At 40.0% G+C, this 110,676-nt stretch overlaps 2 protein-coding genes across 10 annotated transcripts; one reads left to right on the top strand and one right to left on the bottom strand.

Annotated features, from left to right (window-relative positions):
- Positions 1–3,579: 3,579 nt before the first annotated feature.
- ZFYVE21 (zinc finger FYVE-type containing 21) lies at positions 3,580–20,795 on the top strand. Its single transcript, XM_042460750.1, has 8 exons — positions 3,580–3,618; positions 6,495–6,659; positions 8,307–8,475; positions 10,027–10,102; positions 11,758–11,849; positions 14,422–14,475; positions 18,960–19,102; positions 20,050–20,795. The coding sequence occupies exons 1-8, from the start codon at positions 3,580–3,582 to the stop codon at positions 20,083–20,085; spliced, it is 774 nt and encodes a 257-aa protein (XP_042316684.1). The 3' UTR covers positions 20,086–20,795.
- Positions 20,796–22,186: 1,391 nt separating this feature from the next.
- Positions 22,187–80,345, bottom strand: PPP1R13B (protein phosphatase 1 regulatory subunit 13B). 9 transcript variants are annotated; one of them, XM_042445650.1, is made up of 16 exons: positions 80,292–80,345; positions 56,824–56,925; positions 53,741–53,915; positions 51,939–52,135; positions 49,585–49,749; positions 48,746–48,926; positions 47,829–47,981; positions 42,019–42,117; positions 39,031–39,197; positions 37,938–38,439; positions 31,330–32,117; positions 30,163–30,300; positions 29,946–30,079; positions 29,637–29,803; positions 27,212–27,411; positions 22,187–23,520 (listed from the first exon to the last, which is right to left on the bottom strand). In XM_042445650.1, exons 2-16 carry the CDS (start codon positions 56,878–56,880, stop codon positions 23,479–23,481), a joined length of 3,165 nt encoding a protein of 1,054 aa, XP_042301584.1. In that variant the 5' UTR covers positions 56,881–56,925; positions 80,292–80,345; the 3' UTR covers positions 22,187–23,478. The 9 variants fall into 9 exon arrangements, with proteins under 9 accessions (XP_042301584.1, XP_042301580.1, XP_042301579.1 ...); XM_042445646.1 differs by lacking the exon at positions 80,292–80,345 and adding an exon at positions 69,341–69,850 and having other exon boundaries at positions 49,609–49,749; XM_042445645.1 differs by lacking the exon at positions 80,292–80,345 and adding an exon at positions 69,341–69,849.
- Between the last annotated feature and the right edge of the window lie 30,331 nt (positions 80,346–110,676).

Raw genomic sequence — 110,676 nt, forward strand, 5'->3', positions numbered from 1 at the left:
GCATGTACCACTGTCAAGCAGGTGTCCTTCATCCTATATCTGTGCATTGCATTTTTACTGACCAAGTCAGTGCAGTATCCTACATTTCCCTCTGTTAAGATTAATTTTCTTGGTTTAAAGACCTCAAAAAAAGGAGACGCCACAGCTCATACTGGAACAACAACAACAAATGTTTGAATTCAAACAGTTCAACGTTAACAGCTTGGCAGTTGTTCATGGTTAGTGCCAGTCGCTTCTTTTAAAGCACGTTATTTTATAGAGCAAGAAATTACATTCAGAAATGGATCCCTCAATTAACGTAAGATCATTCAAAACAACTTGCTTTAAAAGAGCACTTTAAAGAACAATTATTATTAAAGCGAGTGGCCCTGACATCTGGACTGCATTTTACTGGTTCATTTTCTTTCTTCTTCTAATTCTTTTTTTTTATCAAACACAAATACTGTAACACAACAAACACAAATATGGTTTATAATTTGTAATCTTCTGATTTAGTGCTATATGGATGTAGTCCTACACTTTAATGCAAGTAACTGGTTTAAACAACAAAATCAAAAACATTTTGGAGGTGATTTAAACCTACTTTTTTCCAGCCCAACCAGAGATGAAGGTGGGGGGAAGGTAGTCAGATTTAAGAGATGGAGCGGTGTATTCCAGTTCTAGTTTGAAGTATACACCATATATTGGTAAAATGGAGAGGTATAGCCTATATAACGGCCTCTGTTTCCTTATGGTTCAGTTCCCCTGTATTTTAATCTATATATACAGCTGTGTAATGTGAAAGGGAGAAGACACTGTTACAGTCCTAATAGTATTATTGCAATCCCTCTGTAGACTGATGGCCCTCCACATTTGTGGCTTTGACTTTTGCGAATTTGATTATTTACCCTTTTGATTAATATGTTCTCTCTAGGAATCTCTAGGTCCTCCAGGGCAACTCTGTCAGAAGTTAACCATTGATTTGTGCTGGAAAACCTAGAGGTTTCTAGAGAAAACACTTCTCTAGGCATTTGTAGGCATGATTTCAACCTACAATCTCTAATCTGAAAAGAGAAATTATATACCAGAACACACATATGGGTATGAATGTAATATAGTTATTTAAGGACATGAATAGAATGAGCAAGTATCAGGAGAGATTGCATCATTTGTCCCTGTGTCCAGACCCAAGACATATCCAGGGTCACCTGGAATATGTATATATACAGAAATGCCACACTGTCTGGTCCCTTTATCTATATGGTCCTGTAATTTGGAGAGTGGTTATAACTCCAGAGATTTCTCTCAAAGAGGATGTATAGCTTTGACAAGATCTATAAGGACATCATAGTTTTCAAGTGTTGTCCTGTTTTTTTAAATATTATATTTTAAGTGTACGGTATTTATATTTGTTTTCAGCCCCTGAAGAAGGCCTAATGTGGCCGAAACGCATGAGGCTTTTTAAACACTGAATAAAACAGCTAGAGCACTGGGAGCTTGTCTCCTCTCTGTTTGCTGCATGATTCTATGATCAACTTCTGGCAGATGTTGACTGTAGAGATGCACAGGAAGACCTAGAGATTCCTAGAGAGGTGTTCTTTTAGATTAAAAGGAATAGTGGCTTTTTTTTTTTATTTGTGGTTTTCCCACATTCACAGGGGTCCTTCACCCATAACTCCAGCAAATGTGGAGGGACCACTGCAATAGACTTTGTTCCCTACAGTTGAAATGTGTAGAACCAGCCCCAGCTCTGATGTTAACACACTCCCTTTTTTGTTCTCTAGTCTCATCTGTGTATCTTCCTTCTTTACAGTAACTTGATGTCTCCCATTTCCTGGTATGACTCTAGTCTCATTTGATGGTTGTTCATCAAAGATCTCTTTTTTCAGATTAGAGCTTTGCCTTAAAATGAGAATAATAGTGGTACAGCACCATCAGTGTTTATGGTTTAGGTATTCCGAAAACAGGTAAGGCAATAAATCCCTACCCCAAGGAGCTTCTAGTTAAAAAAGTTCATAGCCATAGGAAAAAGAAAGATGCAGTAAAAGAGGAAAGATGCATTTATTCATTGGAGTTATATACAGATATGCTTCATGTCAGTAGGGGATGAAGACTAGTGGTTAAGGCAGCATTTCTCAACCTTTAAACCCCTGAAATAATTTTAAGACCATGGGGAAACCGTGCATAAAATTTATTATATGTACAGCTTTAAGGAAGTGTTTGGGTTTTGGTTTTTTTCAGTCATGATCTCTCATGGAACCTGTAGGGATTTCCTGGAGAACTCCAGAGTTTCAGGGAACGCTGGTTGAGAAACCCAGTATCAAGTGAAGGATTTAACAAAAGAGAGAAGCTTTGAGAGATACAATAATAGTTTTTAAACAAAGGAGAAGAAGCCGCTCTTGCATGTTCTGGGTGGGTGCTTTGCAGTGATGTAGACATGAGTGGATTGACTCAGATGTACTGTAAGTCAGTTCAGTGACTTGAATTGGACTTGACTCAGCAATAAATGACACACTGACTCAACTCAAGTCAAGACTTGTATAGCCATAGTGACTGACTTGATGGTGTCATACACTTCTAGCAGTAGGCAAGATCCATTCTAAAAATATGGGGCGCATTTCTTGAAGGGGAATGTTAGGCACCAAGCTTGAGGTGAAAGCATCCTTGTAAAGTTTTAGGAAAGCTTTACAAGGCTTCTCTGATTTGTAGTGGGAACAACTGCCTGGCAGACCCCAAGCCCCACCTCAATCCCATTGCCTAACGTGTCTGTTGTTCCCCTCCAAGAAACATGCATCACCTCTTCTTTTTTTCCCCCTGTTAAAGTTGTCTCCCAGACTTGAAACTCAGCTCGAAAGTACAGTCAACCCTCTATCAACTGATTTTTTAATCCATGGATTCAAGTGTCCACAGCTTGGAAATATTTTTAAAATACATAAATTCCAAAAAGCAAACCTTGATTTTGCCATTTTATTTAATGGGACTTGAGTATCCATGGATTTTGGTATCCACAGGTGGTCCTGGAACCAAACCCCAGAGGATACCAAGGGCCAACTGTATCTTGCAAGGACTTGAGACTGAACTAGAGACTAGAAGCTTGACTTAAGACTTGGACTAAAAGATTTCAGTACATCACTGGTGCTTGGGGTATAGCTGATAGCAAGGGAAAATAGGTGGAATTGTTATGTCTGTTTCATTTGTGTTTAAATTTTTGTTATCAGGTGTTTGTTCAGAGTTTGTGAGCTGCCTTGGGTCCCACACCAGGAGCAAGACAGCATATAAATGGAATAAATAAAATAAGTATTTGCCCTGGAGCCACTTTAGGTTGTTTTGCAGCTCTTGCTATCTCCAGTTTTTGGCCAGAAAAGGGGGAGTTGTCTCTCTTGGAAGAAGTCCAGAAGCAGCAGCTAACCTTTTAAAGAGATTGCATTGCCTTCCTGCACTGTTTAATATGTTTTATGGTTTTCCAAGACCAGAAGTGGACATCCAGCCAGTGGACTTCAAGCAGTTCATTTTGGAAGGGAGCTCTTTTTGTTGCTCTTGGGGAGTCCAAGGGGTGGTAAACTGGCTACCAGAACTGATGTAGTTGTCAGAACTAAGAGAATGAATTATTTTGGCATTTGCTGTGAGAAAGCCGAGAAGGTATGAGGGCAGAGCACATGAAAGGGGGAATCGTACCAAGATGAGTGAATGCATCTTCTATCAGCGGAAGGCAGATCCTGGATCTAAACTAGTGTGTTCAGCTGTAAAGAAATGCTTCTGTTTCTGATATTTCCATCATACAGTTAGGTTTGAACCATGCATAAGATTTTTGTTATGCAACTGGGAATTGTTGATGAAATGTCTGTGACACTGAAGCCTGTACCTAACTAGCAGCGAGTGCTCTCTGTTGTTTTTCTGTTGAGCATCATGCTGGAAAAGCCATTTGGCTGATGTCAAATCAGATGAGTGTAAGGATTCTATTCATTGTTGTTCTGTGAAATTTCTTCACAAAATTTTCATAGCAGTTTGACTGCAGAAGTAAAAGAACAAGAAATTATTTGTGGAAATAAACCCGCCCCCCTATTTACCATTTAAGATTCCCCCCCCAATTGTTGGTCGCTGAACTTCCTTCACTATTTGAGGCAACCATAAGGAGCTTTCATTTTGCATTGCCTGTCTTGTAAACAGTTCTGCGGATCTCTAAAGAACATTCAACTGAGCTAAGACTCAAAAGGGACATATACAAAAAATGAGGGGGAGGGGGAATGGAGGAAGAGAATTCAAACAAATATCCAGCTCATGTAGGGAGAAAGTTAGAAAAGCTAAAGCTCAGAACAAGCTCAGACTTGCTAGAGAGGTTAAAAACAATAAAAAGGGCTTTTGTGGGGTATGCCTGTAGCAAAAAGAAAAAGAAGAAAATGGTAGGGCTGCTGCATGGAGAAGATGGTGAAATGCTAACAGGGAACAGAGAAGATACAGAACTACTCAACACCTTCTTTGCCTTGGTCTTCTCTGGAAAAGAGCAGATGATCCAGTGGGGGAAATGCAACACAGAATAGGTAAAGAGGTAGTACAGGAATACCTGGCTTCTCTAAATGAATCCAAGTCTCTAGGGTCAGATGAACTACATCCAAGGGTGTTAAAATAACTGGCAAAAATAATCTCAGAGCTACTGGCAATAATGTTGTGAACCGCTTTGATCTGGAGGAAAAGTGGCATACAAATAAAAATTATTATTATTATTGTTATTATTATTATTATTATTATTATTATTATTATTATTATTATTAATCTTGGAGAATTCCTGGAGAACAGAAGCCCCAGCAGACTGGAGGAGTATACAGTTGTCCCTCCATATTCGCTAGGGTTAGGGGAACAAGACCCCTGTGAATATGGAAAAACCGCAAATAATAAAACACGTTTTCCCTGAGAGGACACCTCTCTAGGAATCTAGGTCCTCCAGTGCAACTCTGTGGCCAATGTCCAACATACACTGACCATAGAATGGCACTGGAGTAGCTACAAATGGTCTTTCAGTGCAACTTTTAGTTAAAGTTGACCACAGAGTTGCACTGGAGGACCTAGACAGTCCTAGAGAGAACATATTAATGAAATCTGTGAATAATCAAATCCACAAATATCAAAGCTGCAAATATGGAGGGATGACTAAATGCTTTCCCCACCTTCAAAAAAAGGGGGGGAAAGAGGACCTAAATAATTGCCACAAAGTCAGCCTGACATCAATACCAGGAAAGATTAATCATTAGACAGACAGTCTATAAACACTTAGAAAAAATTGCTGTGATTATTAAAAGTCAGCATGGGTTACCCAAAAAAATCAAATCATGCTAGATTAATCTTACCTCTCTTTTTTGTATGGATTCACATGCTTGATAGAGGAAGGGAATGTTTATTGATTTCAGTAAGGCCTTTGACAAAGTCCCCTATAATATCCTTGTAAATAAGCTAATAAAATGTGGATTAGACATTGCGACAGTTAGGTGGATTTGTAATTGGTTAACTGACTGAACCCAAAGAATACTCAATAGTGGCTCCACTTCAATGGCTAGTGGGCAGCCACAGGGTTCTGTCCTGGGTCCATTTCTACTCAGTATCTTTATCAAAGATTTAGATGGTGAAATAGCAGTCACACTTATCAGATTTCCAGATGACACCATATTAGGAGGGATAGCTAATACCCCAGAGAAAAGATCAGAATTCAAAATGACCTTAACAGATTATAAAGCTGGGCCAAAACCCAACAAAATGAATGTCAGCAGGGAGAAATGTAGGTCATTAAAAATGCAATACACAGATATAGAATGGAGGAAACCTGTTTTGACAGCAGTACATGTGAAAGGGATCTAGGAGTCTTAGTGGACCACAGACTGAATATGAGTCAGCTATGTAATACAGCAGCCAAGAAAGCCAATGCAACTCTAGGATTCATCAATAGGAGTATATTGTTTAAACTGAGGGAAGTAATAGTACCACTCTTATTTTGCTTTGGTCAAACTGTGGTGTCCAGTTCTCAGCACCACAGTTCAAAAAGGATGTTGAGAAACTGCAGCATGTCCAGAGGCAGGTGACCAAAATGGTGAAGGGTCTGAAAACCATGCCCTATGAGGAGAGACTTAGGGAGCTGGTTATGTTTAGTCTGGAGAAGAGAAGGTTAAGAGGTGACATGATAGCCCTGTTCAAATATTTGAAGGGATGTCATATTGAGGATGGAGCAAACTTGTTTTCTATTTTCTGCCTGGGAAGTCATGAATAAAGAGCGCTTGTTTAACTAAATTTAAACAATGCCAGGTCTAACTTCACTATGTTTGGGGTTTACAGAAGAGGTCATAGGAATGAAAGATTAGCTGGCAATACACTGTATGGGTTATCTTTGAAGCCATTTTCTCCTGCAAATTCCTTAGCAGAAGGTTTCACTGTAGATGGTTTTCTACAGAGAAGAACATCTCTGTAAAAGAAGAAATGACAGACTGAGAGGAAACATGTATAAATATGCAAAGAAATGTGTATGAATGTAGAAAAAAAAATATCAGAAGAGAGAAATCTGTTCTGTAACTTGCAATGCATTCTTTCCATCTCTAGCCCAGAGTACTATATCAGATCTTCACATCTTTTATGTTCCTGTCTTCCAGTGTCCCCGATGCATGCAGTGCAGTACAAAATTTGACTTCATAACCAGAAAGGTAAGAGGTTGGATACAACATGTACACTGACCTATTAATCTTTGTTCAAAATATCTTTAGCAAAGTCACAAGTGTGGTAGTAAATTTTAATGAACTCCAGAGAGTTAATGATGCAGGTCTCTCTTAACACTGAATATACAGTGGGCCTGCCCTATTGGTAAGCTAGCAATCCAAGGATTTGACCGCCCGCAAATTGTCATGGCCCATGTTATTCAGTGGTGGCGTGGGTGCACGTATGTTGCCACCCATTGAATAATATGGAGCTTCAGCATCCGTGTTTTTTCCCATCTGCAGAACCAAACACCCATGGATGGAAAGGCTCCAATGTTTGTCTCCTTTGCTGTAAGAAAAGTTTCACTGAAAACTGTAAACACTCTGGAAGCAATCAGTGGTTCCTTTCTTCATGCATTCATGAAGAGTTGCTTGCATTCAGAGCCATAGACAATACCACAAGTGAGCATCATTAGTAGGATGGTATCTCTCATTTCTGTTTATCTTGGAATGGGCAATTTTGGCTAATTCATGGACTTCGTTGTTATTGTTGCCTGCCTTCAAGTCATTTCTGCCTCATGGCAACCCTATCACAGGGGTTTCTTGGGAAGATTTGTTCAGAGGAGGTTTGCCATTGCTTTCCCCTAAGCCTGAGAGTGTGTGACATGCCTAAAGTCACACAGTGTGTTTCCATAGCTGAGTGGGGATTCGAACCCTGATCTCCCCTCGTCCTAGCCCAACACTCAAACCACTCCACCATGTTGGCTCTTGGACTTTAAACAGCTTATCTTTCTGGGTAGGCAAACTTGTAAGGCATAATTGTGGCTTTGACATCTCTCTGTGAATGCTTTGCGCCCTCATCCCTAGTAATCTTAAAAGTTCCTCAGGTGCGTGCAATATCATTATCCTATAGTTTATGAATCTAGCCGATCTGTCTAGAAACTGTTATCTATCACAGATTGTGTTGATTCCTTGGTTTATAAGGTATGTCCCTCACTTGAAAATGTTTAGTTTAAAAGCATTGAATTTCTGGCAGGGGAGGTGACCCAGCAGGCTGTTTGTAATTCTACGTTGCTATGAGTCTGTGAAACAGAAATAGGACTCTTTGGGGCTGAATGGAGAGTAATTTGCTGTTTCATTCTCTTTTGAATGAAAGGAAAAGAAAAAGAGTTGAGAGGTTCTGTGCTGGCCCTGGAGATTCTTAAGTGTGTTAAGAAGCTGGTCAAATTGCTGGTCTTTACACATCTTTTCAAAACCCAGACAAAACTTGAATGTTATAAAATACCAGATTTCACTGTTTTGGAATTCTATTATGATTTATCGGGACAAGAAAGAGGGAGGGCAATTTTACTGTGTTAAAGTAGTTGGCTTCATTAGACTTTTATGGGAAGTAGAGTACTGTACAGGGAATAATGCATTATAACTGAAAAGCCATATGGGAATATTGCATAGATTATAATTCTTTTTATCCTAGGTTTTCAGACAACCAGTCAGGGGCTTAACTAGGGATCTCAAGGTTCTCTCCTCCACATGTATACTCATACTATGTTTAACTATTCATGTATTTCAGTTCTGTTCAGTGGCACTTGTCATATGCCAGAATTTTTAATGCAAAGTTCCAGCTCTACTAAATATTTTTCCTGCTTTTTCTATTAGCACCACTGCAGAAGATGTGGAAAGTGCTTTTGTGACAAATGCTGCAGCAAGAAAGTGCCTCTGCCTCGTATGTGCTTTGTTGATCCTGTGCGCCAGTGCGCTGAATGTGCTCTGGTTTCTCAAAAAGAAACAGAGTTCTATGACAAACAGCTCAAAGTACTTATGAATGGTAAGTATTGACCAAGGGATGCTTATTAATTAGGTTTTCACTGTGTCTCACTGATATGTGGAAGGATAATTTGACTTTAGAGTTTTATATTTAATCTGACATTGGAAACAACAGTGTGATTTGCTAGCCTCAGAAAGACTGCCAAACCTCATGAGGCTTATATACCGTAAGCCCCTATTAAAAATGGCCACCAAATCCTCTCTCCAGAGAGACTTATACAGTACATCCCTACTAAAGATGGTCATTGCAGTCACTTTTCAGGCTCCCACACCTTGCTGCTGAATGCTGCTCGGGCTGAAAAATAAGGGGGGAGGGAGATAAGTTCTGAGTAAGAAGAATATACATATTTCTGTTGATAGACTTGAGGTTGGGATGTGTAGAACCCTAAAGGATGCGACGTTTTAGTATATAATTATGGCAGGAAAATAGAAATTGATATTATATGATAATGATATTGATACTGATCCTCATATTGTACCATCCATAAAAAAAAGTCTTACTCTGGGAGCTAAGCACATAGTGTTACTCGGAATCACTGTTTCCTTTACCTAGTACAGTATTTGTCTGCAAACTTTGATGTATAGCTTTGACCTTTTCTGCCTTTCAGTTACTGTTTGTTTCGTTTTTCACCTCTTCTAGGAGAGGTTTTATAGCATGGCTGTTGCAAGGGGAAATGTAAAGATTTGGTGATGGTGAAGAAAAGAGAAGTAGATCTGTTTGGATTTTGGTGACATTTCTGTGCCTCATCATAGAATCATAGTATTGCAAGGGATCCCAAGGGTCATGTTGTCCAGCCATCTGCAGCTGCAGAAATCCATAGCTAAAGTGCCCTTCAGTCATTGCTTCCACCGCTTTTGAGTATAGTCAGTCCCACTATTAAATAGCTCTTACTATCAGGATATTCCTCCTAAAGTTTATGATTTTTCCCCCATAACTTCAGTCGTCATGAAATCATCATAGTTAATCTGTTATTGGCAATAGCAATAGCATTTACATTTCTATACCACTTAATAGGGAAACTCAGCACTCTCTAAGCAGTTTACAGTCTGTAAGCCAATTGCCCCCAACAAGCTGGGTACTCATTTTACCGACCTATGAAAGGATGGAAGGCTAAGTCAACTTTGGAGCTCTGAGATTGAACTCACAACCTTGTGAATTCGAATTTAACCACTGTGCCACCAGGGCTCCTGGTTATTCAGACATTATTACAAAAAAGTTTTCTTTATTACTCATAGTGATTTTTCTGCTTATTCTTAACTGTCCTCCAAGGACAGGAACTTACATTTTCTTTTCATTGACAAGGCTGAAAGGAGCTAGTATTGGTTCAACTGCAGGGTTCTTTTCTATTAAGAAAACAAAACTGGGATTATCTTAGTAGTCTATGGCATTACTCCCCCCCCCCCCCATTAATCAAAATGAGTCTGAGAAAGCTTAATAAACTATTCCATCTAATAAGAGATTTAGAACCAGATTAACTAGGCAGTCTTAATTATTTATTCTAGGTATTTTAATGCAGTTTTTCCCATTCTTTCCCCTTTTTTGGATATTAAGGTGCTACATTTTATGTAACTCCAGAAACATCAGAAAAGACAGAGATGATGGTCTGTCGACTTTCCAACAACCAGAGGTGAGAACCAGTGGTGTGATGACTGTTGGAAGTGCCTGTCATTGAAATCTAATCTAGAACACTAGAGCCATTGAGGCAATTCTCCAAAGAACAACAATAATTAAAAAAAAAACCTGATGTTGTAGGTGTTTTAAAAAAACTAGTGTTCTAGCTGTTAAGGCTATAGAAATATTGTCCTGCAGAACATCTCAGATGAACTTTATCTTGAATGGGAAATTGCTGGTCTCTTTGTTTACAGTAGAGCTTTGCAGCAAAACACCAAATGTGTTATGCTACCCATGGGTACTGGTTTTTCTGCCTAAAAGATATAGTAGTGATCAAATATAGAATACCATTCATACATTAATTACATTACATGCAGCAGACCTTTTCATATTATTCAAAGAATGTCTAGCAAAACATGGTATCATTGGCCAAAGACATGATTTTTACATTGAAGAAATAGTTGAAATGCCTTTAGATGTGTAGTATGTTTATGGTCTCCTTCCAGATTTAGCCAGTAATGAGTTTTCTGGAACAGAACTAGCGAGACAGAACCAGGCCCTTTTTGAGACTGGACAGATTGCCTCTGGGGTCTGGACAGCAAACAGAAGTTCCTAAGATCCACCATTCCTCCATATAAATGAGTTCCTGCCCATCGCTTTCTTTTGGCACATCATTTTGCTAAGCTAGAACTCTTTGTTTGTAACATTTAGTTTTTTCTATGTAGTTTTTTTTTAAATGAAGGAACATTTAACTATGATTTCCCCCTCCATCAAAAAAAAGTATGTCACTACTAAGGCATGAGCTGAGCTACTGTGTGCGTCTGAGCTCGCTGCCAGCCAAGCTTTATAAGAGAGCATACTACCATTCCCTTGAAAATATCTGTTGAGTCCATCAAAGTGTCCATATGCCCTGTTCCAGCAATTCATGTACATGATGGAATTTACCATGTGAACGTGGGAGTATAAACTTCCCAATACTACAAACCCAAACTTTGGTTTTCCACTTCAGTAACAATTAGACTTATTTTGGGCTGCATCCACACTGCAAAAGTAATCTGATTTGACACCACTTTAACTACCGTGGCTCAATGTTATGGAATTCTGGGATTTGTAGTTTTGTGAGACATTTAGCCTCTCAGAGAGCTCTGGTGCCACAACAAACAGCCATTCCCAGCATTCCATAGCATTGAGCCATGGCAGGTAAAGGGATGTCAAACCAGATAATTTTTGCCGTGCGGATGCAGCCTTGGTCCTTCATAGTTAAAACTAAACTTGTCACCTCATCACCGTATGCACATGTTTTGCATTTCTATGGCTATCCATACAATCTGATTATAAAGATCCTTCCTGGGCACCAGTTCACTCCATGCATCCGAGGAGGTAAACCAGGTTTCCAAAAACTTGTGCTACAATATTTTTCACTCAGTTCACTCAGTCTCAAAGGTTCTGCAAGATCTCTTTTACATACTGATATTCCAGACTAACATGGCTGTGTCTCTGAATTTGACCTAAGTTTAATTAACTTTCTATCACATTTGTCTTTATATATATATATAAAAGTCAAATCAATAATTGTAAAACAAGGGTTTTTTTTTCAAGTGGATCTTAATATTTCAAGACATGCAGACTGTCATATATGAAACAAGCAGTGTTCTTTTCTTTTGTGTGTAGATACCTGTTTCTGGATGGTGAGAGCCATTACGAAATTGAAATTGCACAGATTTCAACGGTTCAGATACTAACAGAGGGATTTACTCCTGGAGGTAAATCTTTCAATTAATTAGTTGCTCTGTGTGTATCGTCTCATAATGTTTTAATGTACAGTGAAGAGTAAGTTGTTTCTTTCTCTAATACTTTGATACTTAAACCTTGGCCAAGCACTTTTAAAGCCACCCAGTGGGTTTTGGGGCTGAGCTGGGAATCGAATCTTGGTCTCCAGAGTTTTAGGCCAACACTCAAACCATTTTGCCATGCTATGCATACTACTTTGATGACAAGAGATGCTACATTTTGTAAGATGCTTTTGTTGTCCTTACCTACCTTCGAGTAGACCCCAACTCATGGAGATCCTGTGGATGATACATCGCCAAGTTGCCCTATCCTCCACTACTGTGCTTAAATGCTGTAGGTTCAGGCCCATGACCTGCCTGATGGAATCCATCCATCTGGTGTGCAGTCTTCCTCTTTCAACTTCCCTCCACCTTTCCTAGCATTATTGTCTTTTCAAGTGTGTTGTGTCTCCTCATAATGTGGCCAAAATACAACAGCTTCAGTTTTATCATCTTGGCTTCCAGGAAGATTTCTGTCTTGATTTGTTCTAGGACTCAATTGTTTGTCTTTCTGTCTGTCCACGTTTCCTCAACACTCTTCTCCAACTTTTATATCAAGCTATATTCAGTTGTTAAAATGTTGTGTGGGTTTATTGAATAAACGTGTTGTCTGCCAGGTGTTGTTTGATACCAGCTTTGGTCAACCTTTCGCATAACTTGATGAGCCCAGGTGGCACAGTGGTTAAATGCCTGTACTGCAGCCACTCACTCAAAACCATAAGGTTGCGAGTTCAATACCAGCAAAAGGGCTGAAGCTCGACTCAGGCTTGCATCCTTCTGAGGTCACTAAAATGAGTACCCAGATTGTTGGGGGCAATTAGCTTACAATTTGTAAACCACTTAGGGAGTGCTTAAATGCACTGATAAGCGGTATAGAAAGGTACTTGCTATTGCTGTAACTTCAGATACTAGTCTGTCTCCCAACATGTCATGCCTACATGAATTTTAGAGGAGGAAACCTGGATCAGGTAAAAGAATATGAAGGATGGTATTTTTCAAATTACAGAGTTGTCATTTGTTACACAGTTGCCATTTGTCATAGATTTTTACTGACAAAAATACAAAGACTGGACTCTTGTTAGTGTCTTACACATAGGTAAATTTCCCTTTTGAAAGTTACTGGACATTTAGCACTTAACTTCACATACAGAGGTTTACACTAAAATCTGATGAAGGATTTCAGCTAAATTATATTTGATCAGACAATTGCTACTTTTAATAAAAGCTCCAGGACTTTGGAAGTAAACATATCTCTTCTTTAACTTCCCCTCTTTTATTTGAGTTTGCTAGAACTTTGGCCAGACTCTATTCTAATAGAGTCAGCTTAGCCCAAGAAAATGTGAAGTGATCACTTGTTTTTGAGTATTAATAAGTACCTCTTTTGTTGCTTGCCGGGTAACCAAAAACAGTCTTTTATACTAGCTCTTGTAGAACTCCAGTTTTGTAAAACAGCCTATTTTGAGCAGTGGCAGCATCTGCAGCAAACACAAACACCTAATTAAAGTTCACTTCACACTTGTCCTATTATTTAGTTTGAGGGCATGGAGAAAAAAAAGGTAAAGGGTTGGCAACAAATGCTTGTTCCCAAGTCCACATTCACACGATAGGGACAAATCAGTTGTTCTGTGTTAAATTTATTTGATCTTGGTCTGCTTTTTGTTTCAAAAAATGTACAAACAGTGGAATTACTTACAAAATGAGACTTTGGTGAAAGTACTGGCTTAATGACACATTGGACATTCTCAATGATGGACTGAACATGTCCAATGGGTTTTAAATAATTAAATAAATATCTGTTGTAGACTATGCCAGAAACCATGGGCTCTTGACTCACAATGTGGATGCCTAGGAGAAACTTGTAGTTGCCACTAGCAGTTGGTAGGGGAATGCTAATGACATGTTTGTTAATGAAAACATTTTAGTGTTAATAAAAGAATGGCACATTTATCTCAAACTTGTGGCCTTCCACCTCACAAAGTATTTCTGTTTTATTCAATCTTGAACTAATCTTGTTATGAATTCTAAATGGATATTGAGCGAGAACATTATTGAAACAGGTTAAATGTCTTCCCAAGCTTTAAATGGTAAGCTGCTCATTATTGACTCTTTCTGAAGATGTTTTTGTAAGCTTTAAGTGTTCCTAGCCAAATGAGGACAATTTCCCTTAACCAGACTGAAAAAATATGTCTAGCTAGGATGTACATAAGATTCGTGTGCAGACTGGCTGAATGTTTAGAATGTTGAAGCTTGATTTCATAAAATGAAATGGAGAATGAAGGATTCAAAGTGTGCAAAGTGTGCTAATGTTTGGGATCAAAGCCACATTCTTCCTGATGTCTCTCATCTTTAGCTTGCTGTATGTTTCTTACACTGACTTAATCCTGTTTGTTACTGAGTTCTACAATACTTGGATGGTTGTGTACTGTATACTGAAAATAGAGCAATTTTCTTACTCATTTCTTTTGATTGATCTTTCTCTCACTGCTTGCCTGTCGCCTTGATGTAGAAAAAGACATTCATACTTACACCAGCCTCTTGGAAAATGAACACATTATGGAAGGTCAGCAATGCAGCTCAGTTCTCTTAAGCATGTTTTCCTCCCTTGTAGCTTCTGCTCAATGCATGTTGCCTCCTGCAGGCTGTAGTATAAATTTGTCTTGTGGGGATGGGAGTTTCTGCTTGGATGATATATTTAAGAGTCCATCATTATCTGTGATATCACCAGGGAAGCACACATCCTATTTTGTACTCCGCTTGAATCTAGTATAAAAAAGACTGGTCCAGCTGGCAACCGAAAGGCTACCTCAAACAAAACTTTGACTGTTTCCTCTTCCCTTGATGGTTTGCTTACCACAAGTCATCGCTGAAAGAGAAAAATTGACTTAAGCTTGATGGAGCAAGCCACAAAAGAGTATCCCCTTTAGAATGGGCCACAAAAGTATTCTGTTTGTGTAACACAGAGACACACTGCTCAGGGTAAGCAATCTGTATCTAAGTTGTATGTGCACTTAGGAGCATGCCAGAAGCCCTGGTGGCACATTGGTTCTATGCCAGTACTGCAGCCACAACGTGTTTGATCCTCAGGAACTCCAAAGTTGACTCAGCCTCCCATCCTTTTGTAAGTTAGTTGTTAAATGAATACCCAGCTTGTTGGGGGCTATTGGCTTACATATCGTAAACCACTTAGAGAAGCAGTATAGAAATGCAAATGCCATTGCTATTGCTTAATTATTCGTATCCACTGCAGAGATTCTTCTTCTGTTAGGTGGGTGGGTTGGTTTGAATTGGAGGTTACCATTTTTCTGATTGCATCTGCTTAAGTGAAGAAGAGGTTCTTCCACTGAGTAATTTCAGAAATGGAGTAATACTGAGACAAGTACAGTGGTACCTCGGGATACGAAATGATCGCGTTACGAAATTTCCGGGATACGAAAAAGTCAGATTGGCAAAAGCTGTTTCGGGTTACGAAATATTTTTCGGGTTACGAAATTCATTTCGGCGCGAAATTCAAATGCTATAGGCTTCCAGCGCCAACGGAAAGCTATTTCGGGTTACGAAATTTTCGCGTTACGAAGAGAATGGCGGAACGAATTAATTTCGTAACCCGAGGTACCACTGTAGTAGTTATGTGAATGCTGCTGAAATATACAGGCCCAAACACCTGAACAGGCAGGCCAAAATAAACCTGCTTTGGGCCACTTTGGAGGTATGATGTTTACATGACACTTGCATCTTAAGAGGCCAGAAGCTGCGCCAGAGCTGTGCTCCAGTCTTTAGGACTGGAGCGTGACTTTGACACAGCTTTCAGACTCTTAGGATGCATGCATCATTTAAACAGCATACCTCCAAAGTGACCTGAAGCAGCTTTATTTTGGCCTGTCTGTTCGCGCCCATACCTTTCATCTCCTTGTGGAAGAAAGGCAGGACATAAATCCTTGAAATAAATAAATAGCTTGATACACCAGGGCAGGCCTTTTCCCTGGATAAATATCCCCTCTCTTAAGCTGGCATTCTGAAGTTACAGTGGTACCCCGGGATACGAAAGCACCGCGTTACGAAATTTCCGGGATACGAAAAAAATCCATAGGAAAAAACTGTTCTGGGATACGAAGGTTTTTTCGGGTTACGAAAAATTTTTTGGTGCTTTTCGGCGCTTTTTCGCACGAAATCGCGGCTTTCTAGCGCTAGCGGCTATGGCTTTTTCGGGTTGCGAAATCTTTCGGGTTACGAACGCCGCGGCGGAACGAATTAATTTCGTAACCCGGGGTACCACTGTATTTTAACTTACTGCGGGAGTCAGGGGGGAAGTGGAGCAGGCTGCTTAGCGGAGCTGCTAGTGTTTGCCACTATCCAGTAAACAACAACTAAACAAGCAACTATGCTTCTGAATGCTAAAAGAAGTTTTGCTGTTTTGTGATCATAAATAACTTTCTAAAGGGATCACTTTTTATACCCACCCAAATTTGGGTTTAGCCATCTAGTTCCTACAGCCTATGGGTTGAAGAATTATCTAAATTGATGCACTGCATTAGAAATGACACATCATAGCAGTTATCTACAAGACTAGTTCTAAGAATTACCCAGTCTCCTTTCCAAATGTAGCACTGTGGACTGTTCAGACTGAAAATCTAGGAAGCCTCCTCCAGCTTGGACAAACCATATGTATTTGTGGATAGTTTTAATGCATCTAGATAATATGTTTTTCCAGTTCTTCTCATTACTGTTGACATGGGACTTGAGGAACATTTTGAACTGGAAAAAACTAGATTTTCTGCTATTGTAAACGAGGGATATGATTTTTAATACTTTGTGATACACTGTCCTTTTTAGAAATGGAAGAATTGTCTACAAACGAACATGTTCCATCACAGGAAAATTCATAAGTCCCATCATTGGTAAACAATCAGGCAGTGGAGCCACCGTCGTCTTTTTCCTCCTATCCTTTTCCCTTTTTGGTTCAGTGTGCTTTTGTACCTGATGCTCACATTCCTTGGCTGTTCTCATCCGGTCAAACTATCTGCATATTTCAATAGTTTGAAAAAAGTTCCAGAGGAATGTATGTAGTTTGATTTCCAGAAACTATATAAGTTAATTCCATAGAAAACATTCCTGTTGATTCTGTTTACATTAAATATCACATAGGTTTAATTTGACCTACCTTTGAGTCTTTTTTTGCTTTTGTTTTGTGGTGATTTTGGTGTACAGTGTAGAACATTTTATAACAGAAAACCTGAACTGTTAGCATCAGTCTCACAAAAAGACTAAAAACATGATGTCCTCCCAATATGAACCATAATTCCCATATGAGTGTGCGCAGTCTGTAAGATCTTTGAGGAGGTCCTTCTTCCAGTCCTGCCATTCCCACAGCCATGTCTGGAAGAGAGGTGAGAGAGGTCTATTTGGTGGCACTCCAAGCTCTGGGCCTCTTTCTCGAGGAAGACTAGGTGTCCTTGTTTTTATGTGGGCCAACAACTTCTTAAATTGCACTATTCACACACTGACTTAAAGGATTGTTAACAAAGTGCTAACTGTCTTCTTTATCTGCTCTTTTTAACGGATGCATTTTAAAGTGTGTTTAATTATAGAGATTAACCACATTTTAAAAAACACTTTGTTCATATGTTTATATTTATATTTGCGATCTGCCATGAGTCTCCCTTCTGGGGGGGGGGGAGATGATAATAAATGCATTACGTCTTCTTGCATAATACAGTATTTATTGCAGAATTAGTGGGCTGAAAGGGAAGAAGGGTAGTGGTGGACTGCAACTGAAAACCTTTGGGCTGAATGAATGAACTCTGAGAAGCCAAGGACCACTTTTCTGCCTCAGGAGGCCACCAAAAAACCCTCCCCACAACTCAAAAACAGACAAGAAAACTGATGTCTGAAAGTCCACTACTTCTTTCACAATTGCCCTTTTGAAAGTCAGCTGACATAATTTCCGCTCTCTGAGGTTTCCAGGAGCTAAGGCCAGTTCAATTCAGTGCTAGATGCAGATTTTTTTTTTTTAAAAAAACCCAGATTATGAAATGTGCATGCTAAACAGGGGTGGCAGATTTAATTTCTGTTCTGTTGTAGGGGGTGGCTTAAACATGAAAAACCAGAAATCTTGGTGGAACATATGATGGTTCATGTTCTATTTCCATCTGTGCCCCTTCTTCCCTTTCCTGCAGACCCCACCTTCTCCTAATGTCTCATGAATGGCCTTCCCTTTTGTTTCTCTGTGATAAAGAACACTGAACTGAAAATCTTGCTACTAAATAGACAAATTTATGAGAGACTAGTACTGTCTAGGTAAGGTTAGTTACACATTGCAATTTACTACTAAATTCTAGACTCCTAAATCATACATCTTCAAAACAAATGTCAGTGTGTAATGTCTCCACTATGTACTGTTCACAATATGCTCTCTATGTGTCAGAAATTCAGGATAGCACATTCTTGTTGTTACAACTAACCCAAGGAAAAGATATATATATATATATAGAGAGAGAGAGAGAGAGAGAGATTTTTATTTATATACCGCTTTTCCAAAGATGTGTGACCTATAGCTTAATCTGGATATTACTTAGCTGTGTTAGGCTTTGCCTATCTCAATGAACTTATCATCCCAACTACATTGTTTGTCTTCTTTTAACATTCATAGCTACATATAGCCCTTGCGGTCTCTTCCAACTCTATGATTCTTTATGACACTGATGGGGGCTAGAAAGTGATTTAGAGACTATCTAGACAAGAAGCATCATAATGTACAGTGTGCTCATGTCATACACAGGCGCATTATACACTGAAAGCAGTGCTGCTTCTTCCGGAGCCATGCACCAGAAGAAACGGTGTGCGTGCCTGTGACACAAGTGCGCTGCTGCACGCCACTGTGAGCACAAGCCCCGTTACTTGTAATGGGGCTCAGGCATACTCGTTTTTTGTTTTACGTGGGGGGTCCGGAACAGATCCACTGCTTAAAACAAGGACACACTGTACTTGCATAATCTATTTCCATAAGAATCTAAAACATTTTCTCCTGATGTTACTTTTCTCCACCAGGAGGCAATACTCGTGCTACTGGCATGCTCCTTCAGTACAAGAAACCAGGGTCAGAGGAACTCAAACAGATTAAATTTACTGCTGGTGAAGATTTTAATTCCAATAAGAAGTTGTCAGCCACCTGGCTCGCAGCAATGCATAAGGTAACCAGAAGAAATGTTAAGCATAGTATTTTATGTATCATGTATCTCTAAGATCCAATGAACTCTAGAACCTGGCTTTACTCAGTAGTTCTCTGAAACCCCAAAACAAGATATATAGCCACTAGCACTGTTCCCCAGCACTAGGCTTTCAGAAATATGGTGTTCTTATCTCAGAGATAGCATGTTGCTTTCATAGACAATTGGCTTTTGATAGCTTTATCATCCCCTAATCTGATCCCCTCCCAGAGTGCCAAGTGCCATTATCTCCTAATGAGTAGCTCATGAACACTTCATGTGGATAGTGACAGCAGTAACAGAAACAGCAGCATCATTGGCTTATTGATGTCTGTCATGGTGCAACCAACTCTTTCAAGAAAAATAAATACAGCCAGCCCTCCCCATTTGTGGCTTTGACTTTTGCAGATTTAACCTCTAGGTCCTCCAGTGCAACTCTATGGTCAATATCCATTGCAAGAAACCATAGAGTTGTTCTGGAGGACCTAGAAATTCCTAGAGAGAACACTTTTCTAGGCATTTGTAGGTCTTCCAGTGTGATGCTGTGATCAACGTCTGGCAGAGGTTGACCATAGAGTTGCACTGAAATTCCTAAAGAAGTGTTCTCTGTTTTTAAAAATTGTGTGTGTGTATTTTTAAATTGCAGCCTTTAGTCTTTCATGGGTGTCCTGCTCCCCTAACCCCAGTGAGTATGGAGGGCCCACTGTACAATAGCAAAATAAACTGAAGGGAAGAAACAGAGCTCTCTCTCTCTCTCTTGTAACTGTCCTAGGATTTATCACTCTCCTCTTTTCTGTAAATAGTTATATCTTAATATGTAACACTGTCTTTAATGTCTTTATCTTTTTAATTAGCAAAGACTTGGCTTTGAAAACTTACCTAAGGATGGCTCCTTGCTTTTAATTATCACTATTCTTTCTCTTTCATTGCAGGCAGCAAAACTCCTTTATGAATCTAGGGACCAATAAACAACTTCTCTGACTTGAGGGGTAAAGATCAGCTCTAAGAATAAGCTTCTTATTCCTTGCTAGTTGACACATGGTAACAAATTTTGGTAATAAGAATTCTTTTCCCATCCACATACCTCCCTCATCTCCTAAATGTGGTCTATCATGTGAGCACTGGCCAATTATAATGTGAGTATTTGACCTATAAGTATTCACTTATTTAGTGTGCAATATGTATACAGTTTATTAATGCTTTAAATAGAGCCTTGCATCTATGACTTTATTTTGTTAAATCTTGTCTGCACTCAATATGTAAGATGAAGTGTGACCTGCACTACGGCTAAATGTATAGCACAACTTTTCTAGTACAGATTATGTATACTGGGTAATTCATTTAAAAAGGAAAAAGACTTTGTTTGATGCTTCAGAGAATAGTTTTTCAGGTGTGTAGATCTCAGGTTTTTTTTCTCCTCATATCCAAATGATATATATGAAATCTGCCTTAGGTATCATTTTATAGAAGCCACTCTTTCTCTGATGGTGAGGGTTTGTATCATGAGATTAAACACTTTTTTTGTAAAGTAATATTTACCAAATACCACAAAATGTTCTGTGTAAAGTTGATCTTTCTGAATGAAGCTTCCAGAAAGACAAGATTTTTGAAGTTTTTATATTCATGCTTTGTGGTAATTCTAGCTTTGGCTAATAAAACCTTATTAAATACTATAGAAGTCTGTGTTAGTGGTGATTGTAGCTAGTTGGAGTAATGAGGAGATTCTGCATTCAGTTTTGTGTCAGGCTGAAGTAGGCAACAATTGCAACAAGTAAGTACAAGAAATTTTCCTAGGGTAGGAGGGTATATATAGGGCAGTGATGGTGAACCTTTTACAGACCGAGTGCCCAAACTGCAACCTAGAACCCGCTTATTTCTTGCAAAGTGCCACGTCCCTCTGGCTTTCTAGTAAGAAACTCTGACAAACTCTGTGCTAGGGCGACAGCATGTGTGCCCACAGAGAGGGCTCTGAGTGCCACCTCTGGCACGTGTGCCATAGGTTTGCCATCACTGATATGGGGCAAAGTGGACTGCTACAGAGAAAGTCAGAGGCTGACGCTGGGGGAAATTTGTGGCTTTCAAAGTTACAAACAATTTCTCATGCAGATGCCACTTGTTCTACTTATGCTGAGCAATTTCCAGGACTTGGCAGGAAAAAAGGAGGCTCCTCTTCAGCCCCAGCCCTATGCATTCCATTTGGAGAGGCCTTGGCTCCTCTTTCCCCATTGCTTTGCCTTTGCTTTGCATTCCTCCACTGCTGCTGTGAACTCGAGGAGCATAGGAGCATGAAATGGAGGATGGGATCCAGGGGCAGAAAGAGGAGGAGGAGGAGAACTGTGGCTGCATCCACACTGGAGAAATAATGAGGTTTGGCAGCACATTAATGCTAGAGCTGGCTCTTTGCTATGGAATTCTGGGAGTTGGAGTTTGTAGTGGGGTCCAGAGTGAAGCTCTGTGGCCACTGTTGAGCTCCCCCCACCATATGCGGTGACCAGTCCAGCTCAGAAGTTTCTGCACCCAGCGTATAAGACGACCCCCGACTTTTGAGAAGGTTTTCCCGGGTTAGAAAGTCGTCTTATATGCCAGAAAATACGGTCTAGACTCTGGAGCCCAAAACACATGGTGTGAAAATGCTTCCCTGGAGACAGTGGTGGTACTGTATAGCCCTTCAGGGTCTTCTGAGAGATGAATACAGCCTCCTAATCTTGCACAGTAGCCCACCTACCCATCACCTAGAACTTTCTTAATCACTGTTGTGGGAAGCTTTCCGACCATTATTCACTTTCATATTAAAAACTCACAAGTGTTCCTGCATACATTTTTGAAAAATATTGCATTATAGAAGCAGCTGCACTATTCTGTAACAGCCTGATACTATTACTAATCTTTAATTGCTACAGATGCACTTGGGTTATGTAGAATGACCATAAGAATTCAACAAGAAAAATGCATAGTGGACAATATTTAACAGGACATACTACATTAGATATATACAATAAATGTCCCTGACTGAACTCTTAGAAAAAACAGTTCTAACATTGGGAAAAGAAGCACCTAGAAACACAACCGTATCTTAGCAGTAGTTTATTGTGCACACTGGATCAGCAGTGTATCGTAGGCTTTTCACTCACATTCATTTAGCAAATATTCTTTTACATTACCCTTTCACTTCTTATCACCACAATATATACAATTAATGCTAAACAGTGGTAAAAGCAAATTACAGCACTGCATCAATGGATATAAATTATGCACAATGTGTACATGAATAATGGCAATTGGCCTACAGTTTACAGGGAGGAAATTATAAAACAAGTATGGCTACAACATAATGGGGAATTCAAAATAGACTTCTGTGTATAAAATCATGTACAATTTCTATTCCAATGAAGTGCTTCTTCTTTTTTTGCTTGAAACTAGATACTGTAGTGGATCAAGTTATTGCATAACTTACCCTGGCACAAGACACAGGGCTGCCCAGAACCACAGACGTTCTCCCAACCCAAACAGCAGATCATCTTTGCCATAAGTCTTTTCTTTCTCTCCTTCACTCTACGTAACCAATTCAGCCTTTTTAATCAGTCCTTCAGTCACCCAACTACTTTCACAGATAAGATTTCAAGGTCCTCAAAGTGGACCCCCTTAGCTTTTTTATAACCTGACTCTTACCCTTCTCAACTATTGCACTTTTCTTCCATATAGACATACAGATCCCTTAAATCTGAATGCAGGTTTCTCCAGAAGATGGAATTCGGGGTGTGTGTATGAAAAAGTGTAATGGAATACAGGGAAGCTAACTGGTGCTGTAAGCAGAATATCAAGAAAAAACATCAAGTGAAGGAACAAGTGCAGTTTTGGGAGGTGTGCAAAACCCATTCATCCTTGATGCTTTTCTTGTCATTATCAGTAACACCTTCCATTCCAGAAAACTGTTGGTACTCCAAAATGTCAACTCGTTCTGAGATCTTCTAAGGATTTACACAGCAAACGCAACACTCAGTTGACAATTTTAATAATAAACATCTTGACATGTCAGGACAGTTACTGTGGACTACAACTGATCAGATATAGCATATCTGCGTTTTGCAAAGGTTTTAACATGTAGCACAAGTTCAGATGGCAGAAAATACTGTAGGCTGTGTTTGAGTACTTCACCCAGAGACCAGGCGAGTTAACATGGAGCAGACCTCACTTATGAATTGCAGATTGAAAATCTCAAACGCTGTCTGTTATATTAAACAAGAGCACCATTTAAAAACAAGTATAGCTTAACGTCTGGTGAAATGTACTTGAAAATGTTTCCAGTGTATATTTTCATCTTCCAGTTACCAGCAAGATACTTTATTGCCAAATGATGGGATTCAGGCAAGAGTTCTTTGCCTAGGTTTTATCCTTGGGTATAACTGTAATAAAATTAAATCATGATTAAACACAGTCTTTATAAATGGTGAAGAAGGGTTCTTACATTTGACAAACTACACTAGGAGATAGGAAGGCTACCCTTGTAAAGAATGATTTTATAATTCTATGTGTATGAGTAGTTCCCTTAATGTCCACTAGTACAGTGCGCCCTTTGTTTACGCGGGGATCCGTTCCGGACTCCCCTGTGTAAAACAAATAATGCCTATGCTTGAGCCCCATTTAAATGAATGGGGCTCATGCACAAGGCAGCAGGTGAAAGCTGCGTGAAGCCTGTATTTCTTCAGGTACTTCTAAAATCAGGAATCTTGCTAATATGGAGCTGCCATTCTACCAAATGATATTTGTCCAGATCAGCGATTCCCAAACTCTGGCCTTCTAGACTTCAGCTCCCAGAATCCCAGATTATTGGCCAAGATGGCTGAGGCTTCTGGGAGATGAAGTCCAAAACATCTGGAGGAGCAGAAATTGGGAATCATTGGTCTAGATGATTTTATCTCTAACAGAAGCAGTACCTAGTGAACTAGCTGTTGTTTCAATCACAATTCCTCCCTCTACTTTTCCGGGGAGTGGAATTCTGATTGGAACCACCATGAAACATTTTCTTCAGAAAGTACAGAGCAGAAAATATTGTGAGGAATGGCCAATATTTGGGGAAATGCTCCAATTATAACCTGCAGGAGATTCACGTGGTACAATTCTGGCTCTGTATTCCATTAGAAGGAGGATGAAGTAATTCAGTGCCTTGCAAAAGTATTTTTTTTCCTTGTGTAAGAACCTGGAACTGAAGTGGGTTGTCTGAGCAGTGTTAACACTTGTTGTACACAAAATACTCAACACAAAATAAACAAAAACAAACTGACACATGTCCATTAATCCCCATTTGCTGTGCCTTGCCTAAATCAGCTAGTTGGACAGAGTCAGCCTGTGTGTGACTGACTGCAGTGCCACGTGATCTCTGATTAAATATTACCCTGTTTTTAGAAGGGCCCAGAGTTTGTTGAGAGAGATTTTCCTAATCAAATATCACAAAGACAGTCAAACCAAATCTGGGATAAAGTTACAAAAAGAATTTAAAAATGCTAAATTATGAACATCTTTCAAAGCGTCATTAAATCCACTGTTAGAGAATGGAAAGAATATGGTTCAACCATAATGCTGCCTAGAGAAGGCTGTCCATCAAAACTCAGTGTCCTGGCAAGGAGGGTATCAGAGAAACAATCAGGAGACCAATGAATTTTGAAGAGGATGGACAGATGCACAGCTCAGATGGACAGGTATCATCCAGATATTCCATAAAGCTGGCCTTCAGAGAAGAATGGAAAGAAGAAAGCTGTTGCTGAAACTACAGTAGTATCAAACCCTGCTTGGTGTCTGCAAAAGGGCTTCTGGGAGACTTAACATGTAGCAAAGGCTTATATGGCCTTATGAAAACGGTGTTCACTGTCCTGAGAAACACCATCTCCATGGCATGATGATGAGAGGAGCATATTGGGAGGATGTTTTTCCTCAGCAGGAACTGGGAAAGTTATGAGGACTGAGGGCGAGAGTGCCAAATACCTGACAATGGTGGAGTAAGACCTATTTCTCTCTGCAAAGGACCTGGGACTGGAGTGGAAATTGAGTTTCCAGCAGGAAATGGGTACAAAAATTGGAATTGGTTACCAATAGAATATTTAAACAGGAGTACAATAATGACGAGTTTGGGAAAATATTTAAAAAATTAAAGGCAAAGGGGATTAATATAATTAGAGGCTTGTATAACAGAACAGAGAAATTGATAGAGGGAAAAGAATTGGTTTCAATGGTTGGAATGCAATACTGAATTCAAGTATAAGGGATAATTAAATTATTAGATGAAATACAGGATGTGCTTCTAGAAAAGTTAATCAGGGGAAAAAATAGAAGGTGAAAAGGAATTAATAGGGAAAATTTATAAGGATCTGCCAATGGCCCAATATAGACTGATAGACTGGTTGGCAATAGAATGGAAGAAAGATTTACTGATAGAGAAAAATATAAAATATGGCTGCAAGAAAATGTTTACAATATACATTTAAAAGAACAACAAATGAAAATTATTGGTAGATAGTATATAACATTGCATCAAATGGCAATTATAGATGGCAAATCCCAATCTAAATGTTGCCAAGGGTGTGGAATGAGTGGCATTTATCAACATGTAGTGAGAATGCTAATTTGTTCAGGAGTTTTGGACATAAGTTAGCTAATAATTTATACAGTGGGCCCTTGATATCTGCTGGGATTTGGTTCCAAGACACACACATACCCAATGGATGCACAAATCCCATTACATACAGTGGCATAGTAAAATGGTTTGCTTTTGGGAAATTTTTAGAAATATATTTTCAAGCTGTCACAAGTTGGAGCGGGTTTAGAGTCGGGCAATGAGGATAATAGGTAGGATGGAGAAGAAAATATATGAGGAAAGATTAAAGGACTGGGCATGATCAGCTAGGTGAAGAGAAGACTGAGGGGTGAGAGGAATGTACTCTATATATAACTCAAGAGTTGTCCCATAGAGGAGGGGATAGGCCTATTCTTTGCTGTCCCAGAGGGTGGGTCCAGGCCTACTTGTTTTAAGTTACAGAAGGGTAGATGTAGTTAAACATTGGAAGAAACCTTCTGGGAATAAGAGTGGTTCAACAACTGCCTGAAGAGATGGTGGGGTTTCCTTCTCTGGACCTCTTCAGAAAGAGGCTGGACAACTACCTGCTAGGGATCTTGCACTGAGCAGGGCATTGGACTGGATGACCCATCAGGCCCCTTCTGGCTATGATCCTAAGTGTCAGTTTATTTTTGTTTACTCGCCTTTTGTGTCATAATAAAAATATTTTGCATTTTCATTTCCAGTGCCTTGTGTGCATGAAGTTTTAACAACGCCAGTTCAATCTATTTCAATTCTCAATAGTAACACGACAAAATGTGAAGAAGCAAAAAAAAAGGGGTACAAGATATTGCATGCTTGAATACACAATCTTTCACATGAAATATCAGCACACCAAGGAAAACCTGACCATTTTCAAAGTGTATAAAATTCCCTTCTGGGTATGGAAAACTGAAATATTTAATACTCTAACCTGCTGTCTGAGGTGAAACAGTTCTACCAGGACTTGGTTGTTAGGTACTCTCACATTGAAAGTACAGGCCTGGTTTGCTCTTTGGTATGTGCCTTCAAGTCAGTTCCGTTATGGTGACCCTATTCTATGATTTTCTTGTTAGCTCCTTCTAAGAGTGAGAGAATGTGACTTGCCCAAGGTCATCATGGTTTCCCAAAGTGCAATGCTCAAGCCACTACAACATAGTGGCTCTCTGATTTGCTCTAAGACCCATTTATTTATCCTTTGATGTTCTCCTTCTTTAGAGGTCTTTAAACAGAGGCTGGATGGCCATCTGTCAATGGGGATGCTTTGATTTAGATTTCCTGCATGGCAGGGAGTTGGACTGGATGGCCCTTGCGGTCTCTTCCAACTCTATGATTCTATGATTCCATGGTATCTGTAGAATTCCGTCATAATGGGTCTGGGTTGGGGGTTTTTCTTCTTGTTTTAAAGTAAATATTCCTTTAATGCTTCCTATCTCAGCAATTCTTAAAAGAGTTTCTGAAAAGCACTATATTAAGCCTTCGGTACATGAAACATCAGTCAAACTTACCCCCAAGAGATTTTTAGGCACATAGCCTTCCCTGTCATTGAGACGGGCCCACCACCAATCTGTCTCATTATCATCTTTGCGCCTCAGAATGGTAATTGCATCGCCTTCATGAAATGACAACTCATCATTGTTTTGAGCTTCGTAATCCCAGAGTGCATACACTACACCTTTGTTCATGACCCCCAGCTTCTCCTGTACACCTGTTATCAATAAGCAAAAAAAGATTATAGAAGATGCAACAATCACTCTACCACCCTGAACATACCCAATCTTTAGTTCTTTGTGGGTTTTGGGGCTTTGTGGCTGTGTTCTAGAAGAATTTATTCCTGACATCTTCAGAGAATGGTGGCATGGAGGTGTGCAGGCTATATATACACTATGTGACGCTTGGTTGAGAGGAAGTGATCTGTATGTTAATCTGTGTGTTGGTCTACTGGTGAATGGAAAGGCCTCAGAGTGGAAGGATATGCAAGGTGGATCTGTGTCTAATGATCCAATGTTTGCTGGGAAACCCCCTGACCCTGGGTGATGTTCAGTTATATATGCTGAGTCTTCATTTTGGTATTGTCAGGGTTTCTTCTTTCCTGTTGAATCATCCATGTGTTTGTGGATTTCAAAGGCTTCCCTATGCATTCTGACCTGATAGTTGTTGGCATGGTCCAGAATTTCAGTGTTTTCAAATAGCATGTTATGCCCAGAGTGGTTTATAACATATTCTGCTACTGCTGATTTTTCTGGCTGGTCCATCCTGCAGTGTCTCTCATGTTCCTAGATTCACATTTGAACACCAAAATCAAGTCACGGCACATTAAATTGAACCTCACCCAGATCCATGGGACTGGTACCGGACAAAAATGTTTTCTCTAGTCATTTTTTAGGTCTTCCAACACAACACTATGGTCATTCATTTCAATAGGGTTCAGTATTATCTGCAGTTTCATGTTTCCATGGTAAGGCCAGGAATGTACGGTATCCCATGGATATGAGGGTCATACTGCATTCTACTGAATATATGTATTATGCATTATGTCCAATTATAAAGCTGCCTTGAGCTCCTTGTCCCACTAGCAGACATGTGAAGTAGGTCAGTTTGAAGTCTGTAGAAATATATCACTTGAGAAAGGAAAATTTTCATCAGCATGCATGCAGCTCTGTAATCCCGATCTGGTTGCCAGTTGCTGTAAAATTGCTTGGGCTACAATTGCACAATAATAATTTGCACGTTTACAGTAACCTGCTATCACTTTCTTTACTAAAGGCAATCATCCCACAAACCCAGGTTTAGCAAGTAAAGTCTCATTCAATACTGGATCAAGATGGCTCTTGATAGTACTAATGAAAAGGAAATGTACAGCTATTCTACTATCCCTTAAGACATTTTTGTGGTAAGCAGGAAAACACAGGAGGATTAGAAAAATAGAAGAAAACATTTGAAGCCTCATCTGTAAAAAACTTCAGAGTTACAAAGGTTTATCATAATCTCTCATACCATCAGAGTGACACATTACACACACGTACAAGAGTTCAATCTAAAAACACACAGCCCATCTGTTCTAGGCCTTACATGCTGAGTGTGATGTTTTTAAGTTGAGGCAACAGACAAAAGAGAATTCATTTCAATCACTTGTTGTCAGAGCTCTTCCAGCGAACAGTTCAGAATGTTACATCAGGCCTTTGTTTTTCCATCCCTTTTATCTGACTTAGGGATTCAATTAAGAAAACCACTGTTTCTGCAGATCTGTATGTTCACCATTAAATTTGGTACCTCAATTCTCTCTAAAACCACAGTTAGGCCAAGATTCCTTTAGTCTACTGGCAAAGCATAAATTTCCACTAATGTACTTACTCTGGAGCTTGGGATGCAAAGGCTTCTTCTTCCCTGAATGTAGAAGGGCAGCCAGAGGCTTTTGAATGCATTCCTGCTCTCCAGCTCAGCCCCACTTGCACACTTGAGGCAAGGGCTTTCGGGGCAGCAGGATGACTCCTGGATACACCCCCATAGAAAATCAATAACTGAAGAGGACATGGCAATATACCCAGAAGGCTCTGGCTACTCCTGGGCAAGCAGGGCATTGGTGCTATTCAAGGAGGTGCTTGAAGGAGTGCTTACTGGAGTTATTCCAGTGTAAACTATCAAGAGGATCCTGGTCTAAATGTTCTAAAGATTAGCTAAATATCCTTTTGACTATTAATAAATACATGGATTATTCTGTTGCTGCATTATCATTTTTTAATCTGTTCTAAACTGCCTTGAGGATTATTCAATTGAACATTTTCAAAAATCAATTAATAATCTAATTTTTTGTTATAATCTAAGCATGAACATACAGATGTAGAGGCTGAACTAGTTATGGAGGACAAATTCAAACTAAAGATCTCAAACATCAAAATTAACACACACATATATAAAAGACCTGTAACCTACCATATAGGAACTGAGAACACTGAATATAACCTTCTTCCATCTCCTCACACTTATCTGCTGCAGTTTCTATGTCACTTATGGTTGAAGCAAAAATTGCTGCTCCAGATTCAACTAGAAGCTTACAAAGGTGAACACTATTACAAGAGGCAGCACAGTGCAAAGGAGTCCTGAAACAAAGCAGACACAGAAGATAAGATGAAACAAAACACATGATCCCATGTGCCAAAATGGAATCACACCAGTTAACTATTCACTGTTATTCTTTGTGCCGCATCCTGGTGTAATAGTGTGATCCAGCTTGTCTCTTACCATCCGTCACTATCTGCTGCATTCACATTGACACCAAAATCCAGTAGGAACTTGACAATATGGTGATGGCCAGCACACACTGCATTATGCAGAGGGGTGATTCCTTCATCATTAGGTTTGCTGGGGTCATCAACCTAAGAGGAAAACAGAGAATGACTGCATGAACTTAAAACATTTTCCACCTTCAAAAAACAGCAAAAGAGTCAAACTAGGCTACCTCATATATGATCCGCTGCACCAAATCAAATTCTCCCTCCAGTGAGGCATCCAGCAACAGGGCTAAGGGATTGAACTTGACCCTCAAGCTATGACCAGTTCTTTCCGAGTTGGGTTTCTTCAAGTTGGTTCTCTTGGTCTGAATAATAAGGTGACAGTTATTTTCAGACTACTAGCACAAGATTCTAAAGTCCATTCTGTCCATAATATTTGTTTTGGAGCTAATTAAAGGGCATTATTTCTACTCAATTTTTGTGGGGAGAAGGGAGATAAGTAATAAGGATTGGAAAACTTTCAAAAATTGACCGTTAGCTTTGGTGCAGATAACACATCCAGAAAATTACCAGCATTATGCACTTTAATAATAGAACTGAAAAGACCAGTCTGTCCTAGTGCTTTACGATACCAGTCTTCACTTTTTTTAGACTCAGGACTTCCAAGGTTTGTCTCACAGATGTCCAGCTCAATTTTTTTTTCTGATTAAAGGATCCTGCTGGCGTGAGTCAGGTACCTTGAGTCACAACTTGTTTGTCAACTGTAACTCATCAGCTGAAGGTTCTAAAGGCCTCAAAAGCAACTTGTGGCCCATTGAGCCAAATGCTGCTAACCAGCAGGTTGATGAACCTACACAACCTGAATAAGGATGTGCTTGGTCAAAACAGATTCATACCAGAATAAATATGAATCTTGCTTTTGTACCTGCCTTAGGTTAACAATTTTACCTTACATTTAAGGAGCATTTTACTTTAACTATGTTTAGGAGAAAATCAGAATACACTGAGAAGTCTGTATCTGGGATGGAAGCTACTATAAGGACTAGTATGCATATGAAGAGGACATATACAGGGTGCATCTATATTGCAGAAATAATGCAATTGACATCACTTTAACTGCCAGGGCTCCATCCTACAGAATCCTAAGATTTGCAGCTTTGTGAGTCAGCAGCATGCTTTAACAGAGAAGGCTAAAGACCTTGTAAAACAACAAATCCCAGGATTCCATAGGATGGAGCTACAGCACTTAGAGTAGTGTCAGACTGTATTATTTCTATAGTGCAGATGCACCCACAGATTGCATGACATGGCACAGACACATTCACACTGGAGCTTTTTCTAACACATCTCCCTGTGCCCCTGGCAACCCAAATTGTTTTTCCACAGTGTCTTACCACAAGAAGTGGAGGAGGAGGTGGAGGAGGAAGATCAGGAGGCAGCTGGATCTCCTCTTCCTCTTCCCCCTCTTCTTCTTCTGGAGAATTGGCCTCAGGTGTTGGACTTGGTGGCCGCTCAATAGAAGGGACAACTGCAGGGTTGTTGTTGTTGTTATCATCCTCAGTTATTTCAGATGTTTGATTTGTAGTTTCTACACTGATCAGCTCTTCAGTTTCAGGAGACGGTAATTCATTATCGTTAGCATCTGATGAAGGCTCATCAGGTAGAGGAGCTGTTGGGGGCACTGAAATTGGCTCCTCAATATTGCCATTGGTGTTTGTGTTCCCATTGTCAACATCTGCCAAGGTGCCTATAAAGTCTTGTGAGTTTCCTGGCTGATAGAAAGGAGCACCTTCTATTCCTCCTGCCAGGGTATTAAAGCGCTGATATAATAGCTTCTGAATGTTTGGACCACTGGGGCCTTCTGGTTCAGTGATAGAACTTCTCTTCTTCAAGGGCCTGGGAGCATTGGCAAGTTTCCTGCGAAGAGCTTCCAGATCAGCGTCGCTTTGGTAGCGAAGGGGCGAGTGGACGATAGGAGTGAGCTTGGTGGGACTGAGAGGACGAGGGATGTTTTCCACATTGCTATTATCACCAGCAGGTGGAGTGTTTTCCAGCTCTTGGTCTTTCTCATTATAATCGCCCAGAGGCGGAGGCTGTGATGTGTTGACAGGAGAAGATCCATGAAGGAAGGGCAATGGAGAAGGAGAAGTTGAACCAGACTGTACAACTGGCTTCCCATAAACTGAGAGGAAAGAGTAGGAGTGAGCAACAGTTTTAAAGGAACAAGGAATAACTTTTCAGTGTTGCTGTTTCTTTAAGTAACAGAAAAATGATAACTGTTGATTTTCTAACATTTCCTAATGTAAAAGAAAACAACAAAAATCTGCTAATTTTTAATAATTAATTTGTTTTATTTATATACCGCTATTCATAGCGGTGAACAGCAAGTAAGCTAATTAGCAAGTAAGCTAATTTGCCCCCAACAGTCTGGGTACTCATCTTAGCGACCTCGGAAGGATGCAAGCCTGAGTCGAGCTTGGGCCCTTTTGCTGGTCTTGAACTCGCAACCTTGTGGTTTTGAGTGAATGGCTGCAGTACAGGCATTTAACCACTGCGCCACCAGGGCTGATAGCTATGTATGAGCTATATCCACACTGTCAAAACACAGACAATTCAAAAGGCATATTCAAAAGGCATACCATGTGTCTTAGAGATCTATCCCAGATTATGGGAATTACAGAGATCCTTAAAAAAGGAAGTCCAGAACCCAAAGGATACAGTATGATGTTACCTTAGGTGTCTGAGAACAGCAGCAGTAAACATGTTCTCCACTTGTCACCACAAAGTACCTCCTTTTGAGATCTGTCTCTGCCTCTGTCCTGTGCAAAGCCCCAGGCCTCTCTGTAGGCATACTTAGGGTACAAAGAAGCCTAGGGACTTGCATGGGACAGAGACAAATCCAGATCTCAAAAGGAGGTATTCTGTGGATGCAAATAGGAAAAGAAAATTTTATTGCTTTTAAAAAAACACTGCTTTCTTTTCGCTCACATCATGGGGATGAGCTTTCTGCCTGCATGTGCCCTTGCTGTATAACACCACAAGCAAACACAAACCTGTGACTTTAACACCATCACTTTCCCCTGCCCCACATAATTTTTGCCATCTCACCCTAATGAAGAAACTAATGGGCTTCAAACCTAAGAGTGATTTTATGTTGTACCTTTAGGTTGGCCTAACAAAGGTATCAATTTGGCATGGCCTAATAAAGGTACACAATGTATACTTTAGAAATATTTTTATGGTCAACATGGCTACCCCTGCATTTGTTTTAATTTGTTTTATATTATATTTTTCACCAGTAAAAAAATACTTAAATTAGTTCCCTGTCTGGGATTCTCTGCCTGTCAGACCCCTGCAAATTACTGTATGAAATACAGGTAAGATAAGCTATAAACAACAACAACAACAACAACAAATTTATTTACAGTACACAGCCAGGACAAGCTATAAACAAAAGGAACAATGTACATGAACTCAAAGATGCCCACCAAAAATACAGCACAACATAACTCCCTTATAATCAAAGGAATACAATCTGTAAGATCGTCTTATAAACAGCTGGTGGAATAAAGTGTATGAGTGGTTTTGAAGTCAACCAAAGTACATTTACTTTGGAAATGTCTGGGTAAAAACCCCAGCACTGTGAACTCATTACTGGTCACTGTCTTGACCTAGTTCTTGCTGCAAACTGCGCCATTTCTGACTACCTGGCACTTGACTTTCCACTATCTGACCATCATTTAATCTCCTTTGCTCTCACTTATACTCCTCCTCCTCGCCATACTATTCAACGTCTTTTTCGTGATCTTCAATCTATCGACTCTAACCATCTTGGTCTGACCCTGGATTCATCTCTCTCTTCCCTAAATCTCGGGGATTCTGCTGATTCAGCTATGTCTTTATTTAACTCAACTCTTTCCTCGACTCTCGACCATTTTGCCCCTGTCTCTGTACGCACTTCTTCCTCTAAGACTAGGCCTCAGCCCTGGCTTACCCCCAACATTAAGTTTCTCCGGTCCTGCTCTAGAGCGGCCGAACGTCTTTGGAGAAAGTCCAAAGAGTGGGCTGATTTTATCCATTTCAAATTTGTTCTTTCTTCCTTCTCATGCGCCCTCTCTATGGCTAAACAGAATTATTACAAATCATTGATCTCTGCCAACGAGAGGAGCCCGCAGCGTTTGTTCTCCACCTTCAACACTTTGCTTAAACCTCCCTCTCCTCCAGTCTCTTCATCTTTCTCTCCTAATGACTTTGCTAACTATTTCATCTCTAAGATTACCACTATTCGCTCTGAGATAGTCCCTCCTGATTCTTCTTCTGCTCTTAATCTTCTATCACCTTCGCCTAACAAATTTTCTGTCTTTCCTCCTGCCTCTTTGGTTGAACTCTCTACACTTCTGAACTCTTCCAAACCTGCTACCTGTCCTCTTGATCCTATTCCTACTCGTCTTCTAATCTCTATAGCTCCCTCCTTTCTGCCCTCGCTCCTCCATATCTTCAATCTCTCTCTCTCTACAGGCTCCTTCCCCTCGGACTTCAAACATGCTCTCATTTCCCCAATTCTGAAAAAACCTTCTCTTGACCCCTCCTCTTTGTCTAGCTATCGTCCGATTTCTCTTCTCCCCTTTCTTTCTAAGGTTTTGGAACGGGTTGTCTATTCGCGCTGTCTTGAGTTTCTTGAAGCCAATTCCATCCTTGATCCCTTTCAGTCTGGTTTCCGCCCAAAGCATTCTACAGAGACAGCTCTCACTAAGATCTCGAATGACCTTTTACAGGCCAAGGCTAATGGCCTTTACTCCGTTCTCATTCTTCTTGATTTGTCTGCAGCCTTTGACACTGTTGATCACTGTCTCCTAATTGACATACTCTCTGACCTTGGGTTCTCAGACTCTGTTCTCGACTGGTTTAGATCTTACTTGTCTGGCAGATCTTTTGCAGTAGTTGCAGGGGGTCTGACTTCTTCTCCTGTTCCCTTATCTGTTGGAGTTCCCCAGGGCTCTGTTCTGGGTCCCCTTCTGTTTTCTCTCTACACACTGTCCTTAGGAAAACTCATTAGCTCTTTTGGCTTTTCCTACCATCTGTATGCCGATGACACCCAGCTGTATCTTTCTGCCCCTGACTTTTCGCCAAGGCTTGAACAGCAAGTCTCATCTTGCCTTACAGCTGTCTCGCAGTGGATGCGCCATCGGCGTTTGAAGCTCAACATGTCCAAGACGGAGCTCCTTGTCTTTCCTCCTAAGCCCAACCTTCAACACCCCTTTTCTGTCTCTGTGGACAACATTTCCATTCAACCAGTCCAGCAAGCCCGCAGTCTTGGCTTTATCTTTGACTCTTCTCTGTCGTGTATCCCTCAGATCCAGACCACAGCCAAGGCTTGTAGATTCTTTTTGTACAATATTGCCAAAATCCGACCATATCTCTCCGCCTCTACTGCCAAGATCCTGGTCCATGCCCTAGTGATCTCACGACTTGATTACTGTAATGTCCTCCTGGCTGGGCTTCCTCTTTCTCACCTCCGTCCTTTAATCTCTGTCCAGCATTCAGCTGCACGCATTATCACTTCCACCCACCGCTCTGACCACATTTCTCCTGTGTTGGCATCCCTTCACTGGCTCCCTCTCCCTTTCCGCATTCAGTATAAGCTCCTGCTGTCGACATTCAAAGCCCTCCATGGACTGGCCCCTCCTTACTTATCAGACCTTCTTTCTCTTCACCTTCCCACCAGGGCCCTCCGTTCTGGTAGTCAAGGGTTCCTGTCTCAGCCCAGGATTTCCTCTGCCCCATCCCGGATTCGCCCCTTTTCACTTGCTGCCCCTCACTCCTGGAACCTTCTTCCTCCACAAGCAAGAGCCATCACTTCTTTAACCAGCTTCAAAACGGAGCTGAAAACCATCCTATTCAGAGAAGCTTTCCCAGGCATCGCATAATTGTCGCTTACTATCTGATGTTCTGTTGTTGGCTGTTTATCGATCCATTTCCTGTATTCCTATGTACTGTATATGTATTATCCTACTTGTGATTATGTATTTTCTCTGGATAATGATTAACCATCCATTATGAAGCCTTGCCCTCCCTCCAGTCCATCTGCCTTGGTCCAGACCTCGGAGGTTGAGAGGAACTGCTGGACCTCTTACCCTTTCCCTCCACCACTCCCTTCTCCTTCTGTGTCATGTCTTTTTAGATTGTAAGCCTGAGGGCAGGGAACCGTCTAACTAAAAAGATTGCATGTACAGCGCTGTGTAAATTTACAGCGCTTCATAAATAAAGGTTAATAATAATAATAATAATAATTACTAGTAAATCCATGTTGGAAATTGGATGTGTTTGAACCATTAGTTCAAAACCAGTAATGGTTCAAACACATCCAAAACCAGTAATGGTTCAAACACATCCAATTTCCAACATGGATTTACTAGTAACGAGTTCACAGTGCTGGGATTTTTACCCAGACATTTCCAAAGTAAATGTACTGTATATACTCAACTATAAGTCGACCTCATGTATAAGTTGAGGGCAGGTTTTGGGACCAAAATTATGGATTTTGCTATGGATGGATAAGTCGAGGGTAAAACTTAGGGGCATATAGCAAAGGATTTAAAAGATGAAGCAAAGTACACTCGTCCCCCGGGTTACGAAATTAATTCGTTCCGCCGCCATTTTCGTAACCCGGAAGTCTTTCGCAAGCCTAATTGCCATAGGCGCTAATGGGGAAAAGCCGCGATTCCGTGCAAAATGGCGCCGAAAAGCACCAAAACTTTTTTCGCAAGCCGGAAAAACCTTCGTAACCCGGAATTATTTTGTATTATTTTTTTTTTTCGTAACCCGGAAATTTCGTAACGCGGCGCATTCGTATCCCGGGGGACGAGTGTAAAACAACATCAGAGAACTTACAAAATTCCAGCAGGCACAACTCTTTGTGCTCACTCTTATGGCTGGATAGATGAGAGAACAGAGGTGGTCAGTGTTTCCAGGCCAGATTGTCACCAAGGGATAGTTCCTTCTTTTAAATAAGAATTAAAATCATAGAATCATTGAGTTGGAAGAGACCACTAGGGCCATCCAGTCCAACCCCCTGCCATGCACAAAATCTCAATCAAAGCATCCCTGACAGATGGCCATCCAGCCTCTGCTTAAAGACCTCCAAGGAAGGAGACTCCACTACACTCCGAGGGAGTATGTTCCACTGTCAAACAGCCTTTACTGTCAGGAAGTTATTCCTAATGTTGAGGTGGAATCTCTTTTCCTGTAGCTTGGATCCATTGTTCCAGGTCCTGTTCTCTGGAGCAGCAGAAAACAAGTTTGTTCCCTCCTCAATGTGACACCCCTTCAAATATTTAAACAGGGCTATCATATCACCTCTTAATCTTCATTTCTCCAGATAACAGTTCTTTACACTGACGCATGGATAAGTCGACTCAGCTTTTTTGGGTCAGTTTTCTGACCTAAGTTTCTAGACTTATACATAAGTATATACAGTACTTTGGTTGATTTCTCTAAAATAGTTGCACAGTGAAACATTTTTTCTCCTTCAGAGGCTAAATAGCTGAGGTGACTCATAATCCTATTCCTCTAATCATTCTACTTCTTCTTCTTTGAAAGTGTTCTACTTTGAAGTAAATAAAATATTCACCAAAGTGTTTCATCACTATCTTAATGCCCCCACATCTTTTTCAGAAACATACTAATAAAACCCCATGTTAACTGCTTCAGACCTCACAACCACTCATAAAAATACTGACCAAAACCATCTGAAAAGTGAGATGGCGCTAACAATCACCCCTCATATTAACCCTCCAAATCTGATGCAATGTTTCAGACTTGCTCTGTACTCAGTTTGCCAATGATTTCTGAATTTGCAGAACGTTCCATTTCTTTTTAAGTATTTGAACTAAGGAAGTTATGACAGTAAAACCTAGTTTCTATCAAACACAAGCAGCTTTGTAATTATCAAGCAGCTTTTAAAACATTTTCAGAAAAGAAAGAAAACATCAAATTATTCTACCTGCTTTAACGGACTTATTTAGAGTATTGTACACAGCTTGTTGGTAGTTCTTTGGTGGTGTCGCTTGCTGAAGATACACTGAATAGATGGAACTGGAGTTCACCGTTTGGGGCCCTTTCCTAGGAGATTGGGGCCTTGAGCTTTTATCTGCAAGAAAAGGCCTGATGGCCACAGTTAAAGGGAGATCAGGTCTGCCATCTCCTCCTGGAAATAATGGAGCACCAGAAGGCTGATATGTGGGACTTGGAGGCACAGATATTCTCTGTTGTATTTGTTGTGAGGAACTAGGCTGATGAATGCTGCTTGCTGGAGGTAATGGCACAGGTCTTTGCCGGTTTGCTGCAGTGGAGCCAGGTCTTGGCAGGCTACCATCCTTTCGTCTTTCCAGAGAATTGGTAGAACTTGTTCCTAAAGGAACAGCGCTTGGATAGGTCCCATAATTTTGAGGCAACTGCTTACTTACTCCAGAGATGGTTGGTGGTACTTTCCCCATATCAAGACCCTGTGAATGAAAAATAAAAAGTATCAGAAAGGTGTCAGGGTGGTTCTTCTAGCCCAGACAGAAAATAAGACCCTGTGCAGATCAGCCTTAAAGGCTGGCTTGCAGGTGGAGTCAGGGCAAGTCCACATGACGCATGCCCTGACTCCACACCGAGGCTGGTGTGATGCCGTGCACTGCTCCACATGGTGCATGGCATCACAGCACTCCTCTGGTGCTGTGTTCGTACGACGTAGCACCAAAGGAGTGTTGTAATGCCGCAGCAGCATGGCTATTGCACCTTTTGTGGCTCCTTTTTGCAGCTCCTTTTTGCGCCTTGCAAAGGCCAGATTGGGGCCACAGTGTGTGGTTGCTGCAGCCCTGATTTGGCAAAAATGGAGGTGGCTGCAGGCCACCCCTTAGGGACAGTCTGCACAGCCCCTAAAATACTCTTTAAAAAACCTCTAAAGGTGACCCAAGACAAGATTTTGGCAAACAAGAAATCAAGAGATACCTTAATCTAATCCTTGAAGCAGTGGAATTTTTGATACGTACAATGCAAAAAAAAACGAGGGGGGGGTTGGGGGGAAGGGGGGAAAGGAGAGAGAAACTTACCATCTTATCAGTGCTTCCTAATGCTGAAGACGACAGTGGCTGACTAGATATAGTCCCTTGCTTCAAAGCAGCATCCATGTTTGATTCCTTCCAGTCTGCATTGGAGATTTGTGGTGGCTTTATCACAGAAGAGCTCTGCTTAAGTGCTGGCCAGGTTCCATCATTAGCTTGAAACAAAGGGAAATGTTTTATTAAACAGTTACTGATTCCCAGGTGTGCAAAGCAAAAACACATGCTGTACAGCATGAGGCAGAATTAATTTTTCAGATTAATTGAATCAAACATAGGATTAAAAATTTCAAAAATCAGACATGTTTGTAATCTGCAATATTTCTTACATGCATATTTTAATATTTACTACTAAGAGGTTGTGGTCCCAATTGGGGGCGGAGATTAACACCTCATTCTTCCACTTCAAAATGATGCACCCTCTCTGCTTGTTTACATTTTTATCCTGCCACAAGGTGGCAAAAATTATGCAGGAATTAAATCACAAGACAAGTCTACAAAGAAACTACTGTACTTGTATATCCTGGGATAGCCCAATATAGAAGGGGATAGGGCACCCAAACGTCTCATAAATGTGTAGAAAAGGGAATTTCAGAAACATAACAAGCTATGCACAGCAGAATTTCATCTACTGCATAATTATTAAGATGGTCAGAACTGTGTCTTCTTTAGAATCTGGAAATCCTATTGGCTGTTACTGCTCTAAACATTTTTATGTTCAATTTAGCAAGACTTCATAATTTTAGGGATATACTTCTGTGAGCTCTAAAAAAAGGTCCATGTATATAAACTAAAGTATTTCATTATTCAAATTTTACACTTTAATTGTGAAGTGCAGAAGGCAGGCTACATTTTGCAGCTCAAGGCCATTAAGGAATGGGATTAAGAATGAAAATTCTCTACTTTTTAATAAATACTGAGATCTCAGAGTGGTGTACAATAAAACCAAGTAGAACAATTTAAAACAATAACAATAATTTTAAAAGACTGAATATATATGGAGGCACAAAGACTCTCTCCTTTCAAAAAACCTGTGCATTTATTGGAATGAGTTAGGGTCCCCCACCCCCATTGTACACAATACATTTTCTTCAAAGATGTTTAAATCATAATTTTAATTAAAATTTTAAATTCAAAACTTAAACAACTTTATTATTACACATTTCATAATACAAAGTTGTACCAGGAAATGTCTACTTTTCATCTTCTACAATCTACAACTTTAAGGTGGTAAAAGCTCAGTGTACAACTACTTAGAAAAAAGTCCCACTGAACAAAGTGGGACTTGCTTCTGAGTAAACGTGTTTAGAAATGGGCTGTCAAAACTCTCACCAATAAATAACTGAGAATACATGGTAACATATATAGACATATTTGGAAACAGATAACTAGACATGCTAATGATGACTTAAAAGACTGGAAATATATATATATATATATATATATATATATATATATATATATATATATATATGGTGAATCTCTTACAAATCAAAAGTTTATCCACTAGAATTATGAAGGAGCCAAATGATTAGAAAATCACTTTGTATCCAGCTCTATCCCTTGGCTTGTTTCTAAATAATTCCTTATATCTGTCCATCTTTCTGTCTGAAATTTATACAAAAATACTCAAGGGACCCCAGTTTTTACATGTGTCTGGCTTGCTTTTATAGGGTTGGTCTTACCATTAGATATGAGTATGTTCATTTCCCAAAGCAGCTGAGTATCATGAAAAGTTACCTAATTCTTACTATTTTAATATATTATTGTACATTTACTTTCATTGTGTACTTTTGCCTCAGCTGCCCAAATAACTGTGCCATCCTTGGGTACTGTGCACCTTGGTTTAGTAGTGGGAGTAAGGAAGGGAAGGATTTGCTGCTCTGTCTTGGGCAACAAAATGGCTCGGACTAATCCAGGCTCTAGAACTAGCATATGTTTTTCAAACATAATGTTTTACGGTGCTCTGGATCTCAACTGAGAGGCACATATCTTGGCTTATTAAACTAAGCTATATATAAACTTTGTACTGTGTGCCTTGTATCACATCACCCTTTTCTACTCCCTTTGTGGTACAGTGCGCCCGTGTTATACACGGGCATGCCTGGCTTACACGGACTCCAGCATATGCTGAAAGTCTGCACCAGAAGAAGCCTCGCGCATCCAGAAGTTGTAATCATGCATGCACTGCATGCACAAGCCCCATTATCTTCAATGGGGCTTGAGCATACACAGAATTCCCTTTACGTGGGGGGGTCCATTGTTAACCATTGTTTCCAGTACCATCTAAACTAGGGAATTATAGCTAAGATCAAAATATACCAGATTCTTAAACCAACTTCAAACTGTGCTTTGAAATTATGGTAATACTGGTCTCTTCCAACTTTATGATTCTGGTAATGACAGTTTCCTGATTCTGGTGTCATAATCATATACAGTTGGGCCTTTGTATCTGTAGAGGGGTCTGTTCCATCCCGGCACATGGATATGAAAAAACGAAGGATCTCAAGTCCCGTTGTCCTAATGGCAACATGGCAGCATGAGCACACCACCATTGGGGACAATGGGGCTTGCTATCCATGGATGCTTAAATCCACAGATGGCAAGCCTGTGGATAGTGAGGCCCCACTGTACACTTAATTATATCTAGTTTCAGGTTATTTTTGTAATTTTACAGAATGTGTATTTGTGTGTACATGTGTGTAGGCACAGTTCTGAAAACAATTATAAATGGTCTTCAAGTTTAATAAAATCTCCCTTAGAAAGACTAATCTTTCAGTAACGTGCACTAAGCCGTAGGATAGGATTATAATGAAATCAGAATACATTACAATTAAAATTAATATTAAACATTCCATGTCAAATTTTAGCTGGATTCTATAGATTCATTGGGTTGAAACATGATTAATTTAGAATAGATTAATTTGTGACTGCTGATTGGTGAAGTAAATAATTCATGCTGATATTTGTGTAACATACAGTTCAGAAACTGTTTTTTGTTTCCTGAATGCCATGAAGAGCTGCGTTCAAGTCCAACATCGAGATCTGATACTGTCCATGACCTTCTTTTACCATCATCTGGGATAGTACAAAGGGATCAGAAAGTCAAGTGAAATTTTCTATTCTTCCCATCTTAGACCCATCTTAACTTTGTGCCTAACTATAAGTACAGTATACTAAAGCTGAATTTGATATACAGTAGATGCCACCAAAAGCACCCCAATCCAGCAAATGCCCCCCAAATTCAGAAATAAATTTCCAAACAAGGATCTGCTGTTCAGGTGGTTCCTTGAACTACCAAAAATTCTCTTTCTGGATGAAAGGGCTGTTCATAAATTCTCAAAATAAATACAAACAAATAATTGATAAGATTTATTTTTGGGGCACTCATCTAAAAGATTCAATTTGAACCTCTAGTTCACAAAGAAGTGCAGAAAAGCTTCATATTACAGTTTCAGTACTGGAAATATATTCAGTTTAGTACCAGGACAATACAATCTACTTCTTTCACAACCCAGTATGTTCAAACAGTTTCTGGCATCACAATCTCAATTTCTGTATATTCAAAACTGACCTCCCTTTTACATTACCCCTTAAGACTCAGCCTTACATTAATTAAATCCCTGCAGATCCACCCAAGCTTCTGACTTTCTTGTGATTGTTACCGTATATACTCAACTATAAATCGAGGGCAGGTTTTGGGGCCAAAATTATGGATTTTGCCATGACCCATGGATAAATCAAGGGTAAAACTTGGAGGCTCCTTCAGTGTGTGCATGAGGCTTTCTGCTTCAGTGTTTCAGCCTTCACTCCTGAGACAGTGAGGCATGCGGGTGGGAGAGGGACTCTTTAACAGCACTCAGTCACCCAGGACTCTTTCTGCTTGGCCCAAGAGAGAAAGAAACTGCTCTCCTGACTGCATGGGGTAATCTGAAAGAGCTGCTATCACATTACCATACTGATCCATAAATAAGTCAACCTAGGATTTTGAAGTCATTTTTGGGGCATACATTTTTTGACTTATAGACGAGTATATACAGTAACTGTCATCAAAGTGACTTTGACTTATGACAGTCTTATGAATGAGAGACCTTCAAGTCACCCCATCATCAACAGCCCTACTCAGGTCTTGCAAACTCAGGGCAGTGATTCCCTTGATAGAATCAATCCATCTATAATCTTTTTTTCTTACTGCCTTCTACTTTGTCAAGCATGATTATCTTTTCTAATGAGTCATGTCTTCTCAATCCTAAGCACCCTAAAGACACCAGATCCTGTCTGATCTTGGAAGCTAAGCATGGTCAGCCCTGGTTAGTACTTAGATGGGAGATCACCAACAAACACCAGGAGCTCAAGGCTGTATTTCAAAGGAAGGAACTGGCAAAACCACCTCTGAGAATACTTGCCTAAGAAAACCTTATGAAACTTATGGAGTCAATCCCTGCTGACTTTCCCAGGGACTGAAGGAGGAGGGGGGAGGTTGGGTAAGAGTTAGTATTTAGTATATTTGGAGAGGGTATGTATTTATTTCTTTGTTGTATTTTGTTTGTTGTTGTTTGTGTTTCTTTTTTCTTTTCTGTAATAATGAATTACCAATAAAATATATTTTAATCTTACACACAAAATTCATGGGATAACTATAGGTTGACAGGTGACGTGAAGGCATGCACGCACACACACACACACACACTGACATGTCTTCTCATGATATGGCCAAAGTATGACAGTCCCAGCTTAATCATCTTGGCTTCTAGGGAGAGACCAGGCTTGATTTGCTCTAGGACCCGTTTATTGGTCTTTTTGGCAGTCCAGGGTATCTGCAGAACTCTCCTATCTGCTTTCTTCACTGTCCAGCTTTCACCACCATAAATAAAAATTGGAAATACAATGGCATGGACACTCCTGACCTTGGTATGCAATGACATATCTCTGTACAGGAGGATCTTGTCTAATTCCTTCTTAGCTGCTCTTCCAAGTCCTAGTCCTCATCTGATTTCTTGACCCATCTCCATTTTGAATAATGTCATGCTTCAAAGAAGTGCACAATCACACCACCATGGAAAAGTAATGGAGGCTACTGAGTGGTTAGTTTGAATTTCCGTCACTGATTATTGCTCAGCCCTCAAGTGGTTGGCAAAAAGTCAAAACAATACTAAGCCACACTATGGAGTCACTAGTTGGCCCTGCCTCTCCATCAGCCCTGTAAGATGTGCTGTCTGAATTATTGTTAGGATCTTAATTTTATTTTATTTATATATTTCAAAACTTTTCACTGTTTGGTCCCTGAATAAATGTACTGTACTTGAAAATCAAATATGGTTTAGGTTTTTTGCCCAATCTGAGGGCTAACATCACTCATATGCTGGACTGTCCAGCCAACAATCTGATCTGCTTTTAAGGAGTTCATCGGATGCTCTAGAAAAGGAGTCTTTTAAAAAAGGTTACCAATGATACCAGTGTAGTATCCTACACCTGAAATATAAAGATAAGTAGTCTTGTAGTCTCTTCTCCATTGTACTTTGCGAGAAACTTAATTAACACTTGTTATAGCTTTCTTTAAAAAGCAAACTGTGAAAGACCAAAGGCTCCCAGTAACCAGTGCATCTCATAACAGGACTTCACCAAACAAGTGCCCTCCAGATATGCTGGACTTCCACATACTCCAGTCAGAAAGGATAGGTTAGGAGTGATGAAAATTTAATTTATAACATTCATAGGATATTCGTCTGGGGAAGACTAGGATGGCCAAAATACACAAGTCTGAAACCTGCATGACTACCCTGCATAACAGGGATTTTAAATGCAAAACTTAAAAACTGGCCAGCAGACAAAGAAGTCAGCTCAAAAGTAACCATTTAACGCACCTATTTTACAAGCGAAGAGCACCTATAAAATGTGCTGGGAAATAAGTGACCAAGAAGTATACATCTATAAGGAACCAGGAAGCTTTTCCATTCTATCGCAAATTTTCAAGAGATCTACAGTTGGCCCTCCGTTTTCGTGGGGATCCGTTCTGGACTCCCCCCTCCGCGAAAACAGAGGCTCATGCATATAGGGTGCACACCATTGAAAATAGTGGAAGTCACCCCTCCGTGGGTATTCAAGGTCATGGATCTCAGATCTGCAAGTTAGGAGAGGCAACTGTACTAGTAAATCCAAATTTATCTTCTATCTAAATGAAGGTTAGGGTTTTATTATTATTTCTGGCTTTGAAGCAGAGACAGATTGTACAATAGTAATAGTTATGAATAGGTGCACAGACTTTATGTAACCTCTTCAAGTGAGCTAGTGAGCACTGAAAAGTTAACAGTAACAAAACCAGTGATCTTTCTAATTATGGTATTTAAAAATACTGTGCCACAAACACAGCTCAGAAAACAAAACATTTTCTTTTTTTCTGGTAAGACAACACCTGAAAAGGAGGACAACTCTCTGAATAATTGACATGTTAAGGAATCTATATTTAAAACAATTATTGCTTTTCACAATTTTTTTCATAAAATATAAAAATTTTATATGTTGGAGTATAGCTTCTTTTCTGACTGCTTTGCCTATCTGTGCATCTTGTTTCCATAATTTTTAGAGAAAGGAAGACTTTATTCTGAAAACAAGCTTCTGAGACAAGATTTATATCAGCCAGGATTCAAGGAGTATGTCTGAAAGGTTTGTTTCCACCCGCTCTAAATGACAAGTAGAACCACAGATACACAGACACACATACATGGTCTAAATTTCATATCATAAAGTGTTTTTCAAAGATCCTGTAACAGGCAGTTACTTGCAACATGGGAATCTGCTGTTCAAGAGACAAAACCAAAAGCACCTTGCACACATACAATTTTTGCAAAGCTCTTGGGAGACAGAGTGGTATTATAACAATTCATTTTATTCCTGTTTCTGTTTTTGAAAAACTGTCTCATTATGCTGTCAGATTTCAACCATTTGGGAAGCAATCTCAGGATCAGACATTATAGCAGTTTGAAGAGGCCAAGAACTGTGCTCAGACAGTAAGTAGATCTGAGGCCTTGGTGTCCGTTTTGAAAGGGAAACTACAGCAGGAAAATAGGGCAAAAATAAATAAATGCACTTGTCTTTCTGAAACCATATTCAGATCCAGTGATCTGTTTAACAACAGTATATCCGACTAGATATTCTTTTACAACCATCTATCAAATTGCAATCTGTACTTTTTACAGGAATCTAAAATCTGATTTCACCAGTGTTATTAAACAAGATTGTCAGCTTACAATCTGTTAAAAATGTTAAAAACTTAAACTGAATTTCCATTTCCTGTTGGAAAAAAGGATGGAGGAGAGGCTAACGATGGATGTCATAATCAGTGATTACTCAGAATTAATTTTTAATATGTTTCACTGGCCTTACTCTCTACCCACTTGATTCAGGACAACAGCAGTAGAGTGCAGTCCTATTCAGGTGTATGCAGAAGTAAGCCAACTATGTTTAGTGGGAATTAACTTCTAAATAATTGGGCACAGGACAGCAGTCTAAACATGTGAGGAACTGTTGTTATTATTGTTGGTGTGTGCCTTCAGGTCCTTTCTGACTTGTGGCAACCTTAAGGTGAACCTATCATGTAGTCTTCTTGGCAAGATTCCCTCAGAAGTGGTTCTGCCTTTGCTCTCCTCTGAAGCTAAGAGAGTGTGACTTGCCAAAGATCACACTTGCGCATAATTCATCTAAGTATACGAGTAAATTAACTTTAAAAAGTTTGAAATTGCCCACCGTATACCCGACTATAAGTCCAGAAATTTATGCCCCAAAATTGACCCTAAAATTTTGGGTAGTCAGTACATCAGTAGTGCTTAGAAAGGTCCTAAAGCAAGCAAACCTGATGCACCAATCTCCATTGAAGAACAATTCCTTCCCCTTCCAGTCTGTGTTGCAAGCCATTGCTTCCTATCAAAAAACCTCCCTATTTAAATCTACTGTACTTGCTTTTCTCTCTGCTTCATTTTAGAAGCCCTGGCTTCCTATGGTAAAACTCCACATTTAAATCCACTTGCTTCTCTCTCTGATCTGTTTTGCAAGACCTGGCTTCCTAAGGAGGAAAAACATTTAAATCCACTTGCTTCTTTCTTTAGTCCCTTTTGCAAGATCTGACTTCCTATCAAAAAACCTCTCCATTTAAAACCACTTGCTTCTGTCTCCAGTCCCTTTTGCAAGACCTTGCTTCCTTATGGAAACAACTCTCTATTTAAATCCACTTACTTCCTTTCTCAATCCAATGTTAAAACCTCTCCTCCAGCACCTGGGAACCGGCTGGGAGAGGTCCAGAGAAGGAGAAGGAGAGATGAAAGTGGTATTTCCCCCTTTCTACCATTCATATAGCCCCCTAAGTTTTACTGTCTACTTATCCACAGGTCACATCCAGGATTTGAACCTGAAACCTTCCCTCGACTTATACCATAGTCGACTTGTACACGAGTATATATGGTACTTCAAAATGTATACGATGTTGTACATTAATTATGTGCACAACCTAGTGACCTTCTATATTCAACCCTACCACACTATTCCACTTTTTCAAATATGTGAAAGTTTATAAAATAAACTTTACTGGCTGAAATCTCAAAAAAGTCATATACATTTTCTCCTCACACACACATGCACAGACAAACACACACTCTCTCACACTGCTCTACAATATGCAGTAGAACATGACAGAATTTCTAAAAATCCCTGTTTAATATGTATCTGTGTGCCAGAGCTCAGATGACCATATTAAATATGGGATTTCTTAGCTTGCCAAAGATCTTCTATGGACTCACAGTTCAGGATCTCAGAAAGAGTAGATGCTGAATGGATGATATTGTGAGCAGCAGATTGGAGAGAGGGAGGTGACAGAATAGGATCCACTATAATGTCTAAATCAGAAATCTTCCAGGGAGCTGGAGATTTTTTCAAACACCCATAGTCTGTATCTATAGAAGATGACCAGATCCAGTCACACAGAAAAAGAAAAAAGGAGAAAATAGGATGTGGGGGAAAAGTTACAACATAAATAACAAAAAACAGATTAAAATGCAAAAGATAACAGGAACATAAGGGGTAAGATAAATGACACAGTAAGAAAGAGACCTCACATTGCCTTATACTGGAACTAGACAGAAACTCTTGACAAGTAAGGTTTTGAAGGGAAAAGGTCAGATTTTTAAAAGATTGTGTTATTATTATATCTAGGACTACATCTCATATAGCACTGAAGTTAACTAGGTGCTAAAGTATTTGGAGAAAGTTTCTGTTATGAACACTACAGGTAGGAATGTTTTCAATGGCTAAGTCCCAAATGTTCATTTTAAAAGATAAACTATGCAAGAAAAAACACCAAGATACAGAAACAGTTTACATAAATGCACATGAAGATGCATGTTAAACTGTTTTTACATATTCAGCCACAATGCAGGCATCAGAACTGTTCCTATCAATTCCTGCAATTCTACATATAGTTTTAATTAAAAGTTCATATATGGTTGTGCTACATATCTGGCAACTCCATAGAGATATCTGATATAAAATGAAGAAAAGACAAAGATACCCAACTTGCATTTCTGCCAGTTGTCAGAATGAGAAATAAAATAAGGATGTACCCAATTAATTCTCATTTGATAGAAGAGATTGAAAACCACTTGCAAGGGACAACTTCCACTTCAAAAAACAATAGTATGTGTTATGGAGAATTGCCTACCAGATTTAGATCTTCCATGAGTTGCACTGGTTGTAATGGTGAGAGACTGTGGTTTCACTGGATCAACTGGCACACTGTAACTGCTGGAACTAGGAACTTGAATGTAGGGGCCTACAGCTGCAACTCTGCCTGAAGCATTCATTGATGACTGAGGTGAAGATGTTCCATTTATTCGATTTAACTAAAAAATGACAAATCAAAGATGTGTTAGTATCTGGATATCTATGGATAATTGTGTCTAAGGGTAACACAATTATGTAATACATACAGTGTTCCTCAATGAAGCGCAAAACTGGTTAGTTCTCTCCTGCCCTCCCCTTCCTGTACCCTTTTTGAGCATTTTATGTTTCTAGATGTTTCCTTTTCAGACAATGCTTCTGAAAGTCACACTTCTCTTTTATGATCCCCATTCCCAACTACTGTGATGTGTTAACTGCCAGACAGTATGAATTTTAATGAGTGTCCGTTCTATTTCAGAAAGTACATTCCCAAATACTTATTTCTCCTTATTTGTTCTATATAAAAGAATGGCAGCCTGCATTACAGGAAATTCACAAGCTTTCTAGTAAATCGAAGCAGTTTCTATTTCTAACATAATTCAACAGTGTCAGTAAAAATCAACTCACCCTTTTGCTATACTCAGTCTGGCCCTTAACAATATTTCTGTGCAAGAACTAATGTTTTAGCATTAAATTTCAACTTAGAAGACAGATAAGTTTAAGAGACATAAATATTTGCAATTATTAACATTCTAGGGCAGATGGAAGTGGAAGCTTTATGAAGTGTTATGGGCTTTGTAGAAATCACTGAAATGTGGCCCTTTTAATAGTTTATCTTACAGGGATGTTTTCTTTTTGACGTGCCTCAACTTTTTTCTTGTACAGGCGTTCACGTAGCTCATTGATACGCTTATCCATCATGGCTACTTCCATGTTACGCTTGTTCAACAACTCTTTCTGTTGCTGAAGCTTGGTGTTCTGCTCCTGGTTAAGCCTGTTACGAATCTACAAAACATACAGAGGTTATCATTCAGAGTTTCATCATTTCAAATTGTATTTTTAAAGGTGAAACATCTTAGACTATGTGGATAAGCTCCAAAAGCAACTTTAGGCACATCTAGAGGTACTCCATGGCTTTCTCTTTGTTTTAATTTTAAGTGCAGGCTCTTCTGCTGTTGCTTCCAACTGGCTTTTTAAACACAGTAGTTTGGTGGGAGGAATATATTCTTAAAGGTTCTTTGGGAAAAACAGAATTACAGTATTTGTACACCTTCAGAGCTTCAATGTTTAAAAGGACCTAACGATGTTACCTGTTACTCTGATCATCATTTGTTATTCTTACTGCAGTTCAGAAAGAAAGTAGATTATGTTTAACTAACATTTCCTAACATTTCCTTAACTGTTAGGGCTGAAAAATACATAAAAGTGTTCTATAGGTCTCTCATCTCTAATTATCATAATCCTCAATTAACTACCCTGGTTAGACTCTCTGCAGTGTCACTTGCACAGGCACAACATACCAGGCCACACAGCTGCTTTGGGTAAGCAGTAAGCACACAGAAGCAGTCACTCACTCGTTTCCTCTTTGTTCCTCATCACCTCTTCTATACACAATTGCTCTAAATCTCATACCCGAGATGGGCTCAGATGTGCAAAGAAATACCTCCTCCTGCTCTGAACTCTCTTTCATATCTCAACATCAATCCACCCAGTCCTAGCGTGTAACACTATTTGGAGCCACTGGCCTGGCAAGGCATTCCCCCCCTTGCAATATACTCACATTGCCATCAGCAGGATTCTGATCTTTTCACTGGGCAGAACTGGAAAAATTAGTTGTTGTTTTTCTTAATTCCAACTACTCTGAGTCTCTAGCACAGCTCATGTTTTAATGTGTCTCCCTCACCCTCTCTCTCCCCCTTTTTTCCTGGTTCCCTTATTCCTTGCTAGCTACACAATATCCATGTGAACCTTCTTCCTCTTCTATTAGATCAGAACACACCAAGTACCAAATTAGAGGAGCACGCTCCCTTAGTTACACTGAAAACCTATCAATTATAACCCTGACTGTCATAGACAAAATAAGTAAATAAAACCATTCCAGCTTCTACAGCAAAACATAACTAGTTTTGTAACAAGTGACTTCCAAGCTCAATACAGTTATTTGGAGCCAAACCAATGCAATTTAGTATATACCCAATGCCTAGTTAGAAGTAAGCCCAATTTATTTCAGCTACATCTACATCTAAGGAAGTGAGTTCAGGTCAGAACTTAAATCTATATACTTCTGTGTCTCACTGGTGTGCCTTCAAGTCATTTCCAAATTACGCATCCCTAAAGCTAATCTATCACAAAGTTTTCTTGGCAAGATTTGTTCTTTTTTATTGTTATTTTTTACTTTTCCACATAGAACAAAACATTTCACACATTACAAATTTGACAGCAGACCACCCCCATACACAAACGTCATTATTAAAACTACATATAACATAAATTGGCAAGATTTGTTCAGAGGAGGTCTACCATCTTTTCCCAAACCAGCAGGCCCACCCCATTTCAGAAGGAAAGTAGGCCTCATATAAACTGGTCACCATTCCTTCCTCAATTTGTGCTAAGCCTGAAAAGACTGGCAACAAAGGTCAACCTCCATCTGCCGCAAGGCTTAGACAGCTGAAGGAAGATCATGATATACCAGATCTTTTGCAACTGCTGTTGGGTCTTTTTACTTCCTTTCTCTTGATGTGGCTATCCACAGCCAAAATTGTGTAGGGACATAGTGTACTACAACCTTCCTTTTTACCTCTGCTGTAAGACCTTTGAAGGCATGAAGATATTAACTTTCATCCTCTTAAGACCTGCTAGCATGCACATTAAAATATCAACATGGTTTCACTCACGTGCATTACCAATTATAATACATCTCACAACTTCACAGCTGTGTTCCACTAAGCCCAACACTGCCCATTAGGCGTATATGGTGTTCCATGATTGGCCTGCTTTTAATGGTCTTGCTGGGACTGTAATAACAGAACAGGGTGCCAAGTATGTAACAAGCTACAGTAAATTTATTTATTCTGATAGAACCTAAACATTTTGTCCCAGAGAAATTACTGAGTCTTGGAAAAATAAAATTAAGTCGAAAAAACCTTCAGTTTTGTTAATATGCTCCAAGTAAAAAACATGCCTTCATTACTTACCTGCAACTCTTGGTACAATTTTTTTAATTCTACAGCTGCAGGCCCAGTCATCTGCCCATTGTAAGACTGGAAACCATTCAACTTCCCCTTCCTCAGGTCCTCAAGCTGCTGAGTAAGCTGATCCACTTTTAATACTGCAGCTTGGAGTTCTTGTTGTTTTTCCTGGAACATGGCACTGATGTGTTCAATTTCAGTAGCTGCAATTAAAATACAACAGGAAAAGGAATACACCTATCAGTTGGTATGAGAGGTAATAAGCCAGTTGTGGGGGAATCTTCTGTTGGCTCAATAGTAAAACTGGATTTAGAATAGTCCTCTCTTCAATAGCAGTCCCATCATGATGCAGTTATGCTTTTAGATAGTCTCTACTGGTATCTTTTTAGAAACCTAGATGCACAGCAAGATCAGGTTGAAATTTGATCAATAATGGGAGATGAGGCATTTAACCTTTCTGGGAGAGAAGCAATGGAATCTAAGATAAAAGCTGGCAAGACAGAAGGTAACACCACCAAGGAGGCCACTTTAAGCCTGGAAGCTGTATCTCCAACCATCAAAATTAGTATTTTCTTCCTGCAAAACTTGAATAGTATAAGAGCGAAATAACTGGGAGCATAGAGATGAGAAAGAAAGAGCTGTGACTAGGGTAAAGTTCTGTCTGGGAAAGGTGGTACCACCTAAATTTGGATTTGGATTACATGCTCCTCAATTTAGGGTCTCTGAAATCACTTCATGAAGGTTGCAATGAAGCAGGCAGAAGAAACTGCTCTACTGATCAGATGTAGCATAAGCCAAATGTAGGAGCTAATACTGAATACACATACAGTATTCCCATGGACATGTGCTCTGAGGTCTGAGGTTGCACAATCTCTGGTTCCCTGTTAGAATACTTAGGACATCACAAACTTGCCATGAGCCTTCTGGTTCCTGTAATATTGGAAGTTTGGGCCAATTAATTTCTGTTCCATACTACAATCCATAATTATACAAGCAACTCACATTAAAAGGAGGCATACATGCAAGACTGCGGGGGAAAACTGAAATGGCATCTAATAATGGCACTATTAAAAGAAAGTGTTCCTTTCCTGTTCATGCACCTAGCTTACTATGTAGCAATCTGGGAATCCCTTTACCACATTTAAAGGGCTCTTGATCATTTGCTAATACAACTGTAAATAAATCCCTAAACACACAAATACAGGATAATTTTTCCATTCTAAAATTGGAATAAAGTTTCAGAATGTTAATATTTTTCTTATTTCACTATTTCATATCATATTGTACCTAAATGAAGTCAGCTATAGCCATGTCTTAGCCAAATATGTCCCCACAATGACCTGAAGAAAATGTTAGTGTGATCTAGACCAGTGCATCTTACGCTATTTGATGTGGGGGACCAGAAGGGATTTTTACCTCAGAGTGCAAGCGACTGGCAACATATTTGTGTCCATTGACTACAGTTATTTCTTTTTCTCATAGAAACACACCACAGACCAGCAGCCAATAGTTTGTGGACTGGCACTAGGCCACAGGCCACCTCTTTGATTAGCAGTGAACTGGACTATAAAACTGCAATTGTTGCTTCAGCATAGTAGCTGGAAAAATGCAGCCACAACTGAGGAAATGACTTCCAGATGAGCCCATGTTCAGAATGGCTCACATTAACGTTTCCCCATACAAACGAATACTGTAGGAGCAGCTCAAGCACAGAGGTATGTTACTAAGTGGCCTGGCTTTGAATCATCTGCTGGACCAAGGAGCTCAAGTGACAGAAGTTAAAAGAAAGGTGAAGGAACTACCCATACACAAATTGCCGTTCATAATCTTGCTGTAATCCACCTGCCCTCTCATGGCACGTATTTTTTTCAGCTTTGCCTCCTGAGTCTCCACTCGCTCTTTAAGTTTCTGAAGTTTTTCACTCTCAGACACAGACTGCTGCTGACGGCGTTCTTGTTGCTTGAGATAACGTAAACGTTGTTCCTACCAAAACAAGCAGAACATGTAATCATGTTGTCTTATTTTAGAAGAGCATTATCAATCACAAGCCTGTTTACCAGAAGTAAGAAAAAGCTAACTAAGCCAGCCTTTAAACTAGGTAATGGTTTTATTTGTCCACTTAATCTAAGTCTAGAAACAAATATGATTAACAATAACATTAAATTAATTTTTAAAGCTTCTGTTATGTAAGAGGTACCTAGATTTGACTAGGTTGCATCCTCCAAAAGATAGCAAACATTTCATGTGAAACCAGATCAAATCTCTCATGTACACTTTTAAAAGTCCAAGTGAAACATTCATTCCAACACATCTGTGAAGTTTCCTGAAACTTGTATTTCCTCCTTCTCAAACATGCTTCCTCCTACAGCAAAATAGGTTCCAACCCTCCATTACACAATTTCCCAAAGGAAACAATGGCAAGCAGAGGACTACAAACAGGCAGATAAGGAGATCAGGATCAAGATAAATGCCACTTCTTTAGAATGAACAAATACAGGAAATGCTTCCTTTTTCTCCTGAGATTTTTTTTCGCACAAAACAACAAATATAACTTAAAAACTATCCAATTCAATTCTGTAGAAACTGAGCTCAGTACAATTCAACATAGTACAAAGGAAACTATATGTCCACACAACACATATTTACATTGTGGAATTAGCTATCACAAGAAGTGGTAATAGCTGCCAAATTGGACAACTTTTAAAGGGGACTGGACAAGTTTATGCATGCTTCTATTAGTTGCTAGTAGTTATGATGGATATATCCGTGCAACTGGCCCATGAGAGGCCTGTTTCTAGGCATCCATGGACAATTGAGCTACTGTATTGTGAGGAAGGTGAAGATGTAAAGGCAGAAGTAAAAGTAAGAGGAGGAGGAAGAGGTCAGCAACAGTATGAATAGAATCCTGGACTAAAGGTAATTAGCTTACTCCAGCATCATTCTTATCTTTGTATTTTTACTTCTGATCCTTAAATCAACCCAAAAATACTATTTGGGGCAGATGGCAAATTCCATGAGAACATATGAAATTGCCAGATCAGACCAAAGACCTACCTACTCTAGTATTCTGTTCTTATAAGGCCAACCACACACCTACAGGAAAGCCTATGAGCAAGAGACTTAGGTACAACTGCATTTTCTCATATCTCCCAGTAAAAGTATCAAAAACAATATATTTCTAATACTGGAGAATATATATAAATTATGATTAAATGCCATCAATAGCCCTAAACATTTATTTTAGCCTCCTTTTAAAGCCATCCAAGTTCCTGGCCATCACTAGAATCATAGAATCGTAGCGTTGGAAGAGACCACAAGGGCCATCCAGTTCAACCCCCTGCCATGCCGGAAATTACAATCAAAGCATCCCCGACAGATGGCCATCCAGGCTCCGTTTCAAGACCTCCAAGGAGGGAGACTCCACTACACTCCAAGGGAGTGTCTTCCATTGTCGAACAGCCCTTATTGTCAGGAAGTTCCTCCTAATGTTGTTAGCTTTGGCCCAGTTTTCTAGTCTGTTCAGGTCATTTTGAATCTTGAGCCTGTCCTCTGGGGTATTAGCAACTCTTCCTAATTTGGTGTCATCTGCAAATTTGATAAGTATGCCCCCAATTTTGTCCTCCAAGTCATTAATAAAGATGTTGAATAGCACTGGGCCCAGGACAGACCCCTGTGGGACCCCACTATATCTTTTGGAAGCAAATTCTACAATTTAACAAGCATTAAATGAAGAAGTACTTCCTTTCATCTATCTTGACTCTCCATCTGCTTAGCTTCACTGGGTGACTTTGCCTATGTTCTAATATTATAAGAGATCCACTTTCCCCATATATAGTTTTATCATGTCCTCTCTTACTTGCCCTTTTTAAAAGTAAAAAATCCCCAAACCTTTTAAGCTCTCTATACAGGAGAATCACTCCAACATCTTGATCATTTTCATTTCCCATGTATGTGCATTTTACACCTGAACATTCTTTTTGAGGTGTTGTAACCAGAACTGTACATATTAGAGATGTGCATAAAACCATTAGAATACTGGGCAGTTTTATTTTCAATTCCTTTCCTAATTAAGAATTTGTCTTTTTCACAGCAATTGTACACCAGGTTGATATTTCCATCAAGCTATTCCTTATAAACTCAAGATCTATTTCCTGGTCAATCATTCCAACTCACATTCCACACCAGCTAATATGTGAAACTGGGGGTGGCGGGTGGGGATTGTTCCAAAGTACATAATTTATACACTTGGTAACAGCCAAACACATTTGCCATTTTAATGCCCAGCCTAGAAACATCCTTGTGCAGCTGTGACTCCTCAAATATTAATAGGTGGGAATATCAATAGGTGGAACCTATTGATAGCAATAACTCCCGGGTCACTTAAGTGTAATGTGAACTGAGATCAGTTATCTAGCTTATACAGCTGGGGCAGTCCAGTCCCACAGAACGCTATAAACACTAGTGCAGGACCCAAAACTAGCTTGCATGTTTCTGCTGTATTGAATTGCCGCCTCAGCATAAATATCTGGATGTTTGGCTACACTGATGCAACATCACAAAACATGGTATTCCACTGATGTGAATGCATTTACAATCACAGCTATTTTTTAAAAATAAACTGACTGTAATAAGCTAACACTGAATCTCTATTGACCACAGCATTTAAAACACAAAGGAAAAGGGAACGGACTGAATCTGTTTCCAGCTTTGTGTCCACTGATACAAGCCTAGAGCAACAGAGACTCATAGACAGAATACATTCATTGCCTACACAGGATTAATATCAGTTCTCAAGTCTAAAATTTTCCATATTGCTGGGATTTAAAGCCTACTGTGAAGTTAACACATTTTCAGTTCTTTCTTCCCTCTTGTTACTAGAAGTACAGTTTACCTTGGCAACCAACATTTGCTGCTGATTTTCAATTTGTTGCTGTTGCCTGGCAGCCATATCTTGAAGTTCTGAAAGTGTGAGTTCAACACGTGGATTCCCGACCTGTACAGAATTAAAAAAGAGAAACATTATATACACTATGAATGTAGATTTTTACCTCCTACATTTTAGATAGCACAGTTGATTATGTTTCATAATAAAAAAATTGTTACTAAAACCTGGAACATTATGTAATTTTCCCCACTTGCATCTCTCTCTCCCTCCACTCCCTTTCCCGATCACACAGACACAAACACACTTTTACAGCAACTCCCAAAGTGACTGCAATACAGTACTGCAGGAAAAAGCCAGTGGCATGTGTTCATGATTTTATGTGCCACAGATGTAGCACTGATGAATGTTTTCAATCTATAGTTTAGATATGTGGGAAACACTTGGTTTACAGTTTACAGTTCAACTATATGCGATTAACCCACTACAAATTAACCAAAAATCATTCCACATGGGTTAAATTTTGGTTTTTTATTACTAAGAATGAACATTTTTCATTGTTACCTTAACCCAGAAACTAGAGTTTAGCAGGAATATATTACAAATAATGTTGTTCGTAACTATTTTTTTAAATGTGAATGTAGCAAAGATACATTAAAAGCAATGTAACAAGTAAGTCTAGGCCTACTTAAGTTTCTACACTGGGGTGGACAACTGTCAAGAGGTTAGTTAAGTGGTCTCACTGGTCCCCTATGAGATCTTGGAGGGCCACATCCTGCTGCCAGCCCCATACCAAACAACAACAACAAAACCACTTCTACCCCAAGAAGAAAGAAATCTGGGGGCTATTTTATCCACATTTTGGAGGGCACTGTGTCATTTCAGGACCAGGAGAGGCCTTTCTTTCAACAGGAAGTGACTCCTTGGCAGACTGGGGGGGGGGGGTGATGATGCAGTCAGTAAACAGTAAATGAAATGATTGTTACTAATAACTGTTTAAAATTAAACATACAAAAAATGTTTAAAAACTTGCTTTTCATGGCAGATAAGTTTTAAATGCCCTCCCAGGCATCTGTATAGCAAACACTGTGGTGTATAGCACATGAACTACTTTGATAAGCATTTTTAAGTATACTTTAAGTATACTTTTGAATTTGAATTTATCACTGTATCAGACCTGTTCCTTACTTAAATCTCCCTGACTCAAGTAAAAAGATTTGACAATTCTTTGGATATCATCCAAGTAATCCTCCTGATTTTTTTTAATGTCAGTTTCTCAGAAATCAATTGATATATATATTTATTTTTGTGTGTCTTCCATTCTTTTACTAAAACCATTTATTTTTGTCAACTCCAAATTGCTATTTCTTAATCATTTTCAGGTCCTTTTCACTTAACGTTACGTACCAGGACCTCATGTATTATTCTGAGAGCAGTGAACAAGCAGTTTTTCAGGAAACTTTCCAACAACTCCAACCACGCTAAAATTCATGACAGATGCATAATGGCTTAGGTGTCCTTGGTGAATGTTAAGTATGAAATTGTCTTCACAAAGGTATTAATAAAAATTGGTGTTATCCCCCCCCCCCCGAAGCAAGAAGGTCGCGTGCAGCATGCCCCCCACCATTTCTGCCATTATATGAGTACAAACATAATCCTAAGACTAGGGAATCACAGGAATTCCCTAAGGCAGCACACATTACAGGGGTTTTTAGAAGATTCACTCTGCCAGTAAAGTACAATTTACCTGTGAAAACTAACTTGTTGGACCAAAGTGATGGAGGCAAGGGAAAGGTGCTGGCAGAAGGAGCCACTGAACAGGGACTGAGCATTCAATCAAGTCTTATCTACTGAATCTAGGCTCTGCTCTTCACTCTCTTTGGGACACTGTGTCTTCATGACATTAGTGAACTGATATGAAATGCTTTCTTTCTTATTACTTATTTTATGTGCTAACTTTCTCCCAACATGGGACCCAAGGTGGCTTACAAAAGTTAAAAAAATAAATTAGCTTTAAAAAGACATAAAAACCTAACAATAAAAGTTAAGATATAATTCAAAAAATCATTGCATTTAAACAAATAATTCTAAAAAGCATAAATTCATTTAAAAGCATAAAGAATTTTTAAAGAGCAGATTTTGCCCCATCAAAAGGCTGTTTTAAATGTTTGCCTGAGTTCAACTCTGCTCTTTACTGTTTTGCCATTTACTCCAAGAGCAAACAAGTGGACAAAACAGTCCTCTGAACCCTGGCTCAGGATGGAAGAATACATAATACAAGGAGTCCCTGGTGATCGAGTCATAAAGACAAGGAAAAATGACTGTCACAAAGAAAAAAAATGTAATTAAACAGTGACAATATGAACACTTCACAAAATGTAATTGTTTTGAATAGTATTAAGTAGTCACACATTTAATTCTTAAATGTATGTTTTTTTCTCTCCTAACAGATTATTTCCTCTTTACGTGAACAATTCAGTCTTTCTGTAAGAAAGATTCAATAGACAGTGCCTTTTGTTGTTGTTCCTAGAATTCACTTTAAAAGGCACAGAAATTCTCACTGCTGACAGACAAGCTTCCTCAGGTGGGAATCTCATATTGATCTGGTTATGTCAGACAGCCGCTGTGGCTTTCACAAATTATGTCTTGGCCTATGTTAATGGCCTTGCAAGCTATTGGATACACTGTGCTACTGAGCCAACAGAATTTTAATTTCAAATATGGTTTAAAAGAGACCAAAGTACATCTTGCTGTCATAGAAAAAAGTGTAGATCATTTGTAGATTATTCTTTCCTTCATCCCTGCCTAGTTTGTAATTTATGAGGGAATAGTTCAGGACTATGTGCATGGATCTGTCCTTTTCTAAAAGAGAATGAAGATGCGTGAAAGCTCTGGTTTGGCAAGTGAGATACTTCTATCTAAATTCTTGAACATCTTTATGGAGGTTGGGAGCAATATTCATACGTACATAGTAGAACAAAAATAATAACATGAATATAGACTATATTTTTAATATATATATCAATAGAAGTATAGTGTCTAGATCAAGGGAAGTAATAGTGCCACTATATTCTGCCTTGGTCAGGCCCCACCTGGAATATTGTGTCCAGTTCTAGGTGCCACAATTCAGAAAGGACACTGAGAAACTGGGGCGTGTCCAAAGGAGGGTGACTAAAATGGTGAAGGGTCTGGAAACCATGCCCTATGAGGAATGACTTAGGGAGCTGGGGATGTTTAGCCTGGAGAAAAGAAGATTAAGAGGTGATATGATAGCCCTGTTTAAACATTTGAAAGGATGTCAGGTTGAGGAGGGAGCTAGCTTGTTTTCTGATGCTCCAGAGAACAGGACCAGGAACAATGGATTCAAGCTGCAGGAAAAGAGATTCCACCTCAACATTAGGAAGAACTTCCTGACAGTAAGGGCTGTTTGAGAGTGGAACACACTCCCTCGGAGAGTGGTGGAGTCTCCTTCCTTAGAGGTCTTTAAACAGAGGCTGGATGGCCATCTGTCGGGGATGCTTTGACTTGGATATCCTGCATGGCAGGGCGGTTGGACTGGATGGCCCTTGTGGTCTCTTCCAACTCTATGAATCTATATATATTCTTTACACAAAATCAGTTACAGATTATATGAAAAATTGCCACTTTGATAAATTTAGGCAGATATCTTGCAATGAAATGCAAATTAATAATATATGCTTGTAGTGACATGCTCTTTACAATTTGATGGTAGACATCTTGTCATTAGAAATCTAGCTTAATGTTTAACTTATGAATAAAGAACATTTCCCCATTTATTTATTTTTGTATCACTTTAAATTTATGCAAACTTTACACCATGCTTCTAATTATACATTAAACTTGTTTGAGTTCATTTATGCTTGAACAGTTATTGTTCTGAAAAGCAAAATCAAAGCATTTTTCAAATCTTACTCACAAAAATCAATATATTCTTTTATAAGAGACCAAAGGAACAAATTGTTCACAGCAGGTTGTACTGACTATAAAAATCTGACATTCCCATTCCGCTACAGTGATCAAATTTGCTACTCTGTCCATGAGACTTAGATATCCTCAGGGTATTTTGCTTTACTTTGGTGGATTCTGGTACTGTCTGAGGGCCAACTGAGTATTCAATATGCACCACCACATAACGGTCACAATGGGATACATTGGTAGAATTCCACCAAAAAGAGATACAGAAGAAGAGGCATCACATTATGTACATTTAAAACTAAGAAACTTGACTTTAAAATGTGCACTATTCTGTTTCAAAAAAGGTATATCAAGTGCCGAGCTAGTCTCAAATCTGTATCAAAGTACTTCATTTGGCAGGATCATAATACATCACATTATTCTATTTAACTGTGCAGTGTAGTAAAACTAGCAATAAAATATTAATTACACACTGGATCTACACAGCATAGCATGGCAGTCTGAACTATGACTCTGGAGACCAGGGTTTAACTCTCCGCTCAGCCACAGAAACCCACTGGTTGACCTTGGGCACGTCACACCCTCTCAGCCTCAGAGGAAGGCAAATCTTGCCAAGAAACCCCCATGATAGGTTTGCTTAAGGGCTGTCACAAGGTGGAAAGGAAGTGAAGGCACACAACAAGTTACTCTTGGAAAACTGAGTTCCTCCTTGTTCTATAGCATTTTAAAAATAGTAAAGGGAAATACAGTGACCTTGGGCAAGTCACACTCTCTCAGCCTCAGAGGATGGCAGATACAACCCCCTTCTGAATCTTGCCTCCCCCCTCAAAAAAAATTGATAGGCTAATTTAGGCTCAACGTAAGTAAAAAAACAACTGCAAGATAACACAACAACAACAAGATGCACTAAAACCAAAGTGATGCATGTTAAATTTCATTAACTTTAGCAAGGGAACAAGTAAGGCTAATTCCGGATCCAATCTATTTCCCCTGAACATATATTTGCCTTAAAAATTTAGACAACTGGGCTTTAAAATAAAAGAGCTTCAGTTAAACAGTCTGTTTCCTGAGATAACATTTGGTGCTCCACACTAGTATGACAGAGAAACATAAATCAACCCCAATGTTAATATATAACTTACAGACAAAAGGAAAACAGTTTTAATATTCAGTAGCAGTTTCAAGATATCTGCATTTGAACGCATACTATAAAATGCTCTACAATACAAAAGTGACTAAAAATTGTCTCCAAAGAAACATTTTGTGAAAGAGGTCAAAATAGCTAACTATGACAAATGTCTGCTAGTTAGAAATATCCTTTCCATAAGATTATTCACTATGGAAACACATTTTTACTATCAGTTCCTTTCACAATTATTATATAGCACTAGGGAAGGGAGGAGCTAACCTGTAGCTTTATTCGTGGTTGCCTCTTTTTCATCCACATGGCAAAAGAATGGTCTCAAAAAGCAAGATTCCTCTTCAGTCTCAGCACTGATTTTCAGAATTCAGAACCAATGTGTTAGGTCTTCAAAGTAGGGCAGCCCAGTCTTTAAACAAGAGATAACTTAATAAAAGCACCCACCAGCAGACAGCTCTTCTTTCTTGACAGGTCTAGTTAATCACTGAGGTTCAAGCTGATAATCTCATTCATTATAATTCCCTATTAAATTTCAGTCTAAATGAATTATGAAAGTCAGGAGAGATTGCTATTCTAAACAAAGCTGTATGAGAAGACTGCACTCAACAAAGGCAGCAGTATATGTCCCTAAACATTAGTAGTGTCCAAGAGTTTTAGCAACTAGCTTGTCTACTTATAGTAGCTATGAGTAGCTCTCCAAATGACATCACTCGCCTTTCACAACAAGCCTTAACCTGTAAGATATAAAACACACACACCCCTTTTGCCAGGACAAGGAAAAATGCACCTCCTCCTATACTCAAAACAAACAAAGGGCCTTCTGCAAAAATATTTACTCCCACAAATTCCACAGATTCACTCCAAGCTTAACATTCTGATGACTACTACATTTATTCATATGAATTGTGAGGGATTTTGCTCCACAACAGAACATCCAAAACAGTATTACCTCAAATTTGGATTTGGCAGCATTTTGTGAACACAACCCTTTGTCAAAATTGGTGTTTACTGTTTATGCCTGCCATTTTCTTATATCTGGGCAACATTCTGAAACAATGTGCCAAGCCCAGGGCTATTCAACATCTTTATCAAAGAGTTGGATGATGGAATAGAGGCCATGCTTATCAAATTTGCAGTTGACACAAAACTAGGAGGGGTAGCTAATACCCCATAGGGCAAGATCAGAATTCAAAATGACTGTAACAGATTAGAGTTGGGCCAAAATGAACTAAATGAATTTCAACACGGAGAAATGTAGGACACTACACTTAGGGAGAAAAAAATGAAATGCAGATATAGGATGGGGGACACCTGGCTTGACAAAAGTACACATGAAAGGGATCTAAGAGTCTTAGTAGACCACAAGCTGAACATGAGTCAATAGTGCGATGCAGCAAGTAAAAAAGTCAATGGAATTCTAGGGTGCATCCATAGGGGTATAATGTCTAGACTGAGGGAAGTAATAGTACCAATCTATTCTGCTTTGGCCAGACCTCACCTGGAATACACTATCCAGTTCTTAGCACCACAATTCAAGAAGGATGTTGACAAGCTGGATCAAGTCCAAAGGAGGGTGACCAAAACGGTGAAGGGTCTGGAAACCATGCCTTATGAGGAAAGACCTAGGGAGCTGGTTATGTTTGACCTGGAGAAGAGATTAAGAGGTGATATGATAGTCATATCTAAAAATGTGAAGGGATGCCATACTGAGGATGGAACATGTTTGGTTTCTGCTACTCTAGAGACCAGGATGGGGCAATGGCATCAAACTACAGGAAAAGAGATTCCACCTCAACATTAGGAAGAACTTCCTGACAGTAGGAGCTGTTCAACAGTGCAACATGCTGCCTTCAAGTATGGTGGAGTCTCCTTCTTTGGAGGTTTTCAAACAGATGCTTTGATTGATTGAAATGGATGGCCCTTATTGTCTCTTCCAACTCTATGATTCTGTGTATATAACATCTCCTCAGAATGCAGCCAATGAAACTGAGAATTACAAGCTACATTTTTCACCTGTTGGTGTTGATATACCCTATGAGAGAAAACACCCAGTCTGAGGAAAACTGCCTCATCAGCCAAACATGTGGCAGCATGGCAACAAATATCAAATTCAAATGATCTACCATGCAGATCACATGAAGAAATTCACATGACTCACTTAATCAGATGTACGCAAGCAATGTGTTACCATATCTGCAATGGCAGAAAAAGAGTTCTAAAGCCAAACTGAGTCAGTTAGCTAGTGTCATTCACTGAGTATCAATTCAGGAACAGGGAAGAGGAAAAAAGAGTCACTGTTTTCAGAAAAATACATTACAAATCATTTCCTGGTACATATATATCAAAATGTCACTGTTTATTTTTATTACTTTATTACCTAAATGCTTTAAATGTTACCCAGACAAAACTGAAAAAGGGAAAAGCCATGTCAGGTGGCTAGGATAGGTAATTTGAAAATGACTGAGGAGGGAAGGAGTCCCAAGAACAGTAACTGAAAAATAAAACTGGGGTTCCTGCCTAGTTGGGTTGATACATGAGAACCCAATTGTGGTAGATTGTTCCTCCTGCCATCCCAGAACAACTATTACCATCAATTCAGGAACAGGGAAGGGGAAAGAAGAGCCATCATTTTAAGGGAATTTCCTCTCAAATCATTGCCTGTTATATGAATGTAATGTAACAAGGGTTCTGTCCTGGGCCCAGTGCTATTCAACATCTTTATCAATGACTTGGATGAAAGAATAGAGGGCATGCTTATCATATTTGCAGATGATACCAAATTAGGAGTAGCAGCTAATATCAGAGGACAAAATTCAAGATGACCTTAATAGATTAGAAAGCTGAGTCAAACCTAACAAAATGAATTTCAACACTGAGAAATGTAAGGCACTGCACTTAGGGTGGAAAAATGAAATGCACAGATATGGTATGGGGGACACCTGGCTTAAGGAGACTACATGTGAAAAGGATCTAGGAGTCCTAGTAGACCACAAGTTGAACATGAGTCAATAGTGTGATGCAGCAGTTAAAATAGTCAATGTGATTTTAGGCTGCATCAACAGAAGTAACAGTGTCTAGATCAGTGGTTCTCAACTTTTCTAATGCTGCGACCTTTTAATACAGTTTCTCATGTTGTGGTGACCCCCAACCATAAAATTCAGTTCCTAAGACCATTGGAAATATGTTTTCCAGTGGTTTTATGTGACCCCTGTGAAAGTGTCGTTCGACCCCCAAAATGGTTGCGACCCACAGGTTGAGAACCTCTGGTCTAGATCAAGGGAAGTAATAGTGCCACTCTATTCTGCTTTGGTCAGGCCTCAAACGGAATACCGTGTCCAGTTCTAGGTAACATGATTCAAAAAGGATGTTGAGAAGATGGAGAATGTCCAGAGGAGGGCGACCAAAATGGTGAAGGGTCTGGAAACCATGCCTTATGAGGAAAGACTTAGGGAGCTGTGTGTGTTTAGCTGGAGAAGGGACAATTAAGAGATGATATGATAACCCTGTTTAATTATTTGAAGGCATGTCTTATTGAGGTAGGAGCAAGCTTGTTTTCTGCTGCTCCACAGAATAGGACATGGAACAATTGATTCAAATTACAGGAAAAGAGGTTCCATCTAAACATTAGGAGGAACTTCCTGACAGGAAGAGCTGTTTGACAGTGGAACACACTCCCTTGGAGTGTGCAGGGATCGCCTTCTTTGGAGGTCTTTAAACAGAATCTGAATGGTCATCTGTCGGGAATGCTTTGATTGTGATTTCCTGAATGGCAGGGGGTTGGACTGGATAGCTCTTGTGGTCTCTTACAGCTCTATGGTTCTATGATTCTATCTTCCAGATCTTCAGCACTGAAGATATAGGTGAGTGTTATCTGTTCTCTTCTTCTGGCTGTGTAATTCTACATGTGTGTTTATGCACATGCATGCGTGTGGGTGTGTGACTCTCGCCAAGGTTTGGGAAAAGGGCTATTGACCTGATGCTTATCCTAGCAACTGGGAATTGGAAGACTGTGTTACTATGTGGGGCCATAACAGAAAAACAAGTCCTCTAATAAGGCATTTCTACAACAAAGTCCATTAATATGTTTGATTTGTAGTTATTTAACTAATGGGTAAGAGACATCATAATGAGCTGTACAATACATACAAATTATATATATTTAATATTGAAAGTAATATCTTGGTGATGGTGTCAACTGCCCTCAAGTTGACCTCAATCCATGGCAACCCTAGGATGAATCATCTCCAAAGGCGTCTCCAAATTCCCTGGTTTTCCACTGTTCTGCTCTGGTCTTGCAGGCTCATGCCCATGGCCTTCTCAGACTAAATCCAACCATCCGGTATGTAGTCTTCCTCTCTTTCTATTGTTCTCTTCCTTTCCAAGCATCATTGTCTTTTCCAGTTATTCATCTGTCTCATGATGTGGCCTAGGTACAACAACATCAATTTAGTCATCCTGGCTTCCATGGGGAGCTTGGGTTTCATCTGTTCTAGAATCCATCTGTTTTCTTGGCCATCCATGGTATTCTCAGCAGTCTTCTCCAGTACCACACTGCAAATGATTTTCTTTCTATCAGCTTTCTTCACTGTCCAGCTCTCCATACGTGGAGAAGGGGGATACAATAGCTTGAACAATCCTCACTTTGGTGTTCACAGTTATATCTTTACACTTTAGGATGTACAGTTCCTTCTTAGCTGTCCTTCCCATTCCTATTCTTCTAATTTCTTGACTGCAGAAATTGGTTTTGATCAATATTTGATCAATATTTTGATCTAAGATATGAAAATTCCTTGATTATTTCAATTTCATCGTTATTTAAGATGAATTCTTGCAGATCTTCAATGGTCATTATTTTTTGTTTTCTTAATGTTTAGAATTAAGCCTACCTTGGCACTTTCCCCCTTGACTTTCTTCAGTTATCGTTTCATGTCTTTGTTGGTTTATGCTGGTAGTATTGTGTTGTCTGCATATCTTAGGCTATTATTGTTTCTTGCTCCCATCTTCACTGCTCCTTCCTCTGAGACCTTTTGGAATTCTCTGGTCCTCTTCATTATCCATCATATGTTTGCTATGTTGTCCCTAGTAACTGTTCTTTTCCTGAATCCATATTTAATCTCTGGGATTTCTCGCTCCATATATGGTAGGAGTCTTTGCTGCAGAATTTTGAGCATGACTTTGCTTGCATGGGAAATTAATACAATGGTCCTATAGTTACTGCAATCTTTTGTTTCTCCATTTTTGTGTCATTTGTGTAATATTTACACTTCGCTATTTCTACATCGCAAGTGGCTTGGCCAACCAAATGTAAGGGATAGTTCCAATCTTCAAAACCTCACTTCTGCTTATTTGACTTCTAAGAATCACTGAATAACATGAGTTTTGTCCAAACATTTCATTCAAGACCTCCATTCTACTCCAGTATTGCAGAGATACTGTTAAACTCCCAGTTGTGAGATGCAACTGGTTTCTTAAGAGCAAAATAAATGCAAAATCTTTCTTGTAGAGATGCTTTACTCTAAAATAACATTTCTTAGGTATCTATAGCACTTACTTACTAGTGTGTGTTTTAAAAATTACAACCGATTTTGTTTGTAAAATGGGGACTCCCCACTTCTTCTTTCCTGCTGCATATTGGCACTCAAAGTTAACTAGCCCTGGCACAAACTAAGCTTAAAACTAAAAGAATAAACTAAAAAGAATAAGCCACACCACGTTTTTACAAAGACTTATTTTTCATGGTATAAATGTGTACTTCATCTTGAGCCATTTCCCAGCTCCTATTTCCAGCAGCACACAGACCGTTGTGTATGACACTCATCGAAGTTTGAATGTTACAGAATGTACAACTAGTTCTGTTGGAGTAAGAACACTGTGTAGTTTTAGTGTGCATGACATTATTGCCAGTTTAATGGTTTCATCCACAGCTCTGCCTTGCTTTTTGTTAATTAGGTCAGAAAATGCCAGCAGCAGAATCCATTTGGAAAGGCAACAATTAATACCACACCAACAGTCTTTTTTTAGTTTAATAGAATGGACAGGGTGATCAAATCCAGATAAATCAAAATTCTATTTCTGTTTATGTCCGATTTTATACACATGTTGCTGCAGTTGCTGTGTGCCTTCAAGTTGTTTCCAGCGTATGACAACCCTATCATGGGGTTTACTTGACAAGATTTGTTCAGAAGGGGTTTGCTGTCATCGTCCTACTAGGCTGAGATTGTGACTTGCCCAAGGTCACCCTATAGGTTGCCATGGCCAAGCATAGATTTGAACCCTGGTCTCCAGAGTCCAGGCTCTTTATATGCATTCTCAGTCAATATCTAACCAAATTCATAGTGACTGAGTTATATGCATACCTAGCCAATATGAATTTAACCAGATCTTCTCAAAAACAGTCATCCTATTAGCCTCTCCTATCACATGCAGATGTCTTCTAAATAACAAAGGCTCAGAACTACTGAGAGTAGGACAGTTTTCAGTTGTTTGGAATCTTCTACTCTTTACAACTTTTCCTTCAGTGCAGCCTCTCCTCTCTTTCTAAAGGGGTAGTTGTAACTGCCAGGGCATTCAAAACTACAAGTAGTTTGTTCTTTTTCCAATCAAGACTAGGTGTCAGAAGAAAAGTTTCAAAAATCATTGATATCTATCCACACTATAGGAAAAATAGAAGGAGTTGTAATCAGTTTCAACAGGTGAAAGAAATGAAAACAAATAGTTCTAAAGTAGGTGAAAATTAATGCTGACTACTGCACGCATGCTTTTTATGAAAGTACTATATACAAAGATATAGGGACTTGAAAACAACTGGTAAATAAAGATGTTTTCACCTTTCATTTATTAAATTTAAGAAGCAGTGCAGACCAAAAGGTATGAATGTTTTGACTTGCTTACCACAATTCTTTACTCAAAAACAATTATGAGTAATAGAAGTGTTTCATTAACCATTCTTTGATCTTTGAAACTGGATTTTTCTGGACATTAAGAGAAAAACATCTTGTTATTTCCAAGATCACTGTTTAAGACTCATTACAAAATTCTTAAATAACATAGTTATTACTTTATTATGTGTTTTCCTAACATAGTAGTTAAGGCTGTGTTTATGATGATAATACAATACCCAAAACAAAGACAATGGCGGGGTTGTAGTGGTCCTAAACTTGATGCTGATGCTGTGAAACCCCATGCAATTTTTTATGTTCCCCCTCTAAACAGCTCACGTTTTAAACAATTCAGCTGGGATGGGGGAGGAAAAATAAAAAGTTCTGTACTTGTAAACAATACTGTAATGTTGCATAAACAAGTATTCCAACTCATGTTTTTCACCTTCTATTTTCAATACAAAATATGCTTATTAAAACAATATGTAAATTCACCAGGGGAAAAACATAATGACTATAAAATAATATGCCATGCAAGAAAAAGAAAGAATTTCTTAAAATGAATAATTACCTGCTGCCAACTTTCCCATGTAACTGCAAAAGACCATACTTTTATCCTGTGGCAATGCCCATCATCTGTAAACTCTTGCATTGTTTCAATATGGTTCAGCTCCATTTCCCCCCAGTCTTCCAAATTATAACTGTGCTGATTGTTGTCTACAAACCACGCAGGCAAATACTGTAGCCCTTTCGCCAACCTTAAATGAGATAATCCCTAATCCTTAATTTGTGAAAGAATTAATCAATATCAGGTAAACTTTGTATCTTTTCCTATCACATGGAGAAGTCTCCATCATCCCTCCTCCCTCATCATTTATCAATATGGAAAGCTGTCTTTCTGCATTCATCAGCAATCAGTGAACAGAAAAGGCTAGTGGATTTTGCCAGCAGTGAAAGACCTAATCATGACAAGATCAAGCCAGCTGTCAGGTCTAATCAGCTTGATGCACTGCACTTTTCATATTCAGTGGAGAAAATCTGAGCAAGCTCTCCTTTTGTAGCTAATTACGGATGTAAGTTAAAATATATCCAGCTCCATCAGGCCTTGCCTGAAAAGAAGAAGAGCCCTCCTTCTATCCACCATCTTGAAGGAGAGAAAGGCAAGCCAGCTCCAACAGGCCGCTGGACTTTTCCCCTTCCTTACTGCCATTCCCTTCTCCTTTTGTGTCTTTTCTTTTTTTAGATTGTAAGACTGAGGGCAGGGAAATGTCTAATTATCAAATTACAAGCCGCTCTGAAAGCCTTGGCTGAAGAGTGGGGTATAAATGAATAAGTATTATTATTATAAAATAGAAACACTTTGCAACCAATGCAGAATATTAAGTTTTAAATTTGTCTTTTTCTCATATTAACTTGTCGTGCTAAACTGCATGTCAAAACAAGGTGAAAGGCCATTATTGCCTCCCCTTTTTCTGCACTTCAGAGTTAACAGGATGCCATGTTGACTGACAAGCGCAGAAACTTGCTATCCTATCAAGAGATGCAGACTGTGCAAGACAAGATAAATACAACATGCAAACAGTTTCAGAAGAGCTGCTTTTGTGGCATTCACAGAGTAAAATGGAACACCATACAAAATGGCTTAGTAATAAGGCACACAAGCAAAAACAGTAGATGCATCATCCTGAAAAACAGAAAGCAAAAAGAATCAGCCAGCTTTAATAGATTTATCTCCTGACCACTCTGACTCCAAATGAAAATCATAGAAATCACTTGCTCATCCTTTCGGAATAATCCACACTTGAACAACTATGGAGAAAAACAAATTAAAAGCCTTTGGCATATTTTATAACACACAGGAATGATGCATAACAGAATGCTTTTCTACCCCTCAAAACATAAAATAAACTGAAGCACAGCATTGGGTACCTAATTATAAGGTAGCAAAATTGAGCTAAACATAGCTATTTTGTAGCTGTGTTGGAAACAGTTCTGGCACTAGGAGAGCAAAAGAGAGGTAGCTAGAATTAGTTAAAATGTATTTGTTTAGCAAATAAAGAATTTGACCTATGAGATATTTTCCATTTTTCCCCTTGAAGATATCATGTTGCTCTTCAACATTGTAAGAGGACAATAAAGTTTGAATTTGTGTTTTAAACCTAATGTTTTTAAAAATAAAGTGACTGATGCAAAGTATATAAAAATAAGAGCATAAAGTGCTCATTCATGAATTACACTATTTGTGGTCTGCCCCATACTATAGAAATGTTCTCGACATAAACAGAGAGAAAAAATCAATTTTAAAATCCATTTATTTATTTTATTTATTTGAAAGATTTATATCCCACCTTTCCCCCACAAAGGGATTCAAGCAGGGTTACAATAATTTTCAAGGTGGGTTATAATAATTTGATTTTAAGCATAAAATCAGAAGCAGCAGAAGTATGGCAAAAAACCAAAATTCAGTAGCCCAAAAATGTAAGCACATTTTAAAAAGTGAAGAACAGCCAACATAAATTATTTTAAAGTCTGAATGAACAGAAATTTAAACCCTGCCCTCAACAAGGATGGTATCAGGTGACTCTATCTAGAAAGGCAGACAGAATCTATCTGTAAATAGCATACTACCAGTAAAAATACCTCCACCCACTCTCCCTGTTATCTCCATCCAGGTGGTGTTATCAGCTAAAGTTGATAAAAGAAGATTTAGGCCACAGTGGTCACTTATTACTTTTAGTATATTCACATGCATTAGAAATATAAATGAACTATAGTGAACTAGCGGTGTTAATGGTTTGTCCAAACATGTTATTTATGACAAAAAAATCAGATTAGGCTAACAGATGGTGATTGATCCACAATTCTCAGCAAGCTTTATGGCTGGATGGGACTTTGAATGAGGGTTTTCCCAGTCCAGCATTTCACTATGCTACATGCAATTCAAATCCTTCACCCCATTCTCCACACCATCATCACATTTCTTAGGTAGGAGCACACTCATGTTTTGTTTACAACCTTTAGATTACACAAAAAGATTTTTCAACGTGTCCTTTAATTGCACTGTGTTGTTTTTGTTGTGTGCCTTCAAGTCATTTCCAACTTATGGAGACTAAGGCAAACCTATCATGGGGTTTGCTTGGCAAGATTTGTTCAGAGGAGCTTTGCCATTGCCTTCCCCTGAGGCTGAGAGAGCGCGAGTTGCCCAAGGTCACCCAATCAGTTTCTTGGCTGAGTGGGGAATTGAACCCTGGTCTTCAGTCACAGTCCACCATTCAAACCACTATGCCATGCTGGCTCTCCCAATACCCATTTGTCAATGTATCAAAACCAAAATGTACTTTTATTGGCTATTTTATTTCTTTATAAACCACATTTCAGATGGCTTGGGTATTTGGCATACAGACAATGCATGCCCCCAAGACACCCGCCCGGCTCCCACACATGGGATAGCTTCTGGGCAATTTGGTGGTGCAGCATTTACACGTTGTTAGAGCACCTTAAAGCCAGCTTCTGGCTACAGCAGGCAGAAAAGACACCTTTTCGTTGCCTGAAAAAGGAGTGGCTCTTTGTGGTTCTTTTATTGGGCAGCTTTGAGGCAGATTTGGTTGCTGTGGCCCCAATCAGCCTTCGGAAGGGATGGCTTGAAATCACCCCTTTGGGGCAGTCAGTTTTGCCTCTTAATTAGAAATACTCCGGTTTAGATTTATACTCAAATATTTTAACATTAAATAAAGGCATTATAATATCAAAATATCTAAAGTACCATAGGCTTTAATACAGAGGTTCAAGCAACTCTATAAAATTATCCTCAAATGTATATATTGTGGCCGTAGGGCAGGGAAGCTTTTTCTGCCCAGGGTTCAAATTCCAAAGTGAAGTAGTACAAGATGTACATTTTACCAGTGTTGACATTTTCCAACCAAGCATACAAAGCGTAATTGAATTTTAAGCATGTCTACTCAACAGTAACCCATACTGCTACTTTCAAGCTGTATTTGAACTGACAGCACTTTAACTGCCATGGCTCAACAATATGGAATTCTAGAGTCTGTAGTTTGATGAGACATTTAGCCTTCTGTGCTGGATTGCTCTGGCGCCACAACAAACTACAGTACCAAGAATTCCACAGCAATGAGCCATGACAGTTAAAGTAGTGTCAACCTGGATTGTTTCTGCAGTGCCAATGCAGCCTCAGCCTTGCAAAGCACAGCTCAATCCTATGCATAGGGCCTAAATACCCTAAAGTGACCAGATCCCACCTGATCCTGGAAGCTAAACAGGGCCAGCCCAGTTAGTACTTGGAAAGGAGACCACCAATGAATAACAGGTTGTGTAGACTGTATTTCAGAATAAGGAATTGGCAAAACCACCTCTGATTATTCCTTGCCTAAGAAAACACTGTGAATTTTATGGGGTCATTATAAATTGAGAGGCAACTTGAAGGCGTGCACAAACACACACACACACACACACTTAAGTGCAAATACAACAGATACCTGGACTGATAATTGTTCCTCATTTCTATGCAATATAATGCATATTTAAACAATATTTAAAATAGGTGAAACAAAATATAATTGTTATTTGTATTAACTCACGACATAGAGTGGAACATAAATATTTTAATATAGATAAATACTTATTCTTCTGTTCCTTGTCAGCAATTGTTTTTTCAACTACACACAAGATTTGGTTTGTGTAACTAAAGATATCTTTAAGTCAATCATTATCCTGCCATATAACATTTTCCCCAGTGCTCAGTGCCCTGGTGGCACAATGGTTAAATGCCTGTACTGCAGCCACTCACTCAAAACCATAGGGTTGCGAGTTCAAGACCAGCAAAAGGGCTCAGGCTTGCATCCTTCTGAGGTCGCTAAAATGAGTAACCCAGATTGTTGGGGGCAATTACTTTGTAAACTGCTTAGGGAATGCTTAAGTGCACTGATAAGCACTTTAGAAATGTACTTGTTATTGCTATCATCCCTCCACTGGCTCCCTTTCCCCTTCCATATTCAATATAAGCTCCTGTTGCTGACTTTTAAAGCCCTCCATGGGCTGGCCCCTCCTTATTTATCACAACTTTTTTCTCCTCACCTTCCCGCTCGGGCCCTCCATTCTGGTAGTCAAAGTCTGCTGTCTCAGTCCAGGATTTTCTCTGCCCCATCCCAGATTTGTCCCTTTTCACTTGCTGCCCCTCACTCCTGGAACCTCCTTCCCCCACGAACACGGGTCATCACTTCTTTAACCAGTTTCAAAACTGAGTTGAAGACCATTCTGTTCAGAGAAGCGTTCCCAGGCATTGCATGACTATTATTTGCTATTTGACGTTTTTAATTTGTTACCTGTTTTATTGACCCCTTTCCTGTATTGTTATATATTGTTTATATGTATTATGCTATTATTTCTTAGACTATACGTTATGGGCAGGTTTACTTTTACCTATTTTATTGTTTGTAGATACAACACTGTGCAAATCTACAGCACTATATAAATAAAGCATAATAATAATAATAAATACTATTGCATGTGAAAGCCAGCAAAGTAAGGTGGTTTGAGTACTGGGCTATGATTCTAAAGATCAAACCCCTACATCAGAAATGACTTACCTTAAGTCAAAATAACTTGTGGGCACCAAGATGGTGCTGTGTACCATCTAGCTATGTGAAAGAAACCAGGAGTTTGTAGAGAATGGGATCATATTGCCCTCTCTGAACTATGCCTCTTTCTCTGTCCAACCTTGGGTTCAAACTGCACAAACCTGTTTTGTGAGTAAGCTATAAATGTTATATTTTCTTTTATTCTTTGAAGACTGAATTCTTCTTATAGCATTTTAAAAACAGTGAAGAGAAATACAACTAAGTCTGTCCTCAGATCTATTATACAGTGACATGGTATCATGATATTGTGTCTGGTTCCATACTACTGAAAATAGTATACAAAAACAAAAACACCCATTTTATTGTCTGGAAAGGCTCTTAGTTGTCAAACGGCAAAGGCGGACATATACTGTACTCTTATTTCCAACTGGCTAAATATAGAAACTGTTTTCTGCAAATCATGTTCCAAATTTGATTCTATCGCACCCATTCTAAAATCCCTTCACTGGCTACCTATTAGCTTCCAGGCACAGTATAAGGTGTCGGTTATTTCCTATAAAGCTCTACCTGGGCCCAGCTTACCTGAGGGAACACCTCTTCCCATATAATCCTTCCTGCACTCTCAGATCCACAGGGAAGAATCTACTACAGTCAGAGAGAAGTAGACTGGTAATTACTTCCCAGAGGACGTTTTCTGCTGCCGCTCCAAAAATCTGGAACGATCTGCTGGACGAGATCTGCCAACTAACATCTTTGGAGGCCTTTAAGAGGCCTTCCCAAACTGATCCCCTAATCTCACTCTCCACTTGTTTAAATTGTTCTCTTCAGATTGATTCATTCTTGACTGATCTTATTGCCCATTGTTTGGGAATTGCTTTTAACGTTAATTTTAGGGGGGAGGGAGTGGGAATCTGGAGTCTAGTGTACTTTTATCCACCATTTCTGTGTCTTTGATTTTATTGTTTTTTCTTTTTTATATGCTGTTACCCGCCTTGATCCAACACAGGGAGAGGCGGGTTATAAATACTATTATTATAGTTGTTGTTGTTGTTATTATTATTATTATTATTATTATTATTATTATTATGTAGCTTTTAAACAAACACTTTAGCAGTTTATAACATCTCCATCAGAATGATAGGTTTCACACAGATTGTTTTTAGGCTTATATCATCACAACAGAGAAGGGCAGTACAGAATGTGCTTTGTATGCGCAGGGCCAAAGGTTCAATTCCTGGAATCTCTCAACAGCCAATATAGGCAAACAACAGAATCAAGCAGAAATAACTTTCCTGGACTGCATTACTATGGAAGAATGGGTGAGAAACAAAAGTTGTTTGTGAAGTGAAGAAATCCCTGCATACAAAAAGGTATATCAGAGAGAATGACTTATCATGTTGTTCTTCCTAGTATACTATTGTCCTGCATCAAAGAACCTTTTTTTCAGAGGAAAATTTGCACAGCCCACTGCCTCTTTTCCCAGCTGCCTGAAGATTAACAGTCCAGAAAAAGCTTCAGATTGAGTTCTCTCTCTTCTGCACATCCGGATGTTTGCCCGAAATGCCATTTCTTCATTGTATACCACATTTTACCATGTCAATGCTTATTGCAAAGATCTACAGTGGTGTAATAAACTGGGATCAGAGAGCAAGGTAAAGCAACCCCATGAGGAAAAGGGTAAATGAGAGAAGAGTTGGAAAGGAAATCACAAGTTGCACTCCTCACCCTGCCTCATGCTTCCAAAAAATGATAATTTAAATCAGCACTTCTCAAGCAATCTGATGTGGCAGACTGGCAGCTTTTTCCCCAATGTGAAACAGACCAATTTCATATTTGTACTATACAGTGTTACCCCGGGATACGAATGCGCCGCCTTACGAAATTTCCGGGTTACGAAAAAAATCCCTTTAAAAAAACTGTTCCGGGTTACGAAGGTTATTTCGGGTTACGAAAAAATTTTTGGTGCTTTTCAGCGCTATTTCACACGAAATCGCGGCTTTTCCCCATTAGCGCCTATGGCTTTTTCGGCTTACGAAGTATTCCGGGTTACGAAAGCGGCGGCGGAACGAATTAATTTCGTAACCCGGGGTACCACTGTATCTCTGTTGTTGTTGTTGTTATTCACATAATTTCCTCAAAACTCACAGCAGATTGATAGCCAATGGTTTCTGGCCTGCACCAGTCCACATATGACCACTTGGAGTAGCACCGACCTTAATCAGTTACCAGCAAAGGCAACAATTTATAACATTTCAAATGTCTTTCATTTTAAAGTTACAAATAAAATTCCGTTGTTGAAGCATATTTCTTTACATGTGTCACACCATACTTCTAGAAACAAATATAATATTCAAAGGGCTGTGTATATCTGTACTAACAATAAAATGATATGAGCTTCACTGCTCTGCTAAACAGAAAATAACATACTCTACACGCTCCATAATCAAGAACAGAACATAGTCCACAATTTTTGTAAATGGTCCAATGAACAATACAACAAAATAAAGTAATAAAACCCAGCACTGTAGAAAGAAAGAAAGAAAGAAAGCCCTCAAAATATAGATTCTCAAAGAGAATCACTATTTCCTTCTGCAGAAAAGGTGTAGAACTAATGGGTTTAATCTACATATACATACAGGCTATATCCTAATCTTGCTAATGAATAATTCAGGTAAAGAAGAAGTCTTTATTTCACCAACCCTCCAAAGAAAGTTGAGAGAGGAGGAAGATGGAAAACCCAACAGTTCAGAAAACAATCCTTGTGTGTGAACTTCCCAAAAAGGGGAGTGCCCTGAATCACATAGTTTGTTTATCAATTTGCAAAGTTATTGCCCTGTGATTCAGTAAGAGAAAATGGGATGTTTGCAAGAGGGAAGACAGCAGGATTTAGATGCAGGAAAATCTGATTTATCTAAGGAGGGGAAGAGAGAATGCAAAAATCTTCCAACAGGCATGTCTTTAGGCATTTGTAGGTCTTCCAGTGCAATTCTTCTGCTGGAAGTTGAATACAGAATCCCACTGGAGGGCCTACAAATAGGGTTGCCATAAGTCAGGACCTCCAAACTGGGACAAATGTAGGACAAATGTAGGACAAAATTTTTGAATGGAGGACACTCAAAAATTGATGGTTTTTTTTTTAATTTCATATAAAGCATGTTTCTTAGGCATGATGAAAATGGAGGACATTTGGCATTATTCCAAGACAGATGGCAGAAATGTGCTTCCCTTTCTGGCCAAAAACCAGAAGAGGAGGAAGAGTGGAAGAAGCAGAGGAGGAGGAAGAGGAGGAAGAGGGGAAAAGGAGGAGAAGGAAGAAGAGGAAGTAGAGAGGAAGAAAAAGGGGAGGAAGAGGGAAAGGATGAGGTGAGAAGAAGAGGTGGAGAAGAAGAGGAGAAGGAGGAAGAACAGGAAAAAGAGGAGGAAGAAGAGGAAAAAGAGGAGGAAGAAGAGGAATATGCTACAGAATAATCGAGGGAGGAGACAGAAGAGCGGATGAGGGAGGACAAAGGCTGCTCTTTCCCTGCCTAAGCCTCCCTGCCGGCTGAGGAAGCTTCAAGGCAGGAGGACAGGGTCTCCCATCACGGAGGGACCCTTCCTCCCTGCCTTCAGCCTCCCTGGCCGGCGGAGGAAGCTTCAAGGCAGGGAGGAAAGGGTCCTCCCCTCACGGAGAGACCCTTCCCCCTGCCTTGAAGCCTCCCTGTCGGCGGAGGAGGCCAAGCAGGGAACGAGCCTTGCTGAGGCGAGGCTCTTTTCCCTGCCCGGCGTCGGTTGGGGGGGGGGTGTCCCGGGGGCAGGGCCAAACCGGGTCGAGACCGGTGGCCACGGCCCAAACGGAAAGTCCCGCCCCCAGGCGGGATATGGCAAGCCTACCTACAAATGCCTCGGAGAAAATATATTTTTCAGTCGCATATAGGGCAACAGCAGAGCGACAACAAATATAATAATCTGCAAAAATCTAATCCACGAAGGTTATCCTGCAGGTGTATTTTACAGAACAAGAGAGTACTCCAGGGCTACAGTCCATTACAGAGCACATGTTTGCAAGCAGACAGCACCAGCTGCAATTGGCATCTCCATTTAAAAGAAGCAGAGTGCAGAGATGACAGCACATGAAATCTCACAAGGAAACATTTCTTGCTAATTCAGAATTGCAGGAGGAAGACAAATTTAAATAAGAAAGAGAGGCTGTCTGAAGGCAAATAAATGAATCCAACTGGAGACACCAAAAAAAACCTGTTTTTCACTGTTTCCATGTAAAACTACCTGTTCCTTTCTTAGAAGTTCATCAAAATATAAGCATGCAAATATCCTCTGAGAAGCACTCTAAAATTTTTTCTTTTTTAAACTAACATTCAGCAAGGTAAGTGGCAGTGTGTGTTCTTCTATACTCATCAAAACTGCTGTCAAACATGTTGAACCGACAATAAAGAGTAACACAGAAACTGACTGCAAGTGTTGCAGAGCTGCAATTAACAAAACCAGGACCACAGATCAACAAGCAGTGAGGAGAACTCACAGGTGCTGTGGACCATCCATTTTACAATGGATACAATTTCACAAAGGAAGATTATCAACAATAGCAAGCAACCAGTGGGCAGAGAAGAACCAAAGCCTAAATCCAACTAGGTACTGTACTAGTTCCAATACAAAAGACCACTGAATTAATGGGATTTACATACATATTGACTTACCATCCGGCAGTTGTTCAGTGGGTTTAATCCAACTGGGATTTGTTTTTATGTCTTTCAAACTGACCTCAAATTAGGTGCCTGTTTGTCCCAAGAGCAATGCTATGGGACTTTGGTGTAGTAAGGCCTCTGGCTTCGGGATCACAGCCAGAACAAAAGACTTGTCCACAAATTCTTAAATTTCCAAAAGCTTTACGGTATACACAAAACATGAAACTTACTCCTTTTTTTCCAAGGCTCCTAAATACCTTGCTCTCTCTTCTTGGTGGATTCATCTTCTCTTTTTGAGGACTATCTTTATTCTTCTGTGGACTATATTTTGCCAAAGGAAAATACTCTCTCCAGGTCGACTGGTTGGAAATCTTACTACACACTGAAACTAACTAGAGGGAGGCAGTATAAGACCCTGGGATTCCACAATCCTGGCGGGGTACAGACCGCCGCTTGCGGCGGTCTGTGCCGCCGCGCCAGTAGGTCCCGGGGGAGCCGGAGCCTCAGACGGCCGACTCCCGCGTGTGACCGAAAAAAGAAGCTCCAAAATGGAGCTCTTTTAACCGTCGCGTTTGCGACGTAGCGAGGCGCCAGGGGCCGCGATCGTAGTCACAAGCGGCGCGACACGTCGGGACGCTGTGCGTCCAGTACGTAAAGATGGCGGCGCCGCGGTGTACAGGGCGCCGCCATCTGTGACGTATTCAATACGTACTAGGGTTAGGGGGTGCGGAAGCACCGCCTCTCCAACCTAGTACGTATTGTATACGTACTATTTGGCGGTCTGTAAACCGCCCTTGTCTTCTTAAAGCTATAGATCTGTATTTCCCCTCTTAAACTAATACATAGAAAGCTAATATAATCTCAACTAAAATATGTCCAAGAGCATCAAAGATGCTCTGGAGGCTGACAAGCCCCTCATCAACGTTTATCAGAGGTGGTTTGGCATTGGGTGCTTCTAAGGCTGAAAGAGTGACTTCCCCAAGCTCACCAAGGGTTCCAGGCTAGAGGGATTTGAATCCGAGTTTCCTCACAGTCATGGCAACACTCAAGCCACTACATCACAATGGCTCTCATCTAGTTGATTAATTTAGACCAGAATTTGCACCACTTTACAGTTCTTAACTTCCTATCCATTCTAAGTAAACTTCTTCTCATAAAATATTAAGATCTAATGTGAAGATGTATGTATAGCAGAACAAAATAGCTGAAAAAACCATGATTATTTTATTTGAAATATGCAACATACCCCATTTTCAGCACGTTCTCCACAGGTATACTTGATTCCATTTCTTTGCTTTGAGTCTGACGGCCTGAGAATAATCACAAATGCATTTAAATCTGCGGTTTTCTACATGAAGTAGCTACTTAAAGTCTAAATACAAGCTGAAATTATTCATTATTTTCAAAACATGATCAACTTTATATTTTTGAGTTAGTAAAATAATTTATGATTTTGAAAAAGCTGATGTGTAAATGTTTCCATCTTTTCAGTGGGGTCGGTGTGTTTTTCAAAATGTATTAAAGCTGAGTTAAGAATCTCATACTGCTAGAACTGATGTAATCTGAATAACACTTTTCTGATATAAACGTAGTAATTCTCATGCATTACACAGGATTAAGACCAGAAAATTATGCTGTTGAACTTCATCTATTCTATCCTCCCCTCAGAAACTCACTTTGTTGTGGGTTTCTACTACAAGGTTTCTACAACCGCGGAGACCATCACCTGCTCATCACTTTCCTCATTAAGACTCTCTTGAATATGTTGGGTGGGTTACCAACCAGGATTAATAAAGATAAAAACTGCAAACTAACAACACACCACGGTAATGCAAATAGATTTACAAATCAACTTTAAACTATAGATTAGATTTGGTTGATATCATATGGCTTGAATTGCAAACATATGATGGATAATGGAGCAATAATAGAGTGATCCTTATCGGATTAGCTTCTTGTCAAAAGGCAAAACCAAGAGCTATTCAGATGTTTACCAAAACTTTAAATTGTATTCTTATGTGCTGCTTGTTATGTAGATGTTAGTATAACTTGAAAATTTAAGAAAATTAATCAGGCAGGTGTGTCCCAACAATGGACTAAGTCACTAATTCTAAAAGATGACTAGGTCAGTGGTTTTTCATGTTTTACTTCTCCAGATTTTTTGGACTTCATCTCCCAAACGCTTCTATAATGAGGCAGTGCCATTTGTCAGGGATTCTGGGCGTTGGAGAACAGGTGGGGTTGCCTGGAAAGGCGGAGACACCAACCATGTCAGCTTCTCTTTAAAATGTTGGGGAATTGCTTTAGCTCAAAGAAAGTCTTCTAGAGGTCGGATAACTTGAACCTCATTTCCACTATTTTATTACCAATACTAAACTGAGTAGGGCGCCAGTCTGGGTAATAAGATGATTTTTATTTAAAAATAGATAAGAGGCAATCAAATATATTGCTAGATTCCACAAAGACCACACCATTCAGAGTTAACCAAAAATTGCGGGGTAGGCAATTGGACAGTGGAGTTTTTGGGATGTAGAGAGTACTCTTTCCCTGCCCTAAAGAGGTGACCAACGAAGTGGGATGTGACTCAGATCAAGCTCTGAGGGAGGCACAGTGAGTTAGCAGAGTCTCTCTGCGCATTCTGTTTGAAGAGGATCTAGATTTGGTAATGATGATATGTGTGATCATCCAGCTCAATGGGTGCTCATGTTGCCATCTTACAATTGTAACCAACAAACTTGATAGTTTTCTACGTGAATCAACAAATGGATTCCGGAATGTCCGATGGGTTTAGGGCAACCACAAAATACTGGATATAAGGAAGTTGGCTGGGACACGCCGGGTAGGTCGGAGGGACTGGCTTACTGCCTTCGCCTTTTTATTTCTAGTGCCTAGAGGATATGCAGAGCAGGCCGGAAGCTGGAACAATCACAACCCATTTACTTCACCTTGGTATTACTTGCTCCTCCCCAGGGGAACTGCTCATTTCCCACAGATCACTGTTACCTCTGTAGGAACATGTTCTGGCTTCAGATATAAAAATATGGAAGCCCTCATATAATGTGGGTTTATGTCCAGGGTACATATGGGTAACAGACCAAGACGGCTGCGAACCACTGTGGTAGGCTATCCGTATTTTCCGGCATATAGACGACTGGGCGTTATTACGACGACCCCCAACTTTTCCAGTTGAAAATACTGTTCGCGTTTGGGATATATCGCCCGTATAAGACTACCCCTCTTCCACGCACACCAAATAAAAAATTTTAAAAATCAGATTTGATTTCACTATGGTAATTTTAATTCAAATGCTTATGACATCCTCTGGAACGACTTAGGGAGCTGGGCTGTTTGCCTGGAGAAAGCACCCGAAGGTTAAGCGGGTGATATGATCGCCCTGTTTAAATTATTTGAAGGGGGGGTGTCATATTGAAAGCGGGAGCAACTTTTTTCCTGTCGCTCCGAGAACAGGACCCGGAACAAATGGATTGCTAGCTACAGGAAAAAGAGAATTCCACCTGAACCTAGGAGGACCTTTCCGACAGTAATGGCTGTTCGACAATGGAATGCACTCCCTTGGCGGGTGATAGAGTCCCTCCTCCTTGGAGGTCTTTAAACGGAGGCTGGATGGCCATTCTGTCCGGGCTGCTTTGATTTGGCTTTCTCGCATTGTAGGGTGTTGACTGGATGGCCCTTATTGGTCCTCTTCCAACTCTATGATTCTATGATTCTATGACCTGCAGGATACTTAGCAAGGGAACACCTTGGTTGTATACAATGCTTTGGCTTGACTGGTCAGCTCCCCTGCCTGCCCCAGCCCTCCCTGCTCCAAGACTATCAGAGTGGTCGCTGCTTTCATCCTTTGAAGCTGCATACGGCGGGATGTGCCACGGCCCGTTTTTGAGCTCCCCCCACCATATGAACAGGCAACCGCAGATTATCCCCAGTCTTGACCCTATTAAGGCACCACACCCAAGTGTATAAGCCGACCCCCGACTTTTGAGAAGATTTTCCTGGGTTAAAAAGTAGTCTTATTACGCACAGAAAATACAGTATTTTAGGGCAGTACAGTTGTGAAGCTTATTTGCCCATAAAAGCTTCGGCTGCTTTCTTTTGAATAAGGAGACCTCTCCTAAGCAACCTCAGCTTGCAGTTATTTTCCAGGATTTCTCTTCAGCTAAAGATTCATAGTAAAACTGAAGAGTAAGACGCAGGTGGGGGGGGGGGACATTGATGCTGACATGGGCCCAAACTTTATCCTAAAAAATGCGGAAACTCACAAAAATATGGAAGCGACAAACAAAATGAACAAACTCCCCTGGTTTAAAAATAGGAATGTAGTACTAAAACAGGTTAATTGTAATGTTTTTGAAGTGTTGAAAGGCATAATTAACTTGGTCCAAAAAATCATGACATAGCAAAAAATGATTCCAAGGCATAGAGACGAATACGGATGGGGATATGGATTTCAACACTTCAGAGACACAGGGATTTCCGATTAGAACATAGAGACGTAAATGCTCCTGAACATTTGAGCATTGGAAAAAAAAGACGGTTTTAGGTCCCAGAGAACCTAACTGTTTTTTTGCCACAGCTAGCATTATTTTTAAAATATCACCTTCATTACTACACAACTTATTATTTTGAACTGTTTTTAAAACATTGGTTTGTTTTCTTAATTTCGATGACCATTCTTGTTTACGGGGATCGAGTAAACTATCAGGAGCTAAGTATTACTTTCATTTCTTTACTTGTCTGTCAGACTAGCTGTCCCAGAAGGAAGGCAATGTTTACTATAAAACCTATAACCATTCGTCGGCCTCTGCGGGAGAGCGAGGCTGGCCCCGTACCCTCAGGGGCTGGACCTGAAGAAGGAGGCTCCCTCCCTCCCTAACTGTCATCTTTCGGCCTCCTCTGAGGGAGGAGAAGGCTGGCCCAGTAGCATCAGGCTGCCTGAAGAAAGAAAGGGCTACTCCCCTCCCTAACTTCCATCTTTCGGCCTCTGAGGGAGAGAGACGGCTGGCCCAGTGCCATCAGGGGCCCCTAGCTCTGACAGAAGGAGGCTCCTCCCTCCCCTACACTGTCATCCTTTCGGCCTCTGAGGGAGAGGATGAGCGACGGCTGGCCCCGTGCCCACAGGGGCTCGCCTGAAGCAGGCTGCTCCTCCCTCCCTAACTGTCATTCTTCTCGCCTCTGAGGAGAGAGAAGGGCTGGCCCAGTCGCACCGGTGGCTAGCCTGAAGAAGGAGGCTCCTCCCTCCCTAACTGTCATCTTTCGGGCCTCTGAGGGAGATGAGAGGCTGGCCCAGTGTGCCATCAGGGGCTAGCCTGAAGACGGAGGCTCCTCCCTTCCCTAACTGTCATCTTCGGGCCTCTGAGGGAGAGGCAGGGCTGGCCCGTGCCATCAGGGGCTAGCCTGAAGAAGGAGGCTCCTCCCTCCCTAACTGTCATCCTTTCGGCCTCTGCGAGAGGAGAGAAGGCTGGCCCAGTGACATCAGGGGCTGCCCTGAAGAAAGGCTCCTCCCTCCCTAACTGTCATCTTTCGGCCTCTGAGGGAGAGAGAAGGCTGGCCCAGTGCCATCAGGGGCGCCTGAAGAAGAGGCTCCTCCCTCCCTAACTGTCATCTTTCGGCCTCTGAGGAGAGAGAAGGTGGCCCAGTGCCATCAGGGGCTAGCCTGAAGAGGAGCTCCTCCCTCCCAACTGTCATCTTTCCGGCCTGAGGGAGAGAGAAGCTGGCCCAGTACCATCAGGGACTAGCCTGAAGAAGGAGGCTCCTCCCTCCTAACTGTCATCTTTCGGCCTCTGAGGGTAGAGAGAGAGGCTGGCCCAGTACCATCAGGGGCTGGCCTGAAGAAAGGGCCCTCCCTCCCAACGTCATCTTTCGGCCTCTGAGGGAGAGAGAAGCTGGCCCAGTGCCCAGGGGCTAGCCTGAAGAGAGGCTCCTCCCTCCAACTGTCCATCTCTTCGGCCTCTGAGGGAGAAGAAGGCTGCCCAGTACCATCAGGGGCTAGCCTGAAGAAGGAGGCTCTCCCCCCCTAACTGTCATCTTTCGGCCTCTGAGGAGAGAGAAGGCTGGCCCAGTACCATCAGGGGCTATCCTGAAGAAAGAGGCTCCCCCCTCCCTAACTGTCATCGTTCGGCCTCTGAGGAGAAGAGAAGGCTGGCCCCAGTACCATCAGGGGCTAGCCTGAAGAAAGAGGCCTCCTCCCTCCCCACTGTCATCGTTCGGCCTCTGAGGATAGAGAAGGCTAGCCCAGTACCCTCAGGGCTGGCCTGAAGAAGAGGCTCCTCCCTCCCCAACTGTCATCGTTCGGCCTCTGAGGGATAAGAGAGGCTGGCCCAGTTCCTCAGGGGCTAGCCTGAAGAGGAGGCTCCTCCCTCCCTAACTATCTCGTTGGCCTCTGGGGGAGAGAAGGCTGGCCCAGTACCATCAGGGCTAGCCTGAAGAAGAGGCTCCTCCCTCCCTACTGTCATCGTCGGCCTCTGAGGGAGAAAGAAGGCTGGCCCAGTACCATCAGGGGCTGGCCTGAAGAAAGGCTCCCCTCCCTAACTGTCATCGTTCGGCCTCTGAGGGAAAAGAGCAGGCTGGCCCATTCCATCAGGGGCTGGCCTGAAGAAGGAGGCTCCTCCTCCCTAACTGTCATCTTTCGGCCTCTGAGGGAGAGAGTAGGCTGGCCCAGTTCCATCAGGGGCTCGCCTGAAGAAGAAGAGCCCTCCCTCCAGTCCATCTGCCTTGGTCCCGGCCTCAGAGGGAGAGAAGAATGCTGGGACCTGATTCTCTCCCCCCCTCACCATTCCCTTCTCTTTTGTCTCGTGTCTTTTAGATTGTAAGCCTGTGGGCGGAACGTCTGTTATCCCTCTATTGTAAACCGCTCGGATTGCCAGTGATTGGGCGGCATATAAATAAAACCTATTATTATATTATTATATTATTATTATTATATTATTCTTATTATTATCTGTTTGCATGACAAAACCAGACCACTAAGTTACTGACAACATATTTTTATTATGCCTTTCAGGCTGCAGACAGGTTGCTGAATTCTCACTGTTGTCAGCACTCTACTGACACCTGACTTCAGGAAATTAACCATGGTCATTGTAGCCCAACAGGTAGCTGCCAAACTAAAAGATTAATACATTGAGGATCAGATAATGGTAGGTGTCTCAGGATGGCAGCCAGAAGCACTTTGGCTTTATGAGTAAAATTCCTGATAAATTGTTCGAGATCCTAATCCTGATGTTGTCAAAGGTACCTCCTCCTACTGTATATGTCTTGGATTTAGGTAAATTGTTCCTAATCAGACAACCAGTTGGCCTGTTATTTCGGACCAGACATCAAGATTGAGTCCAGTTACAAGATGGTCCCTTCAGGTGAGTGAAAGGAAAAGGCACAGCCTTAGAGAGTCATAAGCCATGTCAAAAGCTAGACACTGGCACCCTCTGATGATGGCTTTGGAGCTCGTGACTGGAATATAACATCTCATCAGTAAGTAGAGCTGTACCCATTTTGGAGTAGTGCAAGCCAATGATCCCCTGGGCTTGTGCGGGAATCTAAAGCCATGAGGTGGCCTGCCATACAAGACTTTTCACCTAGCAAACTTGCTTCTGGATCTGCTGCTTCTGAATCTTTTATCTCTCCCTGTCTGCTTCCTTCGAGCAGCTGCACTGAGGTGTGTCTGATCACTAGATAACCAGGCTAGTTGGCAGGCCCCATTTCTGCTGACGGGTATGGAACACCTGTGATGATCGAAACTCCCAATACAATTTCATAGCAGGAAACGGGAAGCATTTAGGCTATTTTATTAATTTTAATAGTCTCGTTTAAACTCTGTTGTTACCCCCTCGATCCCCAACGGAAGAGGAGACATAAATAAAATTATTATTATTATTTATATTATTATTATTATATATTATTATTTATTATTTATATATAACTCTACAACCATGAGTGAATTTACATACATGTCACATCCTCAAATTCTGCCTTATTTTAAAATTAGGTAACACAGGATTTTTGTTTCAGCCTTGTAAGCATCTGATCCAATAGTTTCAAGCTTTCCCACAGTCATGATAAGTAGTAACAAATAGATTTGAAATTATGACCGGGGAAGAGCTTGGTTAATGCAGATTAACCTGATGTGCTTTACCCCAGACAGAAGGTCCTATGTGCCTGGTGAGTAGGCAGATGGCGCGAAATAGGGGGGAACACAAAGAAAATCTCCACAGAATCCGAGTGGTAGAATGGGGAAAGAAATAATGGATACAACAAAAGGGCAGAGTAAATACAGTGGTGCCTCGGGTTACGAAAATATTCGTTCCGGGCCGCTTGTCCCCCCAACCCGAAAAGCCGTCGAAGCCGAAAACCCATAGGCGCTATGGGGAAAAAGCCGCGCTCCGCCGCGGTTCCATTTAAATAGCGCCGGAGTTTTTTCGTCTAACCCGAAAAAACTTCGACCCGAAACATAAATCCAAGATGGGATTTTTTCGGAGCCCGAAAAATCGTCACCTGGGTATTCGTATCCCGACGGTGGTACCACTGTAATGGAAAACGACAGGTAATGGTAACACAGTTAAAACAAGATGAAGCAAATGGTCAAGAAATACGCAACAGTAGAACTGGCCCTCGGAAGGGGCTATTGCCAATAGAACGATTCTGTGTTTCTCTAACCATCCCACTTCAAATCAGAACTTGGGAGACAGTGCATTGTCATCATATTGATATTGTACTTCAGTTTACAAAAAAGTTTTATAAAGTTCAATTCTTAGGACCGCAACAAACACCATGAAAGTACAGGCAAACCACCTTGTTCACTGCTTTGCTGGGGGATTCCTCATGTCGAGAAAAAACTTCACCTCTTCCCTACGAGGTCCCCACTTCTGTAGATGGTCCTACATCATATGATCAAAGGGTATGGACGTTGGATGTGGAAATATGAAGGCTTGGTCTAGCAGAGCAACTAAATCACTTTGTTGGAAAGAAATTAAGCCAGGTAATAAAGCAAAATGTAACTAATTTAGTCTCCTCTCCTCTAATAAAGTTCAGTATTTAAAAATCACAACATTAGCGTGTCCAAATGGATGAACTAGTCCCTCCTCCACATAACCTGTCAATCTGATTCTTAAAGTTCCTTTAAAAAAAAATTCAATTTTTCTAAAAAAAAAATATCCAAGTATTCAAAAGAAGTCACCTCAGGCTATGTAGCACTGGTTTAGGAGAATGCACAAATGACATCAGCCACTGAGCTTTTCATATACAGTGTGCCCGCGTATAATGTGGGCGCGCTATAGGCAGCTTTGAGCTCATATGCTGAAGCAGCGCAAGGAAACGCAAGGGGTGGCGCGTTCCATTCGGATGAATGGGTGTGTGCCCATGGCGTGTGAATGGGGCCCAGCATAGGCGGAATTCGCCTTACGCTGGGGGGGGGGGGTCCAGAATGGTATTTACTCGGATTTTTGGTTTGCCGTTTACAAAACATAATTAGGATTTTAGATTACCAAACAAGGACCGCATCTCACCAGACCTTATTAACACGCTGTTTTTCTTTCCTAGAAAGACAAGCTCTAAGCAGGTCATAACATAAGACAAGAGTGTTTTGCCATGACAGATCACATGTTGTGCTGGGCCTAGACAGTAAGTATATCTTCTGGGCAGCCAATTATACCAACATGCCAAACAAACAAACCCTTTCAGACAAAGGTATTTGTATGGAAGGAAAATGCTGGGAGGGATGGAGCTATGGGTAATGTCATACTAAAATAGTACATCATCCATATGCTGGTCCGCAGGGGAAGGAGAAATTAGCAGAATCCTAAGGTTGTTTATCAGACAGCTCTTAAGAGGTTACTATTCCAGTGTGACTCCTCTAGCAGCCTCCTGTTTGCATCTGGGATTGGCAGTTTTAAGGAGGGGTATTTAGAAGTATCAGGCAGAGAAGTTCAGCTCCTTAAAACTGCCAATCCCAGCATGCAACAGGAGGCTGCTAGAGGAGTCACACTGGAATAGTACCTCTTTAAGAGCATAGTGTGATAAACATCTGAGTGTCCAGTAGTAACTTAGTAGTTAGGTAATAGCAACATGCAAAAGATAGATCATTCTACCTGCTCTAGCTGGATTTTAGATTAAAGTTTTTTACTTATTAAGTTGCTGACAGGAATATTAAAATTGTATTTACAATGGACCCTTGTTATACGCTGGGGTTTGGTTCCAAGCTCCTCCTTGGATAACAAAATCCGTGGATGCTCAAGTCCCATTAAATATAATGACATAGCAAAATGGTGTCCCTTATAAAAAAATGGAAAATCAAGGTTTGAAATATTTGAAATGTATACTTTTTTTGAACATTTTCAAACCATGGATGCTTGAATCCGTGTATAAAAAATCTGTGTATAAGAAGGGCCAACAGTACTTTTATTGGTTTATTTGAAATTGCTGTTTATTTAATATGAATTTATGCATATATTTGTGATATGTAATAGCATTTTTTAATTCAGCAAACCACCTTAGGGACACAGTTCAAAGCCATCTAGGAAACTGATTATTAAAATAGTTGCTATAGAAGAAAAAGCCCAATCTTCTAATGTAATACCTACATACTGTACAGTATTTGAAATTTCTATTTTTAGTACTGTATATATTCTTCTGTAAATCAAGAAATTTATGCCCAAAAATTGATCCCCAAATCAAAATCAAAATCAAAATCAAAGGCCTCTGAGGGAGAGAGAAGGCTGGCCCAGTACCATCAGGGGCTAGCCTGAAGAAAGAGGCTCCTCCCTCCCCAACTGTCATCGTTCGGCCTCTGAGGGAGAGAGAAGGCTAGCCCAGTACCATCAGGGGCTGGCCTGAAGAAAGAGGCTCCTCCCTCCCACCCAACGGTCATCGGTCGGCCTCGGAGGGATAGAGAAGGCTAGCCCAGTACATCAGAGGGCTGGCCTGAAAAAGAGGCCCTCCCTCCCAACGTCATCCGTTTCGGGCCGCTGAGGGAAAGAGAAAGGCTGGCACAGTTCCAGCAGGGGCCTAGCCTGAAGAAGGAGGGCTCCTCCCTCCCTAACGAATCAGTCGTTTTGGGCCGCTGGGGGAGAGAGAAGGCTGGCCCAGTACCTCAGGGGCTAGCCGAAGAAGAGGCCCTCCCGCCTGTCAATCGTTCGGCTCGGAGGGAAAGAAGGCTGGCCCCAGTACCATCGGGGTTTGGCCTGAGAAAAGAAGGCTCCTCCCTCCCTAAACTGGTCAGCGTGCGCCATCTGAGGAAAGAGAAGGCTGCCCAGTTCCATCAGGGGCTGGCCTGAAGAAAGGAGGATGCCCTCCCTCCCGACTGGCATCTTTCAGGCCTCGGAGGGAGAGAGTAGGCTGGGCCGCAGTTCCCATCAGGGGCTAGCCTGAAGAAGAAGAGCCCGCCTCCAGTCCATCTGCCTTGGTGGGTCCAGGCCTCAGAGGGAAGAAGAATGCTGGGACCCTGAGGCGCTCCCCCCCCTCAAACACCATTACCTTCTGCCTTTGTCTCGTGTCTTTTTAGATTGTAGCCTGTGGGCCAGGGAACTGTCTGTTATCCCCGCTAGGTGTAAAAACCGCTCGGATGGCCAGGATTGGGCGGGATATAAATAAAACCTATTATATTATTATTATTATTAGATATGATTATATATATATCTGGTTGCATGACAAAACCAGACCACTAAGTTTATGCCACATATTTAGTATGCCTTTCAGGCTGCAGACAGGTTGCTGAATTCTCACTGTTTGTCAGCACTCTGTACCTGAACCGGACTTCAGGGAAATTACCATGGTCATTGTAGCCCAACAGGTAGTCGCCAAACTAAAAGATTAATACATATTGGACTGGATACAGGTAAATTGTTCCTCAATCAGATCACAAACATTGTTGCATGTTTATCAGGACCAGACATCAAGATTGAGTCAGCAGTTACAAGACTGGTCCCTTCAGGTGAGTGAAGAGGACAAAGGCACAGCCTTTAGAGAGTCATAAGCCATGTCAAAAGCAGACACTGACCCTCTGATGATGGGCTTTGGAGGCTAGTGACTGGGAATATAACATCCATCAGTAAGTATAGCTGGTACCATTTTGGAGTAGTGCAAGCCAATGATCCCCTTTGGGCTGTGCGGGAATCTAAAAGCCATGAGGTGGCTGCCTATACAAGACTTTCACCTAGCAAATCTTGCTTCGGATCTGCTGCTTCTGAATCTTTTTATCTCTCCCTGTTCTGCTTTCCTCCTTAGCAGCTGCACGTGAAGTGTTGCTGTATCAACAGATAACCAGCAGTTGGCAGCCCCATTCGCTGAAGGGTTTGGAACACCTGTGATAATCTGAAACTCCCAATACAATTTCATAGCAGGAAACGGGAAGCATTTTAGGCATTTTTTTTTAATTTAATAGTCTCGTTTAAACTCTGTTTGACCCGCCTCGATCCCCAAACGGAAAGAGGAGGAATAAAAAAATTAATTATTATATATTATTATTAGTATTATTATTATTATAGTATTATTATTAATTATTATTAACTTCTACACCAGTGAGGTTTACATATCATTGTCACATCCTCAATTCGGTCATTATTTAAAATTGGTAACACAGGATTTTTTGTTCACCTTGTAAGGCATCTGATCCTGACCAATAGTTTCCAAGCTTTCCCTCACAGTCATGATAAGTATAACAATTAGATTTGAAATTATGACTGGGGAAGAGCTTGGTTAGATGGCAGATTAATCTGATGTGCTTTACCCCCCAAGACAGAAGGTCCTATGTGGCCTGGTGAGTAGGCAGATGGCAGAAAATAGGGGAGGAACAGAAAAGAATAATCTCCAAGAATCAGAGTGTAAGAATGGGGAAAGAAAAAGGATACACAAAAAGGGCAAGAGTGAATACAGTGGTGCCTCGGGTTACGAAAATAATTCTTCCGCGGCGCTTTCGTAACCCGAAAAGCCTTCGTAAGCCGAAACCCCATAGGCGCAATGGGAAAAAGCGCGCTCCGCCGCGGCTCCATTTAAAATAGCGCCGGAGTTTTTTCGTAACCCGAAAAAACTTTCGTAACCCGAAACATAAAATCCCGATGGATTTTTTCGTAGCCCCGAACAAATTCGTAACCTGGGTTTCGTATCCCGAGGTACCACTGTAATGATAAAAAACGATGGTAATGGTAAACAGTTAAAACAAGTGAAGCAAAGTGGTCAGAGAAATAAGCAACAGTAGAACTGGCCTCGCTAAGGGGCTATTGCCATAAGAAATGATTCTGTGTTCTCTAACCATCTCACTTCAAAGTCAAGACCTTGGATGACAGTGCATTGTCATCATATTGATATTGTACTTCAGTTTACAAAAAAGTTTATAAAGTCAATTCTTAGGACAGCAACAAACACATGAAAGTACAGGAATACACACCTTGTTCACTGCTTCTGTTGGGGATTCCTCGCGAAGAAAAACTCACTCTTCCTATCCTACGGTCCCCACTTCTGTAGATGGTCATACATTATGATCAAAGGTATGTACGTTCTGGATGGAAATATGAAGTCTTGGTATCAGAGCAACTAATTCAACATTGTTTGAAAGAAGATTAAGCAGAGTAAATAAGCAAAATGTAACTAATTTAGTCTCCTCTCCTCTAAAAAGTTCAGTATTTAAAAATCACAACATAGCAGGGTCCAAATGGATGAACTAGTCCCTCCTCCACATAACCTGTAATATGATTCTTAAGTCCTTTAAAAAAAATCCAATTTTTTCAAAAAAAAATACCAATATCAAAAGAAGCACATCAGTGCTATGTACACTGGTTATGACAAGGCACAAAGACATTCATGCCACGAGCTTTTCAATAAAGTGGCCCGCGTTATATGTGGGCGCGCTATAGGCAGCTTTGAGCTCATTGCTGAAGCAGCGCAGGAACGCAAGGGGTGGCGCGTTCCATTCGGATGAATGGTGTGTGTGCCCATGGCGTGTAAGGGGCTCAAGCATAGGCGGAATTCGCCTTACGCTGGGGGGGGGTCCAGAACGGTATTTACCGGATTTTGGTTTTGAGTTTTACAAAACATAATAGGATTTTAGATTACACACAAGGACAGCAATCTACCAGGACCTTATTAACACTGCTGTTTTTCTTTCCTAGAAGACAAGCTCTAAGCAGGTCATAACTAGAGACAAGAGTGTTTTGCCAGGACAGATCACATGTTGTGCTGGCCTAGACAGTAAGTATATCTTCTGGGCAGCCATTATACCAACATGCCAAAAAAACAAACCCTTTTCAGACAAAGGTATTTGTATGGAAGGGAAGAATGCGGGGATGAAGCATAATGGGTAATTCATACTATAAATAGTACATCAGTCCCATGCTGGTCAGCAGGGGAAGAGAAATTACAGAAATATAAGGTGTTTATCAGACGAGCTCTTAAAGAGGTACATTCCAGTGTGACTCCTCTAGCAGCCCCTGTTGCATGCTGGGATTGGCAGTTTTAAGATGGGTATTTTAGAATTCATCAGGCAGAGAAGTTGCAGTTCAGTACTATCAGGAGGCCTGGCCTGAAGAAAGAGGGCCCCTCCCTCCCTAACTGCCCACCCGCCCGCTTTCCACCTGGGCAGGAGCGGCCCAGAGAGACTCTTCCTTGCCGCCGGAGCGGCGTTTTTCCAGGGGGAGGGGCCGGTGAGAGCGGCCTCCATAAAGCCGGCTCGCCTGGGCAGGAGCAGCCCAGAGGACTCTGTTTTTTATTTTGTTTTGTAAACCACTTTAAAATTTCAATCAATCAATGATGATAGCTGATCATTCAGTGACAAACACACACACATACACCGTCTTCCCCACTCTCCCTCAGTGCCTGGGAATGGGCTGCTGGAAGCAAAGAGAGTGCAGGGCCATTTTTATTTCTTTGGAAGCAATAGCTGATCCAGTCACAAACAAACACACACTTTTCTCTAGTCCAGCATACGCATACACACACACACACACACACACACACACACTTTCTCTCCCTCCCTGCCTTAGCTCCTTTTACATTTGGTGCTCCCCCAACGGACTCTTCACTCCCGTCTCCTCCTCACCCTCTGTGAGAAAAGAAGCCGGCCACTGTAAACAACTATGGACAGGCAAGCGAGCTTCCATTCCAGAGAGAGTCTACTATAAAAGTAATTTTCTTGGCAAGATTGAAGGGTCAGAGGGCACCTGTGACTGTTTAACCCCACTCCAAAGAAAAAATGGCTGCATCTGGGGCTCTCTGGTGCTTCCTCGCTGCAGCAGAGAAACAGCCTCCATCCACTGCTGAGGAAAATGCTAAGGAGCCATCATGGACTTGAGGCACCTCAAAGTTTTACCCTTGCCTTATCCACTGGCCATATCAAATCAACTATGGCCCCAAACCTTGTCCTCAACTTATACAGGAGGCACAGTGGTTAAATGCCTGTACTGCAGCCACTGACTTGCAAACCATAAGGTTGTGAGTTCAATACCAGCCAAAGAGATCAAGGTCAACTCAGGCTTGCATCCTTCTGAGGTCGCTAAAATGAGTACCCAGATTGTTGGGGACAAGTAGCTTACAGTTTTAAACTGCTTAGTGCACTGAAAAGTGGTATAAAAATGTACTTGCTACTGCTATATTATACATGAGATCGACTTATAGTCAAGTATATACGGTAATTCACTTATTTTTTATATTATCAAAGTTCTGTCAACTTTCTGGAAGTAACACTTTTTTTTGAGCTTAGGGAAGACGATTACCGTATACACTGAACTATAAGTCTACCTCATGTATAAGTCGAGGTCAGGTTTTGGGACCAAAGTTATGGATTTTGCCATGACCTGCGGATAGGTTGAGGGTAAAATTTGGGTGTTACTTCAGTGTGTGTACGTGTGAGAGACTTTCATTGAGGCTTTTTGCTTCATTGTTTCAGCTTTCCTTTCAGCCAGATGGGCGGGCAATGGACTCTTAAACAAACTGCAAAAATATCCATCAACAATTCAGGACTCTTTCTGCATGGCTCCAGAGAGAAATAAACTCCTCTCTGCATCGCATGGGGAAATCTGAAAGAGCTGCTATCACATTACCATAGTGACCCATAAATAAGTCAACCTTTGATTTGGGGGTCAATTTTTGGGCATAAAATTTTAGACTTATAGACGAGTATATACAGTATGCCTAAAAATGCAAGACAGCCTGAATTCTGAAGGTGCCAGAACTAATACATTCTAGAACTGCAATTATCTCTAGCAAGAATGAACAATGCATTTCATATAATGCTCCATAAATGCACTGGAAAAAGTAAAAGTTATAGCACTTAAGAACTTGTTCAGGATACTAAGAGTCTGCTTACCATTTCCTCGCCACACTTCGGACAGATGGCAACTACCTTCTCCTGGTTCTTTGCAAAATTCCACCACATCTCGACAGGTTGTTTCAGGTGTAATTGGCACTTCAGTCAAAATTTGTTCATTGTTGCTCAGGAACACAGTTAATATCATCTGCAAAACAGAAGGACATAATACAGAACATATTTTCCGGCGTATAAGACGACTGGGCGTATAAGACGACCCCCAACTTTTCCAGTTAAAATATAGAATTTGGGATATACTCGCCGTATAAGACTACCCCTCTTCCGACACACACCAAATAAAAATTTTAAAAATCAGATTTGATTTCAATAAGGTAATTTTAATTCAAATGCTTATGACATGCAGGTACTTAGCAGGAAAACTTATTGTATGCAAAGGCTGCTTGGATTGGTCAGCTCTCCCTGCCTGCCCAGCCCTCCCTGTCTCCAAGATTTTATTCTACCGTACTTGTACAGCGCTTCTCTTCCTGCTTTCATATGGTTGCCACATACGGAGGGGATGTGGCTGTGGCCATTTTGAGCTCCCCCTACCATATGCGGCGACTGCAGATTCTCCAGTCCAGCTTGGAATTTTTAGCACCCACCCTATAAGATGACACCCGGCGTATAAGACGACCCCCGACTTTTGTGAAGGTTTTCCTGGCTTAAAAAGTAGTCTTATACGCCAGAAAATACAGTAATCTTTTTTAAAGTGGCAAAAATTCTGGGTTATCTATAAGAATCATAAACACAATCTGGTTCAATTTGACAAAATGGTCTTTAATTTTCAGAGCATGAGAATCATTATAAAACTAGGCAAACATTACTTTCAAACTACAAACTATCTCTGATGAATTAGGTCTGCTACTTCAATAAGGTGGATTTAAAATAAAATATTTTTCGAATACTCCACATGAAAACACTACTTATTACTTAAGCTCTCTTCATTGTCTCTACACCGCATTTCCAGGGTGAAAATTTCCAAGGTCCTCTTTTTTAGACTGCAAAACCAAGAATATTTTTTCCTCTTTGCCCACAACAAAGGACAGGGAAGAAGTTTAAAATACAGTCACCACTCCAAGTCTGCAGACTTGAAATCTGTGGACTTGGAAATCCACGGAGGGGTGACCACCATTAACTTTAATGGGGTGTGCACCCATGGCACACACCCCACACGTACGTGTCCTATTCAAGTCTATAGGGCTTGAATATGTGTGAGATTTGGAACATGTGGGGGGGGGGGGCAGAATGGATCCCTCTTGACTCCTTTCTGGTATCTTTACTCCATACTATCAAACTGAACATCTAATTGATACTGTTCCTTGCCTCCAATCAAGTCAGAATTTGTGCATTTCTTCTCCGGCACTTTCTTTTTAAAGGAAAGAAAGTTGGCCAATATCTAAAAAGGTGTTGGAGTGTTTGTCAGTGAGAAAATAAGATAGCAGAGAGGTTCCCAGATTCCATTCCAAAACTTTAAAATCTAGAGTTCATGGCTACATATATTCCAGCCAAGATCAGGGGATAGTCTAGTGTGGATTTTTGGCTAATTGGTATATGAGGATCCAAGATTATTCATGTTTCGTCTTATGAAAAGGAAGTCATAGCCCCACCCAACTAATAGTACCCATTGTTATTGTTGTTGTTCTGTACTGTCGAATCAGGTTCACTTATGGTGACTCACAAGCTTCCTCACTAATGGGAATTACAGACATAACCTCAGACAATTTCCAGAGAACAATGCAAGTCCTAGAAACTGGAGGATGAATGTTGTCCCATCTCCAATGTGGGGGGATAGATGCCTGAGCAATTACCAACCAGTCAGCCTGATATCTTTACCAGTAAAGGTTCTAGTACAGATCATTAAACAGTCAGAAAGTAAGTACTTAGAAAGGAATGCAGTGAGAGCCAACATGGATTTCTCAAAAACAAATAATGTCAAACTAATCTTAACCTCTTTTTTAAAAGTTATAATTTTGCTGGACCAGATGAATACTATGGATATAATATATTGTATCTTGATTTCAGTAAGGCTTTTGACAAGGTCCCTTGTGATATTTTTGAGATAAGCTGGAACAATGCTATTGTTAGGTGAATTTCAACAGGGATGGATTAAATAAACAAACAAACAAACAAATAAAGTATTATACTTAGGCAAGAAAAAATGAAATGCACAAACATCTAATGTGTAACATCTGATAAACACGAGACAAAAGTGTGATGCAGCAGCCAAAACAGCCAATTCCATTTAATGGAAGTAGTAGTAACATTCATTTCTCCTTTGATCATACTCAGTTCAAGGAAGATATGTCCCATTCAAGGAAGATGTACAGAAGTTGGAATATGTTCAGAGAAAGGTGGCCAAGATGGTAAAAGGTCTGGAAATCAAGCCCTATAAAGTACAGCTTAAGTAGCTGGATATGTTTATCTTGGGGATGAAAGTTTGGGGAGATGAAAGGTTGGAGAGATGATATGACAGCCCTCTTTAAATATCTGAAAGGATTTCATATAGAAAATGGAGAAGCATGTTTTCTGCTCCCTAGAAACCTAATATGAACCATCTATTATCCCCTCTGTTGTAAGCCGCCCGGATTCCCAGTGATTGGGCAGCATATAAATAAATCCTATTATTATTATTAATTCAAATTACAAGAGAAAAGATTCCACATAGATGTGTGGAAGTACTTCCTGACAGAAATAGCTGTTTAATAATGGAATAGATTGGCTCAGAGTGTTTGAATTTGTCAATGGAAGTTTTTAGAAGGAAATTGGATAGGCATCTCTCAGGAATGTTTTACTTGTGTGTTCCCGCACTCTCTTTGCTTCCAACAGCCCATTCTCAGACACAGAGGGAACAAACACAAAACTCAGATTTATATTTTTCGCTGAGGAGTGGAGAGTCTCTCAACAATCCTGTCAGAGCTGTGGATCTTTGATACAGATCCCTGCTCCCTCACTGCAAGCAGTAATGGGGAAAGAGGAGTCTACATGAAACCAGCAGGAAATCTGTGGAGAGTGAGATAGGGTGAGATTTAGTAATGGCAATGGAGGATCAGGAAACTCACAATGAGAGCTACAGAGGAGTATAGAATGTGAATCCTAGCACCAGACATTCAATGCTTTCATATCAATAACTCAGGGGATAAATCTCTGAAGTTGTAGTTTCAGTGTATCCTGATATCCTAGCAGGGACACCACAAGTCATAAAAACTTTATGAAAGCATCCTGGGTACAGATTTCCATGGCAGATGTAGTTCTTATGGTTAGCTGTCAAGGTACTGTCATCATAGGTATGAAGGTTTAATGGACATCTCACCACCAGAAAAGTGGTGGGGAATGAAAGGAAATGGACAGTTCACATGGAGGTTGGGGTGCTATAGCCTCTACATCAGTGGTTCTGGTGACAGTTGCTCAAGGGGGACACAAGACTTGGAGACCGTGATCTCCCCTCTCCCCCTCTCAAACTTTTTATGTGTACAATTTACACATGCAATGAGTTAAATATTGAAGTTACTTAAACAAAAACAGTTCCAATTTAAACAATGTTATTTCTTTATAAAATGTTAAAATATGAATATACAAGAATATGTGAATGAAAATACACACACTAAATAACCAAAGTATTTTATTGATATACTACATCAAGTGGGGAGGTGATTTCTGCATGTAGATGTAAAGGTACCAAGGGTAAAAAGTCTGAGTATCACTGCTTTACACTATAGAGCACAACCAATGATAAAATAACCAAAATGGAACCTTAGCTCAGAATGGAACCAAGGTTCAAATTTGAGTTGAAGTGAGAGTAAAATTAAAATTAGCTCATTTGAGATTAACCCATTCCCATCAAAGTCTGGGAGACTGTCCCAAAATAATCTGGTGGGCATTTTACATGTTGCAATATAAAGATTATGAGCTTACAAAATCTATGCAACGAAGGATAGGAATCCTATGCAATAAATGAGTTAACTGCACAAAGCAATAAACAAATGAAATGATCCAAATGTGTCTTTCACCTTGAAATACTTCACTTGTGATCGCTGAACTAGCATCATAAGAGCAGGGCAGCCAGTTTAAAATTAAATTAATATTCTAGGTAATGTATGTTTTAATTTTATTCATAGGCATAGGATTTTAAAAAAAAACCCTCTTAACTCTCACTTGTGAAAAATAGCCTAAGCGGCATGACCTAACAAATCAGTGCTCCAAGGTTAAACTACAAAAAAACAATCTTCTCTATCTGTAACCTATACAGACCCTTGTTCACTGAAACAAGATACATTGCTTAATAAACCTACAAATATGTGTCAAGAAACATAGAACTCTTGAGCATTCCCTCATTTGTAAAGTACATAACTGCTATATTCATAATTGTATTATCTGCATGAGCACGAATTTCAGGGTAATAAATGAATAAATTCCTGCACCAGGATTTTCTCTCAAAATGTTTTATTCATGTATATCAACATTTAAATATAAATATTAAGATTAAAAGAGTAACAATTTATTTTCACAAGCAGCACTGAAAGGTTGCCATACATCCACCAAATGAAGTTTAGGGTAACTCACAGTATACTACAGGTATGGGAAAAAGGAGAGTGATATATGGATATAGGCGGGGAAAAGCTATTTCTCACAAACCTCTTGTGGCCATGATTACAAATATCAAGAATCTAATTCTGGAAGTTGTATAAAATATGATACAAAAATGGCTACTTCTCACAACCTTTGGTGGCCATTATTATTAATATCTCTAAATCTGTAGTATCAAAAATTATGGCATACAAGATATCCTTTTCAGCGAATTCCAAAATAGCCTTGCTTAAAAGAAGTGAACAGGCATAATGTATACATGCAAGAGAAACAAACTCCAAAACAAACACACATAGGATGAGAAAACAGAAATAAACCTCTAAAGATTAAATGTGTGTTTCTTGTTTAAAAGCTCAGAGGTAGGAGACGACATTTTAAAAGCATTATGTAAAATGATACAAAAATAAAGCTAGTGATGTTAATTCATTCTCACCTTTCTTTTCATTATTTTGCCTATTTTCCTATTTCTTTGCTTCACTCCACTCCTTCCAAGTTGCCACGCATTCTCTTTCGATGTGTTTAATACACTTTCAAGAATCATTCTTAAAATGTTCTTCATGTGTAAATTTCAATTAAAAGAAATAAAAAATCAAAATGCTGGAATCTAAACTAGTTTTGGTGCACAGGGTATAGTGTGTGAATCTACTTAAATGGATATTCTTCTGGTCTGCTGGTAAATGAATACAAGAGGTAATGACATACCAAGATAAGACAGCCTAATGAAAGAAGCCAGAGCACGGTTGTGACAGCAAGTAGATAGGCTGGGTTGTGTTTTCCCTAATTAGGTAAGGTTATCCGAGGAGTTCTCTTCATCAGATGCTTAGTGCTAACCACTGCTTTACTTTAGGAAATGTCCCATCTAAACAATGGGCAAAATTGAAGATTATTATTACGTTTGTTGCCATCCTGTGCCTTTTACATTACTGAAGTTTAAAAAACTAAACTGTTTCCCTTGCTACTCACTTCAACTTATTTTAGTATGCTCTACCAAAGCCATAGGGCAGTTCAGGCTACCAATGAAAAAATCAACAAAATATTTAATATCAACCTATATTTTCAGTGACAGTGATTGCTGTGGCCCATGATCAAAAGTACTAACATTTTTACAGTAAGAGGGGGAAATGACAATGGTAAACAGTATTTATACAAGAAATCTCAGAGTAAACATAGTTAAGTATACCCTTCATCTATATTCATACACATTGAAGGCACTATTTTAGACTGGTTCACACAGGTTATCCCCCCCCTTCTTGGTGCTAAATGTATCTTTTGAGTATATTACAGCACCTACCAAGGAATCACAGTAAGGAAAAAATGAATCATATTTAATGTAGGTTTTAGCTGCAGACTTACTTGACAGAAACAGGCAACCAAGTAACATTCACTCCAATTTACTCCAAGAACTCTCATTGCAAAACCTGCAACTATTTTAGCTGAAACAAGTATGAATGGGAAATGGAAAGTGCTTAAGAATCCAATAAAGTCATGTAACAATCTCTCTGACATCAGTATGCAGATATTTTGTGCTGATTAGGAACTGTGAGTTTTTATTGACTTAATAGTTCTAATATTGTATGTTTTACTACAGTATATTGTTTTATGAGGAAGGATTTTAATAATTTGTTACTTTAGTCCTAAAAAGTGTCATAAAAATCTTTAATGAACTAAAATTTAAGAGCAATTTTCTATAGCTGACATCTATGTATTTGCTACATCCGTAGTTCCACTCATTCTTAGGATAGTCACCAGTATATATGCCCCAAAATTCCCGTCAAAATACTAGGAAATTTAAATTCTTAAAAGGGAAAAATCCTTGGTATTAACTGGCCACATTTCAAAGTTATAGTATTTAAAACCAAATATAAAAGTAGTTACACTTCAGCTAAATTCTGATTACTTCTGTTTACATTAAAATGAAAAGGCACTGTCTCCTGATCCATTTAAGAAACATAGCAGAAGACCTTCTCCCAGGAGCTAGCAATTTCCCTGGGACCTACCTGCTTAGCATTTGGAAAATCATGGGTCTCCAACTAGTATGTTTATGCTGGGGCCACATTTTCCCACTATATGAGATTACACATATATTTGTCATTTGTTGTGGCACCAGGATTTATAGTTGTAGCACCAGGATTTGTAGTTCTCTGACAGAGAAGGTTTAATATCTCACAAAACTACAAATCCCAGATTTCATATATTTATGTCTGTGGTTGCCAGTTTGCCAAATGTTACACACACAAACTCTGTTTATGCATATATTTATCTTTAAACAGCAATGCAAACACACTACAAACTAGGTTCCCAACTACACTTCTTTTCTGCATCAAGAAATCTAAGCCTGTACTTATAACAAAAGTTTTTGTAAAAGATAGAGGCAAAGCAGCTATATAAAGGAACAAAACACAAATCTGTGGAGATGATTTAATGGCTTATTTAAACAATGGCCCAAGACATTTATATTAGTTCCTTCAACACAACATGGCAGCAAAGTCCAGTAAATGAAAAATGTGATTGGTTTTGAGTCCAAGCAATAGTTACTGCATTCTTGGTTGAAGCCATCTATGTAATCAGAACTGAAGGCTTCTAACAATGGAGAAGAGTATTTTAAACATATTTTAAACAATGGTGCCACAGCTAAAATCCATTTTGGGGCATTAGCTTCAGATATAAAAAGACAGCATGATTGTGAAACTCCTTTGTATTCTTCTTAGATATGGTGAGAAATTACATTTTTAATTGTTTCTGTTAAAATTATAGGAAGTAGTTTACTGTTTAGGCAAACAGAGATAGCCAATGAAATTTCAATTATTGTTAATTCATGGATGTTAACTGTAAATTATTGTATATATTCAATTATAAATCAACCTTGTGTATATACTGAAGGCAGATTTGGGGCTATTTTGATATGACCCTTGGGTAAATCAAGGGTAAAACCTAGGGATAAGTAACAAAGGCTCTAAAGGATTAAGCAAAGGAAAACAATGCCACAGAATTTTAAAAATTACAGCAGGCATAATTGTTGCAGGCTCCAGATGTTGTTGGACCTCAACTCCCAGCCACCATAACCAATAGTAGGGATTATGGGTGCTGATATCTAATAACATCTACAACTTTCCTGGCTAAGAACTGCTAGTCTAGATTATTCACTGGTTTGCCTTGCATCCTTCTAGGTCAAACTACAGCTGAAATTTACAATTTGTGTTTGACAGTATGATCCATGAAATCCACTCACATGGCCCACGGTGTTAAGGAAATAAGAATATATGTGACTGGACCCCACAATTTCTTTCTTTTCTTTCTTTCTTTTTATAATGACAGAGGGAATTTTGACCAGGGACAATTACTGAACAAGTTACCAAGACTCGTACAAGTCTAGCTTTACGCTATTTTGATTTGCAGAACAAAAAGGTGTTAAGTGATAATAATAAATAAAAAAATTTTTATTTCTATCCCGCTTTTTGCCAGGCTATCAAAACGGCGTACAACAAGTTAAAATGCATCCATATATACATAATGCCCCCCTTAAAACAAGATTAAACAGTATAAGATTAAAACTACATATTAAAATCCAACTACTCAAAATAATCATCATCATGGGCAGAGTTCAATAGAGGGGAAGTCTTATTTGTGGCCGAGTTATTTTATTCCAGAAAGGCCTGCCAGAAGAGATCCGTTTAATGGCTTTTTTAAAGCTCTCTAGATTGGTAATTTGATGGATCTCGTCCAGCAGGCCATTCCATAAGTTGGGAGCGGCTGCAGAAAATGTCCTCTGGGAGGTCGTCGTCAGGCTGGTCTTTAAGGGTTGTAGTAAATTCCTCTCAGAGGACCTGAGGGTATGGGGCGGATTATATGGAAGCAGGCAATCCCTTAGATAGGTTGGGCCCAAGCCATGTAGGGCTTTAAAGGTGATAACCAACACCGTGTACTGTGCCCGGAAACAAATAGGCAGCCAGTGGAGTGACTTCAATATTGGTGTTATATGGTCACTCCTTGCTGTTCCTGTGACCAATCTGGCTGCCATATTCTGTACCAACTGGAGTTTCCAGACTATGCACAAGGGTAGCCCCATGTAGAGCGCATTGCAAAAATCAAGCTTGAGGTTACCAGCACATGTACTAGTTTCGAGGTCACCCCTCTCCAGGAAAGGGCGCAGCTGGGGTATCAGCCAAAGCTGATAACAGGCGCTCTTGACCATCTCATTCACCTGATTCCTCATCTGAAGCGACAGGTCAAGAAGCAACCCCAGACTGCGAACACAGTCCTTTGAGGAGAGTGTGAGCCCCTCTAGGACTGGAGGTTGCAGCCGAATACCTGGTTTGGGGGCCCCTACCATAAATACCTCCGTTTTGTCTGGATTCAACTTGAGCTTGTTTTCCCTCATCCAATCCATTACTGCCTGAAGACACTTGTTGAGAGGACAGATGCCATCTGTCGTTGTCGCTGATGATCGGGAATATATTTGGGTGTCATCAGCATACTGATAACATCCAGCCTGATACAGCATCAGCAACTTTCAAATGACCCACAGAGAGAAAGTTTGAGAACCACTGGATCTTTGCCTGGACAGCAGTCTACTTTAAGCCTTCCACATTTGGTTCTAAGCTACGTTCTGCCTCTCGTACGCCTTTCATTCAAATATCATCTCTTTAACTAATAGGTTTGGCCAGCCCCCTTTTGTGCCTAATCCCTGAGAAGCCTGGCAATGTCAGCTTCTGAATGTAGAGTATGGACAGTGGGCCCTTGGTATCCTCTGGAGTTTGGTTTCAGGACCCCCCCCCCCCCCGGCTTGGATAACAAAATCTGTGGATGCTCAAGTCCCACTAGATACAATGGCATAGTAAAATGGTGTCTCGTGTAAAATGACAAAATCAAGGTTTGCTTTTTAAAATTTATATCTTTTTGGAATATTTTCAAACCGTGGATGCTTGAATTCGTAGATAAAAAATCAGTGGATATGGAGGCCTGTCTGTATATTTATCTTAACCTTGACTCCCTACAACAGTGTTAACAGAAACCTTCCCTGTTTAACTATAGGAACAGACATCCCAACTCAAAGAAGAGATTCAATGCATCCTTGATTCAGTCTATGCATCTACAATATGGTCTTCCTCTTTTCCCACTGCCTTCCATCTTATCAAGTATTATTGTCTTTTCTAGTGACATGTTCTTCTAGTGACATGTCCAAAGTATGACAGTTTTATTTTAGTCATCATGGCTTCTAGGGAGAGTTCAGACTCGATTTGTTTTAGAACTGCAGAATTTATTTTGTACACAAAAATTTGATCTCTAGCCCATTAAATCCATGCAACAATTTAAAAATCAAGTTATTTTTCAATTATCACTGTGGGCAGGTTTTCCAAAAATGATCATAAATAATGGAGCAAACTTTTTAATCTTTCACTGTTCACAAGCCGCTAACAGCAGCTTAACCATAAGGCATTAGATGTGTTTACACCTGTACCATGAAAAGCCTCACTTTGCAATCCCTACATATCAAACTATTAATAGTACAGAATGCTTTGTCACTGACAACTCATAAGTGCCCATAGTAGCCTATACCCATGCACTGGGACATGCAGAAGTCTCTTCCTGGACCAGTCTCATCCTCTCTTAGGGAGCCACAAAGCTAAGTGCCAAACCCCACTGTTCTCCATTATGGTTATCATGGTAATGTAAGTAAATAAAACAGATGGGGACAGCTTCTTCTTTTATTATCATTTCTGCATCTGTCAGAACATGGATAGTCAACCCCCATTATTTTCTTTGATATGTTTAGGAAAGTGTAAGTAGAGAACCTGGAATGCTAGGATTCAACACTAATGCTTGCTATCTGAAATTGGAAGCTTTTGCTGTCATTAACATGAATAAAAAGTGAAAATGATTCTTGGGTTAATGTTAATATACTCATTGTTTAATGTTTAGTGTTTGGCACAGGTTCTGGAATTTTAAAATGATATGCAGGCTGTCAGTGTTGATTCCTGGAGCTTGCTTTGTAATGGGCATTTTCAAAAGAGCTCTTTTTATTATTTATAGAGTATTTATACCCCAAACTTTAGCTAAAGGCAGCTTACTAATAGTTAATTTGACAATTCCTTGCCCTCAGACTTACAATCTAAATAAGAGAAGACATACAGGGAAAAGGGAATGGCAGTGAGGGAGGGGATTAAGTGCCGCAGATGCTGGCTGCTCTTCTCTCCCTCAGAGGCCAGAACAATGGCAGTTGGAACATGAAAGGAGGGCCTCTTACCAGCTGCTGGGCCAAGGCATATTGAAGCTGTGTCTAGCTTCTCTTCTCTCCCTCAGAGGCCAGAGTCATAGCAGTTTGAATGGAGAGAGGGCCTCTTGCCCACCACTGGGCCAAGGCATGATGGAGCTGTGCCAGGCTGCTCTTCTCTCCCTACTGTTGTTTGAAAGCTACCTTCTCTCAATCTAACTCTGTTTCCAGGAAGATTGCAAGCTCATACAAATGTTATCTGTGGATGATGAGAATCTGTTAGGTTGCAAAAAAGGTGTCCTTAAACATAATATCTCATCTTACTATCTGTCAATTACATTTTGTCACTGATAAGCATCTCTCTTCTTTACATCTTTACTGTATTCTTATTGTATACTTTATTGTATTCTGTTCTTTCACCTTTCAATCTCCTTTTCCGTTGAAGGTTACAAAGGAGTGGTATTGAACACTTACAAGAAATGATTCACTGCAATGGCAGTATTACGTAACTGATACAAAGAACAATCGGGGACTTCTTTATCAGAAATATTTTGAATACCACTGCGTGTATGCAAAACATTTATTTTTTGGACAGCTGAATCACTGCCTAATCCCCACTCATAAAAAAGAAGTGATTTTGGTTTGGTCACATGATTTGCAAAGATCAGTTGTACACCACATATTGCATGCAGGAGCCAGATATTCAAAGGTCAATCCATGAGATATAGCATTTGAAAGATCTGCTATAAAACAAGTCCAGGATCCAACATTTATTTAAATCTCTTATTAAATCGTGTACTATAAGGATAATGAAATTAATATATTCACCAATTCATTTTGTCAGTTGTTTTTATGTTAAATGACTCATGTAAATTGCTTAAAGTAAAAGTTAAGAAATGAATCAAAGGAACCCAATAACTGATGTATACATGAATGCTGAAGGAGCCTAGAACACTGACACTGATAGCTTGGCCTTAGCAGTTTTCTGCAGCCACGCTCTAATAGCTTCTGTGTGGGTTCATAGTTTGAGAGTTGGGACTATGACTCTGGAGAAAAAGGTTTGATTCCCAGATCTGTCATGAAACCCATTGGATGACCTTGGGCAAGTCACAAACAGTCAACTTCAGATGAAGGCAATAGCAAACCTCAGCTGAACAAATTTTGCCATGAAAATCCCATGATAGGTTCATCTTAGGGTCGCCTTAAGTCAGAAATGACGTGAAGGCACACAACAACAAACCCCTCCTCACCTAAGAAAAACTTACTTACCTAGGTTTAAGTCTCATTAAATTCAAAGGCAGAAGGACATGAATTTAGCTGGTTCAAGCTTTTGGCTCCAAATAACCCAAAACCTTCCCAAAACTTACTAAATGTGTGACTCACTGAGACAAGCAGTGGGAAGGAAGAGTGAAGCCAAGACAGAAGGAAAGGTGTGTGGCATGAAGAAAAACCTTTCACTTAGCTATCTCTACATTCCTTATTGTATGATCGAAAATACGGGGGAACGAAAGGACTATTAGAAATACAAGAGGCAAATAGTTAGGGTACATATATTCTGCACATATACAATTTTACAGTGAAATTAAACCAAAGTTGTAATGGCTTTAGAAAACAAAAACAAATGTTTCTGGGATGTTAACAAACAATAATAGAAGAAGCAACCCTTTGATATTTGAGATAATTCTATGATTCTTAAAAGTATGAAACGGCAAGAGAGAGAGGCCAAAACAACTTAAGAAGCAAACAAACTCTGGGTCATGTCATTCAAGGAACAAAGATTGAGCAGGTCAATAATGAGAAATGAGAGCTGAAATACGGTTAGAACTAAACTACTGTATGTAGGACAAGAAATTTCTGCTACATTTTATAAAATGGGCAGCCAATAGAGGAACATCAAAACTGATATGATGAAAACAATGGGTCAAAAAAGGTAACTTTAGCAACAAAATGCTGGGCAAAAATCAGGGGACTAAGATGAATAAATGAAAGACCAGTCAAAAGAAACTTATAGTAATCAAGATAAGAAATTACTAAAGCATGAAGAAAGGTATTTGCAAAGGAAACAGACAGCTAAGGGGAGCTGACATTATTATAAAAAGAAAAGCAACATAACTTACTGTAGCTATAGGCTCAGTGTGAAAAATGAAAGGCAAAGAAGAGTAAAAAAAAGACTTCGTGCTTCTTCCACAGAATGAAGAACATTATGAACAGTAATAGAAAATGTATATTGGGAAGGCGGCTTTGGAGGAGAATAAGCAATTTTGCCTTCGCCACATTAACTTTCAGAAAATGATGAAGCATCCATGCTGAAATAGCTGAGAGAAATATATACAGTAATATAATGTTGAACATGAAAACTAAATTATGGGGCAGGAAGATACAGCTGCATATCATCAGCATAAAGCTGATTCTGAAGGCCATAAATTATTTTAAAAAGCAACAACAACCAAGGGACAACACAGAAAAAGAAAACAACACAGGGCCCAAATCAGAACCCTGTTCAATCACAATCCAAAGGGGAAAAGAAGATAATAGCATTGACCTGCAGAGCAAATGTGCATCCTGAAGGATGACACAATTAGCCAAGGACAGAACTGGTAAACCCAAGTCACAATGGGAATCCACTAGAAAAGCATGATCAACCATGTCACAAAGTGCAGAATGATTGTAAGAAAAAGAACAGAAGACCTATATATGCATTTTTGACTTGGCAAGAAGGTCATCTCCATGAGTGCAAAATCATGGATCCAATACAGAGGTACAAAACATGATTGGGAGCACATTCTAAGGTTTTTGAAGGCAAGAGCAACAAAGAAACAGGGCAGTGATTAGAAAAGGAAGCCGGATCAGGGACAGGCTTTTTGAGTATCAAAGAGACAGTGGCTTGTTTAAATGAGGAAGGAAGTGACCCAGTAGAAAGGGACAAATAATACGGAGATGGAAAGGGACAATACCAGGGCCAACAGTGACTGAGAATCAAATAAGAAGATCAAGAGACAAGCAGGAGAAAACAGCAGTATCAGAACAGATTATTTGAATTTTAGTATTACATTTTTTTAGCAAAGTCATTAGCAGAGAGTGAACAGACAGGCTACAATGCAGAAGGCTTTAAAAGACAACTAAAGGTTAAAAAAAGAGACAGGTGTGTTCATTAGCATGAAACAGTGATTCTACTGGTTGGTCAGTGGAGCAACAGAAGAGAAAGGGTGAATCTGTAATGAACATAGTCCTCCTCATCAAAATACTTTGAGCTGCATGAGTCACCCAAAAAAGGAGTAAGCCAGGGCTGGGAGTTGGCTGGCAAACCAGTGTTGACAAAGTAGCAAAATGATCAAGAGTTGAATAAAAGAAATAGCTCAGTCCAAAAAAATTGAATGAGAAAAGGCCTCAACAGTAACAGAAGGAAAAGTCTGTCAAAAACATCAAAGAACAGAGCATCTGGAAGGGGGATTATAAGCAAGTGGGAAAGAGATAAGATGATCAGAGAAAATAAATTCAGTAACAACAACACAGAAAAAATCAGCTCTTAGTAAAAACAAGATCAACGGCCAAGAGAGTGTGTAGGGAGTGTGTAGGGAGAACAAAGGCCACAAGGGGAAACTGAGGAAAGACAAACTTATGTCATTCATTTCCTCCAATGTAAATCCTTCTTCTCCAGGGACCCTCCTGTCTTTCACTCAACCAGCAAGAGAACCATCACACCCCCTAAAAACTACAAATCTAAAATATTTAATTTGTTAAAGTGAAGGATTAATTTCAGAACTAAAGTGGAGCGTGGCTTTGGTACGACTTCTGGACTCTTAGGACACATGCATCATTGAAACACCATACCTCCACTGTGACTCGAAGCAGCTTTATTTGGGCTGTCTGTAACAGGCCATTATTTAATCTGTACACACAGCACAGTGCATTTATCCTGGACAGATCAAGGAAGCAGCCTTGATCATCCTGACTGATTACTCGCTTTGGAAGACAGAGGAACAGAATGCAATACTTTTCAATTCCACTGACTTTTTCTTAGTGGCTGCCTCCTAAATGGACACAGTTGGTTAGATACAGAAGGCACTGTATTAAAACTAGGATTGCCAGAAAATAATTGGAGACAGCTCCTGTAATTTTAACAGTTGTGCAGAAGGAAGAATTTCAGCAGGAGTTGCTTGTTACCTGGTTACATGACAAGCAGGACCTGATTATTTTTTTTCCCTTTACACAAACATTAAAGATACAGGAGCCATCTCCAATTTTCAGTCTGGCAACACTACTTACATTGACTCCACTTCTATCTGCAGTAAGGTTATCAGAGAGTAGCACTGGGAGGTCTCTGCCATCTCCATACCAGTTTCTTATCACGGTTCTGCTGATACCATCAAAAGTGATCTTCTCTTTTTTTACAGATGCTATCCCCCAACCTGGAATTTCCCCACTCAGATGGACTACACAGCCCCTAATGTAAGCATTACTCAGGAATAGTGTGATTTCAACCCAGTTAGAAACTATCAGGTTGGGAAAGCTATCCTAAAGTAGGGGATCTCA

This window comes from Sceloporus undulatus, chromosome 1 (genome assembly GCF_019175285.1).
Source record: "Sceloporus undulatus isolate JIND9_A2432 ecotype Alabama chromosome 1, SceUnd_v1.1, whole genome shotgun sequence".
Taxonomy (NCBI): domain Eukaryota; kingdom Metazoa; phylum Chordata; class Lepidosauria; order Squamata; family Phrynosomatidae; genus Sceloporus; species Sceloporus undulatus.

Bases quoted from the DNA above. Each gene is read 5' to 3' on its own strand.
- ZFYVE21 (XM_042460750.1), top strand. From the start codon at position 3,580: ATGAATTATTTTGGCATTTGCTGTGAGAAAGCCGAGAAG. The intron at 6,660-8,306 runs GTAAGAGGTTGG...TTTTTCTATTAG, and splicing joins TTGACTTCATAACCAGAAAG to CACCACTGCAGAAGATGTGG. The intron at 14,476-18,959 runs GTCAGCAATGCA...TTTCTCCACCAG, and splicing joins AAATGAACACATTATGGAAG to GAGGCAATACTCGTGCTACT.
- PPP1R13B (XM_042445645.1), bottom strand. From the start codon at position 69,445: ATGGAGCTGAACCATATTGAAACAATGCAAGAGTTTACAGATGATGGG. The intron at 48,927-49,584 runs GTAAGATAAACT...GTCATTTTTTAG, and splicing joins GTCAAAAAGAAAACATCCCT to TTAAATCGAATAAATGGAAC. The intron at 30,301-31,329 runs GTAAGACACTGT...CTTATTATTCAG, and splicing joins CTCCTCCTCCACTTCTTGTG to ACCAAGAGAACCAACTTGAA.